At 31.8% G+C, this 142,325-nt stretch overlaps 2 protein-coding genes across 35 annotated transcripts; both read right to left on the bottom strand.

The window, feature by feature from the left end:
- Positions 1-32,770: 32,770 nt before the first annotated feature.
- On the bottom strand, positions 32,771-47,889 carry Pex23 (tectonin beta-propeller repeat-containing peroxin 23). 3 transcript variants are annotated; one of them, XM_074127080.1, is made up of 28 exons: positions 47,729-47,889; positions 47,568-47,642; positions 47,143-47,474; positions 46,886-47,068; positions 46,649-46,801; positions 46,477-46,566; positions 45,992-46,172; positions 45,480-45,700; positions 45,208-45,378; positions 44,923-45,080; positions 44,749-44,854; positions 41,652-41,782; positions 41,397-41,525; positions 41,156-41,318; positions 40,901-41,069; positions 40,310-40,413; positions 40,074-40,228; positions 39,805-40,000; positions 39,605-39,724; positions 38,493-38,643; positions 38,122-38,321; positions 37,835-38,044; positions 37,662-37,754; positions 37,441-37,576; positions 37,167-37,340; positions 36,902-37,029; positions 34,454-34,512; positions 32,771-34,343 (listed from the first exon to the last, which is right to left on the bottom strand). In XM_074127080.1, exons 3-28 carry the CDS (start codon positions 47,365-47,367, stop codon positions 34,202-34,204), a joined length of 3,948 nt encoding a protein of 1,315 aa, XP_073983181.1. In that variant the 5' UTR covers positions 47,368-47,474; positions 47,568-47,642; positions 47,729-47,889; the 3' UTR covers positions 32,771-34,201. The 3 variants fall into 3 exon arrangements, with proteins under 3 accessions (XP_073983181.1, XP_073983179.1, XP_073983180.1); XM_074127078.1 differs by having other exon boundaries at positions 44,749-44,872; XM_074127079.1 differs by having other exon boundaries at positions 44,749-44,872; positions 47,143-47,490.
- Positions 47,890-62,187: 14,298 nt separating this feature from the next.
- On the bottom strand, positions 62,188-100,780 carry Mhc (myosin heavy chain). 32 transcript variants are annotated; one of them, XM_074126464.1, is made up of 37 exons: positions 100,014-100,032; positions 97,976-98,243; positions 96,516-96,659; positions 95,736-95,892; positions 94,797-94,824; positions 94,574-94,679; positions 94,387-94,479; positions 94,231-94,294; positions 94,049-94,147; positions 92,767-92,870; positions 87,554-87,691; positions 87,314-87,433; positions 86,934-87,083; positions 84,402-84,572; positions 81,190-81,369; positions 80,936-81,092; positions 78,061-78,113; positions 76,185-76,272; positions 75,976-76,093; positions 74,079-74,196; positions 70,661-70,797; positions 70,030-70,156; positions 69,322-69,531; positions 67,980-68,108; positions 67,646-67,890; positions 67,309-67,567; positions 66,967-67,220; positions 66,500-66,578; positions 65,742-65,987; positions 65,115-65,661; positions 64,784-65,024; positions 64,502-64,643; positions 64,091-64,402; positions 63,563-64,003; positions 63,321-63,479; positions 63,023-63,079; positions 62,188-62,578 (listed from the first exon to the last, which is right to left on the bottom strand). In XM_074126464.1, exons 2-36 carry the CDS (start codon positions 98,192-98,194, stop codon positions 63,044-63,046), a joined length of 5,871 nt encoding a protein of 1,956 aa, XP_073982565.1. In that variant the 5' UTR covers positions 98,195-98,243; positions 100,014-100,032; the 3' UTR covers positions 62,188-62,578; positions 63,023-63,043. The 32 variants fall into 32 exon arrangements, with proteins under 32 accessions (XP_073982565.1, XP_073982538.1, XP_073982564.1 ...); XM_074126437.1 differs by lacking the exons at positions 63,023-63,079; positions 96,516-96,659; positions 100,014-100,032 and adding exons at positions 96,738-96,881; positions 100,718-100,780; XM_074126463.1 differs by lacking the exons at positions 63,023-63,079; positions 66,500-66,578; positions 74,079-74,196; positions 78,061-78,113; positions 84,402-84,572 and adding exons at positions 66,777-66,855; positions 74,759-74,876; positions 77,665-77,717; positions 85,692-85,862 and having other exon boundaries at positions 100,014-100,034.
- Positions 100,781-142,325: the final 41,545 nt, after the last annotated feature.

Here is a 142,325-nt window from a genome sequence, read left to right on the forward strand (position 1 = left end):
GGTTTGTTGCCCTTAGCAATAAGTCTAACCGCTTTAATTAAGACCCCTTCGACAGCTGAGTTATTAGTCTTCAATTTTATTTTCAAATAAATATAATTTGGACTCAAACAATCATGTAAATTTATTGCATTATAAAACTTTACTATATATTTAATATTTGTGTCTTTTATTTGATTTCTTAAAAATTAAATATTACAAAATTAAAAATTAGATACCTAACCAGTTCATTGTATTTTTACTCCTCTTTCGTCATATGTCAATCATCTGATTATGTCGCGTTGACTATGTCGTATGTTGTCCAAGTTACTTCCTTAAAGATGGGAAATGATGGTGAAATGTACAGCTCTTGTACCCGATATACCTGTTTGCTATGTGTATATTAGTGTTTATATTGAAAATAGCCCCATAGCTGACGCGAGCGACTTTATTTAAATTTAGTTGAGGTTTTTAAGAAATAAGAATAAGTGGATTAGGAATTAGTTATTGTCAACATTATTAGAGGAACTACTTAATGACTAGATCGAATTGATTACAAGTAATTAACTAAGAACAACCATTAAAATGGGTATGAATATGGGTAGATTAACATCGTATTAATACTTGAGGAGATAAGACTGTTTTTTTATTAAAGGGTGATTCCCTGGTAGTTATGCAAGTTCCCTCTTTGTGTAGAATGTTGAGAGAAAAAAATTTTATAGTCTCTGTTAAAAAAAAAAGAAAGACATTCAGTTCGAATTAAAAAATGAAACCCATCTAGTTTTGTATTCCATATCTATCCCAAAGCAGTAAATCTGTCCTTCCTTAAAGGTACATTTGCCTTAATTTACTTTAAAAAAAATTATGAACTTCAATTTATTAAAGTTATTATAAAGTTGTAGAGAGTGCTACCGCTGGGAAGCTTCTGTCCTCTTGCCTTTCACGCATTCATTTATTCTATATATTCCTATTTACTTATTGTATATATGTATATACAGATTGAAATAAAATAAATTTTAAAAAAATAATTAAATCAAGCTATACATTTATTAATTTTAATTATATATTTTAGATCCCCAGATCGCAGTAGGGAATAATATACTGCTCTAACGAAAATAGCTTAAACTGAAGATTTTTTTTTTTACTCAGGTGCTCTTAAAATTAATAAGAGGAGGTCTTCATCGATTGCGGCAAGCGTCCGATAGTATGGGGTGCACGATTTTGTGGAGAAAATTGAGGGAGTTCGATTTTCAACAGAGTTCTGAAAATGTTGATCCAATATCGTAGGAGGAAGTGAAAGATAACTAGTAGTGGACAAGAAAGGCAGTAAGTGCAAATCTCTTAAATAAAATTTTCGCCATTGTAGGTGTTAGCCCTTTCTGAAAGTCAACAGAAGTCATGTTATCATTCTCTAATAATCACTGACCGTTTTACAAATTTGAACTAACTGCCACTTCTTCTTTTTTGACAACTTTTGTTTCGTCAGAATAATAGGAAAAAATGGAACAAAATATCGTATTTGTATAAAATTTGCTATAGTGGAAAGTGAAATGTTCAATGCTTAAACGAAAAGAATTTAAACAAGTAATAAATTTACAAGAGATAAAGTAAAACTTAAAATAATAAAAGAAAGTACAAAAGAAAATGGAAAAGCTATGGATAAGAAATAAAACTGGAAAAAATAAAATAAAATCCAGGATTTTTGCAAATGCAATTCCACTGTTATACATAGCATTATAACTTCAAAGGCATTATTCTTGTTCCATCATATTTCTTATTCTTGCAACATTCCCTCGGGCTTCCCCCTCCAGTTTTCCTTATTCTTTTTTAAGTTGGCGAAATAGTATAAAAAATATAAAATAAAAAAAACTTTTAAGAGAAGTTATGGTAAAACGGAAGAAAGAAAAATGTTTAATATTTTTATGTTAGTAGTAGAATTGGAAATTATTTTTTCAATTACTTATTCTAATTAAAATTTGTAATTGAAAAAAGTTATGAACAGCGGACTTCATTACAATAATTCTTTAATAAAGGAAAAACAACTAAATTAAAGAAAATGAGAAAAATAATAACTTCCTTTAAATGGTTTGTTTGTAACGAGCATAACTTAGGGAAATTATAAATAATTTATATAAACGAAGAGAGTGAATTTTTTATAATAATTGCATTTATACAAACATAAATAAGTTATTATTCATATACTAAGGAAATTTAAGTAAATAAGAATGACAAGTTCTCAACAATATTGACAAGTGCGTTTATAAAGGAAGAAAATAACAACAAATAACTACTAACATGAAGTAACACCAATTTTGTTATTTAATGTATATGGTCTTGATACTGTTGTCTTGATTCAAGAAAATTGTACTCACCAAGAGGATTAATACGATATTGATAATTTTTGAACTTGTTTAGTAGCTAAGTGACGATCCTAATGAACTTGAAATTTGAAAAGTTTATTTACAATTTAAGAATTTATACAAATATACATATATAAAAGGAAGTTACAGGCTGCAGCCCCTATGTACTCTCCATAACAATGATTCTCACTTTGATCAGTACTCCAGACTTAATATAAGGCAAAAAACATTTTAAAAAACCTTACAACAATATAGCAATTATAACAGGATATGTTTTAGTCTTTTGTGCTTATATTTTTTATAATTCGGTAAACTTAAATTTTAGTCAACAATACTTCTTACAAGCTAATGAACTAACTCTTTTTAAAATATGTGGTATTCGTATATCTATTCCTTGCCTATCCAGCATCCAGATTTTAATTGTTCGGTTGGTTGAAATAATCTTTTCATTGCAACCAACGGTGCGTTTGATAAAACTATTATTCGGCTTTGAAGTGAAGTTTTATAAAATTTAAAGCTGTGTGCAGCTTGATGGACGAAAGTAGAAATGAAATGCTATCTCCGCTACAAGTTCAAGTGATTTGTTAATAACGTGTAGATTCATTTCTGTAGCTTTCTTTAGAAATCGAAAAAGATAATACGATTACTAATACTAATACAGCAAAAATAAATAAATAAATAAAACAACATGGCTATCTACTTGTAGTGAGTGATCTTTTAGAGTGCATTTGCTTTCTATGATTTAAATTCCTATAAAAAATAATTTTAAAAAATAAAAAGTAATTCCCATTTCCATCATCGCAGACTATCATGAAATTCAAATGTAATTGAGTTATTTTGAGTAAAACGAGATTTCTGCTTTAGGTTCCATTTCAAGTAAAGTGGAAGTGGATGTTGATCAAATGAATGACTAGAGTGTCCTTAAAACAAAAAATTGAAAAATAAATGTTATATGCATGTGATTAGATCAAAGCAAACTTTACGTATACACATTTGAGTTGTTCATACATATTTATGTAGAATCTAATTAGATAACTGGTAAAATATTTATTTTGCTTATTTTTCTTTCAGTGAAAGCAGAAAATCTCTTTAAAACTAATTGAACTCTGACATAGAATCGAGAATTTTATACTGAATAACATGACTAAAAATACATTTAAAAAAAAACTATTGAACACAGACAAGATATAATCAACAAAAATTCCAGTTCTCTTCTTTAAGAAAAAAGAGAAAGAAATGAGAATATTGCTTCGCTAATTGTATTACTCCTTCTTCCATAACATGTGTCATATTTTGTTTTGTAGTGATTGAAACAGTCTAAAGCCTGTTGTGACCCAGAGTTAGTTTTTATAATTATTTTCTAAGGGGGGAAAAAAGTTAACAATACTTTTATGACGAAGGATTGGATATTTTGATGCTGTTAAGTAAAGAAAGCTTAGCAGATCCTACAGTCAAGACCATCTTCATTTGCTTTACTCAATAATAATCAAAAAGCAGTCTTTTGGTGTCAAATAATTTTTAAAAGCGCTCGCCGAGCTGCCTAGAGAGAAGTCTGTTCACTTGAATGTTTTCTTTAAAAGTCTGGAATGAGCTTGAGAGAAACTAGTAACTGAGACTTGATAAGGGATTAAGGAGAAAACGACGTAACAAGCAGTAATAGATGTAATATGATGTTTTTAGGTTTAGGATACTTGGGGACATCTGTTTGGACAGGATGAACAAGGTTGAAAAAATGTGTTAGTAAGATAGGATTGTAGGGTGAGATTAGAACAAGAAATAGCGGGAGGATCCTTGAGTTTAAGGTAAAAAACCTTGTGCCATCCCTCTTTTCCTGTTCTAGGCCTGAGAATATAGCAATGTTTGCACTGAAGATATGTCCAGCAGTGAGTAGAAGAGTGTCCTTTTTATCCGAATGGGTGATTGGGTAGGATACCCAGCGGCTCTAAGTTCTTTAAGCAAATGTTTTCAAGGGATTATAGGGAACAAGGGATTAAAGGATAAAGAAGAAATTTGTTTTGTTTTAGGGGTCATTTTGATGTTTGAAAAGTTCTGAAGTTTTGGGGGGAAAAATTGGTTCGAAGAAATAAAATAAAAAAGTGTGATTTTTTTTTTTTATTTATAAGCTTAAAATGAAGTTGATTAAGTGAATGAGTATGCCCTGGTGTTTACTCTTAGGAAAGCGAACTAATTTTTCAGTAGAATGGTGACAGAAGAAGGTGTTATGGCAAGTTACAACATTCTTTTAACCAAAAACCGCGACCCATTTTCTCTATTTCATTATAACATTTGCCATCCATCCACACTTGTGCTTCAGAACATTGACGACCAGTAGTGAGTTTTTCTGGAATGAGTGGTCCGTCGGTTCTGTAGCAATATTTCCAATTCTTGTCTAAACTCTAAGTCCTTTAGCTTTTAAGATCTGAGTTGAAGGAATTACAGATTTAGCTAGGGAGGTGAGTGTTGAAAATTGATGAAAAGAAGGAAATAAGGGGCATTATAAAGCTGATAAAAAATTTAAAATGAAAATATATTAAAACCTGAATGAAAATTTTAAAAAAGTATTAAAAAAAAAAAAAAAGGTTTCAATTTTCAACGGGTTCTGGAAGATAATAGGAGAGCGCCCGATGATTGGTAAGATAAGAGCGCGTAAATAGCCTTCTCCTCGCTACTGTGTTATCTTCAATCAGGGAAGAGATTTGATTTGATATCTTCTCAGTTCTCCATTGAAAAATATCTTAGAAAAGGATTCAATGAAGGGAGGGTTAATCATCGTTTTATTTTTACGGATTTAAGATAATGTAATGTTAACAATACTCATCAATTGTTTATTTATGACAGCACTGAATAAAGATGTAATTATAATTAATAAATAGAATAAAGAAACAAAAGTGGGGAGGGTGTGTATATGTGATGGGGGGGAAAGTGTAAATTCCAAAATAAGTACAACTTGTTAATGTTAGTAGTAAAGTTTGAAATGAGGTTTGTTCCTACTGTTTTATACACACATAGAGATTGCAGAGCTTTGTCATTCCAAGCATGCCTTACTCTGCTTGCTAGCCTGCTTATAGAGTGGGGCCCAACTACGTGCGCTGACTCTACAATACAATTAAAACTATTAGTCATTTTATTATTGGTACACTACTTCCTCTTTCTTGCCTAGTCTGTCCCACTATTTCCTACGTAATCCAATTTACTAACTTTGTTAAAAAAATAAAGAAGAAAAGAACCCTACTCTTTTTTTTTTCTATACTAATTTATATATTTATTTCAATAATTTCTTATATTTGTAGATTTTGTTTAAATTAATTATCTAGGCGGCAAAGGGGTTACGTTGCGATGATTGATTTAAAGAGGATGTAATAAAGAAGGAGAATCCGCAAGAGAAGTGTTGGAAGATTTGAACTTAAAAATGGATGGAAAACACGCCAATGCGATGGTAAACGTATGAATTGGAAATTGTTAAAGTCAGTTGGCAAGGAAGACTTGAATGCGAATTGGGAATATTAAGCAGTAGACTTAAGTGCAGAGGAGAAGTAGATTGGCTAGGACTAACAAAGAAAGGAAAAAAAATATGGTTCTACTGATATTATAGATATCTTCTGGAAACTGACTCACTGATGCTTTACGAGCTAATTTGATTAACTAATAATGATGTATCTTAATTATAAAATTTCATGAATTGAATCTTCACCTTCAAGTTAATAATACAAAAAGTGTCATTTCCACTTTTCCGACAAAACTTCTGTACAAACAAAATTTAAAAGAAGAAAATTCAGCCAGTTTCCAAATTTATTAAAAGTAAAACAACCTGATGATGGAATCACTTAGTGCAATATTAGGATGCTCTCTATTTCTGACTTTCAACAAAGATAAGAAGATATTTGAAATATCTGTGTCGCCCCTATTTGCATTTTGCACCCTTTTCATAAGTTTGCATGCAACTTATGAGAAATTAGAATGAACATAGATAGCATTGGAATGTACATAGATTTCAAACTTTTTTCCAATCTGCTTCCGAGGTTTCTACCGACTTAGGCTCTACAGTGTTTATTAAACTACATATTTATTAAAAATTCATCCTTAAAAAACTTAAAACAAAATCATTGCAACAGAAATTCTGTGCATTTAATTACAAACAAATAATATTATAAAGAAGTACTAAACATTCCAGCAGAAGCGAAGTAAACTAAGAACTTTAAAATGAGGTTTTGTTGTAGTTTAATGAGATTTAAAACTTAGAGAACGTAATATTGCATACGTTGATAATTTAGTGAATTACAAATTACCTGCAGTACTAACATTTTATTTATTCATCTAGTATTATTGCACATAACTGCAGTAAGTTCTATATGGGTTTTGCCTTGAAAATTTACATCCTAGTTACAAATTATTTTTGATTATGGAACTGCCTTAAAGTGAAACAAATTAAATAACTATAATTGATAATCAAACCCATCCAATTCTAAGTACTCTGCAAATTAGTGTAGTTAATCTTCTTTAAAGTAATACAGAATAAAAAATTACATTTGATTACAATATGTTTATTACATATTTTAACAATACGTAATATTGTTTATATTTTTTACAATATGTTAATTATAATACTGACGAAGGAAAAAAATTGACGTGACAACTTTCTCAGGACCCAAGTAAAATTAATAATCCCTGGCAAAAACTTTTAAAACGAAATCGTATGACTAATTACATCATGTCCAAATTTTAATGAAATCCTTTGACGGTTGCCAATAAAAGCACTTCTCAGTCAAACCCGCTTCAGAATGAACAAATACATACCAATTAGTAAAATCCTCTGTTACGTGTACAGTTGGAATTTCTGGTGGAAACTCCGAGTCGAAAATCTGCCGTTTGCAATTCAGCGAAGATGAGAGAATGTAGAAATATTTATCAATTTTGGAAAATTATTTTCTCTCTCTACTTTTATTTGATAAAAAAGAAAAAAACAAGAAACAGATGAGAAGTAATAAAGTTGCAACAGAGATAGAAAGATCTCACAAAGATTGAGAGAGAAAGAGAGATTAGAATGATAAATCATACAAAATATATATCTGTCTAGATTAGAGAGTTTATTATCTCTATTAAACTTCAGCATGTGACGTAAAATAATGTCCCTTCTTTAAAACATGACGCAGTTTTGAAACTATATTTTTGTACGCGTAATATACATATAGAACCACTGTATTAGTGTAAAACTTTTTCAACCGTAAAGATAAAGAATACTTTGAAAGAGAAAACTAGAAATCTAGATGGAAATTAATAATACTCTATTTTTTCGCCTTTTGTTAGCAAAACTAGTTTGTTGCAATAATTCAGTTTGTCTTTTTAAAATTACCTCTATTTCATAAAAAAAAACGCCTAGAGATATGTGCTATTCCTTCACGCTAATATTGTATCTATGAATTTTGAGAAATCATGTTTCGTTAGGTCTATATTTGGGATATATTGGAATTATTGCTAGAGTTCTTGCCTGATTGTAGGCAATATTTATTCTTGAAATTACTTTATCTCATTCAATGGTCCGATTTAATCTACCATAAAATTTCTCATTTGAGTATTAAATGGCTATAGAATACAGGCGCAATGGAGGGATAAAAGGTCAAAACCCCTGAAATTGTGTAAAAAATACAAGTTTTCCAATAATTTATTACAAAAAATGGAAATGTAATTTAGTCTAAACACATTATTTAGGAAAATAATACAAGATTAAATGGTCTAACACTCCTACATCTGATATAACCTAAAATGAAATATTAGCTTTAAAAGTGAAAAAGTAATGGATTTTTACTTCTTTAACCAAAACTCCTTCACAAAATAAATAAATAAATACAAATCGGGCACTTCCTGCTGCGAACATCAAAGTTACAGTGCTAGAGATGGCTGCTAGAGAACAATTATCCAAAATTATGAAAACGGTGTTGCACCAAAAGCTTGCTTGGTAGAATTCTTAGCGCAGATGCCTGGGAACCAACATCATTGATTATGACGCAATTAATTGCAGAGCTGATACAATCATCCAGCTTGGTTATAGCTTTTCATAGATCCATATTTTCCGAAGCCAAAAACAAATATTTTTCGCTGAAACTCGAGAAAATGGCTTTAAGAGAAGCGTACAGATAGAAGCCTCTAGACTGAAAACTGTTAGACTTGAGGATCTATCCGATCTAAGACACCCTAATTTAATCTGTCTTTTCAGATTAAAGCAGATGACGGGGTAGAACTGTAGATGAAACAAAGTGGACCGAACTTTATTCAGCAGCCATTACTAATGTATTAGATACGAGCTTTAAAATGAGTAGATCTTATACCTTGATCTTGTGCTTTTTCTTACTTGAAGTTCAAGAAATCGAGACCTTGCCATCGGCTTTCAGATTACAGATGAGAAGAAAGATTAGGCCTACTTCTAATTAATTAGTGGAGAAGACAACTAAATTGGCACTGGTACTGATTAGCAGAGTACAAGTTTTAGTAGAATGCTTTGTTAGGAGATGAACACGCCGAAGTTAATGTGCGGGAAAAAGGGCTTCTTCATTCATGGTGTAGACATCTCGTTCTAGAGTGGGAACTTTGAACAGCTGTACTCGACGTATAGAATAATACGATGAACCAATTCATGTAAAAATACACCAGCTCTGAAATAAAATAAAACGACTTAATAAAACTGTAAACCTGGACGCAATTGCGGGCAGTAAGATCTTTGATAAGTGGTACCTTTATTCCTACGAAGGAAGTTGTAAATTTTGAAGAACTTTAAAAGTGTTGAATAAATATTTGGACAGCTCAAGAAGTTCGAAAGAAAGAACGAAATGACACTTGAAGAACACATTGTACAACTAACAACAATGTGCACAGAGAGTAACGTATTGTGTACACAACATTCTGTGCCTGTACAATAACCCTCTCTGCTTAGACAATACACTGAGCATATACAACACAAAACATCACACTTTTGCAACACATTGTTCGCAAAAAAAACAAAAAAAAAACTGTATACTTGGATTTGGTTTTATACTTAATGGGAAAATGAAAAATACTTTTGTTCATGTGTTCTTTGACCGACAAAAATCATGCAGTATACTGAAATAGTATTTTACAATACCTTTTTTTTTTCAAAAATATTCGACTAGGAAAATTTGGAGACAAATGTTTCAAATAAAAATCTATGTTTAATAAAACCTATTCTCGAGAAATAAATTTCGAAAAGTCCATTCTCAGAAGAAGGTGAGTAAATGGATTTTGACAAAACCTCCATCTCTGATCTTGTAGAGTCAGGGAGATGATGCTACATTCCAAGATGATATTCTACTATTTTTACGCAGTATAAATACCTCCCTTAAAGCACATACATTCATTTTTTTTGACTCTAAAGTTGCAAATTTTCCAACCTACTAATAGTTTCATTGACAATACGCAGTTAACGTCTTCTACATTACCATCGTAAATATTCGTTTAACTGCGGTAAAAACTATGAAGTAGGAGCAGAAGGGGGGAAAAAAATTGAAAAGAGCAGTTTTTAATGTGAACCTAATATGACATTTTCATATGAAATATGTTTTCCATTACGTACGGCAATAAAAACTCGAGTCTCTGGAGGAACATGTAGGAAAATTGTTTTCTTCCTCTCCAACTCCAAGCTCTATCGCCTCTCCTTCTCCCACATTGAGACCGATTCCAGCTCTCAGTGTTTCTCTTCATTTCACCGTTCTCCTGGTGAGTAGTTGCATTCACCCACTTCTACATCTTCATCTGACTGTTTTCTCTGCTATTTCCACACTTCCTCGCAAACCAGTACTTTTTTGTGTTTCTCATTCCCATTCAATCCAGTTCTTCATTTCCTTTTCATTGTGAAATTCTTATCCTTTGTGTGAGTGGTTTTTTTTTTCATCATGACAACTTCTCACATAGAAGTGGCATAATTTTAACATTACTCTCACTAAACTTAATATTACACTAGACAACGCACATTTTTAATGTTATTTTTATTTCTTAGATGTTAAAAATTATTCTTTCCATTTTCTTAAAATAATCTTTAAAAGATTATTTTGGTTGAAGGTGTTTAATTTGGTAACAATATTCAAGTAGTAAATTCGCAGAATGTAGGACGTAAGAGGTAACTAATCCATAAATAACTCCTCTATCGGAAACCCTCTCCTAAAATCAATTTTCGGAAATAAGTTACAAGAAAAACTGGTAAATTTTAGCACGAGTAGCTAGTATAGGAATAAAGTTTCAGTTCGATATGTTCATTAGAAAATCAAAAAAATAATAAATAAATATAGAAAATTCAAACTTATGGTCACTCCCTTTTTTTCTTAATCTCGGAAATTTAGCACCTCGGCTTAACTGTGAATAAAAACTGATTCGATAATTTTGTAACTGCTTGCTCTATGCAAAAAGGAACATCCGCCAGCAGCAGACCACGCACTACAATGTCAGAAGTGTTCCAACTCAGTACCATTTGCTCGGCTGAGAAGACCATCCATCCACAGCTACAAAGTTTTTTTATTTTATCTTTTGAACAAATTCCTAAAGACTATTCAGCAATTAAAAGTTTTTTTTTCACTTTATTTGTATATTTACAACTGCTACAATTGTTGCATCGATGTTAATTTGATCTTTCCTGGTTCAGTTCTCTTGTAATGACATGGTTAGAGCAATCACCCACTGGTGAAACTCTTTCACAATGATTTAATCACAACAGATCTCTAGGCCATTTTCGCTTCAAGCGACGAGGAGGATTGTCGGAAAGGTGAGGAGAGGAGAGTTGTGGTAAGGTTAGAAATGTAATATGGAGCATTCAGGATTTTCCTTAGGATTTTAGATTGTAATGTCTTTAGGCGTTCGGAGTTAGAGGGTTTGGTTGAGCCCTACACTTCTGCTCCGTATGCCCATATGGGTCTTAACAGGGTCTTGTAAATAGTCAGTTTGTGATTCACGTCGAGTTTGGATCTGCGGTCAAGTAGTCTACTAAGTAGCTTGTAGCGTCTGTTCACGTCTTGTCGTTTCAGTCGTGTATGTGGGTTCAAGGTGAGTCTCTTGTCAATATTAAAAGTTAAAATTAAAAAAAAAAAAAGTAAACAAATTTATTGAAAAATACTGAATATCATGGAGTTTTAATAATAATAATAAACAATAGAGTTATTTGTTATTTTAAAGAGTGTGATTGTTAAACGAAAAGTATTTTACTTTTATATGAAGCAAAATTTAGATTAACAGTTAAAACAAAATAAGATAGAAGGTTAATAATCAGCAAATTTTGAAAGAATTCGTAAAATAATAATAGATTATCTATAATTCTATTAGTGGCACGTTTTCTTGATGAAACAGTCTGAGATAATTAGGAACGTGGTCTGGTCCATTATAGATTTGCTTTATTATTACCCCTCTATCATTACCGTTATTACTTCAGATCTCTCCTCTCAGCATTTTTGTTACTAAATAACATGTTGTTACATTTTTATTTGTGTCTTCAGCGAACTCTTGCTTCTTCTTTGTTTTGGTTTCTCTAAAGTAAGTTACAGAGTAAATTTTTAATAATAATTAAAACTCGAAAAATTAAGTTTAATACAAATTTTACAGTTTAGTCGGATGATATCAGCTAAATCTAATGGTTCAAAATCTCTTCTTTACTATTGGCATGAGTCCAACGTTCTTTCACTGTACGCAGATCATTTATCACGTCCGTGTTCTAAATAGTAGAAAAGTAGATTGTATTCCAGCAATATTTCACCACATTCTATCTACCCTGATTAAATAACCCAAGAAATAACTGAATTTAAAAAAATAAAGAGTATTTATTATAGTAGTCTTCCAGGAATTTATTAATTTATGAGGACAGTTTTTTTTTTAAACTACATCTTCAAACTTTAGAGAAAGTTTAAATCATAAAAGAAAATAGTGAAACTTTATTTTTATTTCTAGAAAGTCTTTGATGCTGTACCCGGCAAGAGCTTAAGCCAAATCTAAGAGAGCCGCTAATTCTCCTGTTGAATGGTTGTTTCAAAAGCCAAAAATTGGTCTGTGAGTATTGAAGCATTTTATTGGTGAGATTTTACTATATTAGAAGTAATTTTTCTAATAGTTCGCCGATGAGAGCATGTAGGCTGATGTAAAGTATAGAATGATGGTTAATTTTTTTTGGATTTTTCTCCTGGTTTGTGATATTGAATTACTAAAGAGAAATTCTAGTTTACTGAGAAGTTGTATGTTAGAAAATCGCTTTTTAGAAGGATGATGGAGTAGATTTGGTGCATTGTAATCAAAACAAGGAGATTTTCTGTAAGGAAGCTGGTTGATGACAAATTTGATCTCGGAAAGAATAATGGGTTGCGAATGGAGAGTCAGTAGTAATGGAGAGTCAATAAGATCAGAGATTTTTTCGGTATTTTTCAAATTTATTTTGCGCCTTGCAATGAGGGCTCAAATAGTTTTGACAGTCAATTCTTTTTGTCTGTTTTTGACTATCTACAAACCTGTCAAATGACATATATTTTGGCAAATCAAGGCTGGAATTAGGGGTAATTTAATATGCTTTTTTCTTTCTTTTTTTAGCACGCAAAAGGATTTGTTATCTGTCGTTCATTACAGGTAATAAAAAGATATTGAAAGATTTAGGATTCCACCGCTTTCTAACATAACTAAATAGTTTGGATTATTCCAGGTAACAAATAGTCATTTAAGGAAAAAATTACTGTTTAAATTTGGTACAACTAGGGTGAAGGGACCAGTAATTGACTGGGCACCAGTAATTGACATACCAGATATAAACTGGTATTATAAGGGATATGTGCCGTTTTTAGTGGTGATTCTTTCAATTTCGTTATTGAGAAGCCTTTAGGCAGCAGTTCCAGAAAAATATTAATTATTGGAAGGTTCCTTGGTATCGTGGAAGGTTATTTGTGTTAAAAGTTCAAAATCAAGGAAAAAACAAGCCGTTGCTAAGGAGGATTGATAAGAAAATAATTTTTCTTTTTTCTTATTTTTCGTTTATTTGTTCATATATTCGTGTGGTTATCAATGTTCTGTTATAATTAGTATTACTTGTAGCTTTAATTTATGTAGTTTTTTTTTTAATTATAAGAAGCATTGAGGATTAAAATGGGGCTGTCAATCACTGGTCTTTGAAACGGCAATCTGCCCAGTAATTGACATGTATGTCAATTACTAGTCCTACAGCTTTTTTGTTTGAGACCAGTGATTGACTTCCAGGGAAAATGATAAGATAGGTTGATAAATTTTATTATAATTAAAAATTCAATACATTGTAAAATAAAATCATTGATAAAAATCGGCAACATAAAATAAATAGTAAAACTTCCAACAAAATATGTTTAAATTAATGAATTAGAAAATGTACGCCTTATTTCAAGAGGGCATGCAGAATGATTATTCTGTACAGAACAACAATGTATGAACAACAAACTGGAATAGTCGAGATCGCCGAACAGTTTCACGAGGCCAACGTGACTGATAAAAACGACGCCCACTTATCGGAGTTTGAAAATCTCTCATTCTCCCTCAGTTTTGGGTCCTTGCCACATGCCAAAGAAGAAAGGGAGGAAATGGCTGAACCATCAAATAAAACGGCCAGGGGAAAAATGAAGCTCCCTCAAGAGAAGTACCAGGTGCGAAATTAAACATAAGTGGAGAAGTTGATGACTTAGTGATGTTACACATTTTTTACTTTTTAATCTAGTTTTTTTTTCATTGATGTTTCATTTATTTATTACTGTTGTAAGTGCGAATGCTTACAACCTGAGGCGGGACGCAATGAACGTGCACAGTGTATATGAGTATATATACAGTGTATATATACATGAGCCCAAGAGGTAACTCAGTAATAATAAACAACCAAATACTGTTTAGATGCAGAAAATAAGAACGAATTACATTCAGATAGTTTGGTTTCGAAGCAAATGACACTGGCAGCACAGATTGTGGAAAATATTAGCGAAGCGCTCCAAAAGAAGGGAAGCGTAGGAGAAATTTTGTTCACTAGAAAGCACCAACAACTCGAACCCAAGGACGCGTAGATGCCATCAGTAGCAACGTTATAGGCGGAATGGATAAAACAAGGATGTGACCACATAGTCTAATCGGAAGTAGAGAGTTTGGTAAAGTGAGAACCAAAAAAAAAAAATCCCAAAAAGAGGTTTAGGTAACAAAATATTTAGCGGAAACTTGAAAGGATAAGAGAGCGGAAGAGTTGAGAGAAAGAAATAAAAGCGAGCCGACAGACATTGTGTACGATCTAACAAGTATGTTAGCTAATATCTCCTTGGTACTGTTGAAAGTAAGGGCTGTTATTCAAATTACCTGTCTTGGCTTGGGGACTTAATTAAAACTGTCCAGTAGGACAGTTGTGTAAGGGTTGGTCGTCAAAAACTGTATAAAATAGCGTAATGTTGAAAAATATTAGATTATTTAGGTTTGCCTATTTAAAAACTGATTGTAATTAATTATGAATAAGACCGATTTTTGTTATAAACCCAATTGAAAAAGTGATTTAGGTGATTTAAGTGATTTATTTAGATTTAAAAGTGATTTTGAATGCATACCTTATGTCGTTTCATGAATATATTTGTATGTCAATTACTGGTCCCACCCCATGTCAAACACTGGTTCCACCGAAAATTCGGTATGTCAATTACTGGGTCATTGACATACTTCCAAAAAAAAATCATTTCTGGTTGACATAAAGATCGAATTTACTGCTTTTAAAATATTAATAAAATAAAATACATCCTACTGGAGCGGTACAATTTTACAACCTACACCTGGAGCCAAAATAACGGAAGTTATTCTATCTTAAACTCGAATTTTTTCTTAAGCAGTCAATTACTGGTCCCTTCACCCTACCATGTTTCTGCCTTTACAGAATGGCAATATGGTAAATTCAGTTTTTAATTTCATGAAGTATCTTTGACTATGGCTGCTCTGCGCTGCTACCACTTCTTGAATGTTACTTCAATACTCAACCAGTCAAGTTGTTGGGATATCTAGGTAATTGACAATTTTTAACAAACATATGTTGTTTTGTAAAAATTTTTTTAGCAATAAAAAAAATAATATAATAAAAAATTGTATACCATTGTTGTAGTGTGATCAATAATGTAAAAAACCCCTGAGGTTTTCTTAAAAATTCAGACAAAAATATGAAAAAGTGAAAGCAAGATATAAATTATGAAGCAGCACTGTAAGAGTGTGGAAGGAGCGAGAGAGACGAAATGTAAAACAAAAGAAGTTTATTTAATCTAGCTTTCAAAACTCCGAGAGAAGTTTTAGGTTTTGAATAAAAGGAATTATACGTGCTCTTTAGACGTGTATATGTTCTATGTTAGTGTGTGTTTTTGAACATTTTAGAAACTTGAAGAAAATACAATGTAACCATTCATCACATTTTAATTTAAAGATTGAACAATGCCCTTAAAAGTTACAACCGATATAACACAATGCATTAATATTACTGTGCTATAAATTCGTGTATAAAACTATGTTATTACTGTATGTATTATTTATAGAACAATAAAGATTGTAACGATGAAGAAGTGCTTTGTGAAGAAATTCAAGTGAGCTGCTGTCAATCATGCTGAAGGTCACTTGCTGGCACTTATACTCTGTAAACAGGGGTTAATCATAAATGACACAAGAGTGCAAGAGAGACAGTTTTATTTTTATTTTTTCCAATAGTGTGCAGTGTTGATGTGATCGGAGAAAAGTTTCAGTCGTCGTGCAGTTGGTGGAAAGGGCCAAGTGACTAAGCATGAACACCAGAAGAACACTAAAACCCTTTTATAGGTCGTTGAGAATTCAATACAGGTACCTAGGACTTTGCATTCTATGTATATATATATATATATATATCATACGAAGGGTGTATGTTTATATTGTGCGAGAATTGTAAGCGTTAACATTAAACAGCTGTTATATACAAATATATATTCCCGAATATAAAAGAACACCATGCTTGTATTACAGATCTACATAATTTATCTTGATCCCCAGCAGTAGATGCTCTCACACATATGTACGAGTACGTACGTATATATGTTAAAACATTTTTCATTTTATCATTAACGAATTGTACATCATCAAAAATTCCTTCTTCTTCTTCTTAAGTGGCACTACAACTCGCTTGCGCGAATCTTGGCCTCCTCTATCAAAGTTTGCCAGTTGTCCCGGTCCAATGCTGCCACCATCCAGTTTCGGACACCTAGGAGTGTTCTTGAATCCTTCGAAACACCATCAATCCATCGCGACCTCGGTCTGCCCACTCGTCGCGTGCCATATATATTTTCTTTTATTATCTTTTGTGGTATTTCCTCGGGATTCATTCTGGCTACGTGCCCTGCCCAACGAAGCCGTCCAAGCTTCACCACACTCACCACGTCGACGTCCCTGTACAAACTCCTTAGTTCTGCATTACTTCTCCGTCTCCATGTTTCGCCATCCAAAATGGCTCCATAGATCCGGCGAAGAATTTTTCTTTCCAACCTAAGGAGAACAAGCTCGTCATTTTTGGTGGTGACCCAGCACTCTGAGGCGTATGTTAAGACGGGTCGGATAAGGGTCTTATAAAGCCTTATCTTAGTCGACCTGGAGAGTAACTGACTTCTAAAATGATGTTGCAAACCAAAGTATGTCCTGTTAGCCAGCAGTATTCTTCTAATAATTTCACTGTGCACGTTGTTGTCGGAATTCACCTGCGTGCCTAGATAAATAAAATTATCCACCCACTCGAAGGTGTAATTTCCAAATTGCACAGTATCCTGTTTCTGCTCCGCTCCAGAAGTGGACATATACTTTGTTTTTGCTTGATTCACCTCAAGACCTATTTCTGTTGCAGCTCTCTCCAAGTCGATGAACGCGTTTTCGACCGCACCTCTTGATCGACCAATCAGATCTACATCGTCTGCATACGCCAACAGCTGAATGGTTCTATTTAGAATGGTGCCATTTGTCTGTATGCCAGACCTTCTTACAACCCATTCCAGTGCCAAATTAAAGAGCAGGCAGGCAAGGGCATCTCCCTGCTTTACGCCTTTATTTGTATTAAACGGCTCCGAGAATTCATTTTCGATCTTTACTACACAGACCACTTCCATCATCGTCATTTTAATCAGGCGAACTAACTTTGAGGGTATCCCTAATTCCAGAAGAGCTTGGTAAAGGGCATCCCGCTGTACACTATCATAGGCCGATCTAAAATCTACGAAAAGATGATGTGTATTCAGCCTGTATTCCCTTGTTTTTTCTAAGATGATTCTTAATGTGTGGATTTGGTCTGTTGTGGATCTACCATTTCTGAAGCCAGCCTGATATCTTCCAATCAAGCGATCAGCGATGGGCAGTAATCTTCTATTCAGAATTCCTGAGAGGATTTTATATATAGTAGTAGGCAGAAGTGAGATTCCCCTATAATTACCACCCTCCAAGATATCTCCTTTTTTAAGGATCGGACATATAACGGTTTTGCTCCAATCTTTCGGCATTACCTCCGTTTGCCATACCTGTAGGAAGAGATTTTGTAACAGCTTCACCAATTCAGGACCTCCAGACTTGAACAGTTCTGAAGGGATGCCATCGTAGCCAGGGGCTTTATTATTTTTTAGTCTCTGAATTGCATCAACAATTTCGTCCTCATCTGGAGGCTCGTGTTCTTCCTCTTCCGAGTGTGGTTCTAACCCAATCCTATGGTCTAAATCTTCTACAGCCAAGTTAAGCACTGAGGAAAAATGATTTCTCCATCGTTCAAGAATTCCCTTCCTGTATTGTACACCATCAAAAATTCCTTCACAAATCCTAATTATATGTTAATATGTTTATAAAACACTCACACGACGTTCTCTCATTACAGCTTTCAAGGTTCAAACTCCTTATTTTTGAAACATATTAAATTCTCCCAACATCACATAGTTTGAAATGCTATATATAACGCCAAATTAACATTTGGACTGTGGGAGGCCCACCACGGCTAGGCTTAGGAAGAAAATTGTTGCAGTAATTTTCGAAGTAATCGCAAACAATTGATAATATTCTTAAAGTGTACAGGCTGTTAAGCAAATTTTAGTCCTACATGAAATCATTATTATGAATCGGTAGGACCAAACATCAGTCTGAGCTTCCTGCAATTTTCGTTTTTCAGAGTGTTCATTCATTATTTCTTGGTTTATGCACATTTGAAAGATAGTATTTGCCTTCCCGTTTTTCTAAACCAACTTAATTGTATTTTTAATTATGGTTCCGCACCTCATACATTTTCGTTAAACTCTTTTTTAAAACAGAAACAATTAAATCTTGGGTAATAAAATATGCAATTTATAAGCTAATATTTAACTGGGTAATAAAACATTACATAATCTGAGGATTATATAGATAAAAATATTATATTTTATTTATATCTTATATTCTGGTTATTCATAGAAGTTCTATTCATAAAATTACCATAAATAAATAACAACAAAGCGCTATTCATGCAAACTTATGTATCATCTCCGTGGTACTTTATAGTATGCTCTTTTTTATTATAAATCGAAAAATATAATACATATCACACCAGATACATGTTGTCCCTTAACGCCAGTAAATTGACAATTATAGTTCTATTTTCTCTTTTGCAAATTATTTTTTAAATTAACTTTCGGCTTTAAAAATAGGTACAAAGCCAAATAACTTTTATGTTATATATATATATATATCTGTTGTTTTTTTTTATCTAAATTACTTCATCTTAGAGCGAAATAAAATGTGTTTATTTTCAGATGACTTGCCCTAAATGGCTTCTTGCTTTCTATAATGCAACAGTAAAACTATGCTGGCAAGCATTCAAATTGAAAAGATCTTTTTAAAAGTTTTTAAAACTTACTTTCCTATAGTTTTTAATGTAAGTTTTAAATTTATCTTTATAATTTAATTTCATTTTCGTAAATTGTTGAAAACTATCTCTATTTTATATTTATCTTTTAAGTAATAGAGTAGTAGCTAAATAATGCAATGCTTTATTTATAAGTAGTTATTAATTTTTATAATAATTTTTATATCAGTTTGTATTTTTTAGTTACCTGCTTTTACGTTATAAAATTACAATCGTAAAATTACGTACCTCCTTTTCTTCTTCCTTTTCGTCTCTGCACGTAATCCGCAGGCCCATCCAACTATTTATCTTCAACTGTTAGAAAATCATTTTTCTACTGTTACACCTTTTTCCCACTTTTTGCATTCTGGTCAGGAGTTGCTGTATGAACTCCTGTATGTTTCAATTCGATCGCCAACTTTCATTGTAGGCCTTGTCTTTCAATTAGTAACTCAGCAAGATAGTGAGCCTACCAAGTCCTGCAGAAAGCTTTCTAGCGTTCCACATTATTAGGGATTGTACTTTTAACCGCACTTAAATCTGCAGCAACCATGAATAAATAAAGGAAGTCTATTTAATGGGAGGACATAGCTACTTATTTGCACTGGCTTTAAGATTCATACATTCTGCCAGTTCATTAGTATGTGAGCGAAACGGAGTAACAGCCATTATTGGTTTATTACATTTTCTTTATAATAATCTCGCATGTAATATCTTCTCGCCCTAAATTGTGGTCCACTATCTGCTGAAATGAGCAAGGAAAGCGAATTCTTTAAAGAGATCTGGCTGCAGATCTCATTTGCATAGTTTTCGTTAATATCACTTCAAGCAGCTTGCGACAAGCGCATCTATAAATAACCTAGGAGGATGCAGTTTTTGTTGATGTTTTAACTCACGCCTACTGTATAGAGGTTATATGCCGCAAGAAAATTTACCGTCTATATTGAGAAACTTCTATTAAGTTAGATTGAAAATGTTTAGCTGATGAGTCATTCATTTTTGCAAATTGTGGTGAGTAATTGATTAAAAATTAATGTTTATTTGATATTTTTTTCTTTCATCCCAAATTGCGGCAAATCCAGTTGAAATCATAATTCATAATCCTAAAATATACATGTGAATAATTTTCGTAAATCCTATTCCGAACTTTAGTCCACTTAAACTTAAGTCCATAGCAATACTAATAAATCGAGTCATAACTTGAAGCCCAAATCAAATTTACCCTTTATTTATCTTTTGATCTACTCTCCTCAATCCCAAACCATACATAAATCTCGGTAAATCACAATAAGCGATTGAACTAGAAATCAGTTCGCGAAAGACTCGTAAACAACTACTAATTTACTATCAGATCCGTCCAATCCTCCAAACAGCATTTCAGAATGATGTAGTGAGGTGATGGCTATTGATATGAACAAAGATACTCCCAATAGTATGGATGGCTCCAGATTGGCGATTACAGAAGAGAAGCTTCTGATTTGGCCAATCTATATTTCTATAAAAAAACTCAAAACTGAGGATCTAAATGAAGTAATACTTTATCTTCATAGAGTTAAGTGGAAAATAAAAAAAGATAAATAATTTTGATCTACTAACACCTTAACACGTTTTCAAGATAATAAAATTTAATTAATTTCTTAACTTTTCCCAAAATATTTAACATAAAAATAAATTATTAAAATTTTCTAATTAATTGAGATAGTGGAATTAATTAGTATAAACAATCGTTCAGAGAAAAGTAAAGTTTAAATGTTGATATTAGGTAAAGCAGTATATTAATTAGCGGCCAATAAAATGTATTAACTCAGCAGTAAAAGCGCGGTTTAAAGTACAACTTTAGAGAGCAGCACTTGCTCTTATTAATCAATCCTCTCCTTCTACTGGCGCTTGAAGGGTAGGTAGGATGAGAATGTAATTGGCAAGTAATGACTTGTCCGCCGGCACAGATCTCCTGGCTTTAAGAAGAAACTTTGCAAACTCCTGAGCTTGCTTCCCACCCGAATGAATACACTTCTTCCTGTTCTTCTAGCTTCCGTCTATAAATTGATTCCAATTATAATTGTTTCGCATAATTTATTTAGCATTTATGTGTAATTATTAGCATTCTTTAACTTCTTATTTTTTAGGACACTTATTTAATTTTCATTCCTTATCGCTTGAAAATTGAAAGAGAACCTGGTACGTACTCACGCGAATTCGAGGGTTCTATAAAGAAGAGGACAAAATATCGTAGCATCTTTTCAGGTAAAATGAAGTCTCTTAAAGTAGCCTATTTTGACTAAGTGACAGTAACTTTATTCATAAACGAAAGTTAATTCTTTGCATAATTCTGTAATAATAATGTTCTTCAAGATAGAGGAAAATCGTCAGAATGTTTAAAAACTTACTCGGCCATTAAGAACATTATAATTTGACAAAATACGTATGTAATAGATTTTTGATCAGAACTATCACACGATTTTTCCCCTTTAAGTGAAATTAAGGTGAAGCCAGTCTTCAGTGCACTATGCAGTCCATAACACTGAATTCATAACATAATTAAACAGAGTTCGGGAATGGCTGTAGAGCTTTAAAATGCGACAGGATTAGTTTTAGAATATTGTTGCAACAATTTTGACATGATAGGTAGTACAAATATACTGACCATTAGGGGACAAAAAACAGTCAAAATTCAAGCCAAAAAAGAGCTTAAAAGAAACTCGAGGCTTTTATGGATTCTGTATGTCGAAAACGTATTCGAATAAATTAGGTATTTGTAAACCCTTCCGAACTACGATTTAGCCGAACATAGTTCATTTAAAAGTTGTTTATTCTGCATTTCATTCTTAGTTATTATTATTATTATTATTATTTCATTTTATTTGTTTTATAGGTTATAAACCTGTAACAAAAGGAGTTGGTTTTATCCTTAACAACAATGAATACAACTTGGTACAAAAAATACAAACGAAATAATAAGAATCTAACATACAACTAAATTCAAACTTTACTCATTCAACAGAAATGACCGTAACATTAGTATATTTTTAACATATTTGTACACGTTGTGAATGTTTGATTGAGAATAATCATTCGCTAATATTTCCATTTCTCTCGCTAAATTGTTGTTATCAAGGTTTAAACTTTGCCTATAAATGCTATATGCAGGACATTCTAAAAACAAATGAGCGATATTTTCACGCTGACCTCCATTACAAACCATACAAAATTTATTTGAATCTATTGTATATATAATATTTTTGACAGTAAACTTCAGTACATAAGGTCCTGACATTCTGAATTGAAAGAATAATTTAATAATATGAAATGATAATTTGTTATTAAGATATGGTTGTATTATTTGTTTATTAAGATAAGAGTTTTTAGTAAAAGTAAGAAAACTAGAATTTATCATTTTGTCATAGTCCATGGAAATTAAACTTTCTTTATACTTCTCTAACAGCGTGCGAACATGGGACTTATCTTTTATAAAGGATACCAAATCGTTTACATTTTCTAGATTTACGAGTACATTCAGCAATAAATTTGACAGTTGCGAATACCAATTATACTTTAGTTTATTATTAGATTTATCGTTAAATAAAACTAACTGAGAAAGACACAATTTAGAATAGTTCTGAGTATTAAGGTTTACAATTTTTAACAACAGATTAAGAGCAGATTTAACTATAGCATAATGAATCTTTAACCGTCCAGTCTCCAAACGAACAAGATAACCTGGTGTGTTACGAGGAATTTGGAATAGTCTTTTATAAAAATTTAATTGCACCCTTTCCAAGTCCTCTAAATGCCTGAGTGCCCATACCGGTGAACAATATATCAATGTATTTCTCACCAGAGAGTCAAACAGATACACCTGGGAATCCCACGATTTGCATTTACCTCTACATAATATTTGCATTACTACACTGGTTACTGCGTTACACTTACAAATAAACGCCTGAGAAGTTTGATTGTACAAAGCAGATTTAAAAAATGGTATACCAAGATATGTAAACCGATTTACCAATTCTATTTTAGTATTATTATAATAAAACTGTCTATGTCTGGCCGGACTTCTACCTTTACCAAACTTTAATATTTTCGATTTATTTACATTCACAACAAGCCTATTAATAGAACAATATTCCTCTAAAATCTTAATTTTTTGTTGTAAGTCAGTGAAACTATCACCAAAAATTACCAAATCATCTGCGTATGATAACAATATTACATCCGATTGGTTATTTATTCTAATTCCACCAACGTTCTTTTCTCTGAAAAAAGTCTCAATATCCACCAAATATAAGTTGAAAAGCATCGGACTTAATATCTCGCCCTGTATGACACCTCTGGAAAGGACCATCTCTCCAGTTCTGAACGTATTGCCCCTTATGCTTACCCTCATATTTTCATAAAGACACTGCATTATTCTAAACATTTTCCCATATAAGCCTATGGAACGTAATTTTTTCCAAAGTAGATCGTGAGGTATGGAGTCAAAAGCCTTTTCAAAATCAATAAAAAGACAGTAGAATTGCTTATTTTTTATTCCAAAGTGAATTTGTATAACTGAATTTAATATAAAAATGTTGTCAATACAACCCCTATTTTTCCTAAAGCCACTTTGGCTCTGTGGGATAATATTGTAAATTTGATCCAACTCTTCCAATCTAAATAAAATTACTTGTGTGAAAATTTTTGTAATACAATTAACTAAACCTATTGATCTATAATTATCCGGCAAATTTCTATCTCCTTTTTTAAATAGCATATATAAAATAGTATGTTGCCAATCATCTGGCAGTTGTTCGGCTTCTGCATTTCATTCTTAGTTGCAAAGTTTCTATAAATTCTGAGTGTTCATTTGCTTAGTTGCAAAGTTTCTATAAATGTATTTCTCAAAGCAAAAATCTAAACTTCATTAATCAAATCTTTTTGAAATTAAAAATTTCATTATTAAATTTGTAAAAGTTTATGCGAAAGTTTTATTAGTTGTATAATAGTATTATACTACTTTAAACTTGCGAGAGAGTAAATCATCTCTGGACGTACAAAGCCTTGCTTGTTCAAAAGCTGGTTAAATTAAATCAGTGCTTCTATATTTACTCTTAATACCACCACAGTTAAAAGGGTTTTAAAGGGTCTCTTCTCATCCTCTTATACAAGTACAATTACATGTATCATCTTCCATATTAAAACTCAACTTTAATTAAAATGTATTGGGAATTGTGAAATTTTCACTATTACTATAATCACGACATTGTCATTGTCATTAATATTTCGATTTCATATTTTCTCTGGAAAAAAATCCGTTCTGTGGACTCCTGAGTCCGAAAAAGTTTTTTAATTGTTGCTGTGTGTGAGTGTGGTGGGCAAACACAAACTTAAAAGAAGGAGGAAACTGGAACTTTATATTTAGATTCCGCCTGTCTTACTAGGGGACCTGTCTGCTAGCTAGCAATCCAAATTATCTATTATATTACTTAAATGCCACTAACCACTCAGCGAAATCTTTTTCCTGGCTATTTTATTTTAAATCTTTTTGTGCGTATCGACTTCTGGGTCATTAAGCCCTCCTTTGGCTTTAATTATTATTATTTCATTATTCTTTTTAATACTACTACTTATAGGTGGCATACCCTTGGGCAACCCTTAATCATTATTTTCTTTTTGATCAGTTGCAACACAATCTTGAGAAAACACATTTTCGGATCCACTTCGTAAACAAAGTAAATTATTTGTTGTTGGTTTTACTATTGCCATAATTATTGTCATTTTTATTGAAATTTCTTTAATGAATAATGAAAATTCATTTTATTTAGGTAGATCAATGGTGCCTGGAGTTTTACTCAATACTCTAAAGGCGTCCTAACCAAATTCTCTCATTACTAACAATCCTGTCTACAAAGTTGAATGGACTAAAAAGCATTGCATCTGAGCTATAGGCATTAGAACCCTAAATTTTAGAATTTCATTTATCGTATTTACACAGTGAGATACGTTATTAATAGCATTTCTTAATTTTAGATTAATAGCCTACTAGATAATCTTTTACTTATACGAGTAAAGAATTAAAGATTATTTAGTGGGATTTTCTTAACTAATAGATAGCAACGATTGATTAAGACTCTTGTGCGATTAATGCCACCAAGGTCTACAAGTTTAGTAGTTTAAAGTAAATATAATTACTTAGTCGCTGCATTTTTACTTACTTTTCTGCCATGTTTATATCATATTAATTTTCTTACTAAAAAGCGTGAGATATTCAGTATATATTTGTATAAAGTTGTAGAATGGAAAATAGGATCAATTTTATTGCTACAACAAAATTGTTGAAAATATAATTACTAGCCACCTTGAATGGGACATCTGGTAAGCGGAGTTAGGAGGGTGATGAGATTTGTGTGGGTAAGTTGGAGTATACTTGTATTTCTATCCAATTAAGGATCTTATTATTATTTGTTCTAGTTACTAGGGACTAGTACAAAAAGTTAAACAATATTTATTGTTCTCAAACATCCTATAAAAAAAGTCGGTAATTCTAAATTGCTTATCTTCAATTATTTTTCCACCATTATGCTGTGGCATTTTTTTTATAGAAACTATTTCACACTCTATTCATGGAAATGACACGGTCAGCCTATTTTCTTCAATTTGGAATTTTTGTTACATATTTAATAAGTCCTTATATTCATTGAACTGGCCATTTCGAGGAAACTCCAATTATTCTTCTTGTCCAGAAGTTGTAGAACCTTGTATGTTGTGTCAAGTTCAAAGATAATCGTAATAAATTCAATAAAGTGGCTTGCTGATTCTGAAACTTTATTACCAGGGCCAATGATTGATTACACCTTAACCATAAATCAAATTTGAACTTCCAACAATTTTACGTTTTTCCGGCATTTCCGGTGTAACTGTACCTTTTATAGTATGAGGAAGTAATTATTTAACATATAATTGATTACCATCGTCTAAGAAGATTACGACGAATGTCTACAACGATTTAACAGAAGAATCCATTTCATGTAGTATTTATTTCTCTGTACAATGCCAGCCACTGAAAGCATTTTCTTTACAAAAAATAACCACCGCTCGGTGAGCTAGAATGTACATTCTCTAGGAAGAAACGCCACGGTAACTTTTCAAGTACTGATCGTAAAAAATAAGATTTTTAAGTTGTATATTATTTATCTAAATTTTTATTAATGTTTGCTATCAATCTTTAATTTTATTTATCTTATCTTTGCAGTTTTAAACCTGGTACCTGTTTCTAAAAGTGGTCTGCAGTAGTTGGCAGCAAAATACATTTCTTCAAAATAACAGAACAAAAGTGAAGATTGATGTTTCTGCAAAAAGTAGACAGAAAAATTATGTACTGATATCTGGATTACTTAATTCCTTACTACAGGATCTTAATTTACGTACTTGTATTCCAGCATTTTTTCTCATCGAACAAATCAGAACAAATTTTGAAAAGAATATACTTTCAACTGATAAAGTGGAACATTTATGGTAATTCCCAGAAATCTCGCGTCAAAAACAACTAATGGAAGAGCTCTCAATCATAGAACATTTCCAGGATTTTTTTCTTAGTGTTAATCAGTACACAATGCTAGAAAATGTTGGGAAGTTTGTTTTATAACTTTCCAGGTTTATTTTATTTTAATTTTTTTAGTTATTCGTCCAGAGATTGTTAAATTTTTAATTGAACACTTTTCTTCGATCTTAGCCTTAAGTTCATTCAGTAAAAATGTTCTTCTAATATGCAGATTCTAATAAATAAAGTTCATCAAATAACTGTACCCATTTTCTTTGGCGAATTTATATAATCATCTACTTGCTCACTACATAATTTACTCAAAGATTATAAAACCCTTTTCAGATAATACAATAGCCTCATATATTGTTCCTTGCATCTAATACAGCCATATAAAACATCAGACAATGTGAGGGGAAACGTTCTTGCAATATTGGATTAAGGAAATATTTTTACTTCAGTATCCCTTCTTGGTAGATACATCCCTTGGGTGCAATATAATAAGACCATTCATAGTTATTGGATAAGCCATCAAGGAAGGGACAGAGTAAAGAGCCACTATTCCTCCTCCAAGGAGGTAAAATTATATTTACATTTTGATAGTATTGACTTAAGCCTTTGGGAATACTGTCTAAACGATTATATGAATTTTTTAAATGCAAAATATTTTTGAATATAAACACCTTATAAAAGAAACCCTCACGTGTAAGGCGGTCTGTATCACTAAAAACAGAAAGATTTTCTGTTTTATTTTTTATTTTTAAAACAGAATTTAATTTAATAATATACAGAGGTCAAAGTTCAAAGACCTATTGATACCTCAACTCCTGGTCAAAGAACCCATTAAACCAAGAAGTGCCAGAATAATGTACGTGTTTCTTAAAAGAAACGATTTAATGTTAATGTACTTAATTTGATTTCTAAGTTTAAGGCACATTCACACGATAGGTCCATTCGTATATTCTTGTACCATAAAGATACACTAATTAATCAATGAATTCGTGAGGAAGGTGTTATCTTTAAATAAGTTCCTATGCCGACTAATAATGAGGCTGGATCGAAAACATAAAAGCATTTGTCTCGAACGGGTCAAATATAAATAATTTAAATTATTTTATTTGAGAAGCAAATAAAATATCGAGTACTAGATGCCAACTTCTATTATTAATATTCTCCATGTTTTCTTTCATGTGAAGTATTAGGATCGTTTATATTTGTCGAATTTGACTTTTTTACCAGAAATACACTTTTTAAGGTCACCCGAGTATACAAACGAAGTTTGAATACTTGTTTTTTGTCTATTTTGTGGTCAACATTAACCAATATAACGAAAGTTAAAATTTAATGCAACAAAACGTTTTATTGCGACTAATCGAACTGCTTAAAATGTCAAGAAAATATTTTATTTTACATTTTCTTAAAAATAGCGCGGATGTGTTTCTTTTAACATTGTATACTCATTGCACATTTGTAGATCTATTTCTTTTATTTTAAACATTTTACATCTCGAATGTTATTTAATTTTACCTTATGGCGTTTTAATTGTATATTATTAAAAAGAAAAGGAAAGTAGCTATTCCTATAGAAAGGTTAATTATTTAAGCATCTTTTTTCGCGAAAATTTAGGAAGGATCTGCTGAAGTGGAAAGTTGGCTTTCTCCCTAAAAAATCATTTGTGATTATTTGTTTTCGTTTTCCCAGCTACATAATATTAGTAATAGAAAAAAAAGTTAAAAAAATGGACTTTGTAAAAAAAAGTCTCTTAAAGCGTGAAATTGTTTTCGATATTCATTTACCTGTTCAATTAGGAATCGTTTGGTTTGAAATTATTTTCTTGTACATTGATTGATTTTATGGGAAGAAACACTTGAAGTAGGAAAATGTAGTATGAATTTTCGCCCCAGACTTTATAATATTATTATAATTTATTATAAAATTATATTATAATTTTATAATATATACTACCTTCTAGAGGAGGCTAAAAACATGTTTCTCGCTATAAACACCATCCTATTGATTATCTAATATCACAGTACGTTTTTCAAACATCAGAGATACATCACAGATTTTTAATTTATTTAAAACAAGCTCTTATGAACGGTCCTTAGCATTTTTCTTAATCTGATTAAAATGAGTGAATAGACAAATTTACTCAGCAATGGTTTCAAACATTTATTTAAATTATTTACAATTCACATAACTATTGCAATAATTTAATGTTCGTTAAGGATCGCCTAAATTTTCATTATTCCGTATTCCATTTGTAGTCATATTGACATAGATAACCCCTTATTCTTCGAATTTCAGATTAATCTGCATAACGGCCGCAGATTACTCCTAGGGTCTTCTTTCACTTGACACGCGACCGAACCACTCCATTTTTCTGTGGCATATGTTGTAAAAACATATTCATTGAACTGCTGCATTTATAACATTGATCTTTACTGCTATCATGTTTACACTTGTATTTAGTTTCACTGCTCGTATTCATTTAAGCTGTAGTAGAAGCACATTTGCCCCTCTTGCAAATCTGTTAAGTTCTTTTGTTATCCGTTCTGTTGTAACTTACTCATCATTGGTGGACTTCATATGTTACAATAGCACTTTAATTTTTTTTTAAAGACTATTAATTTATTTTGATTTTGAATCTGAGAAAAAGATGTATATAAAAGAAAGTTACATACCGAGTAAAATGTTGACAACATTGAATTTTAAAAAAGTTTAAAAAAAAAAAAAGGTTCAGCACAAGCCTCTATGTGAAAATAAAGTTTCAAAAAAAATCTCAAAAAGGAAAACTAATAGTAAGCACAAACTTGTTGCTGCTACTGAAGCTGCGGTTGAAATCCTACCGATTACACATTTTCTAGCGATTTTTCTTTTTTTAGAGATTTAACTGAAAACGATTCCGATATTTTTTAACACTACACGTAACGGCTTATTCTTTCTACTCTTGATCATTAATTTATGGAAACGGGTTCTCTAAAGCGCTACTAAAATATGAAGATTTTTCCGGCTACGGCCGAAAAACGATTATATAATTTAAGACCTAAAGAATTAGTTACCAATTGTAACAGAGGATCATTTATATGTATAAACTTTAATATCAAGGCAAGACTTCAATGATAAAAGTGGTTATGACAGTAAAATCGAAAACTTGAACACTTGTTTCTCAGCAGTTCAACAAGAATCACTCTCACAGTACTCAATCCAAAAGAATATTAATAGAGACAAAAAATATATGCTTCTTTTTTAGAGAATAGTGGGTTACATTTCAGTTAGTAGACTATATTATCAGATCTGAAGATGAGGCCAGTACCTGGAAACTGCTGCCAAAAGAGACGTTTCTATTCATCTCGGCCTGGCTTAAGAAACCTTCCATTTTTTAAACATCCTTTTTATGCCAATCTTCTTGCATTCACCTCAAGCAATGAAGTGGTGAATGTCTCATTTTGCAATCTAAAGATTGTACCAAAAACATGTTATAAAAACCTTTTATAAAACTCCTTTCTCGAATGTGTTGAAAAATAATTCTTAGAGAATGCTGTCATCACACAAAAGAAGAATGACCAGATGAATTGATTTTGGGCTATTAAACTAATTTTAAAGGTTACGATTATACAAATATAAAAATTATATTTTATTTGTAATATTTATTATAGCTTACATAACATAACTTATTGACAGAACCTGCGTCTATTTTAAATAACCTCAAAGGTTTTGTTTATATCTATGTTTATTAAAATCGCCACCAGAGAACTCTGCTTACTGAAAAAAACCTTTTACCACCTTAAACAATGCCAAAATTTCAAATTTTGTATCAGGAAATAGAAGTGGGTAGGAAGTCTTTTTTGTTTACGTTTTACCTTCTTATCGTTGTCAATTGAGAATTTTCAAAACAAAAAGGTTATTTATTTACATTTATGTTTCCAAAGATCGCCACTGGAGTGCTCTGTAAACTGAAAAAGCATTAAAAACCATTAAACATTGTCAAAAAATCAAGTTTTGTATCAGGAGATAGAAGTGCGTAGGAACACTGTTTTGTTTACTTTAGTTTTTCTTGTTTTTATCAATTTTTTGTTGTTGCTCAATTAATATAGAATTATAAATTAATAAAATCCATTGATTTATTTAAGCTTTTTTAAAATCTATTTAGAAACATTAATGTGAATTTTAATCAATTTCTAGGTAAAAAAAGAGATTACCCCACTCTTTTTGGCATTTTTTATGCAAAAAAGAACAAAATGTTTTTATTACAAGCCATAATTTTCTTAAAAACTAGATGGAAATTATAAATTTTAGAAAGAATTTAAAAGAGTATGATAAAGCACAGAGTTGTACTAAAAGTATAATTTACAAACTGGCAGCCACAAGGTAATTCTTTAGTTTATTTTTTCTTTTAATTTTGAAAATAAAAATGTGCATTGTAAAAAAAAAAATGTAAAATCAAATAAAATTGATCAAAAAAAAGTAATTAGTGATCTTAACTTTTACTAGCTGAAAAGGTGTAATTTTTAAAATCTTTGTACATAGAGGAAATGAATATTTGAAATCTTTACTATTGTATATATATATATATATATATATATATATATATATATATATATTTGTGTTTACTTTATGACTAGTTTTCTAAACAATACTTTATACACATCTCCTTTACAAAAATTTATAGTTAAAAATGTTAAGTATATGTGTTAGTTAAATGACGAAATGTACACAGATAAGTAAATCTGGTTTATAAGTTTTCACAACATTTGGGACAAGCAATACTTTTATGCTTAGTACTTTAATACTTGGTATCAAGTAAATTGAAGGTAAATGTAGAATGTAAAACTATCAAGTTAGTGAGAAGAAGATAGCCCTAAATTTGATCAACATCGGGCTAAGATTTACAAAGTTATTATGTAGTAATAATAGTTTTAGATGGGGCCTTACCTACATGGAGCTAACTCCTCTTCCATGAATGTAGAAAAGCCATATCTACATGCAATTCAAAATCGAATGACACCTCTGGAAGACGGTTCACGCGTTTAAGCCTACGTTGTATACAAAAATGGTAATAATAATAAGATTTTTCCACGTGGAGGTCCCGGGTTCGAATCCAGCAGCTGACCCTTAGATTGTCTCTTCCTAGGAGCTTCTTACAGCTCACTGTCCGGTGATGGACAGTGTTGTCTGTAACGAGAGAACACTGTCCGGAGGCCGGCAGTGCACTGAAAAAAGCTCCAGGCGCCAATAACCTTAGATGTTGACGCGCCTTAAATTAAAAAAAATAATAAATAAGATTTTAAAAGGTCATTTTTTTCCTATTTTCGGAAATTTTTTTATCAAAATCTATTGGATCTGGGTTGTTGCAAAAAAATTTACAGTTGTAAAGGAGGGATTTCCTGTTTTGTCTTTAATAGAAAAAGTGAAAAAAATTGTCTAAGATGTTTTTCAACGTTACGCTTTTTCGTGCACTTTTTGACGATCAAACCTTATACAACTGTCCTACCGGACAGTATCAATTTACTGTTTTACCATCTGAATTTTTTCAGCACATTAAAACCAAGCAAGAAGCACATGTTATCGAAAGTGCGAGGAAGTATAACATTTATAAATTTATTAACAGCAGCAGTAACGTATTTCCTCTAAACTTCAGATGTAATAAATTGCCACAATAAACTTTTAATAGAAACTTTAGTTAGAAATTGTTAAATATCACCTGTAATTACATATATTTATTTACTTTCATGTACAATTATTCCATTTTCATTTCCTAGTTCTAAATTTATAAATTTAATCGCAGAAAGAGAAAGTTGAATTAGTAAACAAACCACATTATTTCTTTACAATTTTGCTTTAATTATTTTTTCTTTAAAGAATTGGGACCATCGTTTTTGTTTGCTTTTTAAGACTTAAAGTAATTTAAAGATTGCAAATTTACAAAACAAAAAACCTAAAATAGTTATTTAGCATGATAAGGTTTCCTCTTGATGCCGATCCGAATTTCAGTTCGAGTTATTAAAAAAAAAAATAGGAAATTTTGAAATAAAGAACTAATACAAGTGACAGTATAAAATAGATTTAATTAGTTTTTTATTTGAGTACAATTTGCCACCGTAAACATTTTTGTGATATTTAAGACCATTACCTAATCTATTTTATTTCCCTTCATTAAACAAAGTACATACAGCATCAATTTCATTTTAAAAAAGAGAAAGTGATAGAGTAGGCACAGTAAAATTGTTTGTAATGAAATTGATTTGTTTAAAGAATATACAAAGAAATATCTAAAAAAATAAATACTGAACTTTTTTTTTTAAACCAGACAACAATAAAATATTAAACATGTAAAAATAAATAATAAAATAGAAAAATCACTATCACTTATTTCGTATAATCACATAAATTTTACATTTTATAAAGCGGACCTAAGCATCTGCTGAGGTATACTGAAAATAATTTAAATTAAATACCGTTTCAACTTAGGCTTTCGCTTCAATTAAATCATAAAATTTAAAAAAAAACGAACATTAATGATATTGAGGATGATTTGCACAAGCTGTTGACAATAAATACATTACAGTGAAGAGCCCACACAATATTAACACTATGAATAATTTATATGCTTAACTATCATTTTCTTCTTATTCTTTTTCTTTTTATTATTATTTACTTAAATGGAGATCCAATAAAATAAATTCATAAATTATGTTTACAAATTGTGCTAAGAGTGATTTAGTGACAAACTGTCATGGAAAGCCAATCCTTTTTTTATAAGCGTGCAATCACAAATAAAATTGGAATTTGGTAAACCCTACAACTCTGTGAGATATTTGAATATCGTTGATAGACGGTTTGAAAATACTTTTAAATATTTTATTTAAAATAGGTAGTTTTTTTTAAAAAAAATTTAAAATCATAATAAACTGAATCCAAAAAAGTTACAAAAAATAACAATTAAATTGTTTGATTGATATTATTCTAAAGGAATTAAAAGTAATTTTTATAAACATATTTAAAATAAATCATTTCTCCCAAACAAGATCTCATTGGAATGATTACGTTAATATTCACAAGATAAAACAATGAAGTAAAGAATCGCCTATTTTAGTGCAGTCAACTAATTGCTAAACTTTTAACATTAAATTGTTTATAATCAAAATTAAGTTGATTATTTATAAAACTGAATTTATTTTACATATATTACTAATTTACATGGCACTTCAAATTTATCAATCAAAAATTTTGGAATCGTTAAGAAATTCACATCAATTTTTTTTATCCACGTGAGTAAAATTCAACTTGGAATTTAACTATAAAAAGTTTTTCATTTTTCCTTGTTTATGTAATAATATTAAATTTTTACAATTATCATCTTTGGTAAAAAGATAGGCTTTTTAAAATCTACCCTTAAAAAGTAATAGAAAACATTTTAAAAAAATAATAAATATTAAGATCTTTCTGAAAGCACATATTCGCGGGTTTCAAACGTAATTATTTAGTTCTAGGATATAGATATCGTAAAACGTTAAAGAGGAATCTTGGAAAATTGACAGAATGTTCTATAAACTTACCAAAATCTTGTTTTACTAACGAATATTTTTTGTTTTCTCTGCTTTCAGACTGAGTGAAGAATCTTTAAAAATAAAAAAATAGGAAATAATAAAAAAAAATATATAAAAAAGAAACATCAGTATTTTGAAAATTGTAATAGATGGACTACAAAGGAAAAACAGAGTCCTTTACCGATTGCGAGGAAGTGTTTTCGATGTGTAGCTTCTCACACTGATGTATTGCCAGTTTGCCTGTAAAATCAAAATAAAAAAGATGAATTTTTACAAAAACTGAAACCTTTTAAATTTTAGTTCTTACTATATGGCACTATATAGAAGTTTAACGTTAACAGTTAGTATACGATTATTGGTTTACTTTTTTCTAATAGTTTTGCATTCAGAAATTGTGCAATATTAAAAATCACTGACAGATAATCAACAAAGAGAACGTCTTTTGAAGTATTTTTTATCATTATATGTGCATTTTCTCATCGAAGGAGCATCTTACAGCTCATTCCGGCTGTCGGGTGATGGACAGTGTTCTCTGTAATGACTTCCCAGAGCCCCGGTATTACACTGAAAAAGCTCCAGACGGCGCCAATGATATCTGACGTCACGCCATAAATTTTTTTTTTTTTTTAATCTTTTATTGCAATTTACCACTGCAACAGTTGTTGCAACAAGCAAATACGGTGAAAGGGAAAAGAAATAACGGGAAATCATGATTGGAGAAGGCACCCAGTGGTGCCACTCCAGTAACGTGCTTAAGATAAGAGAAGATCACGAGGCCATCTTCTCTTCAATCTCCTTAGAGGATTACCTGGTAATGTGGAGGAAGATAGGTGATCTATGAGAGGGTTAGGATGAGCTGCTGTAGAGGAATGAAATTTGAAGAAACGAGTGTTAGCAAGATCTGTAATGAAAGGAATTTTGAGGTCATTATGGATAGTGAGGTTAGATACATAGAACGGAGCGTTAAGAAGTTTTCGAAGTATTTTTGACTGTAATGTCTGGAGGCGTAGTGAGTTGGAACGCTTAGTCGATCCCCATACTTCGATGCCGTATGACCAAATGGGTCGCAGTAACATTAGATATAAGAGTCTTTTGTTATGTAGGTTAAGTTTCGAACGTTTGTCAAGTAGTCTGGCGAGAAGTTTGTAGCGTTGGTTAGCTTCTTGTCTTTTCAGTCTAGTATGGGGATTCCATGTCAACCGTTTGTCTAGGTGCAGTCCAAGGTAACGTACTTTGTCCACAGCTGGTATAGGAGTTTGGTTCAAGATGATGGGAGGTAGGATTTTCCGTCTGAGAGTAAATACTATAAACTTAGACTTCGTAACGTTGGTTTTGATTCTCCATTTGAAAAGCCAGTCCTGTAAGTGGTTGATGTGTGTTTGTAGAGTTCGTGTAGCGATAAGAGGATCGGAATGTGGAGATAAGATAGCAGTATCGTCAGCAAAGGTGGAGAGGATAGTATTTGGATGTTGAGGTATGTCTGCTGTATACAAGGAGTAAAGAATAGGACCTAGGACACTGCCCTGAGGAACACCAGCTCGAGCTAGACGGATATCAGAGTCTGCTGCTCCACAGTTGACTCTGAAATATCGATCTTTTAGGTAAGATTTGAGGATGAGGTAGTAAGTATGAGGAAGAATCTCCCTCAGCTTAAACAGTAGTCCCTCGTGCCACACCCTGTCGAACGCCTGAGCGACGTCAAGGAAAACACTCGGGCAATACTGCTTTCGCTCGAGGGAGGTAGCAATAGTGTCTACAACGCGAAGCACCTGGTGAGAAGTTGAGTGATGTCTCCGAAATCCGAATTGATGATCCGGAATCATATTTTGTTCTGACACTAAAGGATAAAGTCTTTTAAGAAGTAGCTTTTCGAGGATTTTGGAAAGAAGTGGTAGTAAGCAGATTGGTCGGTAGGAAGTAATACTAGTGATGGGTTTCGTCGGTTTTGGTATCATTTTGATGATTGAGAATTTCCACAGAGTAGGAAAGTGCGTCGTTCTGAAGACAGAGTTGTAAAGCAGTGTGAGGAATAGTATGGCTTTTTTTGGAAGTTCGTTTAAGATGGTTGAGGTTATGAGATCGTAGCCAGGTGATTTTTTAGGTAGTCGGCGAATTTCGTTCATTACGTCTGCAGGTGTAAAAGGTTTTGGTGGTAGGCTGAGTTGGAGGGGGTTGTCCAGTCTGTTGTTAAGCCATAAATTTAAAAATAAAAAATAATTCAGGGAAAAATTGTATTTTTGTTTTCTTTATTTGTTATAATTCATTACAGCCAAACCTCCTGTAATTGTATGTTTTCACACATCATTTTAACTGAACATTGAAAATTTAACTGTGAAAAATATTTCGAAAAAGTAGTAAGATCAGCTTAATAATAAATTAGAGTTATAATCTTAAAAGAAAAGTAAAAAAAAAAAAGGAAAGAAAACACAAAATTTGGAAACTGGTATGCGAATATGTAAGTTTTCGAATTGGATTAGTTCGCTATCGTTAGCACGTCTTTTTTCATAGGACGGTTCAATATTGTCTCGTAATTTTGAATGTATATTGTAATACATGGTTTTCATTATTTGATTACATAAATGATTTCACAACATTTTCACAATAAGTAAATAGTCATTTAATTATTTACCTTTAGCCCCTTATCCCAGCTAGAACCCGCAGGATTTTCACAACTAACTCCAGTTCTTCGACAGATCATGCCTTCGGAAATGATAACCCACACTTCATCTCCACTCGCAGATATGTCCACATAAGAATCTGTTAATAGAAAATATAGGTTAACTGTGAACGCTTTTTTGGTTTGTATTTAAAATAATCGATAAGAATATTCACAAATCAAAATGTCTCTAATTTGATGTTTGTAACTGAATGTAAATAAATAATTGTAACATTACCACATCCAATATTTGGTATAGACTGCCAGTGAGTTCCCTCTGGAAAGACTGGTGTGACTTCCCTTCTAACAAATAGATGTCCATCATTATCCAATGCCCAGACTGCCCAACGTGCTACTGATACTTTTTTCATTTGACTGCCTTTCGGTGGTTCCACTATCTCCCATACATCACCTAAAAAATGTTTACTTCTTAATTAAAAAAATTATCTAATGCTATCAAATTAAATAAAATTTGTAAATTACAAACTATGATTCAATGAAGCAGTAGCAACCTTTGGGATTTGAAGCAGTGATTCCAAATCTCCAATATAATGAGCCATTTCTAGTAACTGCCCAAACTTGATTGAAGAAACCACAACTAATACTAAACAGAGCTTGATCACAAGGTATGTGCTCCCAATTGTCACCCTAAAAATAAAGATCAGACCTTTAGAGTAAATTAAATTTTCTTATGATAAATTATTTTTACAAATTATAAATAAAAATAACAAACCATAGGATTGTTGGAAGTGACTCCTTTCCTAAAAAGTGCATCACCATTAAAGCCTACAGCCCAAACGTAGACGGCATCAAATCCAGCTGATTCCTTTTATTTTCAAAATAAATCTTTTATTAAAAAGTCACAGACGATTATAAAACTTTTTATTAATAACAATAGTATTTCACCTGTAATGAAATATCGATAACTTTAGAATTACCAACTTCAGCCCAAGGACCAGAGGTTGTAAGCTTACATTTTCTAATCCACCTTCGTCTCCTAACATAATCAGTAAGATGTTTTCTTGCATGATAACTTGTAGAAAAATCAACAGCATATTGCCAGCCTTCAGCATCTACTCCTCCAGGAGTTTTAAAATCGATTGCCCAATCCGTGATCTAGAAAATTTGCAAATATAGTCCAAGCTAAATTTCAATAATTTGTCTGATTATTAATTAACTGAAATACTACATACCCATTGCCAATGCATTGATAATAATCTTGTAGTTTCTTTAGATCTCTTGTGATGGCCCGTGGAATCACTCCACATTGGTCTATCGGTGGGTAATCCTCTGGAAGTGAATCCACTTAATGGATTCCATCGTTGATTTTCATAAACATAACAGCAATAAGTATCAGTCATTGGATGTATACCGAAACTAGTCTGCTGCAACCCTAAAAAAAGTAAAGAATAGATTAAAAAAAGAGAGGTTTTTAAATCAACTTTAGCGTTTAATAATAATCGATATTACTAAAGTACATATAGAATCATTTTACATGAATTAGGTTATTATGGCACAATCTTTTTACTTGTGCCAATTAAATAAGATCACAACAATCTCCCACCTCCTAGAAACGCTCCTCCCCAGCCAGCAGTATAAACATAAGGAGTATTATCTGCTGAAATTCCCCAGGTAACACCAGAGGAACATGTTTCAACTACTACCAAATGTCCTCCAATTTGTTTCCATACCATTTCATTCAATGGAACAATGACCTGAAATTCATAGATACAAAAATTAAATGTATTCAAACATACATCTTAATCATATTTAGAAAAAATAATTATACAACCAGCTATTTGAAAACGCATTTGTCTCGATTCAGTAAAAATGCGAAGGTAAAAGAAAATTTGCTTACAAATTTAACTAATTTGATTTTGAGTTTGCAATTACGTTTTTGGCGTCTAGTATTCCGCATTTTTGATGGACTCAAATCCCATTCAAAATAACCAATCATCGCACTAAATTTCAAACATTGCTGGGAAATTCGATTTCTCATTTGTTTTTGTAGTCAGTACTAACAAATGCGGAACACAGCGCTAGCTTTTTCATTCTTAATGCTTGATGTAAAATATCCTGTACTCCTTCTCCTGGGGTCAGCCATAATAGCTCACTTTGAAGCACCGCAATGTGCACCTTCTCGTTATTTTTCACTGCAGTTCAAGACCGAGATTCACTTGGATCATCTTCAAGAGAAGTACGATCATGTTTTAATCAATCGTCCACTTCTTTACTCTTAAAATCATTGGCGAAACAGATGCCAAACTATCTATGACCTACTAAAGATGCATTTCCGCTGGCGATAAATAAAGCAAACTGACGGTACAATATTCCAGTTTATACATATGTTTTTGTGATACATGTGCCAATTTGATAAAAAAGAAATTTTATAATAGCAACGCCGTCCCTATACAAGCCCGAAAACGTTTCACTTTAGAATTTAACATCTTTTGCAAATGCTATTCTAATACATTTTTTGGTATAACAGATGCAAATGGAAGTTGAGAAACGTCATTGGTCGTATAAATATTTTGTAAAACTGTTTCTTCCCTAAAATATTAAAAACATCATACCATACAGATTTTAATTAATTAATAATAATAATTCTGAATATTGATTTCTTGACTCAGAAAAGTACAAAATTCACTTGATAGGTTTAATAAAAATAAACCTTACCTCCTTCGATTCGTACACAACTGAGTGAAGTTCAATGTTGCCAATCATTCTTAGAGTTGTAATTTTCTGTGGAGGTATTCTGTGCTCAAAGTAAGTAAATACCATCCCATTCAATAATATCTATTTAGAAAAACTTTAAAATAAAAACAAGTACTAAAATTTCAATAAATGTTAATAATAAACACGTATATTTCTCTGACCTTAAAGCCATCTTCCTGACATTGAAATGAAATATCAAAGTCTCCTCCAGGATTCAAAGTTAATATACCTTCTCTTTCTTCATTACCCCAAGAACCATTTTCAAATGAATTTCTCACAACACATTTTTCTTTAAATCTGGGATTAAAATGTAATGCGATTAATGATTCCGATTCGCAATCGAAATTCACTGAAAATCTGAAATAGATGACAAATAATTATAAGAATGGAACAGTTAAATAAAATCATATTCAAATATTATAATAATTACCTCTCTACGTTATCCGAAATAAAACCGGTTATGGTTAATACTGAATCTGGCGGAAATCCATTGTTTAAAGAATGTTCCCAAGGTATTCCACAGGAAAGTACTTGTTTACAACTTAAATCAGTTTTATAAAGGCAGCCAGAGGTAGCTTGTTGTTTCTACATGAATATATTTCGTGAACTTTAATTTTGTTTAAAAAAATTACTTTAAAATTAGATATCATTAAGTTCAAACTGTACCTTTATAGTACTGTGATCAAAGACGTAAACATCACCTAATTGGGTGGTTGCCCAAATACTACAATCACTTGGAGCACTTTCAAGTGAAAACATTTTAGCATGAACTGCAACAAATCAAGTCGTTGTTCATAGAATAAAAGAGATCGTACCTAGCAAAACTATAAAAAAAAAACAATAAAATGTATAATGACCAGTAATTAAAATAATAATTTTTTTGTGTTTTTTTTTCGGTTTCCCTCAAAACAATCCCAATTATTTCCTATTATTGAGAACTCCATGTTCACGTACACTTATCGCCTACGATAAATGTGTGAATATGTTAAGAGTGACATATTATAATAGGCTGCCAAAGAAGTTTGCTGTGATGGCAGTTGATAAGCAAGTGTGTTTGGTTAGGAAGTGGGTCACATTGCTAAATAAACACAGGATTTGTGTGGATGGCAATGACTAAAAAGTTACAGCTGATGTGCTCAATTTATTAAATAATCCATAGCAAACTGAATGAGTAGAATGCCACTATGCAGCAGACAACAAATAATGGCCATGCTTTTATGTAAGCCCGACTTTTTAAGTTTGATAACAATAACTTACTTGACGAAAGATATGCAATCCAATCATCATGATCAACATCGCCGGAAAACTGTAGACGAAGAGGTATCAAACTTTTAGTGGTAGTATCCACAGTATGTATAGCTATTCTCGGACATCCTGGTTCACTCGCTGAACTAATACAAACTACTTCACTCAAAGAGAGCTGACACTGTAAGATGAAAAAATATGAAAAGATGTGAGTTTGCAACTAATTCTGTAATAAATAAACAATAGTTTCTTTTTTTGTGGATGTACCATTGTTAATTTTTTATCCAAAGAAAGAACTGACAAAGAAGCGGTGTCTACAGTAACTGAATTACTTCCAACCCATTCTAATTGTAAAATACAGTCTTCAAATATAGGCAATTTCTGTCCTGCTAAGCAACATCTGCATTCTATACTTTTCACACAAGATGTCCTAAATAAACAAAATTAAAATAATACAAGACATTAAAATAAAGAATATTTCAAAAATAATTCTTTTTTAGATATTTACATTTCAATAGCTATTTCATAATTATCAAAACCTGCAGATGCCCTGCTATTAACCCTTTTTAATTCACCAAGAATTTTTGAACGCCAAGGAGCAGTTTCAAGTCCGTCGGAAGAAGTATTTTCCACAAACCTGTAAGTAAATATACATATAACATAATATATTAAGTAAAATGTAGCATAATATTAATAAAAAAGGAATGATACGATTTCATTTTCAATAGAATAAATAAAATAAATCTTGCTCTAAACCCTTTACCAATTAGGCAAATGTTGGACATTTAAGGACAGAGCACCGGCTTCCACACAAGACCACAGGGTATCAGCTTGGAACCATCCTGGCTCACAGATTGTTTCTCGTTCTGGATAAACAACACCATCCCAATCTGCCTGTTTATCAGTGATAAATATTAAGTTTAAAAATTATACAAAATATGAATTTAAAAAAATCGCGCAATCGCGCTCCTCTGAAATTTTTCTCAATAAACTTTTTTCAGTATTTCAGAAATTTTTTGCAGAATGATGTTATGTTTTTCTACAAGGTTTGAAACTTTATATATTTAGCAATCAAATTATACTCTAAGTTAGATATACGAGGGTGGTTTGAAAAGTCCGTGCAAAAATAAAAACTACTTAATTTTTTGGGATAAACCTTTTTTATTTTTCAACATAGTCTCCTTTTAGACTTATACACTTCGTCCAACGCTGCTCTAGTTTGTTCATCCCTTCCGAATAATAGGATTTGTCCAAGTCTGAAGGCCATTCGTTTCTGCAATCACCTCCTCGTTTGAATAAAATCTTTTTCCCGCCAGCCATCTCTTCATATTGGGGAACAAATAGTAGTCCGAGGGAGCCAAGTCTGGAGAATAGGGGGGATGTGAAACGAGTTGGAACCCTATTTCCATTAATTTTGCGACCACAACTGCTGAGGTGTGAGCTGATGCGTTGTCGTGATGGAAAAGGACTTTTTTGTGGGCCAATCGTGGGCGTTTTTCTTGTAGCTCGGTTTTCAAACGGTCCAATAACGATGAAAAATATGCACCTGTAATAGTTTTACCCTTTTCCAGATAGTCGATGAGGATTATTCCTTGCGAATCCCAAAAGACAGTCGCCATAATCTTTCCGGCCGAAGGAACGGTCTTCGCCTTTTTTGGCGAAGATTCCCCCTTGGTAACCCATTGTTTAGATTGTTCTTTGGTCTCAGGAGGGTAGTGATGTATCCATGTTTCATCCACAGTGACGAAACGACGCTTAAAGTCCTGCGGATTCTTCTGGAATAGCTGCAAACCGTCCTTGCAACACTTCACACGATTTCGTTTTTGGTCAAGCGTGAGCAATCGCGGCACCCATCTTGCGGATATCTTTGTCATGTCCAAATGTTGATGCAAAATATTATGTACCCGTTCATTCGAGATGCCCACAGCACTAGCAATCTCACGCACCTTCACTCTTCTGTCATCCGTCACCATATCATGGATTTTATCAATGATTTCTGGAGTAGTAACCTCAACAGGGCGTCCAGAAAGTTCAGCGTCACTTGTGCCCATATGGCCACTCCGAAAATTTTGAAACCACTTATAAACTGTTCTAATCGAAGGTGCAGAGTCACCATAATGTTTATCAAGCTTCTCTTTATCTTCTGTTTATCAAGGCGTTTTGCCTTTCATAAAGTAGTGTTTAATCAACATACGAAATTCTTTTTCGTCCATTTTTTGAAAATCACTCGACTTCCTCGATTCAAACGAATGCCAAACACAAAGAAATAGACCGATCTGGCTGAAACTTGGTGTGTGTTCTTCCAAGAGATGCTACTAACTAAACATAACCTCGATACGCGCCAGTAGTGCTATCTCTCTGACTTTGCACGGACTTTTCAAACGACCCTCGTAATATGACAAATTTCTAAATGGATACTTCAAAATTGATTTTGATATAAAACATTTCCCGTACCTCTGCGAAAAACAATAAAAACCGATTTCGCATATATATATATATGGAAAAAAAATCTCCGGTACTCAAAGGGTTAAGGTTACTTGTTCTTAAAGACAGGATTTGAAACATTAATTTTATTTACTAGAAACCCTCACAAAATGTCCTTTTTGATCTCCCTATATTACATCTTTTGCAGAAATCAAGTGATAAAAAAGTGTTTTTTGGCTGGTGAAGAGAAAACTGTATATCTCACAGGGCAATTATAATAATTAATATTTAAACATTTATCAGCTGGATAGTGTTCTGGATGTTCACTAAGAAAAGAAATTTTTTTAATTTAATTTTTCTATAAACAATTCTGCCAGTATACAACAATAAAACTGTTGAATATATTCGTCGTATGATTTTTTTTTTATTTCTGACCAGTTACGGATTCCATTTACTGTGACTGATTCGTCAGTGGTTCTAAGAATTTGACTTCCACTATGATTCTAACATACACTACACAAGCTCTGTACGGCAGTAACATAGAAAGAGACGAACTCTTTCCACGAAACTGACGAATCACCAACTGGAATCTGATGGATGATAAAATCTAGAACAGGTAAGGAATAAAAAAAAAAATACGTGAAACTGGATAAAATTATCGATATTATCCAGCATCCTACAAAATGTAAGTACAAAAGAAGAACTGTTCCCAAATTTACCATTGTAATGGTGTTAAGTAAGAAGGAAGATTACCATCCTCAACTAAAATGCCAATTAATACCATGTTTAATATAGAAGTTACCATAATAACATCAATTTATAGAAAATTTTCTATTCTGGGTATTAATGAAACATTCATTTCTGGCCTTCAATAAGACACTATATCGTATAGCTTTAAGGAACTTAAAAATATCTCTATGGCATATTCTTCTTCGAATAATATAGCATGGTGGGGGGCGCTTTGCCTTTTTAACTTCCATCGAAAAATTAATACTGTTAAGAACTGATTCCTAAAGTTAGCCAAAAAGTGTTACCGAAACTATTATTATTTGCTGCTTATGCAAGTTGAGATTTTTTTTTAAAGTAATTCGCAGTGGCATTATTTCCAAAAATGATATTCTAAAGTTAAAGTGGTTTCAAAAGATTGTGGAAACCTTCTTTCACACTTAAACGCATTCCATTCCATGACAAGGGCACTCTCATTAATAGGTCACATTAGGGTTGTTCTCAAAGAATCTAGTACACATAAAGCCCAAATATTTTACGTATAATTTTAACGCATCAATGTTCAATCTCTAAGAAAATCTTTACCTTAACACAAAATCTCAAAACATATTTTACTAGTGCTGACTGCTAAACGCTTTCTAATTTCATTCATTGAAATTACTAAAATTAAAATATTAACAATTTTATGAAACTAGCTGAATTATACTTACATGTGGATCAGTATCAATTTTAGCTTCAAGACCTAATAATGAACCAACACTTCGAATTGGGCTCCAAGCAGTTAGTTTGCGCTGTGGTTTCTCTTCTCTGTTTTCACTGAAATGAAGCGTTAAGCTATAGATAGCTTTAGAAACTGTGATTAAAAATCTTATTTTCTTATTTACCTATCTAAAAGATACGGTTCTTCGACACTTCCTTCAGAAGCAGGTAAACTCCTGGGCTGTACAGGTTTCTGCCAGACTGGTTGAATTTTTAATGAGGTCGGAGCAGAACGGGAAGTTTCTAGCCAATCTATACTTTCCACACTTCCACTTGAATTATTCTGCAGTAAAATGATACTTGAAAATACCATTCATTATTAACTAAACTCTTGTTCAATTCATTAGAGATGAAAACTGAAATTGGCTTTAAAGAAGTCATTTTGAGTGAAAGAAAATGATTAACCTTACCAAAGAGGCGGTGCTGTGATGTTGCCTAACATGAACATAACTTGAAGTGCTACTAGTTCTACTTAATTGTACTGCAGCTTGAAGACATTTCCAACGTTTACCAGTTAATTCTGCTGGAGTTACGCCAACTCGAAAATATAAGCTTCTATCATCTACCCCAACAGCAAACACCTTAAAAAAATTAAAACAATATAAAAAATATACATATTATATGATAAAAATTATTTACAAAATATTAAATCTAATCAGCAGAACTCAGTAGCAGAATTTACCTGATCGTTAGGAGCAACGGAAACAAGGGACATATCTCCAACCATTTCTACCCATCCAGAGCCCCTAGCAAGTTCATCGCTAGCAGCAGTTTCTCCTTTAATCCCTTTTCTGAACCAAACTCTTCGATCAGCAGTTACTGCCCAAACACTGTTCACACCTACAGATACCTGGATAAGTTTCACTTCTTCATCAGGTGATTCCACTTCTAGCCAACCTTCCCCTAAAAAAACATTACCACTATGTTTGTTACATAAAACATTACAAACTGGTCTTTCTCTAGCACTCATTACTTTTTTCTTTTTGTTTTGAACTCAGGTTTTGGGTATAGATCGTGAAAACTCGTCTTTCTCTACCAAGTACGGAAAACCCAAACCAAACCACACCTGACCTTCAAACATTTCAAAAAAAAGTCAACAAAACCCACCTAACTAAAATATTCCTACAATTTGTTATTTAATTTCAGCAATTTTAATTAGCAAAATAAACAAGCTGAATCTGTAAATATTATTACCCATAGGCGTTTTTAATGAGACCCCGGTTCTAACAAGAGCTTTGCCACTCCAAAGGACTGCCCATACTAACCCAGTCGCACCACAACTTATATTTTTAACTTCACAACCAGCAGGCATTGGTACAGCGTTCCATCTGGAACCTTCTGGAGAAATAATACTAACTCCGTTTCGCCACATAACCTGAAATAAAAATTAAGAATTTAAAATTTTGTTAAAACATTCAACTCCACTTTTTCTCACAGCAAACCCACCACCTAAAATTCGATTAGCGCCCACTGAAACCTATCATACTGTCACAAACTTAAAATTACTATCTAATTTAGTCAAACAGTAGAATCTTCAAAAAATGGAAGTCACCATTCTCCCTAAAACATTAATCACACACAAGGAATAGATGTATATAGCAAAGGAATTTGCTATGAAAGACACAACCTCAAAAAATATATTCGTTTAAACCCGATTGGGAATATATTTTACAATTTACCCTTCCATGCGCTGTTACTGCCCATACTTGAAGAGCCCCTTGGTTATCGTTCATCGATTGTCCTCCAACGCTCACATCAATAAAAGGTTCCTCAAAAGAAAAAAAGTAATAAATAATTACTTTCAATAGCATTTAAATAAAAAAAGGATTTTTTTTTTAAAAAAAAAGGTACCTGAGTAGGATCTTTATGCAGGGGTGCAATAGCGCACCAAGAGTTCATAGCGCAATACTTTCTACTCCTTACCCACTTTCGTCTTCTTACACAAGAAGTCCATTGCTGTGTGCTATAATATGTAGCAGGAAAATCTACAGCATAGGTCCAGCCCTATAAAATTAATGAATTTATAAACCACACAATATGAATAAACATGTGAACAACCTTGTTAAACAACATTCAAAATAAACTAACATCATGATCCAAAGGTTCTCCGTTCATTACTGTTTCTATGTACCAATCTCCCTCCCATTGCCATGCCATGGAAGGGACTCTAATGTTCTCCCGATTGCGATCAATAAGGCCATCCTCACTTGAAAACTGATATCGATCCGTAGGTAACAATCTCTTCGAAAATCCATCCAAAGGGTACCATCGCTATTTGAATAAACAATTACTGTAACGAACTGATCATTATATTTTAGATTGGAATATCATCTCTATAACGTTACCTGATTTTCGTAGGCTTCTTCCTTTACTTTTATTGGAATATCTAGACCATGAACATGCACGTATATCTGTCGGTCCCCTCCAACTGCCCACAGAAAATTAGGCACTGCTGAGAGATGCTTGAAGTCAAGCCCAAGATATGGAAATTCTCTCCATTTTGTACCATTTGTTGATAATCCAAATACTCTTCCCTCATTGTTCACAGCAAACAGCATAGAACTCGGCATTCTCGCGAATTAAATTCTTCTTGACATACCTCCCATTTTACGATCTTTCACTTCATAATGAGTATTCTGCTTTCTTATATCTTCCAGATCACCTCTTTTTCATATTCCTAGAATTTAAACAAACTAAAATGGGCAAAACAATAGAATAATAGCATTAAGTTGACGTATATAGCTGGGAACAAATAAGCAAGCAATCATACCAAATTCTTCTGATAACAATCATTAGATTTAATAGTTAACTCCCTTGAATAAAATGTCAAAGAATCAGTTCTAATCTGGAATGAATGAAGTCATTTTTATATAACCTTATAATTGTCCCGGCAAATTTGGTTAAAAAAAAACACAACAAAAAGAGACTAACCTCATTTTATTAACAACGCTGAATTACACACATAAATGTGCTTGACAATCTAAGTTATAATATAATTAAAAATCAAAAATACAAATAACTGCACATTAACTACCATCCGACTTAGCTAAACACCTTATCAATTCTCTTAACCTTCCATTTCACAATCCACACAACGCTATCATGATGAGATCATTCCCCGCATTATTCAATTATGAATTCAATCTTTGAAAGACTACAAATTAAAGTTTTACATGCTTACAAACACACAATCACCCTTCTATTGTATATTTATTTTTATTTGTATAAAACGAAATTCTGTAATAATTTATTAAGATTAATGACTGTTTACGCAATGTTGAATCCTAAATTTTCGAAAGAAAAATTCTGAAAAACATGTACATACTTCCTAGTAAAGTTATTTTAATAAAAAAAAATGTTATTTAGTAACGCTAAATGGAAGAAAATAACAGGTAGAGAATAAGTACAAATCAGAGCTTCAAGAATTATGATAATTTTTAATCTTTAGTTTATTATTCACGCCAATGCCCAAATCATTAGAGTTTAGTTATTGTGTTACCCGGTAGATAGCATTTTGTGTAACTTTTTACACAGACCCAGACAATATTACCGTTACTTTCTTCCTGAAAAGCTACATTTAAATGAAAACCATTCTAATGAATATGTAGAGACTGCAGATTGTATTAGAAGGGCGGTTCCACCAAAAAGGGGAAGGAACGCAGGCAATCCAAAATGCCCATTGTTCCCCGCCCGCCCTCATCTCATGAGAGATACCGGGGCTGTAAAACAACAATTCCGGCTAAAGTTTGCCAGATGTCAATACAATATACTAATAAAGTAGCAACAGGACACTAGGGAGCAAGGCGACTCAATCGCCCAGTGCACTGAATAAACCTAGAAAGTTCGTTAAGATTTCCAGATGCTACAATCCCCGGTAGGGAGACATTTGACCTTCCGAAGACGAGAAATCTAGTTTTAGAATAAACGGGGCACACCTCTACAAAGTGCCGCACAGTCTCATTGGACTCACCACAGCCAGCGCAAGTTGGCGACTGGGTAAGGCCGCATTTGAAAAGATGGTACTAATGAATGTGATGTTTTCCCCAATTAGAGAAAGAAGATTGAATTTAAATTTTGTTTTTTGAATTTTAATATAAATAAAAATCTGACGTCAAACAATACTTTAAATTTACTTCCAATAGTAAATTTCAAACCATACACAAAACACAAGACAAGATTATTATTTTAATTTTAGTGTAAAATAACCGTTAGTCTAAAGATTAACGAAATCTATTTACAACTTTCGACGCAGTAACTTAGATTAAATGCAAAGAGATCATGTAGGGTAACAGACTAGGGGACTGCAAATTTGTGTGGAAAAAGGTTTTAGTTTTAAAAATATCGTGTACATTAATAATATCATTTCTTCATTATCTCCTTAGTTCAATATGCCTGTTAGCTGAAATTCCATGGAGTTTTTAATTTTGAAGCTATCATTGAATTTAATCCAATTTAAAGCTTGTTCAATATTTTGTATATTGCCATTAAAGTACATTAGAAAAAAAAGAATTTGAAATATTTAGAAGAATCTGGCCTGCAAAAGAATACTTGCTTTCTAGAACCGCTAAAGTGAAAATATTACATATTCTGAACCGAGCTTAGCTGTGAAGGGATTTAAATGCTTAACCAACCCAAATCTGGCGGATCTAAGTCTCCTTCCTTTTTTGTAGAAGTACTTCAGGAAATTTATGAAGCAAGAATGAAGACTAAGAAATAATTTTAAACTGAAGCATACGACTATATAACACATAAGGATTTGGACATTTTAAATTTCTGAAATGGTTGTGGTAGTTGAGAGAAGAATCGGAAGTAATTGCACAACACACGAAGATCGGAAGCCTCAGACTGTTTCATAGGCAAAGGGCGTAGCTGCGAAGCCAGGTTTCTTCTTGGAGTTTGCAATCGGAAATTGGCATAGGTGTAACAAGAAAAATCAAGCTTGATTCGACAGTAGATAGAAATCTGTAGAAATTATTAATTTTTTTAAATTAAGTTAATATTAAACGTTATTTTTTCGTTTTCATTTAAAGCTTTTTAATACGAGTTCCTTTTTGAACTCCTCTCAATCAATAAAGTGATATTTTTAACTTAGTGGAAGTGCAGTCTAGACCGTCACCATGAGTAAAAACTAGAACACTGGGCTGAACTTGATTTTTTACAATCCACACTTCGTTATTCTAGAACAAATTGTTGTTTCTTTAATTGAGATGAAGAAAAATCAAAATAAAAAACAATTAAGAAAAAATCTTGTAAAACAAGGCATTTAAATTTCACTAATCTTTTGATGAGGTTTAACATTGTAACATATCAAATTACATACTCTGTTTTGCTCGGTATTTACTCCTACTACTATTTGTTGAATTTCTAAACAATTAGCACTGTTAGCATCGTAAAGTGCAATGAATGTTTTAGTTATAGATGGTTTTATACTTCCTTGAAAGTTATTCGAATTCTCAAAGAAGCTTTAGTAACTGGTTTATATTATTCCTAAATCACTCGGCTGTATTAAATAACCTATGCAACAACTACTATCATATTCTTTTTTTCTCTCATTTTGGCTGGTTTCAGATTTTTGCCTATTGTCAGATGTTGATTTATCATAACTGAAAAATGAATGAAATTCAGTAAATTAGAATGAAATGAAGCAAAAAAGCTGGATGAAGAAGTATTGATAGTTCAAGATGCGGATCCTACTGTGTACCCACAATACAAAAATCTTTTCTGACTACGAGTTTTTCGGATGCAATTTTTTCTTCTCATTGTTGCATTTTGACTACCAGCTGAAAAAAAAAAATCATTTAACTGAAGTGCCCGTCTTAAAAAATGAGTAAATAATTCACCTAGAAAATTTGCTGCACCAGCAAGAGTTGGCAATAAATATTCTTATTTTCCTTAATAATTTGTTTTGTTCTTATAATTCCTTTGAGGTCTAATATAAAAATAATCTAATTAATTCTAGAGTCTAATTTACTTTGAACTTCTTTTAAGAATTTTAGGATGTCCAATTAAACATATCCAAGTCACTTTACTAATCGCATCAACTGAGAAAAAAGGGAGAATGAAGACATTAACATACTGTAGAACGATTTAATGAAGGAAAAAGAGTTTCGAATAAGAAGGGATACTTAAAGTAATTAAAGAAGAGGATAAGGACCTTTTTTTAGCATGAAGAAATTTGCTGAGGAAACTGAGGTCATAAACTCTCCTGGCCGTCAGAGGATGAATATTGAGAGATCGATGTAGATGTGAAGAGATAGTTTTCTTTAAGAATCTAAAAACGAGAAGGCAATCACCGAAAGAACTTGTTCTGCACAGCCCCAACAGAAGCACCATGGACTATGAAGAATATTATAAAGCCTTGTGATGCACTAAGTTTGCGTTTCAGATATGCGATGCATATAAATACTTTGTTATTTTTATGTTGTGATCGTTTGTCAAGGAGTTTTGCCAGAAGATAGTAGTGTTTTTTGTATTCTATTCGTTTAAGGCAGAACCACGCACTCTGATCTAAAAAATATCTTTTATTCAAGACAATCACTGCGCGAACAAAAGTTTCCCTATGGCCTTTAAGCACATCGCAACCCTTTCATGTTTGACTGTCCCAGACAACTCCAACCGGTGACTTAGGCGGCGCTGGCCTCGTGATTTACTTGGCGGTAATAATTGATTCATTAGAGCGCCATCAGTGGGTGAAGACTTCTAAAATGTTATTGTATCTAGATTTACTTGTTGCAGGAGCAATTGCACCAGCAGTTGTAAATTTCAATAAAGTTATTTACAAATAAATAAAATAATATTACAATATAAAGTGATACACAAATTTTGACCAAAAACAATGCATTTTTATTTGTTTCTATACGCCAAGAATCTTAATTGCAGTTAAAGAAAGGTTTTTACCGCTTTCAAATTGCTGGTGGTAATTTTATGCAGTATAAAAATCTTACTGCATTAAAGCATAATGATGCTTAGAATTAATTAGAAATGTCTAAGCAACGCTAAAATAGAGTTATTTTTAACTTGAAACACCTTTAAAGTGGTCACAGTTTTGAAAGCTTGCTCTGTTTAGTAGACAAGAATATCTAAGTTTAAATTGTTTTGTATCTATAATAAGATATAGTTTTGCTATTTATAACTTGTGAGGATGTTTGAAATATAAACATGACAAAGACTGAATGAACAGCAGGTGTTATTTAATGAATAGACCAAAAGCTAAACTATGTTTGCCTTATATTTATTCAAATATATGAGTCATTTAATCTGCTAAAACAAAAATGAACATTATAAGCTGTGCAGAATAAAAATAGTAATAGTAGTAATTTGCCTTTATCTAAAAATTTTAGAAATGCCCTACCCTTTCTGAATTTCAAGTACTTTGACATTTTTGCTGGTAGTGGCAATGGGGCAGCAAACATTCGATTGACATATATATTATATAAAAAAGAACCATAAAGCTCTTTTCCAAGCTTAAAGCTCCAAGGACCTTTTCGATTTGTCTTCAACTATACACTCGGCATATGAATGAATAGTTATTTAACAATATTAATTAATATTTACTTAAAATTATAAACAAAGAAATATTACGTAATTCGATTGAAAGTTTCGAAAGCTAAATGAAATGAAATATTCATGTACATAAATGATAAGTGACCTGTCATACCACTTTTCCTAAGGATAACTACTTTACTTCGGAAAAGTAGTAATCTGACGAGTAATCAGATGGGTTCAAATTTATTTTCTTATTTTTCAAGATTCTGGTTCATCAAGTTCGTACAGAATACAGAATAATATTTAGCAATATTTTCGGGTTATAAAAAATGTACATATAAGGTTAATCTGCGGGAATGCTCCAAATCATAAAAAGTAGTTTGTGTTTCACCATATTTTTTTTGTTTAAATTTCTTCATACTAACTACTTCCTCTTATTACTTTTATAAAGATATAAAGAAGAAAAACTACACCCATATTATGTGCTCTAAAACTCCATTTCCGTGAAAATTTCAATTCCACACCTATTAAGGATCAAGTAAAAATATGCATTTATAAATTATAAGATTTAAATTGTTCTTAATTCCTTTAGTACAATGATCTACTGTACTAGTTTTGGAACCAGTCCCATGCTGCGGAAAAAAAAAAATCTCACTCGTTTAATCAAATCTGTTCTTTTTTAAAGATCTTTGTAACAGTTCGTATCTAGATTGTTAATTAATAAATGTAGAAAGACGACGAGGAAAACTTCTATCTGTTTCAGTTTCATAAAGAGGCATGATTCATTCGAGAATAGTGTTCGCTGAGTCATCTCCAATGCATATACAAGGGAACGTAATATCCACACAAATCAAGCCAGTCTATCTTCCTTAAGTTTATTTTTGTTAAACCAACAGATTTTAGAGAGTGAGAGAGTGGGTTGGTCATCTTCAACTTTAGAAGATTTTTAAAGTTAATCTACAAATTCTGAATGACAAGCATATCCCAAGATTTATTTAAAGAACTGTCATAAAATGCAATGTGTTACTGATTAAACTTAATATTTTAATTCGGGAGTCACTCACTCACATAACTTTCCCCTACCGCGATGTAGGTAATTAACTCATATTATTAACTTTAACTCATATTATTAATTTTATTAATTAACTTTTAAAGAGTTTATTTGGAATTAGAACTGTAAAGGATAGTTGACTTCGAACCGGACGTGTATAAAATTGTACTAAAGGAAGAATTTATCAAAGCTCTCCCAGAATCCACCTATTTTTTATATTTGGAATTAGTGTTTCAAACAAAAATAAAATTAGATATAACTAGTCAAGTACCGAAGAAAACATTCATATAAATATTATTTTTTCTTTATGATATCTTTTTTCATAAGATTTTTCGTTCTTCTACTTACCACTACTTGAACCAGCATCCATAAATATAATTTGAATAAAATAATTATGAGTTACTATGTGTAGACAAGACTACTTGCACTTTTCATACTAACAAGTTTAACTTAGGGCAGATTTAAAATATTTTGCTACTCACTACTTAGTGTAAATTAAAATTTGCAATTATATGAACCAAAGAAACGATTCATTGTTTGATGATTTTGGTATTTTTTTCTTTTTCCTAAGAAAGTTTTGCGATTACAAATTTTTTTTTCTTGGATTACGTTTCTTTTGATGGGGCCCAATTGTACTTGAAAGTGATAATTTTGATTTGTTCGATTCATAGTTTTGTGGCTTACTTTAAAATGAATATTAATAACAATATTAAACAGGAACACAGCCGATATGTTTTGGTCAGAATCCAATAAGATGTCGAGACCAAATTTCTATCAAGGCCTAGAGGCGAAACCTAAAGTCTATTCTGAAGGACTCGACCCTTGTCATCTATTGTATTGGAACTAAATAGGGCCAACATGTCACATAGAATTTTCAATATTCTCTGTTCGTCAAGCAAACATCCTTACCAGCATTCCTAAGGTAAAAGCTGCTGGACTTCCCCTTACAAATACAAATGCCCAGTGCTCACTATTACCCTATGGCAAAATACAACTACAAAATGTACTACATTAGGTGGGCTTAATCTCTGTGCAGAATGTGCTGGAGGAGATGAAACGGTCTCTTCTATCCTGTCTGATTGCGATGCTAGTTTCTTCTACCAATACTACATTGGCCTCTTTTGACGCAGTTCCTTTGGAACAGAAGCCGCCTTTTTCTAAGCTAAATTTTTAGAATCGGACGGCTTGAAAGGATTTTCCTTTTCAGTTGTATGCTTATTTTTATTAGTTATACGAGTATGTTTAAGCAAATGACATTATTTCTACATAATTGACATAATTATTAGAAAGCTTCATCAAGACTGTATCAATTGATGTATCAATACTGTTAATGCAATTATTGTTTGAAGATGCTAAAATAGGCAGCACCTCTCTTTGTGAAAGCTATCTATTAGTTTAAGGGATATAATGAATGAGAAGGTTTGTATGAGGTTACTGGTAAAACTAACACATGGAGGTATCTGTTCGAGTACAAGCTTGCATTCTAACATTATCTCTTCTGAAGCTCATCTTAAACAGTGTTTTTACAGTGTCCAACTTCTGCAGAAATGTTCACTCTCTAAGTACTAAACTCCAATATCCACAGATGCTAAAGAGCCTTAAATCCATCGATTTGATTTAAATTGGACATAGGTATAAATTGCTGGAAGTATTTTCAATAATTTCCAGTCAAAGGTTTAATTTTAGAAAATATAGAGAAGCAGAAACTTATATATTCTAAAAGAAAAAAATCAAGTTTCCAAGAAATATGCCAGTCAAGAAAATTGGGAGAAGTGATTTAATGAAAATTTGAAGCCTACCACAAATTATTTCTTTTTTATTCAAATAATAACATGTTTTGGTCAACCAGTAAATCCAAATATCAGTTCATAAAGTGAGAAATCTTGTATTTGTTATTTGCTTTAAAAACTTGTATTTAAAAAAAGTAAGTTTGCCAGTATTTGTAAGATTATATAAACACTCGATACCTAGTCTAAATATACTTCGGTGATTCCAGCCTAGTAAACGCTTACAAATACGGAGAAAGGAATGTTCACCGACCCTCTTGGTGGTTGTGTAGAAATCTAACTGAATATAAATAATTCCAGAAGATTGTCACTTGTGTGCGAAAATAAAATAGATTTTTTATACTCCATTCGTTGTAAATCCTTTCTTCTTGAACTTTTTTCTAAAAAAAAATTAAACTATATTAAAATATGTTGGTGATTTGTCTAATCTACAACATCCGAAGGCCTGCTAAAAAAAAATTGTTTATAAAAGTTAAAATTAAGTTTGACAAAGATAAAATTTATAGAGGAAGCGGATGTTTTAATGCAACACCTGATATTTGTGACAAGCGAGCTTGTCACACAAGGAATTTTTACTATTTTTGAAACTATTTGCTCTTAATGTGAGTGACATCGTACACTCAGAGCTTTTTTTATTAGGAGAAACTTGCTCTAGATTCAATGGCTGTTAATTTTCTTTCAAATTTCAGTCTAGAATTAATTGTAAGTTCAGTGAATACGCATTTTATGTTTTCTATAGTTTATTATTTTAAGAGATAGAATTAATTTAGAATTTAGTTTTAGAAGTAATTTGATTGAGTCAAATTTTTAATTCAATCTATGAATTTCAGTAGTTCCATTTGTATTATGTAATCAAAAAGTCCTAATTGTTTTAATTGGCATCTTAATGGAAAACTCCAATCTCAAAAAAATGTTCACTTCATGTAAAATATTTAAAATATTACAGGTAAATGTGGGTACATATGTACAAAAATACAAATATCTATGTAAATATATAGTTTCTAGTAGCTTTGTATTCAGAAAATTGGAGTAGGGGAAGTTAAAGTATTGAAGAAGAAAAAAAAAAAAAAACTACCGAGAAATCCCAAAAAACTTGACAGATCTACTATATAACATTTTATTTAAGAAATAATGAACCTAAATCTTGTCATTCGATACCGTGAAAATGAAAACGGAGTGTCAGAAATCCAGCATTCATCTTAAAATATTTTATCCTATGAACATTTAAAACATCCAAGTCAGACAGAATACTTCCTCTGCAAGAGAGTATTACTTCCTCAAAAAGAAAATTTTTTAAAAATAAAACTATAAACCGCTGAAAAGAGAAAACTTCAGCATAATTCATTTTTTTGTTCATAAACATGTATTTAATAAGAAGGCATTTTTATCTTCATTAATGCGTATAAGTTAATAATTATTCATGTTCTATGTTACGCTTAGGTAAGTGAATCCTCAAATAAAGTTTGCTGATTGAAGAATATTTTACTAAGATTTAAAGTAATTGATAACTTAATATTATTATTAATATCATTTAAAGTCCATCAATATCTGAAATCTTAATATTTAAAGATTTCAGATATTGATGGAGTTCATAATATTTAAAAAGGATTTTGCTTAGTATTTAACACATCTAAGCGGCAGAAAACTTTTTCTTGTTTCAAAGAGATTTTCTTGAAATAAACTATATCTACAAAAATGTTATATAAGGGATTCTACATTGTGAAATAACTAATTTTAAGGCTAAAATGACACTAATCAAGTTAGTTTGAACCATTTTTTGTTTTACGAAAACCGAACAAATTATATGTAATTCACTATTAAATCAAGTATAACTATTCAACCTTGTTTTTACGTTTACATTCACACAATATTTTCCCAAAATATTTCCTACTAATCCTTTTTACATTTTCATTTAGTTTGAATCTTTGTTTAGACAAGAGTTTCACCAAATCTGTTAATCTCATGTTTGAATTCATGTCACTATGTTATTATCAACGTATCAGTTTATACCAATACGCCAAAAAACAATTAATACAATCGTCATAGCTAAAAAAAGTTTAAATAATCTCCGTTTTATATTTATTTTCTAATTTCTTTTCATCCTGGACAACTTGGTTCAAAGTTTTACATAGACAGTGAAAGAGAGTGTGTGGAGGAGAGAACAGTGTGTTTAAAGTTTACAGTTCATGCATTCCAAGTGAATCATCTAAGGAAACTATTCTGAGCTTTGTAAGAATCATGAATTGTCCACAAAATAGGTCCAGTTGTTTATACTGAACTTTTTAGTTCTTACATTCCGCTGAATGTTTATAATCATTGTTTTCTTGGATGCATTATAATTAATTAACAAACACGGTATATTCTTGACTAAGTGAAAATGAAATTTTTCTGAAATATTAAGTTCAACTAAAACATATTTTTTTTATTTTATTCATAAGATTATATGCTAGGAGAGCACATCAAATACTTTAATTCCTTATGTTAAAAATAGGTTTACTAAAAATATCCAGATCTAAAAGTAAGGTCACTAAAATATACCCATGTGGGATAATCGAAATAAGAATACAAAATAATTATTAGAATTTGATAATATTGAAGGCATTTCCTTTAAAAGGAGCATTAAATGAAAAAAATATTTTTACCAGCTGTACGCCTTCCAATCGTAGCCCTCTACTAAGAGGGCATTGAACTGCTCATTCATTTTTACCCTAGCAATAACACAACATTAAGAAATGATCAGGTTTTATTTGAGATACCCAGTATCATAAGAGATGGCTTAAATATGGAAATCACCATAATATTTTTTATTTATCAAATCTAAACGAAAAAAAAATCAGATAAGCATCATACTTGTACTAGTGCAAATGTTGTAAGTTCACTCGTGAAAATATAAGCATACTCGTTGAAGTATGTTCTTTCAATGAGCTCTTTTTAGTTACTATTAGAGACCTTAAAAATAAATTCTTACTATTTGAAAGCAATGGAATTTAATTGGTGTTTTCTAATTGAATGGCACCCATCATCAAGCTAAGGACTTCTCCCACAGACCTCCAGCCAATCCCACAATTTGTAGTGAGCTTTCTTGCGCTTCAAGTCCTTAATGTTATATATACATATACAAATACTAAAAAAAATATGTGAACAATCACAAGACCTTCTTGTACTTCAGTCACTAAAATCTCAAATCTGAATTCGTCCAATTATTACTTATTAATCTCGAACAATATTTCTTCGTCTCATGGGCAAATGGGTCGTAGGCGATCTCAAAAACCAACAAGGTTACGTACGCAAAGTGTGATTATAACTTCAATCTATAAACCCATGAAACTGCAACTTGAAGTGGTATACAATAAATATGCAAAAATTAAGAGAACAACAAAAAGTAAAGTAATGCTTATTTTTTCAGCGGACTTTACATCCAACTTCTAATTTAGGTTGTCATGTTCGGAGGCGACTTGCAAACATTTCATTAATGTATAATACTATAAATTCATTTTATCAAGCACTAAACAAAGTCCAAGGCCTAAATCTGAAATCGAACCGCTCAGCTAATTTAAAAGGGATTTCATGAAATTTTGTCGTACGTAAGTTCATTTGTAAAAGAAAGGAATTAATATCAAGCTAATTACAAATCTGTATACTAGCCAATATTTTTATTTTACTTTTTTAACATTTATAAAAGTTTGTCTGACTGTAAATAAAACTAGGAAAACTCTGCAAATGATTACAACTTTTTTTCTGACATTGTAAATAGAGAGCTTATTTATTCCTGTCTTATATTTATTCCAAAGTCATTTTCTGGTTATTTGTGTAGACAGGATGTAAAATGTTTTCGAAGCCTTGAAGAAGTTCCATTTTTTGTTATTAATAAAATAAAATAAGATTTTTTTTTTGTAGTGTTTATGAAAAAAATATATAAAATATCAAATCTTTGTGAACTTAAACTATTAGACAAATTTTGAAAGTTACTGACGCAAATTTACATCAGGGTAATAGAATTTAGAATTGCTTTGAATGCAAGAACTTTAGCATTTTTTAAGTAAATGCCTCAAATAAGGTATTTCCTAAAATAAGGTATTTTATCAAATTTCAATGAAAATGAAGCAAATTTCAATCTTGGCGCCTCTGTAGATAAACGAAGAAAAAAGAATTCTTATTACGATCAGTAAGAATTGTTATGTGATTAGTTGAATCCAGAAGGAAACTGGGTTCTCACAGGTTGTATAAAAAGCGAAATTGAATATGAAATTCTCGCTTGCCTCCCATCAATAAACCGATGACAGTTTGGGTGAGAGAGATTTATGAGATAGATACATAAAGGAATGAGACGTTTTGATAGCTTAATAATTACAATTCCAAAAAGTAATTGAATAACAAATATAAGTCTATGTGGATACATCTAATTCAATTATTTCGATCAAATTAGGCTTGGTCATATGTTTAAATAATTCACTAGGTTTCTGATTAAGTGACTGATAACATTCGCTGAAAAATAAACAAGCTTTCAACCTTTCCTTTGATTGTCGCCAAATTTAATTTGTGTCTTTGACCTCAATTTTATTTTCCCATGTTCTTTTACACTGAAGAATTTCTTTTTAAGGTGGTTTTAATTTTATTTACATTAATATCAACCATTCTTGAATACATGCCAGGTGTACTAGTGGATTTAGGTTGCGGGGATGCTTACTTATATAGCCTTTGGCTTTGTCATCTACATATGTGGCTAAATTTATGCCACCAACATTACACGAGATAGTTTATTAAAATGGTTTAAAAGATTCAACAAACATACTGAATGGATTAGGAAATGTTTCAGTACTTTAAATTAATTAATTAAAGTAGCGTTCTCTTTACAACTGTATGTATATAAACATTCTGTATAGCTTTTTGTCAAATTTTTTGTTGTTTGAATAAACTGGTGTCAGGCGGCCTGTTTTGGTGATGCACTTTTTGAGCGATTAGACCTACTAGCTCTATTTTAGGGAAAATTAAGTAAACAGCTACAAAACGCCGATGCAATTAGATTGTCATCGTTAGATCGGAGTATTGTACTACTGGAAAAATTATATTCAGAAAATATTATGAGTATATAAGTGAACATTGAGTACACAAACTTTATATCAGCTATAATCCATGTGGGATGATATCTTGTAGTTTATATCTAGGTGTTACATTGAATAGATGTCCTTTCTTCCATTAAAAAATATCTATTGCTTAATTATCGGTACTGTTAATTCAACGTGCAGAAGGGAAAAGTGAGAGTAGTGTTAGGTATAAATTTGTTAAAAGACCTGGATGTAAGGCCTCGTCGAATGCATGAAGACGAGTCTAGGGAAGGGTCGGAATGGGATTTTTTTTTTTTTTTTTTAAGCAATAGCTGTTTTCGCCATTGGACTGTGTCATTTTCTGTTAAATTTTGTTGCAAAAGAGGAATTGATGGTCTAAAATTTGAATAATTGGAGTAGTATGGAAGTAATTTTTTAATTAGTGTGCCGCGCCTAGACGTTCGCCAGGGATTGACTGATTGGGGTAGCTGCTCCAACTAGAGATGCAGAGATGTACAAAATAATCAGATTTCTCTCAAATATGCTCATAAGAAAATACAACCACTTTTTGAGCTGAGTAAAGGCCTTTACTGATGTTGGCTCTATTATTCGCCCAACTCCTAGTCAAATAGAGCCTCTTTCCGCTAAATGCAAAAGAATACAACACGCTACGAAACTTTAAAATGGAGTAAAATATCAAAAGGTTGTTGACAGTTATAATGAAGCATCCATAATCTCAGAGTTTTGATCGATTTAATTCTGGTTTGCGGATTAATGAAAAGGTCCAAGCGCTTAAAGACCTAAAGAGTAACTGTTTTCTGATAAGATCCTTACCTGCTTTGTCCTGCTGTTTCACGATTGTTTTTCCGGCGTAAATTGCAAAGAATGTTTTTGTTTTCAATTGTTATGTTTCCCTTCCCACATTTCCATTCTGTTTGCCAAATGGTGCGGAGACTGTCTAGAGTAAGTGGTTGTAATAAATTTTATCTATAATGTTGTGAGCCAGTGTTTTCTTTAATTCCAGTACATTCAATATTTCTTTTAATATTATGTCCCCAAATATAGTTTTCTGGTAACGTTGTAGTCTATTAGAGATTTCTTATAGAACTGCCCGAAGATGTGTTCGGTGAGTCCTTACTCTTTTTAATGCTGGTAATCTTAAAGAATGAAAGCGGTAAAGCCCATCATTATAAAAACATGTACATGTTATAACGTAAAAAAACATGTACTTGTTCCTAAAAATCTGTGTCCCTGTCATATATCCTTGCAGGAAAAATTGGCAACTGTACAAAAATCCTCTTTCATGACTACTACCATAAAAACAGAATTCAAAATGGATAAAATATAATTTGAAACTCACTGTTGAAATGTGATTGGACTTTAAATGATGGATACTTTGTTGTTTTTAAATCTTGATCCATCATCACAGATTGGTTAATCACTTTTTAATGACTAGAGAATTTGACTTTCGCTTCTGTTCAGCATTTCTATAATTCCAAACAGATAGAAGTTCACTACATGAAACTAATGACCAATCTCTTGTAATGGATGAACTTATGAAAACTATCAGAGCTTGATTGATTTGATTTGATTGAATGGATTTGTAACCAAAAGCTTTCAATTCTGCTGAATTATCCAAATCGGATATTTCAAAGTCAAATTGGTTTTTAATAAGTATGTGGTTGGGGCTGTGGTTTAATGTTTGCAAATATAGTTGATTTTATTTTTAGAATGATTTCTTTTGAGTTGCCAATAGCAATGTATGTCTTCAACATTCTAAGTAAAAGTCGATTTTTTTTTTTCAGTTATATAAGTTCCAAAAATTAAAACTCATACAAGCTGTTTGAGTCAAAGTTGTGATTGTTTCGCCTTGCCTCTTTAATTTTTCGTGGAAATGAATTGTCATCTAATTTTCTTCAAAATATCCAAATTTTGAAGTAATTATATTTATTACGCATTACTTTTTTGTGCGTTATTAACAACCAGTAGCAATGGAATGAAGGATAGATAAATAAATATTCATCACGATATAAACTTATTTATTTATTTTTATTTTTTTTAACGAAGCCATATTTTTTTTTTTTTTTTTACTTTTTTGATAGTTTTCTGTACAAATAAAGTTACTGTCGTACAGTTCGATTTGATCGTGAATACTTTTTATTTCGTTTTGCCGGTCAACCCGGCTAATGGAATTCTTAGTTTGTTTGTTTGTTTTTTATTTTTATTTTATTAACAATAACTTAAAATATTTCAAAATAAATACATAAATTAAAATTGTTTAATAAATTCAGAATTGTTCTTTTTCCGTGGCTATCAAGATTACAATTATTTAAAATTCGTCAGGGTGTAAATCGAATCGTGGTGGGAACGCTGAGCCGTCCAATTGCGGCCTTACGGGTTGTTGTCTATGCGCCTGTAAAAAATAAAATTAATTAAAATAAAGGAAAATTCATAAAATTCTAGGTGAGTTAGTGTTCTTGGAGGACTACCAAGAAATTTATTAACTGCTACTTATGTCCCATTGTAAAGCATGCGCAATACAAAATTATTTAGAAGTTAATGCAAAATAACTAAATGATCTTTAAAACAAATTGATGTTGATGATGATCACTACCCCAAAACTCCAATGAACTAAAAAATAAAAATAAAAATTCATGAATTACAAGATGAAACTATATTTACAATGAGGAGCATGATATGTTTAATGATGTTCAAAATAAATCTATTATTATTTATGAATACACTGATGTTCATTCTCGCTTAACTAAATTATTAGGCAATAAAAATTGCTCTCCAGTTAATTATGGGTTGAGCAGAGATAATACAGCGCAGGCTCGATAAAACGTAGCCCACTTACAGAAAAGAATGTGTTTTGAGTTTATTCGGCGTCGATCATCTTCCTTGGTTTCTGACCCTGCCAAAATTTACAGTTTTCCCGGTTAGAAAATGAAATAGGAAATATTAAAAGAAACAAAGAAAAATGAAATTGAAAAAATTAAGAAAATTATAGAGTTTTATTCAACTGCAACAAAAAGAGATAAAAAAAATTTTTTGTTACACTAATTTCTATTTTGGAAAGTAATTATTTATTTTTCAATTGATAGAGGTAATTAGTAAAAAAGGAAGGTTAACTCTTTGAGAAACATCTAACTTACAAGTGGACTTAATCCTCTGGCTGCAGAGCCTGCTCTTCCAGCTCCCTTTGTCCTGAATTTGGACACAGCTTGTTCAGCCAAGTCAGCGCGTTCTTCAGCTTCTTCCAGTTCTTGTTGGGCTTTGCGGAATTTGGCCAGATTAAGAGCAGCAATTTCTTCCTGTAATTTGATGATTTTTAAATAGTAAATTCATTGCCAAATTTAGTTGTAATAATAAGCTATCTATCTCAATAAAAACTAACCGCTTCTTCAATTTGCCTCTTGTAAGTTTTAATCTTTTGTTGCAATTTGTCTACCAGATCTTGCATACGTTCATGGTTCTTCCTATCTTCATCGGATTGGAAGCTAAGTTCCTTAATTCTACGTTCAGATTTGCGGAGGTTCTTCTGGGCATCAGCGTGTCTCCTTTGTTCTCCATCTAATTCATTTTCTAATTCCCTGACACGTTGTTCCAATTTGGCAATAGCTTTCTTGCCTCCCTTGAGTGCATTATTTTCAGCTTCATCAAGTCTAACTTGAAGTTCCTTAATTTGAGTTTCCAGGGCTTTTCGTAGTTTCTCTTGCGTTTGAGCGTGATCTTGTTCTGCCCTAAGTTCATCAGCTAACCTAGCCGCATCCACCATAGCCTTCTTTGCTTTTTCTTCAGAGTTCTTGGCTTCGTTGAGGAGTTCATCGAGGTCGGCCTAGCAGGGTGTAAAACATGAATTATTTTATCATAATCTATAAATATATGCTTCATAATTTTTCCTTTTAAAAATAAAAATACTTACATGAAGTGTTTGCAACTCTCCCTCAAGTTTGCGTTTGGCAGCAGAAGCGCTAGTAGCTTGGGCTGCAAGTTCGTTGATTTGTTCATGGGCATCTCCCAATTCCTGTTCAGCCTGTCGTCTACCACGGTCAGCTTGTTCAAGAAGAGTTCTGGATTCTTCAAGCTCGTTTCCAAGAGCATTAGCTCGCCTTTCTGCAATACCCAATTGTTCACGGGCATCGTCACGTGCTCTTTGTTCTTCTTCCAGGGCAGTCTGTACATCTTTAAGTTGTTGCTGGTATTTCTTGATGGATTTTTGAGCTTCAGCGTTTGCCTATTTAATTAATTTAACAAATGAAACATTTAATTTTATTTTATTATATAGAATTTATATAATTCTATTAAATTATCTTTTTTTTTTGTAGGACTTTACCTTGTTTGCGTGGTCCAGAGCGATTTCAAGTTCATTAATATCAGCTTCAAGTTTCTTCTTCATGCGAAGAGCCTCAGCCTTGCCCTTGGCTTCTGCTTCCAAGCTCGCTTGCATGGAGTCGAGGGCGCGTTGGTGGTTCTTTCTGCAGGTAGAAAATTTGTTTATTTTAATAGTGAACTCTTTCGATGCATAGTCTTTTAACTTCATGGCATAAAAATGATTTAAATGTGATAAAAATGATAATAAAATTATTTAAATTTAAAAATAAAGAAATTGATTGACCTAGTATTTTCGAATTCCTCTTCCTTTTCTTGGATTCGCCTGTCAATTTCTTGACGGACTTGGCTGAGTTCAAGCTGGGATCTAAGGACCTTGTTCTCTTCTTGTTCAAGAGCAGCTTCAGCTTCCTCAAGGGCAGCTTGGAGTTCATCCTTTTCTACTTCTAACCTCTTGCGTTGTTTTTCAATTTCGTGAATGTTACGGCCACCTTCACCGATCTGGTCAAGTAAGTCCTTGACTTCATCTAAAAATTAGCCAACAATTTTTTAATGCTTCTGAAATGTAACTATATTGTTTTTCATTATTAAATTAATTAACTAGCACTAAAACTTACCAGCAAGATTCTTGTTTTCACGGCGAACGGCTTCAAGCTGTTCCTGGCCTTCTTCATAGGCACCCTTAAGTCTAAAAAGTTCAGTGGAATAGTTTCTGCATTCTTTCTGGCTAGCGTCAAGCTCTGCAGCGAGATCATCAACTTTAAGTTTCCATTCACCAATGATCTTGTCAATAGCTTTAGCCTTCTTTTCGGCAGCATTGGCGATAGCGTTTGCACGATCTACTTCTAGTTGCAGGTCTTCAACTTCAGTAGCAAGACGTTGCTTGGTCTTTTCAAGGGCAATTACTTTCTGGTTGAGGGATTCAATGGTTTCCTCAGCTTCTGCAAGGCGTGCTTGAAGTTTGCGTTTAGCTTCTTCAAGTTCTTCAGCCCGTGCAATGCCCTCGCTTTCATATTTGCTGCGCCAAAGTTGAGCTTCAGCATTAGCCTTGCTGAGTTGTCTTTGGATATCAGCTTTGGCTTCAGCTTCTTCTTCTACTTGTTCCCTAAGATTGTCTAAGTCGTGCTCCAGATTGCGGAATTTGCCCAAAAGTGTTGCACGTTCCTAATTAACATAACATTTTTTTCATTAATAACTTTCTTCAATGCAATATAGAGATAGGTACAATTATCAATGAAATTTACCCTGGCCTCCTCATCGGCAAGACGCTTGGTGTCCTCAAGTTGAGTGGTGAGTGAGATCTTAATCTTGCTCAACTGCGACACTTGGCTCTCGGCCTCCTCGAGTTGCCTCAGAAGGTCGGAGTTCTCAATGGACAACTTCTTCTTAGCAGCATCGAAGTCGTTCAGAGTCCTGTTGGCCTCATCCAATTTGCCCTGTACCTCGTTTATTTGGTGTTGCAATTGTTTAGCGACCTTCTCGGTGGCGGCCTGATTTTAAAAATAATTGTTTAATATTAATTACAATAATCTGAATTGTACATTTAAATTGAGATTAGTTAAACAAAACTGTGGTTTGAGGGCAAACTCATGTTATCAACACATAGCTAATACAATATGGTCAAACAACTTGGAAGCCACATTTATGTAATTGTTACTGAACAAAAAACAAATTCAAGGAATAGGATGATTTTAGGAAGCTGAGGCATTCGGTACAAAGGAAATTAATTAGCAGTAATTATCTTAAAAGCTCATCTGGAACGCTATCGTCAACACGTTTGCAGTGTGATCAGTGATAGAAACCATGATGCTGAAAATCATTTTGCAGATTTGTCAGTAGATTTTTTTAAAGTAAGCTTGAAACAAAAAAGCGGCCATTATAAAGCAAAAGTTTTAAGTAATATCATTTTTTTTTTGTATTTATTTTATTTTCTTAGTTTTCTGGAAAAAGCGGAAAACCGATTTTTATGATTTTTTTTTTTGTTTATTTTAATCCGACAAACCTTCTCGTTTGTGAGGTGGTCAATTGAAGCGCGGACATCGTTCAGTTCGCACAGGTACTGGCATTTTTCCTTCTCAACTCTGTATCAACCAAATATATATATCATGAAAAATATATATACAATAATATATATGTATCTATACCTAGATATGGTTTGGTTTAAAAGGTAATCATTAAGACACATAAAATGAGGATAGTTGGGGAAGAAGAAGACAAACGTAGACAATGACTGTGGAAACATCGTGCTATTTAAGGACCACACTTTCGGGTGTGTCTACCTTTTCTCTGCACATTTGATCCAAAGCACTGCGGGTATTGTTGAGATCGTTGCTCGTATGGTTACGATCAAATTCAGCCCTAATAAAATATTTTAAATATCAAATTACAGATCTATACCTTTATATATGAACATGACTTAAGGCTACTAATATTCTTAACTGTAAACAGTAATTATTAGCAATCACTTACTTAGTTTTCAGTTTGTTGAGTTGGTCGATTTGGTCGCCCATTTCGCTAACAGCGTCATTGTGCTTCTTGCGAAGGTTGGCAAGGGTGCTTTCGTGTTGAATGTTAGCTTCTTCCAGGTCACGGCGCAATTTGCTCATTTCAGCTTCACGCTTCTTGTTAAGTTCAATTTGGGCAGATGTAGCACCGCCAGCTTCTTCTAACCTTTCGCCAAGTTCCTCGAGTTCACGGGCCAAATCAGCACGTTGCTTCTCGGCCTATTTCCAAACAAATTAATACATGTATTTAATTATTACTAAATTTATGGATAAAATTGAATGGTTAGAAATTAAACAGAAAATTTACCTTTCCACGAGCTTGACGTTCAGCTTCTACCTCTTCTTCGAGCTCTTCAATTCGGCTTTGAAGTTCTTTGATTTGTTTGCCAGTCTTGTTGACAATAGATTGTTCATCTTCTAATTTGGCGGTGAGGGATGCGATTTCTTTGTCTTTCCTTTGGATTGTTTGTTCAAGCTCCTTCTTGTTCCTTTCGAGATCAGCAACAGCTTCTTGCGTTAGCTTAAGGTCGCCTTCAGTCTTTCTCTTGGCTTTTTCAACATCTCCACTAAAATATGTTGAAGTTTTTTTAACTATTTTTTTTTAAAAAAACGTTATTTTATAAATAATTTCTAGATATGCTTACCGAAGTTTCTTCTCACGTTCAAGTGAATCTTCGAGTTCATCCAAGGTTTGTTCTAATTTCGCTTTAACCTTGGTGAGGTGGTTTATTTTATCTTCAGCGGCCTGAAGTTCTTCTGCAGTCTTTTGGTTATGCTCACTTTGGATTTTCTTTTCCTTGTTGAGCTTATTGATAAGTTCGTCTTGGTGGGCGATCTCATCGTTAAGATTTCTAATTTGATGTTCTTTGCTAGCCTTGTCTTGATCGGTCTAAAAGTTAACATTTTTTTATTTTAAAATTTTACATTCAATTAACATATTTGTTAATTATTTTAATAAATAAAAATAACTATGCCCACCTTTTGCATGGACAATTCCAAATCTTCGATGTCCTTCTTGAGACCAGCACTTTCTTGTTCCAACTTCTTTTTCTGTTGGAAGAGTTGGTTCCTGGCATCTTCTTCCGTTTGCAGCCTTTCTTGTGTGTCCTAAAATTAATTAATGAAAGTTTAAATTTTAAAAATTAAATTTATTTTTGAAAGTTTAAATTTGCTTTGAGAAACACAAATTTATTAAATATATCTCTTAACTGACATTTAACAAGATTAAATATGTAAGTTTATTCGCAGTTATTTTCAAATAATTTCAGGGACAGAAGATTTTAATCGGAAAGATTACTGAATCATCAAAATTTATTTAGTAAAAAATAGAAATATAGAAGGGAGGTTGTGTGAAAGAGTGGATCTTTTTCTGGCTGAAATCCAAACCAGTTATCACATTTTTCCTGTCCCACAACCAGGTACTTCAAGGGGTTCCCCAATATAGATACATCCGAGCTTTTTTTAGTTGAGTCCACTCAATTTACAGAATATTTTACTTAATATAAAAACTAAGAGAGGGATGAAATGCATGATATTAAGAAAGATATATTTTTTTTAAAAAAATCTTACTTTTTAGAAAGCAGTCATGTATTTTTTGTTTATAAAGGCAACTAAAATAAATGAATGGCTTTGTCTTGTTTAAAATTTGAGAACTATCAGTTCCATCAACATTATTATTTAAACTTATAAATACAAATTTCCCCATAAAACCAGCAAGTTAGGATCTTTTTTTTTATGTCTAGATTTATTATTAGAAAAGAAATAATGTTTAACTTTCGCTGCCGCTTGTTGACATTTTACGACATTTTGCTGCTTCTACAATTGGAATTTTGGAAGTAAAAGCATTTTATTTTAAAATAGAATACTAGGGAAGACACATACATATTAAGTAGTGTAAGGTACGTTTGTCTGTCGTAGTAATAGGAATTCATATCTTCCCCTCTATCCTCTTTCTAAATTCTCTAGCCAGCGGAATGCACATTTAAAAGTAACCCCTTATTTAGAACTATTATCCCCACATCATTTTAATGAATTTTAACGCTAAATGAATCTGATTTATACTTTTTTTTGGCTCTCTTTATTTTAATTTTTCATCTATTTTAAAATATGCCGGAGAATCTATTATGTGCATAGTGTTAAGCAAAAAATGAAATTTTAAAATGGTTATTACTAATTCATATTGTGAAAGCTTAAATATTTAACCGAGCTGCCAGAAAAAATAAATTAATTTACTGTTCATCACCCTACGTTCACTACGTTATGTGGAAGTCTGCAGAAAATGTTTAATAAAATTTATTTTATTTCTTATAGATTTACTTACCAAGAGCTGAGATTCCAAATCGGTTTTCTGTGCTTGAAGTTTGGCCACTTTCTCTTGGAAGCTGGATAAAGATCCCTTTTCTCCTTCTAAACTCCTCAATAGATCTGTCTTCTCTTGAATAAGTTTTGCATTCAAAGCTTCTACCTCTTTCCTGGCTTTCTCTTCTTTTTCCAAAGCGGCTTGTGTTTGGGCAACCAATTCTTCCAATTTCTGTAATTTTTCACGATTAGTTGGCTTAATTAGCATATCAATATCATCTGGACAGTCCATGGTTGGTTTGGATGGGGCTGAAATTTGTTTTTTTTTTTTTATGGTTAGCTAGTTTTAAAGTAGAAAGGATGGATGGACCGACCTCCTTCTCTGGAGTACAGAGAATGGTAAAGAACTGTGGGTGATCACAGGGTACCAACCACGGATGAGCAAACTTACTCCCCACCCTGGAATATACACTAAGATCTAATTCCACCTCCACCAAACAGTATGCTCATATCCATTATAAACCCCTTCTACTTTTTTTTCCATTTTTTTAGACTTTTTTTCACATACAGACATACGCGTTTAATAACCCCCCACTATTTCAGCATGAGAAGGGGGTATATTGCTGTAATAAATGCGATAAATGACACATACCGAACATAGCCCCACATGTAGGAAAAAATTTTGTTTCAGCATTTTTTTTTTTTAAAATTTTAAATTTTGCAAACTTACCCTCATTTCTTCCTCTACGTTGGCTACGTTGAGCAAAGGCTTGACCTTGCTCCACATTTTCCACCATGGCCATGTCCTCAGTTGGAGGTATCTCCTCAAGTTGCGTTGGACTACTTGCAGGGATAACCTGTTTTAAGAAAATCAACAAACTTTCTCATTGCAGCATTTATTATATAAATTGCAATCACTTCATTGAGACCAATCATAAGTCCTATCATTACTCATTATCACTTAGTATTATTACTCTTCATAATTATAGTTAATAATAATAATAATAATCCGAAGTTTTTTATTATAAACTTATACATTATTTCTAAATGGAATTTAATAATTTTTTTTTTAATTTAGAACCTGACTAAATATTTGTTTTATGCGGACAGAAAATATTTCAAATATTCATTTCCTTTATTTCTGTAAAAATAAACGAATATTTGGAGATTTAAAAACCAAGTGAAATCTTATTAGTAAAAGAATTCAGTAGTTATTTTTAAGTATATTGAGGGATCCGTGTGACTCAGCCTCTAGAGAAACTCTACAACTGGACTTTTTTGGATCTCTACTATATTTGATCTCCATGTCGGTTTTTTTCACATTTTAAAGTTTAATTTAATAAATAAAATTTTATAATTACCTTTGTTCTTGCAATTTCTTGTATTCCTTCCTAGTAATATAACCACGAATGTATGACTGCAACCATCCCATGATTTTGCTAAGCCTATCGTCACGCATTTCTTCAAGTTGACCTAATACACCAGCTCTGAAGAATACCTGTATAAATCATAAAAACCCCACAACCCGAAACATTAAGTAATTATGCTGAAACTAATGGTTTTTTTTTCTGAATATATACCCTTTTTGTTGCTTTCTCTTTTTTGTTTTTGAAAGAAAACTTTGGACACATATGGCAGGCAATAAAAGTGTATTAGTTTATTTTTACAGTCTGTGCAGTAATGTGCGTGTTTCAAATTTACTCTCTTTCATCTTTCCTTTTATTTATTTATTTCATTTTATTTTTTGGTAATTTCTAACCTAAACCATTTGAAACTTGGGTAATAACTACCTGTCAACTAAAGTTTAATTTAACAAAATTTGTGAGCTTCTTAATGTGTTTCTAGAAAACGTTTACAGTTAAAACGAGATAGGGTTAGTCAGTGTACTTTTACTCTAGATATTAGAGGCAAAGAAAAAAAAAAACCAAAAAGATAAAGAATCTGGCATTGGATCTAGTTAGTCCTTTAAACACACCTGTACTTATAATTAATAATTTGTTAAACTGGCTCCATGAAAAATTGCATTTTTCAATTTGATTTTAAAGGAAGGCATCGCGCCAAAACTTTTCCCCTTTTTTCATTAAAAATACACCATTCCTACATAATTTAGATTTTTTTTTTTTTTTAACTCTCTAAGGTCTGGGTAAATCAATTCCTAACGTAGGTCGTTTAATTTTTAAATACCTTTTGAAAAAATCTGCTTTATTAAAGATTGTTCAATGCAAAACTATTTTAACAAATTATACTTATTAAAAATAGTAATTGTGCTCACGAAGAAAAAAATGGCTCCAACATTTAGGGAGAGAAAACTGATTGGGAAAGATAAGTTTCTATGAATATCAGACATTTCAATATGATCTCCAGTTATTCTGATCAAAATTGAATAAATGAAAATAAAAGAGCCATTAATTATTAAAATAAATTAATTATTTGAAGCTATTTGTTATATATATATTAAGTTTCAGTTTTTTTCAAAGGATTTATTATAAGGATTCCTAAAAATTGGGTAGAAAAATATGATGAAATCTGTAGATGAGAGTCAACCTAGTGGTTTAATAATTTAACATGGTCAAGTCATCTCTATCTTTAACTAACAGTAAGTAAACTGACTTATTTATATCTCATTTATTTTTAAATATTTTTTGATTTAGTACTTAATGAAATTATCTATGTCTTGGTGTCCAATTAATTATAACTTAAAACAGGTTATCTAAATTTAACGTACACATCAAATAAATAAGAAAAAATTAATTTTGATATTCTTACATGTATAAAACGCAACCATCATAAATATATACGAATATAAGATATACGTGTCTGTATTTCATTTCTATATTTTAGAAACAGAATACAGAAATCTACAAGTTAAGAATATTTTTAGTTTAAATTATTTCAGTAATAAAATTAGTGAAATAATAATAAAAAAAAAATCATGCTTGGGAAGGTAAAATTTTCATGCACAATTTTGGATAAACAGCAACAACAATAAAATAAGGTAAAAATCAAGAAAACGTCACGTTTTATTAGAGATTTCACATATTATTTGTGGTTAAATTTGTTTTAAATATGTTTGTGTGTTTATAAATAAATATAAAATATTTGTTGTCTAAATGGGCCTTAGAAAAAACATATTTTTTACGAACTTTTTACATTTTAACTTTTCAAAAGGATTCTTTTTCTACCTACAGAGAGCTTTGGTTTTCATCAACTCTTTGTTCTTGGTTCCAAATTGTGAATGAATGGAGGGTAGTAAGAGTAAGATTATGTAGATTGATCCGCAGGAGGACGGACAGCTATTTAAATTTTTATAGGATTAACTTCCTGGTTGCGCGGATTATTTCGCAGGCACAAATTTATTGGCCTGCTAATTTTTTATTAGGAAGTTCCTTTCCCATTATTTCCGTCTAACTTTGAAGCTAGTAAAGGTTCTCTTGGGTTTCGCAAAATTATGGAAGGGCCAGGTCACTTGGTTTGGACTTTGCTACCTTACTAAAAACAATATAATTCTACTCTGAATTCCGTCTATTTAGCTCATATTTATTCCGAATGATTTAATGTGCTCTTGTGTGGTGCACGTGAACATATAGGACTCTGTTGTCAGCATACTGAAATTCAGCATTGTTTAGAGGCCTAAGTCATGAAGGCAAACGATTGTAAGGACTTCAATCAAGCTAGATTTCTCACTAGCCCAACAAATAACGAGATTTAATTGGCTGAGTAATCCCTTTTATAGAATTTGTGAATTAGAGGTAGAAACGCCCTTTCAATTTGAGGTAGACTAGTTGAGTTATCGTTTATTTGAAATACACTAGGTACTTCTTAGGCATACGCTCTTTTCTAGGTAAAAAGTCAGTCCGATTTGTACGAAGTATTAGAGATTGGTTTGGTGGGGGGATTAAACTATTGAAACATGGGCTTATTATGTTTTTCCTTTGAGTCAAACAGAAATGGTTTGTTCTCTCTCCTTTACCGAAAAAGCATAAAAACAGATTTCACTACCTAACATAAACAAAAAATCGTTTTAGCAAATTTTGAAGAAAACCTTAGCTCAAGATTGTGTATTTTCCAAAATTACGGAAAATTAAGACTTTTTAGAGTTGTAATTAGAGAAAAGTGTGATAAATTAGATAAGTAAACAGAAAAAAAAATGCCTAATCACGGTTTGCTGTTTGTTTATACCTTTGAATGGCCCATGCGATATTGTTCTGGATCTACTTGATTTCCTTCCAATATTGTTTTTGTTGCTTCTTCAGCTGACATATAGTCCTTCACTCCTTTGGCATTTAGAATTTTGTATCTGGATACAGGATCAAAATACATGCAAGGATAATGGTTCAAACAAAAAAAAAATATCAAGGATTTTTTTCCACTTTGGGGTTGAAAAAACGGATCACTGAAAGGCAGCGTCAAGGCTGTTTTCAACCAGAGATCCCAAATAACTACAGGGGTCACTACAAAAATTAAAAAAAAATAATAATAACAACTACAACTACATACTCTGTCTCTTTGATGTAGTAAATTATGCGCTACCTTGGAGCTTACAGGAAATTTAAAAAAAAAAACTACTAAAAAATAAAAAGAAAAAAGAAAATTAATAAAATAAACCAAAAAATAAATAAAGCTGGTGGTGGTATCTTGCGGTCCAGTCCACTACCAAAACAAAATTAAGGCATTTTGATAGAAGGTTTGAGGGTCTAACAAAGAAAAAAAAAAAAAAAAAAAAAAAAAAAAAAAAAAAAAAAAATAGGTCGCTAAATTTTCTAAACTTTGTTTACATGCCTTAGTATGACCAAGACGATACTGGTCAGGATCTAGAGTGGTAGCTTCAAGTACCACAGCTGCTGCTTTCTTTGGATCAGGTTCTTTATCCACACCGGCTGGGTTAAGAATCTTGTATCTAATGCACACATCCACCAAATTCAAACATTTCTGATTTATTTTTCTTGTCTTAAAAAAAAAACTAATTTTTGAAACTATTGCGTGTTATATGATTTTTCTTTAATAATAAAATAAAAAGTCCAATAAAAATGGCCACTTTTGGTTGTAGTACTGAACATTATACACTAGGATTGCAAAATCATGGACCTGCTAAACTAGAAAAAAAAAAATAAAACATAACATAACTACCCAACATATATATTAAAAAAATACAGAAATAAGAGAAAAACATGTGCAATGTGATTTGGCAAATTTTAACCAGGGAAAACAAACGGTAAAAAGACATTGAAATACAACATTTCAAACATAACAAGTGCATCATAGAATAAATTACTATTTGGGGAAGAACTCAAATAAAAGAAAACTAAGTGGAATACACTTCAGATCATTCTCTAAAGGAACTAAAAAGGGGTCTAGATTGGTGCTATACTAGAACAAATAGAGGAAAATCTCATACAATTTTCACAGATTTTTTTTTTTGTACGCAACAAAAAAAAAAAATCTTTATAATTTTAACTAGCCTTTGTATTGCCTATACGGTAGCTTTCTGCGTCTAATTCTACTTCCTTAAGACATTTAGCGGCGGCAACTTTGGGATCAGCTTCTTTGGCCATTGTAGCCGGAGCCAGGATCATGTAACTTTAAAATGTAGAATTAATCTTTAAATATATGTATTATTTAGATCTGGATAAATAAAAATAATTTTCAATTGGCGAACATATGTTTAGATCATCTTTGCTAGGCTTTAAACAAAGATTTATCGCCTGCAACGATTACTGGCTGTTGGCTGGTTTCGAATATTTGGTGCAACGAAAAATCATACTCTGTTCTGTTACTGAAATCTATTACAATATTTTTTTTTTTTTAAGTTGTCTTTTTTATATGTTTACAGTGTAAATACCGTTTTCTTTCTGTTGTCTACATCTAAGCAAGATATATCCGAATCTGGATTGCTACAAAAAAATACTTTTCAAAAAAACAACTAGCTGGCTTCCAAAAAAAGCAATATTATTTTCAAATCTGAAATGGCTATATTTAAGTTCGAAAAAATTCCCCTTTAAACCTGTGTAAATAATGCTGTCTATTTTTAAATTTGTTTACATTAAATTAAATATTATATACGCATTTTTATTTTTTCATCTAATTACAATATATTTAATTTGTAGTATTATTGTAAAAGTATTTATATAAATATATATTACTTTCGAAATCGAGATTCAAAGATTCTTTGATTTTAAGATATTAATTTTTAACTCAATATTACTATATCAACCAATTACGCCGACTGTAAATTCTAATTATTGGTATAATCATGACTATCTAAGATTTTTATTCTTTATTACCTGAATCCTTTTAATAATTTCAAATAATTGAAGTGAAATTCAGTAAACTTTAGGTTTAGAATTAACACTAGGTGCACAAAAACCGCATTTGTTAAATTTTTTTTTTTTTTTTGGCCTATGCCTGTGGCCATTAGCCTTGTTAAAATTGTTACCGTTATTAGATACTTGTTGCTCCCTATGTGTAAGGGGACAGCTTTAGTTCAACAAGATGTTAAAATATTCCATTTTTTCTTGCGTTTAATTGCATAGGTCTTTAAAATTGCTGAAATATATTTTGGAATTAAGCCGTATTTACGATTTATTTTCAAGGATTCTATTTGTAATATAAATTCTACTATGAAACTTTTTTTGCCATTTTTTATCTTTAAAATATATAATTGAACAAAAAAACTTACCGAAGCTTAAAGTCTGGGTATACCATCCTATTGGGGAAACCTTTTCGGCAAATACGAATACCTTCAAGTACACCGTTACAGGTCAACTGGTGCATTACCAAATGAGAGTCAATTACACCTAAAAAAAATAACGTCGAAAGATGAATTTTAAGAGACAGAGAATAATGAAAAAAAAACCATGAATAATGAGAAAAAAAATTACCACTTACCAGGTTGTTTCAATTCATTGGGAATAATACAACGGACAAAATGGGGTTGGGTGCTCTTCAAGGTGGTCATCAAGTTGTTCAATTGTTCCTGAAATATTGATGAAAATCGCTTTTAGTGGATTTCATCCTGTACATTACAATTACGTATCCCATAATTTTAATAGTAATTCTTTAAATTTAAGTTGAAAATTCATACTGAACGAGATTATTACTGAGATTTTGAAAGAAATAAAATAGCTCTTGATTCTAATTTTTTTTTTTTTTGAAATAATAGTTAAATTATCCACACACAAAAAATATATATTTAAGAATTGACAGAGGTGCAGGATGAAATTTCCCCTCTCAGGCAAAAAAAAAGTCTCCTTTTTTAATTGACAAACAAAATAACATTTTCATCTCATAAATTTTCATCCCACATTCTCTGGTAAAATAACTCTACTTCTATATGAAGACTGCACGGAAAAAAGGGATCCATGAACAGAAATCTAATGATATAAAACAGTACATTGTAAATTAGCCCTGAAGATGACCTTAGGTCGAAAGCTCGGCATAATAAAGTTTATTACGACTGAAATTGGCATTAATAATAATAATAATTTTTAAGGTCATTCAATTATAAATTACAAAAACATATTTCAATAAACACTGAAAGTGTAACGTTTCAAACTTTAAAGTTGCTCTTCTGAAAAATTTATAGAATGGACTTAACCCTTTCTTATCGTGTAGTCTTCATATTCTCCTGAAAATAAAGTGAAATTTCACGAAACTTTACAGAAAATGGGAAAAAATAATTTTAAAAAGAAAAACGGAACAGTTAAGTTGGGTTTTGAAGAAAAAGAAGAAAAGTTTTATTGAAAGGAGAATTGAGGGGTCAAACCAAACTTCTGAGTGCACTCAAACCATTTGTACTGTCACTTGAAAAATTATCAAAACGGTGATAGATGTTATTTATTTTTTTGTACAGAAATAACAATTTAAAAAAATAATGATGATTTGTTGCCGCTCCGTTCTTATACGGAAATAGCCTTTTAAATATATATATAATATGTATATATATATAAAATAAAAAAAAATTAAATAAATAAATAAATAATAATATTTGAAGATGGGGGTACCATGCTGATAAAACTAGGTAAACATTAGTAAGAGAATTGAGGTGAAAATTATTTTTGTTTCTTGCTTGATTTTAGTTGTGCATGATAGAATAACAAAAGAAGAAAAGAAAGTAAGGAAAATATATTGGGGTAAAACGTTTTTGTCTCACATGACAAATTTCTTATATACAAGTTAATTTATCTTTTGAAAAGGGTTTATAAAATAAAAAAACATTCGGAAGCTAAGGGATGTAGTTTTGATTTGACTTGTTAAATGTTTTATTAACTGATTTTTTAAAATAATTTTTGAGGGGGTATATTCCATTTGTTGGTTTTTTTTTGGTCAGGAACATCACATACGGATGGGGTCACACAGTAAATTATACCTTATAGGAAGATGATACAGTGGCGAAGCCACCACCCTTCTTGCCACGGCCACCTATATTTCAAACAGAAATCCCACCTCTAAATATAAAAAATCACAAGGGAAACTGGAACGTTTTCTTTTTGTTTCATTAAAATAATCATTTTCTCCTTTCCACATGCACTCATTCATGAATTATAAACAAACATACAGAAGGTAGGGTCGCATTTGCACAGCCTGAACACTCTTTGATTTCTACCGACTTTCAGCCTCAGCAGTTTTTAGTTATAAGAAGATTAGGAACCTCAAGAGAGAGAAAGAAAAAAAAAAATCGAAGATTTTAACAATTTGTTCATTTTCATATTTAGTCTGAAATTGCCCTAGGATTTGTTTATGTTTTTTTTCTTTGTTTAAATACCTTGTATAAGGCTGAGACCGTAAGGAAAGCTGATCCCTTAGTTCTCTTGGCGCCTGAAAACCAATAAGATGTTCAGTCATTGTTAAGTGTAGGTAATTTAAGACCCTTCTTTTTCACAACTTGAAGTTTTCTTTTAGTAACTGTAAGTTACATCTTCGATATTGTGGCTGCAATAATTCTTTTTTAAATAAAATAAATAATAAATAAAAAATATCCTCCCATCGTTTGGTTTTTCTAATCCGAAAACAGAATAAAGCACAAATGAATTTAAAAATTAGTTTAAAACGCATAATTAATTCACCTAAATAGATGAAATTGTAACCAAATAATAATTAAAAAAAAAAAAATTTAAAAAAAAGCAAGCAGTACACAATAATAACGTGACATTATTCATACTGTATAAGCTTTACAAAGAGTTTAGACTGGGCTTAGAATTTGTAATAAGCAAAGCTTGAAAGCTAGTAACAATAAAAGCGTGTTTCATAATTTAAAATAAGTTTGGTAGTTCCTAAAGTTGAAATTTTGATATAAAACTTGTCTCCTGTCTGAAAAGAAACCGTCTGATAAATCTACCATAATTTTTTCCACTATTTTACTAAAGGTTGCAGGAATAGCAAAAAATAATTGCTCATTTAAAATTAATCCTGCTTGAAATATTGAACAATTAAGTCGGCATAGTAGCGCTTTTTACCGTGTAATTAAAACAAAACTTTGTTATGTGTATAAAAAACACAGAATTATTGAATGAATTGAAAATGAAATAAATGATAGAAACAAATTGCAATGGACAATATGTTTTCTCAAACTAAAAGTGGGCAACTCAAAAGAAACTATCGATATTTAACAAAACAAAGTTCCAAAATACTTTAAAGATGATAACTCGTATATGTAACAAAAGCAATTCGTAAGCTCTTCATTGTGATTTTTTCACTGCTAAAGTTGATAGAAAAATTTCATTAAAACATATAGATAGAAAATATAAATGCACATCGATGCGCTAACTTTATTTTTTAAAGCAGAAAAAAGAGAGAAGAAAAATGAGAAAAACAGATGCTAACTTTAAAATTTGAATATGATAGTTTTTTCTATTTTAACATAGTTCTCACTCTTGCGCAACTGCAAAACGACATTTTAACTTACGAATATAGTTTGAAATAATTTTTCCATTTCAGCGAGAAGAATAGAATGAATTTTATTGTAACAGGTTCAACATGAATTCGACATTATTATTAAAGCATTAGCCAAATGCTATCCTTTTCTTCTAATTACCACTTCCTTATTTATTGTAGCAAAATCAAAAATTTGAAATAATAAAAAAACAAAAACATGAAAAAGCTGAGGCGAAATCTCCACATTCGCAAACAAACATACATAATTAAAAATCACATCGTCTATAAAATACAAATAATTATACTTAGCATTAAGAATAAGATAAAGAAAAAAGAAAAAATGACGAATCCTATTTCTAAAATAGTAAATCAAACAAATGCTCCTAGATATTTTATTTTTTAATTATCCGTTTTTCATGGATTATAAATTCCATCTTTCTCCACTTTTATACCTACTGATTGAATAAAAATTTATAATTTAAGTTTTAATTTTCATTCAAGTTTTTTTATGATACAGATCCTTCAATAATTAAAGTGATGTTTGTTCTGCTGTGCACAAAAAACCGTCAAAAGGATTCGTGAACTTTACAAATTTTGATTTTACAAAAGTTTACTCAAAATTATAGCCAATTATTAGGTTGCCAGCGTGGGGTTCAGAAAAAACCTAAATAAGACTACCTAAAAATGTACGACCTTATTTTGTTCAGGCGGAGTTTACCTCTAACTATCAAATTAGGTGTTGTGGACGCAGAAGTAAGCATATATTTTTTTTTATAACCAATTATAAAAAAGATAGATCGTAGATTGTATTAGAAGGGCGGTTCCTCCGAAAATGGGAAGGAATACAGGCAATCCAAAGGGCCCAAATTATAAAAAAGATACTCGAAATGGGGATCCCACACTTATAAAAGTCCACACTCATAACCGCTACACCTAACCACTCGCCTATTATCTTACATATAATCAGTAAAAATATTCTAATCCATAACGAATAAAGGGGATTCACAGTTTATTATATTAAATATATCTATCCTAAGAAAAATTAATACAACCAAAGTTTCTTCTAATATCAAATTTAGAACAATACATAATATTTAAAGTCCTGTTTGACTTAATTTTTAGAAATAAATTTCGTTCGATTGCTTTAATTAATTTATTAAGTTACAAACACTTATTTGTTTAAAAAAAAAGTTCAGTCCACATTAATAACAAGTAACTAATATTAAAATAATGATTATCTGGCAATAAATTTTGAATTCTTTTCAAATTGGGCTTATTTATGATAATAAATAAATAAATAAAAAGGATAATGTGCCGTTTTTATAAAGTTTTTGAATCAGAATTATATTTCTACAACAGTTAAAAAACCTTTAAAGAATTGAAAGTCAAGAAGAAATTTTTTTATAGTTAATAATTAATTATTTTTAAAATGCTCTGGTATTTTAGCTTCTTTCTCTGTATTATTTTATAATAAATAAAAGTAATTTCTAGTTGTTTATTAAAACAGGATTTCAAATTACTCTTCTTTTTTTTTACCAGTAAACCATTTTTTGTTTAATTTTAATTAATTAATTTTGTTTTAATGCAGTAAAATCAGTATTACTGATTTTAGCAAAAATACTTTTGCATTCGTCAACTGTTATAGATATTATTTATAAATCTACTATTTTACTGATGGTTGGACTTTTATATATATTTATAATTTTTTTTTTTTTTTTTTGTAAAAAGCCATACTTTTTGAAGTCAATTGAAAAATGTTTACATACCTTTGCCGCCACCAGCATCGGGAGCACCAGATTGTCCAGGATGATCTGCGAAGATTTCAATCAATAGTTTATTGCTACCTTTTTTAAATTGATCGACGACAGTGTCATTCAAGGGATCTTTATTCTTTTCAAGCCAGCCGGTGATGTTATATGAGACCTGTTTGAAGTAGAAAACAACTGTATTTACCAACCATATCCTTACTTTTCAGTGTAGCGTATGAATTTATTTTTGACGAATATATTGAACTACTTACAACACCAGCGTAATGGCCAATAGCAAAGTGGGCAGCTTGGCAACCTGGTTTTGGTGGTTTAGGTTTCTGGAAGTTAGGTGATTTGCCCAAATGGTTTGTGTTCAATTTGTCCTCAAAAGTTTTATCAGTAGCTTTCGGGAACATAGATTCTTCTTCAAGGATGGACAAGATACCCATAGGCTGTAATATTACCACAATGCGTCAATTAGTACAACACATTACCACATCTACAGACTTGCATTCCTAGCAAATTAGACTTATTCTAAAGAACTTTATCAAAGCTCTTGGGCGTAATTTAATTAAAAATTATTTTAATTTATTTTAATTATTTTTTCCAACTTCGCCTGTTATTTTAACCAACTTGATTTTCTTCATGAATATTTTTGATCTAATAAATATTTGATTTAACACAAGAAAAATGAAAAACAACAGATTTAAGATGTGTCAAATCATTTGTTTTGAAGGCACAAGTTTTGGGAATAAGAAAACATAAAAATGATAGATGAAACTTTTAAATTAATTTACTTATATTTTTTCCTGCACTGAATGTACACATCTTAGTAAATTATTCTCTACACATGGAGAACGTACATTGATGCTTAATAGCCACATCAATGGAAACGTGATGAGAAACGCCAGCCATTGCTGGAACTTTCCAGGAGTTGTGAGTGGATTAATCCAGAAAACAAAATTCTGAATTTTGGAAGGACTGTATTCTGTTAAAGGGTTTAGCGAAATTTCAATAGTCTACTGAAGAGAACATCCATGAAAATTGAAGATTCCTCGGCTATTTTCGCCAAAGAAGGCAGGATTTTGAGGGTGTTTAGACAGATACATTTTACTGTTTTTCTAAGTTACATTAACTATTTTCTGGAATATTTTGGATAGAATCAGAATCCGGATGACACTGAGAACTTTTAGATGAAACTGTAGTTAACAGCCCATAACTCCCATAAAATGGTTAATGGTAGAGATAATTTAAAAAGCGACTATGAAGTCTTAAGAGAACTTTTTAGAGACAGTCGTTTACCATACTTTTCTGTCCAGTATGTAAGATACGATTGATTGTTCAATAATACAGCAGCAATGTATGTAAGATACATTGATTGTTCAATAAAGATTCTGATAAATTCATTTGATACGGAAGAAGTAGTAAGAAGGTTTTCTAATACATTATTTCAACTTTCATTTAAGAGGCTGATTTCTTTAGTCAATTTAACCATGCGAAACATACTCATTTCTACAATATACTCGTAATACGCTGTACAACAATAAGATAGCCATTGCGGAATTACTGAAAATCCAGAGTTAATAAGATTGTATTACAGAAGATTATCAATGGAAAAACCAAGTCTGGTATTTATTTCAGGCAAATTTGGAAAACTTTATGATTACAAACTAAATATCTGAATAAAAAAAAAAAAAACTTCATAAATGTATTCTCAATAAATAAGAAATCTAAAAAAGCATTCATCTACTACGGAAATTTGGCAAAAAATCTATAAAAGCTATAAAAATTATTTGGCAAAATACATAGTTAATTTTAATGAATATTAAACAAAAATAACATAAATTTTTACAGCTGTGAGTTACAAAGGGCCTTTCCTTCCGACTAATCATCTGCAGTGCATTTGCTTATTTCTTTCGAGGAATCTTGTTTAAATTTCAAATTGAATTATTTACTTTGGATCAGGATGTTATCCATGGAAAATATGGCTTTATCAATCCTAGCTTAACGCAAATTAATTTCTAATATCAGCGAGTTAACTTACAGAAAAAACGCGGAGTAAAGTTTAATTTGTGCAGACCTAATTTCCGGAAACTTATATTCAAGAAGCCTACTGTAATAGTTGAAACATTAATCATTAAATGATTAAAAGATTAGCAGGGTGGACTTGCAAGTCTGGAAGTCCAAGTAGAGCAGAGGTGCCTAATTTCCAGTTCAGCTGCCGATCTTTAGATTTTTCTTTGCTAGCGGCATTTAACAGCTTACTACTCGTAAGCGCAATTGCAACTAAAGAACACTGCCCATACTCCGGCAATGCATTCTACAAAGACCACGGGCGCCAATTACCTAGGACGTTGATGCGCCTAAAATTAAAATAAATAAGCAAATACCCGTGACTAGTATAGTGTGGGAGCAGAAGGAACAGGCAAAAGTCTCGTTCCAGTCTCCAGTGCAACTCACAGCGTGTACATAGTCGTGAACAATGCAACTTCAAGTTTTCTTGATTTTTTTGAACATTTATTACAACGATAGCAAGTAAACAATTTAAAGACAAAATTGAGAAAAATAATTTATCAAAATTTACCAAGCGTAAACTAAAAACAAAATGAACTGTGGAGGATCTTTAAGATTACTCTATCTTAAATGAAATTTTTATAGTACTTTTCATAAAAAAAGACATATAACATAAAATAGACATTGAAGGAAAGATGGGTCTAACAAAATAAACATATATAACGAACGGCACATGTTTTTATACATGGTTTTCACTTGAGAACACATAGATAACACTTAAGGTAAAAAAATTGTGATCACTAGGGTCTATATCCTATGTCTTAAGAATACATAAAGACAAAAAATATTAAGCGTACAGTACCTGGTACGACGGTATTTTCCTATAAAGCGATAAACTTGTTAATAGCCGCATAAAAACAAAATTAGTCATTTTATTTAATTAATAAAACATAAATAAAACACACACACACGAAAATTCTAAATTGTTAGTTTTATTTTATTAAAGTATATGAAAAAAGAAAGAACAAAATTATTGCTTGATCCCGCTTTCCCTCCTGTAGAGGTTCTATCACCTTTTCAATCAATTCGATACATGCAGCCAAATCCATGCCAAAGTCGATGAAAGCCCATTCAATTCCTTCTCTTGCATATTCTTCTTGTTCCAATACAAACATATGATGGTTGAAAAATTGTTGTAGCTTTTCGTTGGTGAAGTTAATGCATAGTTGCTCGAACCCATTGTACTAAATTTAGTGGGAAAACAAACCAAACAAACTCAAAATAAAAAAACTAGTTAATTTAAGTTGGTTAAGTAAAAAAAATTGAGAGGACAGTGTAAATAATTTCTGATAGGATTTTCAGCTGAAGTCCCTCAATTTTTTTTTGGAGGTCACCAAATTATTTTTTTAATTCTTTTTGTTCATGTCGCCCGAAGGTTACGAGACTCTCTTTTCAATACAGTTCTGTGTACCTTTTCAATTAGCTCAATGCAGGCAGCCAAGTCCATTCCGAAATCAATAAAAGCCCACTCGATACCTTCACGAGTGTATTCTTCTTGTTCCAAAACAAACATGTGGTGATTGAAAAATTGTTGTAATTTTTCGTTCGTAAAGTTGATACAAAGTTGCTCGAAACCGTTGAACTAAAAGGGTCAGCACAATTTTTTTTTTTTTTTTTAAACATGCTTAGAAAAAAAAAGAAAAAGAACATTCAGTTTAATGACCAATCATGTTCTATTAATCTCAGTTATCTGAGTAGATTGGACTGAAATGTTTTATTCATTCATTTTTAATTAACTCTCAAATCTTTTAATTTTATTTTTGGTTGTTAGTTGGTTTTTCGGACAAAACTGTTATGTACGGTATTGGAATGGAAGGAAAGAAATCTTTTTCGAAAGACTTTTAGTGAACTATTTTAGGAGCAAGTTCATTAGGGACCCCCAAAGAAATCATACATCATGCAGTAATTTTAGCAGTAGTTTTAGAAAATAAATCTCTGGCGTTTCATATCAAAGAGATGTGCAACAATAATAAAGTCAGTCACATTGACTTAAGGAACAATAAATGCCTACAAATCAGTTTTTACCTTTAACCTCCAATTGGAAGACAATTTCAATGATCACTTCTGGTCAAATGGAACCTAAAACTTTTTTATAAATCATGATGTGTATATCATCACGTAGGCCAAGATCATAAAAAAAAAGAAAGTTGAATGTCCTAATCAACATTTAAAACAAAAAGAAATTGAAGATCATCACTCGGCGAATCTTTCTCTACCTTTTCAATAAGTTCAATACAAGCAAGTAAGTCCATTCCAAAGTCGATGAAAGCCCAATCAATTCCTTCTTTCTTATATTCTTCTTGTTCCAATACAAACATGTGATGGTTGAAGAATTGTTGAAGTTTTTCGTTGGTAAAGTTAATACACAGTTGTTCAAAGCCGTTGTACTACGTTGTGTTAAAAAAAAGAAAAGAAACAATAATTATATACATGATAGACGTTATTTACAGTGATACATCTAAGGAGTGAGTTTCTTTACACAAAGAGTATGTTTAAAAGAAAAATTTGAACAAACTAAAGGAACTCAAATAGGAGAGGCGACGGAATATACACCAAGAAGACCACAAAGAAAGGAAACACAAAAATAAGTACCTATGACATTTACTGGAAGAACATCTTGAAGTAACACAATAAATAGAGGTTTAGACAAAGAGATCTGATAACGGAAGGACATGCTGAACCATTTGTTCACCAATTATACCTTTTCAATCAATTCAATACAGGCAAGTAAGTCCATTCCAAAATCAATAAATGCCCAGTTGATTCCTTCTCGTTTATATTCTTCTTGCTCTAATACGAACATGTGATGATTGAAGAACTGTTGTAGCTTTTCATTAGTGAAGTTAATACATAATTGCTCAAAGCCATTGTACTATAAAAAAAGAGAATTTTTTGGTTTTGGGAAGCAGGTAAAGTGTTGGAGCGATTAATTGTTTCATAAAAAATTTGGTGATGGTTCAACAGGTGGACAATGAAAATAAATAAAGTTTTGAGAAGATAGTTCTGAAAGAGAAATGAAATTCAAATAAATGTTTTAGCTTATAAATAAAACATACAAATAAATTATTAAAATTATAACACAACCTACAAAAATGCCGAATGAACAGTAATGAATAGTGACTCTCAAATTTTGAAGTTCAAATCTAAAGTTAGGGGAAAAAAAAAAATTAAGTAAACTACGTAAGTCTAACGTAGGGACAATCAAGAAACAATAAGTCTTTGTAGTTTGGGTTTTTGGCAACGTGTCCAAGAAGGCCAAAAAGTGACAAGGAACTGTTCTTTGAATGAACGTGACGTTTTTTGTTTTCAAAATGACTAATGAAAATTGAGTACACAAAATATCTCAGAACTGGAGTCAGAGGCAAAACTTCTTTTTAACTAGTTCACTGCACTGCTCCCTAAAAAACCAATAACAATACTGTAGACCAACTTGCAAGCCATTGAAAAAACCAAGATATGGCTTGTATTAGGGTAAAAATGGTAAAGCAGGTGATGGCAGATTAGTCAGATCTACTTAAGGCTACTGCAAGCTACTTTCTCTATATTCAGAATCATGAATACATATGAGATTTGTTTGAATTATAATGGCAAAAATAAAACTGAAGAATGAATGGTTTGTTTAATAGTTAAACAAACTGAGAATATTAGATGGAAAGAAATTTTGGTCACTAAAAATGTGGGCCGTCAATACGCCCTTTATAAGTACAATTAACTAACCAAGTAATTATCAAACTTGGTCGGGAGTGGGAAAGAAATGTTATTCCAAACTTATTTCTAAAAGAATCTTGAAGAAATAGAAATGAAATAGAATACTGGTAGAACCCATTTAAAAAAGTATATATATCCTTTTAAAATTACTAGTTTTTAAAAGATCATTCTTTTCTTTAAGTAAGTTTAAAAATGATTTTACTATTAAAGTTATGACCAATTGAAATTAACTTACGTCGAAAATTTCGAAACCAGCAATATCCAGTACACCAATGAAGTGCTGTCTCTTTTGTTTTGTGTCCAATGTTTCGTTACATTTTTTGACTAAGAACTTGAATAGACGATCAAACATACCCTTGGACATGGCACCGACGGAGTAGGATACCTTTATAAAAAATATATATATGTTCACAGTGTCTGTTAAAGTAAAATGGACAAAGTTATTATAATAAACAGTAGGTAATATACTAGTAAACAAATTACTATTGAACTATTTTCTTGAACTTAACAATTTAACATTTTTTCACTAATAATTCATTCTTAGAAAATTAATTAATTAGCGATCATGTACTAAAATGTTTATTTTTTAATAATGTGCATAAATTGTACATTTACCTGAGATACATTTCTGCCCTGAGTTACGAATTCATTACCGACCTTAATCCTTGGTTTTACCAAATTCTTGTACAGATCCTGGCCTTCAACACCCAACAGTTTGCCTACTTTGTCACCTTCCTGTACCAATATAATTATCCATATGAAGAAATAATATTTATTTAAAGAAATAAGATATAACCCATAAACTGTTGAAATAAGATTCCCAACTAATTTTAAGAACATGAAATATAAAATTACCTCAGTGCCATCAGCTTCAGCCTGTTCTTCACGACCTCTCTGTTTGAATTTCATTGTACCCATGTGCATGACGGCGGCTGTAATCTTGTAGATGTTGTCCTTCTCTTCTTGGGTAAAGCCCAACACATCGAAGGCTTGCTATAAATGTTGAATTATTCAAATTGTATTATATGTTTAATTATTACTCTTCCTTTATATATATATATATATATATTTAAATGCAACCTAAATTAAGACAGAACTTAACTTGAAGAATTAAATTACTAAAATCTATTACAGTTGCAAAACAAATAAACAAATTAAAAAACAATTACTAAATTACTTTTATATATATATATTTAAATGCAACCTAAATTAAGACAGAACTTAACTTGAAGAATTAAATTACTAAAATCTATTACAGTTGCAAAACAAATAAACAAATTAAAAAACAATTACTAAATTACTTTTGGTCGCAAAAAAAAGCTTTTAAAAAATTGAAAATATAAAAATTAAAATTCTTGTAAAGATTTTATTCGCATAAAACTATCAATAAATATGCCTATAATGAATAAAATATCTATAAAAATTAATATATATAAAATAACTACTAATACTAAAAGAACTAATTTAAAAAAAAAAATTAAAAAACACAAATATTAGTAGCAAAAATGTTTTGATACAGGAAAAACAGTTTTATAATTTCATAAAATAAAAAATGGTTACTGAAGAAAAAATATTACTAAAAAAAAATGATTAAAAGGATAAATAAAAGTGACAAAATACAAAATGTAATATATAAAAAAAAAAAAATGTAAAAAATAAACATGTTTAGATATTTAAAAAAAGTCAAAACACAAAAAATACACACAAAAAATAACTTGTACTTACAATCACATCAAAATTTTGTATACCAGGATACAAAAAATACCTAACTATTCACTTATTTGAGTCTGTCTACAAACTGTTATCGCTAACACATATTTTTTTAAAAAGTACAAATATACTAATTGATGTTTTATTAGAACAGTTAAATAAACAAGACGTTATTTTATTACAGACAAGAACGCAAGTGGCGAAATCAAGAATTTAGATGTTTTTATTTTAATGAGGCTAATTTGATTTAAGCTAAAGCAGAGAAAATCTTTTTAATACTCTGGGAAAACTGACCAATTATATTAAAAAAAATCATAGTAACTGAAATTTTCGTTAACAAACTTATTGTAGGATAACTAATAATGGAAGATTTTAATTGAAGGTTCTGGGAGATGTTCAGCCTACAGCGGTCAGGCTGTGGTCAAACAGAAGAATATTAGAATATTCTTCTACTTTTTTATCACAGGAAGGACACTTTTAAAAAGATTAAGGTTGCCCCCGAATTACAATTCAGAGCATTCACTCTTCACTAAACAAAATGACGCTCAAGATACTCAAGAAAAGAAAATAGCACTTATCGATGACGATTTCATCATTTTAATAGCAAATATGAATAAGAGTAAATAAATTCATTCTAGAAATTTGCAGCTGGTCTTTCTCAATAGTTATGCTCACCGAAGTGATGCTGACAGTAATAGAAAAGACAAACATTCTCCCATTAACCTGTTATGGTTGAAAGCTTTCGAATCATTTTAATTTTTCTCAAAAAAGTTCAGAAAACAATTTTCTTAAAAAGGAAAGGGCTCATTTCATGGCGTGATGGTGGATAGACAAATGTTGCGAGTGAACATTGTCCGGAGCTTTGAGAAGGCTCCGGTCATTAATAACAACCACAAATATTGACGAGGCTTGATAATTAGAAAAAGAAAAAAAAATTATAAAGAGAAAATCGTACGAATTATTCATGAGCAATTCTGTACAACTTCCTGGCAAATTTTTTAATTATGCCATTTAATTATAGACGAGGTTCTCACACTATCTGCAGCTATAAAAATAATATAAATATTCCTATAAAAATTCATTTGTAAAAGAAAATTACAGTTATTTGATTGATTTTTTTTTCTTTTTAGAAAGCGATAATTAGTTTGATAAAAGTATGGCCAGAAGTTTGCGGTTACATTTAAATTGCGGTGAGCAAAATTAGAAATGCAAATGATTTTTAAAGAAGAATGATGCCAGAAATAAAATATATTTAAAATAATCTAATTAAATGGTATATGAACAAAAAAAAAATGAAATTTTATTCGTAAAATTAAGTTAATGAATGCATTTTATGAAAAGCACGTTAATTACAATTAATAAAAAACGTTAAAACCTATTGATGAAATACTATTTTCTTTTTGCTTATTTCAGTTCTTATGCAGCCAGCGCGAGTAATAATCATTTAGGTCTAAGATATTTATCGACCGACAGCTGATGAAGCCTTAAATTTTAAACATCTACATTAAATATTGTTTGAGTAATTAAAGCAAAAAAGACGACATTGCAAAAAGTGGGTAAACTTAACAAAAAGAGAAAAAAAAATGTAGATACCTAAAAAATAGTAATAAAAAAAGATAAATACATATGGTAAGGTTTGGATGCAAAGGGAAGAATACACTACAAATATCCCAGTTAGAATGGGGCTGTTAAAACTCATGGTATTAAAGGAATAATGTATGCATTTGTTTCAATTAATGCATATGCAAGTAGGCAATTCGGGTATTTTGTATTGTTCAGGCATATTTTTTAATGAAATTGTTTAGATTCTATGTTCTATCCAGTACTAATTTTTTCAAATCAAGGGATTTCTAAAAAGTTTGATTGTTGTAAGGGATAAGGGGGGAATGAAACCAAGTGGATATCCGGGGGATAACTGCTTACATCAGTCAGAGACATTTCCTCAGCATCATCTACACCAGCGATAGAAATTTTTCCTTGGGATACAAAGTTGTACTCATAGATATCATCACTAAGTAAGCACATTGCTAGAAAGCACAAAATAAATAAATAGAACAATTAGTTGAAGATACAGTTATAAATTAATCAAAGCTGCAAAATGAAGTGAAAATAGTTATTACATAGAATAAATGGTAAGAAGAAAGTAAATTAATTTATTATAAATGATAAGAACAAGCATTAAGAGAGCTGAAATTAAATAACAATAAAGCGTCGACCTGTAGACAGACAATACACAAAAGCTCATTATGATGGAATTCGATGACAGCATCAGTCAGTTAAATAATTTTCAGCGATATGAATCTTCCATAATGCCTGAGTAAGAGTTTTTTCATTACTTGTAAATATATACCTTACTCATAAATCTATTTAATAATTGATTGATAACGAAAATGAAACATTTTTATTCCGGAATACTCTTACTATTGAGTTTTGAAGTAAGGTACCATTTACATTGAAATTGTTTACACTTACGTCTGTAATTAGTAGTTCTTCGCTGTCATTAACTCCTGGTATCCTGGTTACACCTTGATTAATAAATTTATATTCTTCGATTCTGTTACTCAACATGGTCATTTCTGCACAGCATTAAGCGGAAGTTGAAAAATAATACAGGAAAATTAACGATAGACGAACACTGGTGCTCAACGGAAGGGCATATTAGACTAAAAATATAGCTACAATGTTTAAAAAAAAAAAAATTCCAAAAATACAAAAAGATAATGCCAACAAACTGAGTAGATTGAATGTTCAGTGAAAAATGTGTGATTTTTTTTTCTATCAAATAAAAAGAAGCCATACGCGGGATTCGAACTGGGAATCTCCCACTTACAAAGCCACGCACTTGACCACTAGACCAACACCCGCTCCTTGTAAGCAGCTTATATCACATATATATACATAAACTATGGTTTTTGGACTACTGAACCATTTCTAAGCTGTTTGTTTTCAATTCGTTTTTGTTTGATAACAATAATAATGCAAATATGCAACCTTTCGTATTATAAAAACAACATGCGACAACTTCTATTTACTTTAGCAGAGGATACATAACATAAGTACATACTCCAATTCTCCAATTATTTCATTTGGTTAAAAAGCTATAGTTAGCTAAAAGCTTCACTTTGTTTCATTTGCCGATAAAATAATTATTCAGAAATAATTCAAACAGAATTGAAACAGATCTTAAACAGAACCTACTGCATTTTTACGAAATTACACAAGATGGTTCATTAAAAAACTCTTTTCGAATACAAATTAATCATTAATAAATCAGGCTATACATTTTTTTGATCCAAGGTAAATGTGGGAAGAAAGAATTAAGAAATATTTTTCGGAAATAAATTTCTTACAAATTTAAGGTTCCTTAAATAAAAATAAATATAGTAAAATAAAAATGTCGAAAAGAAACCGAAATGCAAGAAATGTAAATAATCTTATTGGTCTTTACTCAGTTTGTTTACATTTAATTTGCCTTTTCAGAATTAAGAGGCATTTCACAAATCAAAAGTTTTTATTGTAGAAGCCTGGATGTTGAAGAGCATTCAACCAATAGGAATAGCAGAACGCTGTGAGGACTAGAGTGTAAAAAAAAAAAAAAAAAAAAAAAAAAAAAAAAAAAAAAAAAAAAAAAAAAAAAAAAACTAGCTTACTGTTAAAATGTAGCTGTAAAAACCCTCTCTAAATCGGGTTTGCTACACTCTAAAAACTTACGTCCGTAATCATGAATTCTTCTTTGTCATCTAAGCCAGGTATAACAGTCTTCCCTTGCGCAACGAAGTGATAATCATTGATGTTATTCGACAGCAGGCACATTGCTTCATGAACACACATAAGTAAGCTGGGTGTTAACACAGAAAGATTCTTTGACCAGTACTACATGGCTTTTTTCTTTGTGCTAGTGATAGTTATATTTTCTTTAAAAATTGAACTTTGTTTGTGTGATTTAACGGGGTCTACCCATAAATTTGTATTTTGTATGCAGTACATAATGGATAAAATATATTGTTATAGAAAAAAAATAGTGCTATGGGTGCAATTTTCCTTTTGTTTCCTAGGTTAGTGCTGTCCTGAGAGCACTTCTTTAGCAAACCAATGTATTTGGTTCTTTTTAATAGAATTTATACAAGTATTATAGTTCTTGTAAGAAAAATAAAACAAGCAAAGCGGAAGTAATAAATCTACAAGAGAGTAGATTTTCTTCTATATCTAATACAAAATTGAAACAAGAAACAAAGAAAATAAAATAAAAACAGAAAACATCTCCCAGTCAAGATGGGGTGTCGAAATTAAAATAAAAAAAACAAAAACAAACAAATTATAGATTCTCTATCTCGTTGTGAGTGTCCCTATAACCTTACATCAGTCAACATCATTTCTTCTCCATCATCAACACCATTGATGGTTGTCTTTCCTTGGGAGACGAACACGTAGTCATGTATGTTCTCAGAAAGGCAGCACATTGCTAGAAGATCATCCAAAGAAATAAAATATCACACTCACACTGAACGCACACTATATTCGCATAAAATGTCCCAGAGCTGATTTTTTTTTTTTTAATATAAAAACATATTTTTATATTAATGGTTCCTTACATTTTTACAGATTAATAAATGAGACTTAAAAATCAAAAGATTTCTAGCTGAAAAAGAAAGACAACATTAAAAACAAAACACATATACACTAAAATTCAGCTCTCTTTTTACCTGTCTCTGTTTTCCTTAATTTATTCTGACATAAAATTTCAATTTGTTCTCAGACATGATCATAATTTTCAGTTTAATATGAGATAAAATGCTAATCTACATCATATATAATTTTTAAAGTTAACAAATATTTACAATTAAAAAGTAGCTTCAGAACCTATTGTAAACAAGGTTTGGGAGAAATCATTTTAATATGATCTGAAAGGATTGTCCATCACCGTGCCTCTAATTAGAATCTTCGTCTTATCGTCGTCTATCACAATAATAATTTTTTGTATAGAATTCCAAGTTAGAAGAAAAATCATATCTAAAAAATGGATTTTGCTACCACTGTTCAAGCTCAAACCTCCCTTATGCGTCAGCTATTATTTGAAAGAAGTTCATTTAATTGCATTTCTTATTCCTCCCAGGAGATGAAATCGTTCATGCACATTCTAATCTGAATTTACAGTTGAGAATAATATTCTCTTTTGGAATTTACGTTAAACGAAATCCTGATCGAACTTAAATTTGAGTTTCATTTAAGACGAACGTTTCTCCACATTTACACGATTACCATTTAATTGGTATTTTTTCGGATTCTAATTATGATGCCAATTATTTTTGTACTATGTACAATAATTTTTGTTTTGTTTTGTTTCTTCAGTGAAGCTGTAAAATTTTACTTTTAGTCAAGGTTGCCAATATTGGCACCAACTTAAGTTGAAACGTCTTGTTGGTCTCTTAATAATGTTTCTAATAAAGCAACCGAGCGTCCATCAGATTACTAAAGTATTTATTTAACACAATTCAATAATATTTGAAAAAAAAGAACGAATAAGATCTAGAACTGTTATTTGATAATAAACTTTCAAGTTTAACAAGAATTTTTTTAAACAAATCTAGCAAGATTTCATGTTTGGAAATGGACATAATTTAATAAATTATCATCACTTACGTTTGAGAGTCTTCACAGCGCCTGACATAATTTGGTAGAAAATGTGGTAAGATCTCTCAAGAGTTTGTTGGGAGATTACACGAGCCTTCTCCAGCAGATCTGAATTCATCAATTTATTAATAGGTATTATAATTTTAATAAAGTCATTTATCACGTTACTAATAGGAAAACATTTAACTCACATGTTTCAATATCAGCACCAGCCAGTTTACCAGATGGGCCAAAGTGAATACGGATGAATTTACCCTAAACAAGTAACAAAAATATTTTGCTAGATCAGTAAAATGATTTATTAACACATAATTCTATACAAGTTTAAACACTTTTTAATGACTTACGAAACGAGAGGAGTTGTCATTTCTCACGGTTTTAGCGTTACCAAAAGCTTCCAGTACAGGGTTAGTTTGGACGACTTGATCTTCTAGAGTTCCCTACACAGCAAACAGAAAATATACATTATAAGCGATTTTTCATACATTAAATAAAGATTTACTCCACTTTCCACTAGGATTAATAGTATTTTACCTTCTTTTCTACACCAGCGTCTTCTTTCTTTGTACTGGCACCAACAGTAGCGAAGTAAGCAATTACCTTCTTCGTATTTTCAGTCTTTCCGGCACCAGATTCACCTCTATAGTAAGAAAAACGTGTTTATTACTTCTACAGGAGACAAAAGCAAAATGTAGCTAAAAGTAATACATTTCCCAAGAAGTTTATTTTATTTTTAAAGTGTGCAATAATTACTTACGTGATCAACATAGACTGATTCTCCTTATCTGCAAAGAAAAATAAGAAAAATAATTAAAATGTTGTTTGATATATTTTACAGGTATATCAAATAAATTATGTACGTAAAATGTTAAAATTAATGAAACATGCGTTCATGAAAAGTAAGTCTGTGAAACGGAAAGTACCTTATGACTAAGAGCCTGCATAGATAAAAATGATAACTAAATGGGTAACCAGAAATCAACAAAGAAGAGTAACAAAGAAGTATATACTGTTTTGTACTCCGCGGATAAGAAACAGATATTTCCGCTAAAAACCCAAATCGGGAATACGTATATTCTGCTGCAATACTTTCATCTTTGGTATGGTAAGATAAAGTACTGCCGCAACATCAGTAAAAACTATCTATGCCCAAACAAATGAGCGTAATATACGCTGATATGAGACGTACAGCGTCGTCATATATTCTCATTTTCTGCATCACCTTTTTTCAAAAGGTTATATGGACGAATAATATGAAAATTGAAGGAAAACAAAATTATTTAATCACTTATTGAAGCTTTTTTTGGATATTTCAAAAAGAAATTCAATCTTTCCTTAAGTCCACTCACTCTTCTTTTTAGAGCATCGGCAATTCAAATTATTTTTTAAATAAAAAGCGATGATTTCATTCTTTTATATTCTATATTAAACAGCTGAACAGTAAAAGGAAATAATTTGCATTAGTCTAAGCAACCATACGCGATTAGGCAAGTTGAACAAGAATAAACACGAATGGTTAAAAGAAAAAAAAATGAAATGAAAAAAAGAAATCTTAAGAATAATGTGAAGTGAATGTTTGTCTTTCATTTGGAAGCAAATCCAATCTTATATAATTGATGTGAGTTTAGAATGAATGAATAACTTAGATTAAGGACTTTACTTGATTCTTACTAAACAAAACACAGTCATAACTCACTTGTAAGCATGTTTACGTAAGCTCCGTCAGAGATAGCGAAAATGTGCGGTGGTACTTCGTTTCTCCTTTTACCTCTGTACAGTTTGGCGCAACGCATGGTGTACACAGGGAATCTCTTATAAGGATTGATAGCCACACAGAAAAGGCCGGAATATGTCTGTAATTAGATTAATTCAATCAAAAAATGTATTCTAAATAAAGATCAACTTGTTAAACATTATCTTTAAAAATATAAATGTTCGTGCATTCTAATGGAGATAGAATTCATACAAAATTAAAAATGAAGTATTTTCTCTAGAGCATATCATACCGAGAAAACTACGCTAAACATGGAAACATCTCTAAGAAATAAAAAGGACATGCAGCGTTGTGAGCATCCAAATATCTTGCTAAAAAAACAAAATGTAATAAAAAAAAATAAATGGTTAAAACTCTTTCTGAGGCGAAGAGAGAGAAAACAAGTTTTTGGTGATAAACATTTAAGGAGACATATTTCAAACAATTTTCTGAGCCATCCACTTAGAAAATAAGGATCTATTTACGTTTTTTTGTTTTTCTTTTAACATGTTTGCATAGAAGGTGTACGTCCTGGTACACTTTTCTAAAACTTTTTCCAAGGATGAAAACAAAAGGAAAAGACAGTAAAGGTGTAAAAAGGTAAAACAAAAACAAAAAAAAAAGGAAAAAATGCATAGCCTCGCTAGTCACTTGGGCAGGCTACATCCAAAATGCAGGGGTTGTGTCCATGCCTTCATTTCCACCTTATTTTCTTAGACTTACGTAAATTAGCTTAAAATAGTATCTCTGCTTAAGGTTATACAAGACAGACGCGTCATTGAGATAAGTCAAATTGGACATGTCCTCGCACTTTTCGAACTTGGGTGGGTTCACTTGGCCGACAAGATCTTTCTTGAAATCCTTTGTCTGTGGATATGTAAAGACAAAAAAAAAAAAAAAAAAGATTAGTTAAATTTTTACTGTTCAAATTAAAATTTAACTTACGTAAATCAATCTGTGGTAATATCTCTGTTTAAGGTTGTAGAGGACAGAGGCGTCATTGAGATAGGTTAAATCAGCCATATCTTCAACTTTCTCAAATTTTGGCGGGTTTACTTGAAACACCTGTTCCTTCTTGAAGGATTTCTCCTGCTCATTACAGTAGCAAACAAATGTTAGAACTTTGGAACCATGATTTTGAAAAAGGAAATAATCCATTAAATTAAGAACAGGCTGAAATTTAAATGTTGTTTTCCTCCAAAACCACTAAAAGATAATTTCTAATTTCTTTTAATATCTCATCCCATACTACACGACAATCTTCTCCGTAGAATGTACCGTACTGCAAACATAATTACGTTTTTTACTCCCCTATCTTTCGTATGATGTGGACAGTCAATCATTTTAACTTATATTTCTTTGGCACAGATATACAAAATTTTCTAAATAAAGCCAGAAGTGAACTATTTCTTTGAACTATTTGTATTGTATAAATCTTTATAATAACCTCTAAAAGGTAAAATAAAATGCTAAAGCCTAATTATAAACCTAAATTATAGACTGAGAACTATTTATATTATTTATGTTATTATTGTTGTTTCTGTAAATTGGACATTGATCCGTTTTTTGTTTAAAAAAAAGGAAATAAAAGAATAAAAGAATATATCACATCAGAAAATCACAAGCGAACAAACCTATTGGAAATTTGCTTTAGAATTGTTATCTTAAACTCTCTGTCAAGAAATTAACCATCAAAGCACGATAGCAAATATGTAATTAATTAAATATTTTAGTAAATATAGTAAACGATTTTTTTTTTAAATTTTAGAAATTGTTTTTAATTTCTTGTGAAAGAAATATTGAATACTTATCTACATTTCGCATTTTTTTCAACTTTTAGCCCTGAAAAACCGTTGTTCAAAGATACAATACTTGTGTTTCCTTTCAAAAAATATTTTATTTGTTTGATAATAGTGCTAATAAACTTTATCTCTTAATTAATTACATTTTTTCTTTCAGATTTTGTTTATTTATTGATTTTTCTGATTTACGCCACTTTTCTCTTTACCAAATAAATAAGTTAATTTTTTTTTTTTTTAGATTTTAAAGGGCGGGACGGGACCTATGCCCCACGGCACCGCAGCCACAAGAGGCTTATTGTGCCTTCCCTCTAAGTCTAATAGATGAAACCTCCCCTTCTAAGAAGGTTGAGGGCTAATAATTTAATTTAAAATATACATTACCTCGCCATTTGGAAGTGATACGGTGACAATATCTCCTTTTGTGCCTTTGATTTCACCCTGAAGGAAACCTTCAGCCTCGTCAGGGACCCAGCAAGCCTTCTTAGCATCGTAAGGTTTAGTTTGATCTAAACGTTTTTGCTCCAATGAGACAAATAGATATGGGGTTGGATCGGGATCATCACCCCCTGACTGCATCCCTGCGGGACCTTTTGTCGCCATTGTTTGTCTGTCCTTGCAACCGGGCTGCAGAGATTAAAAATAGCCCTTCCTGTAATAAAAAAAAAAAAAAGCAATATAATTATCAGTTTACATTCGCCTTGCTCATTTTAATACAAAGTTTATTAGTAAAATTCGGGCGAATCAAATTTCAAAATTTATATATTATTGATATTATAAAAAAAAAACAACAAAAGATTCAGCAGAATAATAACTTCTTAAATATCGAAAAATTGGAGGAGAACATTAAAAAATGTGGTTTTTTAAAAAATTTAAAACTAAAAATATAAATTTTTCTGTTAAAACGGGAACCACTAACATTACTCTCTTTTTTTTTTATATACGTTAAGAATATCTGGCACAAAAAATGGTGCATGACGTCACATACCAAAAATAGCTCCTCTGGAATGGTCCGTAAGTTAAAAAGAAGAAAAAAAAGAGAGATTGAAATCAGAGCTGGGTTCACTAATTAGGTTTAAAAAATTTGTTTAATTTTAAGCAAATTTTAAGTTAAATAATACAATCTGTTTCATTAAATGCGTTAATATCTAAAAAGGAGCGAGAGAGAGAGAGATCAGAGTTGAATTAACTAATTAAATTGTAAAAAATTTATAATTTTAATTATTTTTCAAATATTTTCTAAATGAAAGAGGTAGAGATATTTTTACTCATTTTATTTTTAGATAATTGTTTAAAAATCCTTTTAATATTGTGCCTATTTTAATACAACCATCAGTTACTGCCAAATTAAATAGTAACTAATGTTACTGACAAGTTATTCAAGCATCTAAAAGGCCCAAACCTAATTTCAGTTACTTCTTCAAACGTTAAATTTAAAAAAAAAAAAAAACGAAATTTCCACAGACGAAATCATTTTTTACCCACTCCTACTAGGAAATGTTTATTATTAATTTAGATTTTCACGTTTATTATATCTTCTACATAAGCCAATTATATTTAAAATAATTTTTGCCGCCAACAAACTCCCCCCACCCCTCTACTCTGGCCACCGAAGAAACTCTCCTTATGGAGGACGGAAGCAAGTTACCCAGGATCACCGATACGAACTATTTATAGAATAGTCCATTGTGACTTTATATGAGCTGAGAGAAACACTGCGAGCGATACGCTGCAAATATAACCGGGCGAAAGGAATCTAGCGGAAAGATATTCTTAGCTGCTTAGGTTTAATACAAAAACTATCAAATGAATTCATTCAAAAGATGATAATAATAATAAAAACTCATTTACCAATAAACTTTGTAATTTTAAAAATAATTAAAATTAATTAATCTAAATTAATTATCGAAAATTAGACTCTAATTTAAAAGTATTAAATTAAAGTATAAAAACGAAATAAATAACAAATCGACGCCGCTAGCTGAATGGTGAAAGCCGATTCCAATTTAAAAACAAAAATTTAATATAAAATTATAACTTGAAAAATTGTGGGAAATTAACAAACACATACATGAAAAACTAATCAGGATCTGGTCAGCCTACTCCTCAAATCAGGATTAAATTTTTTATCTAATTTATTTCCTTTGATAAAATTTTAAAAAACGAAAACAAACTAACAAAAAAAAGTTAAAGATCTCATTAAAAATTTATGTCGGTTTTAAAATTTGTAAAACAAAATACCTAAATGGAACTCAATTCAAAATAATCATTTTAAGTTAAAAAGAAATTTCAAAAGTCTTTGATTAATTAAAAGATAGTCAAAGAAAGATGAATCTTGTATTTAAATAATTTAAATTAATCTTTTTAATTATAGAAAGAATGTCAGGGATGATTAAAAAAAAAAGTAATTTTCTATTATTACCTATTAGGGCTTAAGTAAAACAACGGATGTAAGAGCCTGCAAGATGAGACTGGGATGCTGAAGGCCCCAGGTTGCTAACAGTTCAAGAATAGAAATAGGTATCCCCTCTACTGGGTGTTCAGTAAATGGGTCACCTTTTGCTAACATTAATGGTTTGTCAATCGACAAAAACAATTAAAATGGACTTCTATAATTTTACTAATTTCTTTTTTTTTATTTTTCCAGTCTTTTAATCATAAATAAAGAACTTACTCACCGACACTGTTATACCCTGGTGTCACAAACAATTAGTTTGTCAAAATGTAAAATTGAATGAACAAAAAATAAAATAAAACTGTACCCGGATAACCTGATAATTTTTGATGTATGTGCGTTTCAAGTGATCAGGAGATGTGCGTTGATTGGTAATCCCAATAAACAAATTCTTAAATTATAAATTGAGAAAGTAAAAAATTTAATGGAAATCCACTGATACACGTGTCAAAATTTAAAAAAAAATAAAATTATATAATTAAATACAAATTAAGAAAACACTCTTCTAGCCGATAGTTGGAAAATCAGCAGACGGCTTATCAAAAAATAAAAATAAAAAAATATCAAAGAAAAACAAAAAATAAAAATATTTTAAAAAAATTAAAGAAAAATTAAAATGAAATATATTTAAATAGAAATAATAAATTTTCACAAGTAACGAACACACTTACTTGCAGGAGAATAGTGACGGGCGACCAGCCTATCCGCCCAATATAAACCCGTGCAACGTGATCCTCCACACTAACGAACATTCCCATTGGCTAAACCCCAGGATAGGGACCTAACGGCGGCCAGAATTTGCCCACACCATTTTTAGCTCGTGGGGGAACCCAGGCAAACAGTTTGCTACCTTCTCTGATAAGGTTTGTGTGGATCTCAAAATCATTAAATTTTTTTTTTAAACAAATTTTTTAACCACAAACAGTAGATTAAAATCCATTACTTGATTTCCAAAGTTGTAGATTTTACAGTAATTTTTATTTCTTGAAATATTTTTAGTACCAAATTATAGTACAAAACATTTATCATGTTGCATTTTTTTTCCTAAATTATTCTATTAAAATTACAAAATTTAATTAAATGCCTTCTCAAAGAACATCTTTGAATACCAGTGAAGTTGAAAAATTAAATGGACAGCGCAAAAATTAAACTGCACATGTTTAGTGATACCGCTATCACTAATAAACACCCTTTTTTTTAAATACGTTTGTGTTATAAGGATTATTTTAAAAAGTGCTTTTTTTTTACAAGAATATATAAAATACTCTTTTAAAATTTTATTTCAAAATTCATTTGTTTTATATTATTATTTGGAATAGAAAAACTTTTCGGACAGTTCGATATTGCTCTCGAATTTAAAAATAACTTTCCAGAATAGAATCGTTTATAATATACTCTTCGTTAGAGAAGAACGCGCAGTTCTTTATTTTAGGTTTTTCACAAGCAACACGTTTTAAGTTTCCCTGATTGCGGAACAGGTTTGTGTATGTATGTTTGTTTGTAAGTCAAGTTAATTCAAAAACCGAAAATCGCGAAACGATATTTCGACAAAATGCCACGAGGAGTGCGACAAGATTTTTCCAAACTGATGTGCTATGTTAATGAATTGTTCGAGTTTTTTTTAAAAAAATTCTCTTGAAAATGGCACTCACGATTCTTTAAAATATGTTTCTTATTAAACGTGTGTGCTCACTGCACCATCTTTAAAAAATAAAAAGTATTAAATTACTTTCAATTAAATATAAAACAAAACATTTTGTCTGGAAACCTGTTTTTAGAGTAGTTCTCAATCTTTTTAGAGCACTATTCCCTCCCTCAATTATTACCTAAAAACTAATAAATCTCATCAGAAAAGTTAAATTTAACCGAGATCTACCAAAGTACCTACATCAAATTTGGAATTTTACTATCTAATTTAATTCCTGCTATTACCATGAAGTCAAGAGAAATGTAAATTAGATAGTAAGGCGTCAAGTTATACTAATCACGCCTATCACGTGTGTTTTGTGGGTAAAGCAGACCTTTATTCTTTGATACAATAATATTCACTCAATAATTTGCAATTACCAATGTAGGTACATAAATTTTCTTTTCAGTATCACAGTTGGTTCTTGAACGATGTTTACCTTGAAATCTAGGCGAGATTCTTTCTAGTGATGGAACTTCATTAAAATTTCAAACTCTGGCTGAAGTTGATTCTTTATGGAAGACATTTGCATGGACAGTGGCGTTTTAGTACTCTGCGAGACTTTATTATCATTCATAAGGAACAAAAACATAAATACAACAACCTAAGCACTGCCAAAGTTTGGATATATACTGCTGTCACTGAGTAGTGCCTACAAGTGACAAAAACAATTTCATTAATAATAATAAAAACTATAAATTACATAAATATAACAAAAGATCGATTTAAAAAACTCTGTGTATAAGGCAGTTGCCTTAAAAAGTATTAAAGAATGAAGATGGTGATGATAAATATAAATAAAAGGAAGAAATTACATTAGCACTGGAATTCTTTGACGACTAACTCTCTACAACCATGGACAGACGTATAATAATTTAACAATAAAATTCTGTTTTTGCCATTTAAAAGTTCTAGATTTTACTGTGTTGATAAAATTTTTTGTTTCTAATATTTCAGTATATAAACAGCTAATACAGGGCTAGTCTCAAGCAAAATGACTTCGCTAAGTTTACAAAGAAGAAGTACAAACCGCGATGGTATTCTTTGAAGATGTATGGTTCAACTTTAATCGATCTTAATTTTATAATCCATCTCAAATATTAGAGTGGCATATTACTCACTAATTAAAGAAATATCCCTCAACTCAAAATTAAATTCTCTGTTCTGGCTATAATGCTGAGAACTAATTAAATCTAAAACATACTTAACTTAAAAACAAAAAACCTAACTGATGCCTATTCAGATCAAGGAGTACACCAACTGTTGATCTGTCCACGACACCTTATCAATAGTTGGACGTTACGCCCTTCCTGAAAAATTAGGCGATTTCTTTACTTTAAATTATAAATTTTAATAAATAAATATTAGATAATTAATTACAAAGTTTGAAAAGACAATAATTGGGATCACTTTCGATGAAACCGCCAAAAATTGAAAAATATATGTAGAAAGTGGCACTTTAACAGTTAAAAGTAAACTAAATGTGCTTCAAATTTGGAATTTGGCTGACATATTTAAATCCTATTGCTACCGATTAATTGAGTTTAGACACAGACGATAAATTATAAATACAGATTAGTTACTAATTTCGTGCGAAAACTAATTTAATCGTTTAATAGTTTTTTAAATTTTTCAATTTTTTATCAATTTGGGATACAAATTGTTTTGTGACTCATTTATTCAGTTTTGTTGAGCCTGCAGTATTTATTTTTCAATGTAGAAGAACGCTTTAGAGAAGGAAGAATTTGTAAAGTCAACCACCTTTTAGCGATTTAGGATTTGTAGATTTGAATATTGAAAGAAAAGATTACATATTTACATAATTTGTCCAACATCACCTCCGACACTTTTAATGCAAGATAAATTTCATAACTATTCCTCTAAAAATGTTATACATCACTCAATCTTGTAGTATTAATAGAGTTTCCTGCACATGTATAAATTTATAAGGGACTTCTCTATTTAATATTATTTAATTATAAAAATTATTCACAAGTTAAAGAACGTTTCACTTAATAATCTTGGCACAAACAAATTTTATGAATGACTCATCGAACAAGATTATTATTAGATAGATATAAAAAAAAAAGAGTATTTAGTAAATAAATGATATAAAATGGTATTAATTTATAAAAATTTACAATTAAAAGTTATTATTAAATAATAACTTTTAAGTGAGATAAAATTGTCGAAATTCTAAATGGCTACTGCTTAGTAAGTAAAATCTTAGACAAATGACGCTGAAGGATAGTTCAATGATCTAATTATTTTGAAGAAAATTTAGCTTATAACTGTGATCAGTGAGGTTCAGCGAGGAAGACAAAGGTTGATTGTTGAAATTGTATTGTTTAAATGCACTTACAACAAGAATTTTTAATTATCAAAGCATTTAATTAACTCCCCTCTGTACCATTAAAATTTTCTCTTTATAACACTCTCTACTTACTGAGAATAAAAATATACAAAAGTTTGTGGTAAATCTAAGGATTTTGAAGCATTTTAATTAAAAAATCTAGAATTCAATATTTGCAGATAAAATCGGATAACCAGATTAACTTTTCGTCGTAGTAATCTGTATGAAATGATGATAACAGCAACTATACCACAAACCCATTTTCTTTCTTTTGAAATATTTTTCTGAAAGAAATTAATTTTTCAATGTTTTAGATGTTTGTAACATGAGAAGAAGAGGAATTAGCATAACTATTCATACTTGAAGTGTAATTTATGGCAACAAGATAGATTATATAACTGTACATTCAAAATTAGCTGAAAGTGGCGAATTAAGAGTCTTACGATTGTGACAAGAGAAAGTCGAGTTTGTTGGCACTCTTACGAGTTTTTTTTTAGTTCACGAAGAACCAGAAGAACCTTTTGCTCACCTCGGATGTCCACTCTTCTTTTCAGTTCATGTTCTTTGACAAAAAGAACCCTAGCTGAGTAAACTGAGAGTTTTAATAGCCATTAGGGGCTTTGAAAGAAACTACATTTAGGGGGTTAAGGCAATTCACCTGTACAAATCTTGGTATGCCTTTGATGCGGGTAGAACCAATTTTAGCTTTTAGTTCATTGCCTTTCGTATAAACTACTAAAAAAAAAATGTGAACGTATAAAAATCAATGGTTTTCATCCAAACAATTATCTAGACGAAGTAATATTTTTTGCCTTTGCTAAATAAGTAATAAATTTACATTTTTGGCAATAAAATGTTACAATAGATAGTCAAAAGTAAGTTATATATACCGCTATACATTTTAAAAGTCAAAAGCTGCCAAGGGTAGCCTGTATCACTTTATTCGATTTTATTTTTAGTTTTAATTATTTCTGATCGATGCCAGGACCTATCTAAACTACGTTCATGATGTGCTTAAATTTTATTTTGTATCTTTTTTTCAATGCACAGCCAGTCTCCGAACTGTATTCTCTCTCTCGTTACATACACACAGCTCCTCTGTCAAGAAAGTTAAGGAAATTAGGTGAAATATTAAACCAGAATCTCCGCGTGGAGATATTAATCAGATATTAATCTCTTTCCTGCAATCTCAATCTGTTAGAATTCTTAAGGTTTCTGGATATCGTTGTAGTCTTGAAGTATTGTTAGAAGAACGATATTTCCTTGCACTAAGTTTCTGTTATCAAGTATTTCCTAATGTTTTAGTGGATCAAAACAGTAAATAGAGCCAACGTCCATTAATAAAATGAGATTTGAAACGAGAAGGATGAAATTAGTTCAAAAAGAAAGATAAGAGAAAATCATTGTCGATTATTAATTCTTATCATTACTTGAAGCATGAATTTACGAAACTGAAAGCTGACTGTTGGTTGAACGAAGCAGATTCTTTCAGAATCTTTGGATTGTTGAAAATATGTTTAGGTTTGTAGAACTGGTAATTAGTAGACCTTTTTCCTGTTTTTTTTTCTTATTTTTACCGGTTTGGAATTCTCCTACTTTAAAGGGTGATGTCAACAGTTAAATGTAGTGAATTTCACTTCTAATAACAAAGCTTCAATATCACTAAACGATCAGCAAGTTTAGAGTGTGCTAGTTCTTTAAAGCAGGGTTCAAACCTGTCAAAAGTTTTTATCTGGCTTTCTAACCCCGTCTTGTGGAAGTACTCCATAATCCGTCCTATCCCAAAACCTAAAAAACCTCATCAACATCCTTCGTCTTACCGTCCAATTAGTTTATTACCAGTACTAGGAAAATTTTTCGAAAAACTTCTTCTCAAACAAATCTTCCCTATCCTCGAAAACTCTAAAGTGATCCCAGATCATCAGTTTGGATTTAGACGTCACCACTCTACTATTCAGCAATGTCATCGAGTTGTGGACATAATTGCATCTTCTCTTGAAAAGAAAGAATGTTGTTTGGGGTGCTTTCCTTGATGTACAGCAGGCCTTCGATAGAGTATGGAAGCTTAAAAATATTTTACCATCCACATTAGAATAAAATATGAAACAAAAATTTGACCGTTTTAGTGATGTGGCATTTATTGCTTTGCGATGACTGAGGAAGAAGTCATTGGGAACATATTTACTGGTATAATAACCTTTTCTTCGAGACCAGTTTAAAAGTGAGTTAATGATCTGGAAGGTAAAATGTTTTGGCAAAACAAATTGTTTATTGATTAGTAAAATTACAATTGAAAATATTAAATTTTCAAATGACTCTAAAAATATGGCGAAAAAATGCGTAACAGAGACTGAGCATCTGTTTAAAATTAATGACGAATTAAGCTAAAAAATAAAGAAGTGGAAGACTCTGGCCTAAAATTTCATGTACCTAATTTCTATTTGTTGAAATTAGCGATGTTTCCAAAATCAGAGGTACATACGTATAAGAATTAGGGAACGAAAAAGAGTCATAAAAAAGGGATGCTCAATCCTTGGTTTTAGATTACAAAATTTATTTCGAAATGGGTTTAGAAATTAGCAAACAGTGATCACGATAATGGATGAAAATTCTAAACCGCTAAAAACAAAATAAATATCTTGCTATGGAGCTTAAAGTCAACAACTTATTGCACATCACAAATTGTGATTTCCAAGTTGTACTTTTATTTTAGTTTTAAATCTATTATAGACAACATGGTCATTACTTTGCAAGCTTCTTTGAATTAATTTCCTAAATAAAAAAGCATAAAGTATTACTTAGTTTAAAAAACTGTTGAAATAAATCGCCTGACTATTTAAATTGATTTAGGAAGGAAGCCAGCATTCTTTCTGGCGTCAAATTTTGCCCCCACTCGTACATTCAATAGAAAAAAACAAACGTTTAACTACTTTGAAAAATTTACATGGGTAAATCATTCCTTTTTCTAACATTCGGGCATCATCATTGACATTCTTTTTTGGGAAAAAATTCTTGAACACCATAGGAAATAATAAATCAGCACCACCGTTGTGTTCGATTGATTATAATGTTAAATCAATTGTTTCAAGTCAGATATAATTATCTTTACAATGTTTGGGAAATGAAAGTTTCTTCTTCAGGGATTACATGTAATTTAATTTAATAGTTAAGACATTATCTACTTTCAATTACTACAAAGTAAAAATTACAAAATAAAAAAAATTATAATCAAACTGCCTGGGTATTCATTATTTCGCAGCAACTTTAAAACAAAGTCGGAAACTAAGAAAAAAGCTAGCGCTACTGAGAAGGTATAATATCATTAAATTTGAGCGAACAGCTCTGATAAGAATAGAGATTGAATTTGGGCGCTACCATTTCTATTCTCGCTTAAAAAAATCTTGATTATAACATTTCACTAACGGCAACAAGTATTTTGGATATTCTGTAATTTCTGTTAAATTAACAAATCTATTTTGGCTGCTAATTTGAATCCTATTTCATGAATGAATGACTTGGTGTAGTGACGTGAGCGGATGACTCACTTATCAACAATCTACGTAAATAAAGTGGTTCTCAGTTTTATACATAGAACGGGGATTTGCGCTTCGCAGACTCTCTTCAATTCACTTACCTCCATTGGCGTACCCTTTAGAGTCCCAAGTGGGGGTTTACTCACAATTTCTTTTTGAAAAAAGAAATTATTGCTTTATTATTCTTTAATATTTATAATTCAGCATTCAAATGGGGTTTTAATAATAATAATAATGTGATCTACAAATGAATGAAGCTTAAACCTTCAAAAACTACACTAAAAGCTGGTACTTTTTGCAGTCTTTGGTACATGCGCAGTTGTCCACTCCGTTTATGATTACTATTTGAAAGATTTGAGAGACAGCTTATCAAAATAATGAGGTGCGCTTTGATGACGCACTCATTTTGAAGTGAAACATTATTAAATTTAAATACTCCGATATTACCTAGTGTCTAATCAGAAAATTCAATCGTCAATTCCAAACTAGCCAATCACTTCTTTTTTTTCCTTTATTAATAAATGCGTATTGTTGGCGTGAAGGAACTGAGAACAGGAGGAATGTGAAAATTAATTCTGACTGAATTATTATAGTTTTTTTTTGGTCAGAAAGAGATTTTGGTTTTCAATGAAAACAAAAATTAATTTGATACTTTGATAGAACATCCGTCTATCTTCACTTTTTAAAAGATTTATCGCTTAAAATGTTATTTAAATTTTTCCGTTCAACACTAAACCTACCGACATTTATGCATAACTATTCCTACCGTGACCGGTCAAATGACCGGACTTTAAAATCACTTAAATTTCTTATTTTAGAATGAAGATAATAATTATTTAACAATGAAAAAGCATAGTTTCTTTTGTTTAAAAATAAATCTCGTAGATTTTACTCTTTTTTTGCATCATTTTTTATAATTATAGGCTTCTCAAGTACAAATTCCCCGCATACGTATTTTTTACAGTTTAGACAGCATTTTTTAGTCTTATTGCCTTTGCAGTATCTTATTTGGCTATTTTCTGACCATTTGTTCGTGTACTAATATTTGCCATGCTTTTGCAATGATAACACAAATTTTGCCTATAAATTTCACTTCCGGTAGTTTTTGATACAAAATCCATGCATTTATCCCTGCTAAGTCTAGGATATTGAAAACTATTTGTTGAGACCATCTCCGAGATTTTCCACGGTTGTATTTCTTCCACGAGCTGTATTCATTTCTGCTAATTTCAGTGCGACCAACTTCCCAAGCGGAACTATAGGTTCTCTGCTTTCACGTTTTTCCCAAATGTGGAAAGCCTTTTATTACATCGAACGCTAGCCAAGATTTGATACCAAATTTGTCCGGTTTATTTCGCCTGTACTAAGTAAATCTGCATCTTGACTTTGTTGGGAACAAATTTCCTTGGAAGAGATATATGCTCTTGGTTAGAACAGTTTTGACTGTTCTCTACGAATTTGTTCCAAAATTTAGAAATCAAAGCAAATTTATCGGTTTGTAAACGATTATTTCTTTGATCCACTCGAATAAACCTCAAAATTTCCGTCTATACATTTCTGCTCACAGCGTTGGGCAAGAATGCTCATCCCTATTTTTGTTCCAGTGAAAAGGGCAATATCGCACATTTTTCGCTCATATGCACCACATGCAAACAATAATCCGATAAATGCATTATCAAATTGAGTTTTCGAGAGAATTCTGTTACAAAAAAAAAAATAAATAAATAAAATAAAATATTAAAATAAGAAAATAAGATGAAAATATTCAGCCGGTCAAATGACCGGTCGCGGTAGATAAGGCGGACTACAAATTTTTCTCAAAAATAAAATATTTGGAAAAGAAGTGAATATTAAAAAAACAATTGTATACATATTTTAGGAAAAGTCGTGAAGTTTAATGGCGGTATGATGACGCTGTAATTAGAAAATTTAAATCAAATTTAAAAAACGGTCAATTGACCGGTCGTGGTAGGTTTAGTGTTAAACAAAATTTTACAGGCATTTCTTTTACAGTATGGCATTTCTTGACATTTTCTCAGACGGAAATTCCTGATATACATTAGAAGAATTAACACATTACTAATATATTACAGTATTCCGTTAGGAGAACTTTTACTAATATAAATTTAAGATTTACTCCGGCCACAGCCTACCCAGGAAAATTATCCACGCTACGCTACTGCTTACTACAAATGTGGATCTTAACTAGAGATAAGAAATTTTAGCTACAATAATTTTCTGTTTAAAAATAAAGAAAATAAACCATTGACTTCTTGAATTACAAAGTCTTTGTCGCTACAGATCAATTTGAAACAAACTTCAATTGTAAAAACTAGCGGTAGTAATACTTCGCGCATTTGCCATATCCGTTTATCTTCATTAAAGTTATTAAACTGTATCAGATCTATTTAAAACTCAAATCTTGTAAATAAACTTCTTTATCGCTTAATCGAGGTTTATTTAAAGAGAGAAAAAATATTAAAAATTTAAATGAGCCGGCTAATCAATTAAAAACCGGCAAAAAACTACATATGTTTAGTTGATATATAGGGCAGTTATTTCCTCCCTGCCAGAGCCGACTTTATATTTCCAGTTCAAATTAATATTAATTCAGGAAATGGAAGAGAGAAGTTAAAAAATTTAGAATTGTAACATTCACATTGTTAACAGGGTAAAATTTATAAATGAAATAAATAGAATAAAAGAAAAATATCTACATAAAAAATAAAATAGAATAAAATAAAAAAATAAGAAAAGAAATGAGGCCAAGGCTAGATGCCTAGTTATAGATTGGAGGGATGTGATGGCCAAGGAGTGTCGTCATATGATAAAGTTTTACCCTGATGACGACCGGACCGAACATTAGATGGAGTAGTGCGACGAACAGCGCAACTAGTCCGCTCAGCTAGCCACGATTCCCCTGTATACGCAACTCCCCGACATAATCGTGTGTAAAGTCGAGTTGGCGTTTATTTCTCATCAAGGGTGGAGGGGGGAGCCAACACTGGCCTCACCGAGAGAGAAAGAGAGCGATGATGCGTTCACTGCCTCCCTAAACATTACCCTACCCAGATCGCTCAGTCTGGACCAATGCCCGAGCATGCGGAACGACTAGAATAAACTAAGGCTATCAACTGGCTACTAACCTACATCACCTTTACATTATCATGCACCTGCAATTCAATAATTTAAATTAACCACGAGATTTTGATCAGCGATTAATTATTTACACAAGTATATTTCTATAGGTTTATATTGAAATTAGTAACTTACAAAAAAAAAAAAAAAATGTAATTAAGCCACATTAACGTAGAGGGCTTTGGTGCCCTAAGACTTTTTCCAGACACTACCGGCCTCCGGGTTGTGTTACCTCGTTACGGCCCCTGCTTTCCGTCACCGGACTGGAAAGAAAAACAATCTAAGAGCAGACAACAATCGAACCTACTATACGATCTCCATGTGGAAGGTCAACCAGTCAGCTAATTTCAAATGTTATTCAGCTGACCATACTATGGAACATCTGTAAAGCAGAAGGCAATATTGAGGAACTTAGCCAACCAAAATAAGCAGATATGTGGGCTGGTAATAATAATAGTGAAGATCTGCACTAGTTTAGCCACAGGCTACGATATCCTCGGTTCTAAGAATTCTACTAAAATAGAAGTTGATTCTTGGGCAAAATTGATGCTACACAACCATATGTTGAAGCTAAAGAACAGTTTAAAGATAATCTGTGAAGAGTGCATTCATTTCAATGGAAAGATCACAGAAATGGCTTACAACTAGAAATCTAAACATCAACAAGCAATTTTAAAAGTAGATGGGTCGTTAGAGCTAGATGTAGTGAGTGACAAAAACTTAGATGAAGTCAAATTTCTTCACCAAACTAATTAATAACCTAATTGATGGATAAACATCCGGAAACGGTCAGAAATAGTCAAAACTTGTATGCTACCGTCGGTGAACCCAGCAGAAGAAATCATTAGCAACATTTGGACGGCTTCTTCAAACTCGAGCTTGTGTAAGTATTCTCAGAAAGTTAACGCGCTATCCATTTTTGCACAATCTTTGATTAGTAAGATAGTTTTCCATTGAGTGCTACAGCAAGTGCGCAGATAATCAAATTACACGATCAATCTATATCATTGAAATAGACGCAACCAGCTAGAAAAAGAACTATCTTTTAAAGAACACTAGTTTTAAACTAAAAGGAGCATTATTTGTTTCGGAGTATCAATAGAATTCTTTTTTTTTACTTGAGATTTTTGGTAATGTTAGAGATGAATGATGAATTCAGGAAGCTATCGGTTTTTACCGACCAATTGGGATTGGAGAGTAGAGGGAAAATGGCGGTTCTGGCGCACCTAAATTGTGCCAGATCCAAACACCTCCAAATCCGACAGGGTAATCATCGAGTTCAACGAAACTGTAAGCCATACCCATCAGCACCATTCTACCCCACCTATCATCGAATTTGACGAGGCTGAAATCCGCACCATCACAAAAAGAAGAGGAATCGTTTTAAAAGATCTAAAAATTTAAAAGATTTAAATCGGTATAGATATACTCAGATCTCAGAACTGTTAAATAATAATTTTGTTCAGAATAATGTTTAAAATAAATAGGTTTATGACAGAGAAGTTTAAAATAACCAACAGACTAAAAGAGTTTTTTTTTGGCATATGCTTATTTTTTCGAAAAATGAGTTTAAAAAAGCACTCACACAAAACAAATAGGGTGAAGAGACCGGTAATTTAGAGATTAAGAAAAAATTCGAGTTCCGTTTAGAATATCTTCCGTTATTTTGGCTCAGGTGTTGGTTGGTACAATTGTGCCCCTCCTTTAGATTGTATTATGTATTCAGTAAATTCGATTTTTATATCAACCAAAAATTATTACTTTTTTTAAAGTATTTCAATAACCGGTGATTGACATTCCGAATTTTCGGTGGGACCAGTGATTGACAACAAGTACATTCCTGAAACGACGTAAAAAATTCAAAATACCTAAATCACTGTTCCACTTAGATTTTTAACAAAAAAATCAGTCTTATTCATAATTAATAACAATCGGTTTTTAAATTAGCCTACCCAAATAAAGAAATATTTTTCAACATTACGCTTTTTTATGCAGTTATTGACGATCAACCCGTATATAACATTCCTACCGGAGAGTTTTAATTTCGTTCAAACCTTCTAGGGCATCTGCGTAATTCAATTATCGAGAAACTGCTATAATCTTCATGAGTACAGATCCATTAGTTGAGAAGGTATCGAGAGTTGACATTTTTTTGGGTCATAGTTTAGCTGTGAAATGGGGCCCTTATAATTCCCACTGTAAACAACAGATTATTCGTATAAAATTTTCTGCTTTTACACACTCTGTTTTACTGAGTAGTATGCTATAGTTTTCGTGAGTACAGATCCATTAGTTGAATGGATATTGAGAGTGGAAATTTTTTTGGGTCATGGTTTTACTGTGAAATGGGGCCTTTATAACTCCCACAGTAAACAACAGATTATTCGTATGAAATTTTGTGCTCCTACACACTCGGTTTTACTGAGTAGTATGCTATAGTTTTCTTGAGTACAGATCCATTATTTGAGAAGATATTAAGAGTTGAAATTTTATTGGGTCATGGTTTTACTGTGAAATGGGGCCTTTATAACTCCCACATTAAACAACAGATTATTCGTATGAAATTTTGTGCTCCTACACACTCGGTTTTACTGAGTAATATGCTATAGTTTTATGAGTACAGGTCCATTATTTGAGAAGATATTGAGAGTTGAAATTTTTTTGGGTCATGGTTTTGCTGCAAATTGGGGCCTTTATAACTCCCACAGTAAACAACAGATTATTCGTATGAAATTTTGTGCTCCTACACACTCGGTTTTACTGAGTAGTATGCTATAGTTTTCTTGAGTACAGATCCATTATTTGAGAAGATATTAAGAGTTGAAATTTTATTGGGTCATGGTTTTACTGTGAAATGGGGCCTTTATAACTCCCACATTAAACAACAGATTATTCGTATGAAATTTTGTGCTCCTACACACTCGGTTTTACTGAGTAATATGCTATAGTTTTATGAGTACAGGTCCATTATTTGAGAAGATATTGAGAGTTGAAATTTTTTTGGGTCATGGTTTTGCTGCAAATTGGGGCCTTTATAACTCCCACAGTAAACAATAGATTATTCGTATGAAATTTTGTGCTCCTACACACTCGGTTTCACTGAGTAGTATGCTATAGTTTTCTTGAGTACAGATCCATTATTTGAGAAGATATTGAGAGTTGAAATTTTTTTGGGTCATGGTTTTACTGTGAAATGGGGCATTTATAATTCCCACAGTAAACAACAGATTATTCGTATGAAATTTTGTGCTCCTACACACTCGGTTTTACTGAGTAGTATGCTATAGTTTTCTTGAGTACAGATCCATTATTTGAGAAGACATTGAGAGTTGAAATTTTTTTGGGTCATGGTTTTGCAGTGAAATGGGGCCCTTATAATTCCCACAGTAAACAACAGATTATTCGTATGAAATTTTGTGCTCCTACACACTCGGTTTTACTGAGTAGTATGCTATAGTTTTCGTGAGTACAGATCCATTAGTTGAATGGATATTGAGAGTGGAAATTTTTTTGGGTCATGGTTTTACTGTGAAATGGGGCCTTTATAACTCCCACAGTAAACAACAGATTATTCGTATGAAATTTTGTGCTCCTACACACTCGGTTTTACTGAGTAGTATGCTATAGTTTTCTTGAGTACAGATCCATTATTTGAGAAGATATTAAGAGTTGAAATTTTATTGGGTCATGGTTTTACTGTGAAATGGGGCCTTTATAACTCCCACATTAAACAACAGATTATTCGTATGAAATTTTGTGCTCCTACACACTCGGTTTTACTGAGTAATATGCTATAGTTTTATGAGTACAGGTCCATTATTTGAGAAGATATTGAGAGTTGAAATTTTTTTGGGTCATGGTTTTGCTGCAAATTGGGGCCTTTATAACTCCCACAGTAAACAATAGATTATTCGTATGAAATTTTGTGCTCCTACACACTCGGTTTCACTGAGTAGTATGCTATAGTTTTCTTGAGTACAGATCCATTATTTGAGAAGATATTGAGAGTTGAAATTTTTTTGGGTCATGGTTTTACTGTGAAATGGGGCATTTATAATTCCCACCGTAAACAACAGATTATTCGTATGAAATTTTGTGCTCCTACACACTCGGTTTTACTGAGTAGTATGCTATAGTTTTCTTGAGTACAGATCCATTATTTGAGAAGACATTGAGAGTTGAAATTTTTTTGGGTCATGGTTTTGCTGTGAAATGGGGCCCTTATAATTCCCACAGTAAACAACAGATTATTCGTATGAAATTTTGTGCTCCTACACACTCGGTTTTACTGAGTAGTATGCTATAGTTTTCTTGAGTACAGATCCATTATTTGAGAAGATATTGAGAGTTGAAATTTTTTTGGGTCATGGTTTTACTGTGAAATGGGGCCTTTATAACTCCCACAGTAAACAACAGATTATTCGTATGAAATTTTGTGCTCCTACACACTCGGTTTTACTGAGTAGTATGCTATAGTTTTCTTGAGTACAGATCCATTATTTGAGAAGACATTGAGAGTTGAAATTTTTTTGGGTCATGGTTTTGCTGTGAAATGGGGCCCTTATAATTCCCACAGTAAACAACAGATTATTCGTATGAAATTTTGTGCTCCTACACACTCGGTTTTACTGAGTAGTATACTATAGTTTTCTTGAGTACAGATCCATTATTTGAGAAGATATTGAGAGTTGAAATTTTTTTGGGTCATGGTTTTGCTGTGAAATGGGGCCCTTATAATTCCCACTGTAAACAACAGATTATTCGTATGAAATTTTGTGCTCCTACACACTTGGTTTTACTGAGTAGTATGCTATAGTTTTCTTGAGTACAGATCTATTATTTGAGAAGATGTTAACAGTTCAAATTTTTTTGGGTCATGGTTTTACTGTGAAATGGGGCCTTTATAACTCCAACTGTAAACAACAGATTATTCGTATGAAATTTTGTGCTCATACACACTCGGTTTTACTGAGTAGTATGCTATAGTTTTCTTGAGTACAGATCCATTATTTGAGAAGATATTGAGAGTTGAAATTTTTTTGGGTCATGGTTTTCCTGTGAAATGGGGCCCTTATAATTCCCACTGTAAACAACAGATTATTCGTATGAAATTTTGTGCTCCTACACACTTGGTTTTACTGGGTAGTAAGCTATAGTTTTCTTGAGTACAGATCCATTAGTTGAGAAGATATTGAGAGTTGAAATTTTTTTGGGTCATGGTTTTGCTGTGAAATGGGGCCCTTATAATTCCCACTGTAAACAACAGATTATTCGTATGAAATTTTGTGCTCCTACACACTCGGTTTTACTGAGTAGTATGCTATAGTTTTCTTCAGAACAAATCCATTATTTGAGAAGATGTTAAGAGTTGAAATTTTATTGGGTCATGGTTTTCCTGTGAAATGGGGCCCTTATAATTCCCACTGTAAACAACAGATTATTCGTATCAAATTTTGTGCTCCTACACACTCGGTTTTACTGAGTAGTATGCTATAGTTTTCTTCAGAACAGATCCATTATTTGAGAAGATGTTAACAGTTCAAATTTTTTTGGGTCATGGTTTTACTGTGAAATGGGGCCTTTATAACTCCAACTGTAAACAACAGATTATTCGTATGAAATTTTGTGCTCATACACACTCGGTTTTACTGAGTAGTATGCTATAGTTTTCTTGAGTACAGATTCATTATTTGAGAAGATATTGAGAGTTGAAATTTTTTTGGGTCATGGTTTTGCTGTGAAATGGGGCCCTTATAATTCCCACTGTAAACAACAGATTATTCGTATGAAATTTTGTGCTCCTACACACTTGGTTTTACTGAGTAGTATGCTATAGTTTTCTTGAGTACAGATCCATTAGTTGAGAAGATATTGAGCGAGGAAAATTTTTTGGGTCATGGTTTTGCTGTGAAATAGGGCCTTTATAACTCCCACAGTAAACAACAGATTATTCGTATGAAATTTTGTGCTCCTACACACTCGGTTTTACTGAGTAGTATGCTATAGTTTACTTGAGTACAGATCCATTATTTGAGAAGATATTGAGAGTTGAAATTTTTTTGGGTCATGGTTTTACTGTGAAATGGGGCCTTTATAACTCCCACAGTAAACAACAGATTATTCATATGTAATTTTGTGCTCCCACACACTCGGTTTTACTGAGTAGTATGCTATAGTTTTCTTGAGTACAGATCCATTATTTGAGAAGATATTGAGAGTTGAAATTTTTTTGGGTCATGGTTTTGCTGTGAAATATGGCCTTTATAACTCCCACAGTAAACAACAGATTATTCGTGTGAGATTTTGTGCTCCTACACACTCGGTTTTACTGAGAAGTATGCTATAGTTTTCTTGAGTACAGATCCATTAGTTGAGAAGATATTGAGAGTTGAAATTTTTTTGGGTCATGGTTTTGCTGTGAAATGGGGCCCTTATAATTCCCACTGTAAACAACAGATTATTCGTGTGAAATTTTGTGCTCCTACACACTCGGTTTTACTGAGTAGGATGCCATAGTTTTCTTGAGTACAGATCCATTATTTGAGAAGATATTGTGAGTTGAAATTTTTTTGGGTCATGGTTTTGCTGTGAAATGGGGCCTTTATAACTCCCACAGTAAACAACAGGTCATTCGTGTGAAATTTTGTGCTCCTACACACTTGGTTTTACTGAGTAGTATGCTATAGTTTTCTTGAGTACAGATCCATTAGTTGAGAAGATATTGAGCGAGGAAAATTTTTTGGGTCATGGTTTTGCTGTGAAATAGGGCCTTTATAACTCCCACAGTAAACAACAGATTATTCGTATGAAATTTTGTGCTCCTACACACTCGGTTTTACTGAGTAGTATGCTATAGTTTACTTGAGTACAGATCCATTATTTGAGAAGATATTGAGAGTTGAAATTTTTTTGGGTCATGGTTTTACTGTGAAATGGGGCCTTTATAACTCCCACAGTAAACAACAGATTATTCATATGTAATTTTGTGCTCCCACACACTCGGTTTTACTGAGTAGTATGCTATAGTTTTCTTGAGTACAGATCCATTATTTGAGAAGATATTGAGAGTTGAAATTTTTTTGGGTCATGGTTTTGCTGTGAAATATGGCCTTTATAACTCCCACAGTAAACAACAGATTATTCGTGTGAGATTTTGTGCTCCTACACACTCGGTTTTACTGAGAAGTATGCTATAGTTTTCTTGAGTACAGATCCATTAGTTGAGAAGATATTGAGAGTTGAAATTTTTTTGGGTCATGGTTTTGCTGTGAAATGGGGCCCTTATAATTCCCACTGTAAACAACAGATTATTCGTATGAAATTTTGTGCTCCTACACACTCGGTTTTACTGAGTAGTATGCTATAGTTTTCTTCAGAACAGATCCATTATTTGAGAAGATGTTAAGAGTTGAAATTTTATTGGGTCATGGTTTTCCTGTGAAATGGGGCCCTTATAATTCCCACTGTAAACAACAGATTATTCGTATCAAATTTTGTGCTCCTACACACTCGGTTTTACTGAGTAGTATGCTATAGTTTTCTTCAGAACAGATCCAATATTTGAGAAGATGTTAACAGTTCAAATTTTTTTGGGTCATGGTTTTACTGTGAAATGGGGCCTTTATAACTCCAACTGTAAACAACAGATTATTCGTATGAAATTTTGTGCTCATACACACTCGGTTTTACTGAGTAGTATGCTATAGTTTTCTTGAGTACAGATTCATTATTTGAGAAGATATTGAGAGTTGAAATTTTTTTGGGTCATGGTTTTGCTGTGAAATGGGGCCCTTATAATTCCCACTGTAAACAACAGATTATTCGTATGAAATTTTGTGCTCCTACACACTTGGTTTTACTGAGTAGTATGCTATAGTTTTCTTGAGTACAGATCCATTAGTTGAGAAGATATTGAGAGAGGAAAATTTTTTGGGTCATGGTTTTGCTGTGAAATAGGGCCTTTATAACTCCCACAGTAAACAACAGATTATTCGTATGAAATTTTGTGCTCCTACACACTCGGTTTTACTGAGTAGTATGCTATAGTTTACTTGAGTACAGATCCATTATTTGAGAAGATATTGAGAGTTGAAATTTTTTTGGGTCATGGTTTTACTGTGAAATGGGGCCTTTATAACTCCCACAGTAAACAACAGATTATTCATATGTAATTTTGTGCTCCCACACACTCGGTTTTACTGAGTAGTATGCTATAGTTTTCTTGAGTACAGATCCATTATTTGAGAAGATATTGAGAGTTGAAATTTTTTTGGGTCATGGTTTTGCTGTGAAATATGGCCTTTATAACTCCCACAGTAAACAACAGATTATTCGTGTGAAATTTTGTGCTCCTACACACTCGGTTTTACTGAGTAGTATGCTATAGTTTTCTTGAGTACAGATCAATTTTTTGAGAAGATATTGAGAGTTGAAATTTTTTTGGGTCATGGTTTTGCTGTGAAATGGGGCCCTTATAATTCCCACTGTTAACAACAGATTATTCGTATGAAATTTTGTGCTCCTACACACTCGGTTTTACTGAGTAGTATGCTATAGTTTTCTTGAGTACAGATCCATTATTTGAGAAGATATTGGGAGTTGAAATTTTTTTGGGTCATGGTTTTACTGTGAAATGTGCCTTTATAACTCCCACAGTAAACAACAGATTATTCGTATGAAATTTTGTGCTCCTACACACTCGGATTTACTGAGTAGTATGCTATAGTTTTCATGAGTACAGATCCATTATTTGAGAAGATATTGAGAGTTGAAATTATTTTGGGTCATGGTTTTGCTGTATAATGGGGCCTTTATAACTCCCACAGTAAACAACAGATTATTCGTGTGAAATTTTGTGCTCCTACACACTCGGTTTTACTGAGTAAGATGCCATAGTTTTCTTGAGTACAGATCCATTATTTGAGAAGATATTGTGAGTTGAAATTTTTTTGGGTCATGGTTTTGCTGTGAAATGGGGCCTTTATAACTCCCACAGTAAACAACAGGTTATTCGTGTGAAATTTTGTGCTCCTACACACTCGGTTTTACTGAGTAGTATGCTATAGTTTTCTTGAGTACAGATCCATTATTTGAGAAGATATTGAGAGTTGAAATTTTTTTGGGTCATGGTTTTGCTGTGAAATGGGGCCCTTATAACTCTCACAGTAAACAACAGATTATTCGTGTGAAATTTTGTGCTCCTACACACTCGGTTTTACTGAGTAGTATGCTATAGTTTTCTTGAGTACAGATCCATTATTTGATAAGATATTGAGAGTTGAAATTTTTTAGGGTCATGGTTTTGCTGTGAAATGGGGCCCTTATCATTCCCACTGTAAACAACAGATTATTCGTATGAAATTTTGTGCTCCTACACACTTGGTTTTACTGAGTAGTATGCTATAGTTTTCTTGTGTACAGATCCATTAGTTGAGAAGATATTGAGAGTTGAAATTTTTTTGGGTCATGGTTTTGCTGTGAAATGGGGCCCTTATAATTCCCACTGTTAACAACAGATTATTCGTATGAAATTTTGTGCTCCTACACACTCGGTTTTACTGAGTAGTATGCTATAGTTTTCTTGAGTACAGATCCATTATTTGAGAAGATATTGCGAGTTGAAATTTTTTTGGGTCATGGTTTTACTGTGAAATGGGGCCTTTATAACTCCCACAGTAAACAACAGATTATTCGTATGAAATTTTGTGCTCCTACACACTCGGTTTTACTGAGTAGTATGCTATAGTTTTCATTAGTACAGATCCATTATTTGAGAAGATATTGAGAGTTGAAATTTTTTTGGGTCATGGTTTTGCTGTGAAATGGGGCCTTTATAACTCCCACAGTAAACAACAGATTATTCGTGTGAAATTTTGTGCTCCTACACACTCGGTTTTACTGAGTAGGATGCCATAGTTTTCTTGAGTACAGATCCATTATTTGAGAAGATATTGTGAGTTGAAATTTTTTTGGGTCATGGTTTTGCTGTGAAATGGGGCCTTTATAACTCCCACAGTAAACAACAGGTCATTCGTGTGAAATTTTGTGCTCCTACACACTCGGTTTTACTGAGTAGTATGCTATAGTTTTCTTGGGTACAGATCCATTATTTGAGAAGATATTGAGAGTTGAAATTTTTTTGAGTCATGGTTTTGCTGTGAAATGGGGCCTTTATAACTCCCACAGTAAACAACAGATTATTCGTGTGAAATTTTGTGCTCCTACACACTCGGTTTTACTGAGTAGGATGCCATAGTTTTCTTGAGTACAGATCCATTATTTGAGAAGATATTGTGAGTTGAAATTTTTTTGGGTCATGGTTTTTCCGTGAAATGGGGCCTTTATAACTCCCACAGTAAACAACAGGTTATTCGTGTGAAATTTTGTGCTCCTACACACTCGGTTTTACTGAGTAGTATGCTATAGTTTTCTTGAGTACAGATCCATTATTTGAGAAGATATTGAGAGTTGAAATTTTTTTGGGTCATGGTTTTGCTGTGAAATGGGGCCCTTATAACTCTCAAAGTAAACAACAGATTATTCGTGTGAAATTTTGTGCTCCAACACACTCGGTTTTACTGAGTAGTATGCTATAGTTTTCTTGAGTACAGATCCATTATTTGAGAAGATATTGAGAGTTAAAATTTTTTTGGGTCATAGTTTTGCTGTGAAATGGGGCCCTTATCATTCCCACTGTAAACAACAGATTATTCGTATGAAATTTTGTGCTCCTACACACTTGGTTTTACTGAGTAGTATGCTATAGCTTTCTTGAGTACAGATCCATTAGTTGAGAAGATATTGAGAGTTGAAATTTTTTTGCGTCATGGTTTTGCTGTGAAATGGGGCCCTTATAATTCCCACTGTTAACAACAGATTATTCGTATGAAATTTTGTGCTCCTACACACTCGGTTTTACTGAGTAATATGCTATAGTTTTATGAGTACAGGTCCATTATTTGAGAAGATATTGAGAGTTGAAATTTTTTTGGGTCATGGTTTTGCTGCAAATTGGGGCCTTTATAACTCCCACAGTAAACAACAGATTATTCGTATGAAATTTTGTGCTCCTACACACTCGGTTTTACTGAGTAGTATGCTATAGTTTTCTTGAGTACAGATCCATTAGTTGAGAAGATATTGAGAGAGGAAAATTTTTTGGGTCATGGTTTTACTGTGAAATAGGGCCTTTATAACTCCCACAGTAAACAACAGATTATTCGTATGAAATTTTGTGCTCCTACACACTCGGTTTTACTGAGTAGTATGCTATAGTTTACTTGAGTACAGATCCATTATTTGAGAAGATATTGGGAGTTGAAATTTTTTTGGGTCATGGTTTTACTGTGAAATGGGGCCTTTATAACTCCCACAGTAAACAACAGATTATTCGTATGAAATTTTGTGCTCCTACACACTCGGTTTTACTGAGTAGTATGCTATAGTTTTCATGAGTACAGATCCATTATTTGAGAAGATATTGAGAGTTGAAATTTTTTTGGGTCATGGTTTTGCTGTGAAATGGGGCCTTTATAACTCCCACAGTAAACAACAGATTATTCGTGTGAAATTTTGTGCTCCTACACACTCGGTTTTACAGAGTAGGATGCCATAGTTTTCTTGAGTACAGATCCATTATTTGAGAAGATATTGTGAGTTGAAATTTTTTTGGGTCATGGTTTTGCTGTGAAATGGGGCCTTTATAACTCCCACAGTAAACAACAGGTTATTCGTGTGAAATTTTGTGCTCCTACACACTCGGTTTTACTGAGTAGTATGCTATAGTTTTCTTGAGTACAGATCCATTATTTGAGAAGATATTGAGAGTTGAAATTTTTTTGGGTCATGGTTTTGCTGTGAAATGGGGCCCTTATAACTCTCACAGTAAACAACAGATTATTCGTGTGAAATTTTGTGCTCCTACACACTCGGTTTTACTGAGTAGTATGCTATAGTTTTCTTGAGTACAGATCCATTATTTGAGAAGATATTGAGAGTTGAAATTTTTTTGGGTCATGGTTTTGCTGTGAAATGGGGCCCTTATAATTCCCACTGTAAACAACAGATTATTCGTATGAAATTTTGTGCTCCTACACACTTGGTTTTACTGAGTAGGATGCTATAGTTTTCTTGAGTACAGATCCATTAGTTGAGAAGATATTGAGAGAGGAAATTTTTTTGGGTCATGGTTTTACTGTGAAATAGGGCCTTTATAACTCCCACAGTAAACAACAGATTATTCGTATGAAATTTTGTGCTCCTACACACTCGGTTTTACTGAGTAGTATGCTATAGTTTACTTGAGTACAGATCCATTATTTGAGAAGATATTGGGAGTTGAAATTTTTTTGGGTCATGGTTTTGCTGTGAAATGGGGCCTTTATAACTCCCACAGTAAACAACAGATTATTCGTGTGAAATTTTGTGCTCCTACACACTCGGTTTTACTGAGTAGGATGCCATAGTTTTCTTGAGCACAGATCCATTATTTGAGAAGATATTGAGAGTTGAAATTTTTTTGGGTCATGGTTTTGCTGTGAAATGGGGCCCTTATCATTCCCACTGTAAACAACAGATTATTCGTGTGAAATTTTGTGCTCCTACACACTCGGTTCTACTGAGTAGTATGCTATAGTTTTCTTGAGTACAGATCAATTTTTTGAGAAGATATTCAGAGTTGAAATTTTTTTGGGTCATGGTTTTGCTGTGAAATGGGGCCCTTATAATTCCCACTGTTAACAACAGATTATTCGTATGAAATTTTGTGCTCCTACACACTCGGTTTTACTGAGTAGTATGCTATAGTTTACTTGAGTACAGATCCATTATTTGAGAAGATATTGGGAGTTGAAATTTTTTTGGGTCATGGTTTTGCTGTGAAATGGGGCCTTTATAACTCCCACAGTAAACAACAGGTTATTCGTGTGAAATTTTGTGCTCCTACACACTCGGTTTTACTGAGTAGTATGCTATAGTTTTCTTGAGTACAGATCCATTATTTGAGAAGATATTGAGAGTTGAAATTTTTTTGGGTCATGGTTTTGCTGTGAAATGGGGCCCTTATAACTCTCACAGTAAACAACAGATTATTCGTGTGAAATTTTGTGCTCCTACACACTCGGTTTTACTGAGTAGTATGCTATAGTTTTCTTGAGTACAGATCCATTATTTGAGAAGATATTGAGAGTTGAAATTTTTTTGGGTCATGGTTTTGCTGTGAAATGGGGCCCTTATAATTCCCACTGTAAACAACAGATTATTCGTATGAAATTTTGTGCTCCTACACACTTGGTTTTACTGAGTAGGATGCTATAGTTTTCTTGAGTACAGATCCATTAGTTGAGAAGATATTGAGAGAGGAAATTTTTTTGGGTCATGGTTTTACTGTGAAATAGGGCCTTTATAACTCCCACAGTAAACAACAGATTATTCGTATGAAATTTTGTGCTCCTACACACTCGGTTTTACTGAGTAGTATGCTATAGTTTACTTGAGTACAGATCCATTATTTGAGAAGATATTGGGAGTTGAAATTTTTTTGGGTCATGGTTTTGCTGTGAAATGGGGCCTTTATAACTCCCACAGTAAACAACAGATTATTCGTGTGAAATTTTGTGCTCCTACACACTCGGTTTTACTGAGTAGGATGCCATAGTTTTCTTGAGCACAGATCCATTATTTGAGAAGATATTGAGAGTTGAAATTTTTTTGGGTCATGGTTTTGCTGTGAAATGGGGCCCTTATCATTCCCACTGTAAACAACAGATTATTCGTGTGAAATTTTGTGCTCCTACACACTCGGTTCTACTGAGTAGTATGCTATAGTTTTCTTGAGTACAGATCAATTTTTGGAGAAGATATTCAGAGTTGAAATTTTTTTGGGTCATGGTTTTGCTGTGAAATGGGGCCCTTATAATTCCCACTGTTAACAACAGATTATTCGTATGAAATTTTGTGCTCCTACACACTCGGTTTTACTGAGTAGTATGCTATAGTTTTCTTGAGTACAGATCCATTAGTTAAGAAGATATTGAGAGTTAAAATTTTTTTGGGTCATGGTTTTGCTGTGAAATGGGGCCCTTATAATTCCCACTGTTAACAACAGATTATTCGTATGAAATTTTGTGCTCCTACACACTCGGTTTTACTGAGTAGTATGCTATAGTTTTCTTGAGTACAGATCCATTATTTGAGAAGATATTGGGAGTTGAAATTTTTTTGGGTCATGGTTTTACTGTGAAATGGGGCCTTTATAACTCCCACAGTAAACAACAGATTATTCGTATGAAATTTTGTGCTCCTACACACTCGGTTTTACTGAGTAGTATGCTATAGTTTTCATGAGTACAGATCCATTATTTGAGAAGATATTGAGAGTTGAAATTTTTTTGGGTCATGGTTTTGCTGTGAAATGGGGCCTTTATAACTCCCACAGTAAACAACAGATTATTCGTGTGAAATTTTGTGCTGCTACACACTCGGTTTTACAGAGTAGGATGCCATTGCTTTCTTGAGTACAGATCCATTATTTGAGAAGATATTGTGAGTTGAAATTTTTTTGGGTCATGGTTTTGCTGTGAAATGGGGCCTTTATAACTCCCACAGTAAACAACAGGTTATTCGTGTGAAATTTTGTGCTCCTACACACTCGGTTTTACTGAGTAGTATGCTATAGTTTTCTTGAGTACAGATCCATTATTTGAGAAGATATTGAGAGTTGAAATTTTTTTGGGTCATGGTTTTGCTGTGAAATGGGGCCCTTATAACTCTCACAGTAAACAACAGATTATTCGTGTGAAATTTTGTGCTCCTACACACTCGGTTTTACTGAGTAGTATGCTATAGTTTTCTTGAGTACAGATCCATTATTTGAGAAGATATTGAGAGTTGAAATTTTTTTGGGTCATGGTTTTGCTGTGAAATGGGGCCCTTATAATTCCCACTGTAAACAACAGATTATTCGTATGAAATTTTGTGCTCCTACACACTTGGTTTTACTGAGTAGGATGCTATAGTTTTCTTGAGTACAGATCCATTCGTTGAGAAGATATTGAGAGAGGAAATTTTTTTGGGTCATGGTTTTACTGTGAAATAGGGCCTTTATAACTCCCACAGTAAACAACAGATTATTCGTATGAAATTTTGTGCTCCTACACACTCGGTTTTACTGAGTAGTATGCTATAGTTTACTTGAGTACAGATCCATTATTTGAGAAGATATTGGGAGTTGAAATTTTTTTGGGTCATGGTTTTACTGTGAAATGGGGCCTTTATAACTCCCACAGTAAACAACAGATTATTCGTATGAAATTTAGTGCTCTTATACACTCGGTTTTACTGAGTAGTATGCTATAGTTTTCTTGAGTACAGATCCATTTTTTGAGAAGATATTGAGAGTTGAAATTTTTTTGGGTCATGGTTTTGCTGTGAAATGGGGCGTTTATAACTCCCACAGTAAACAACAGATTATTCGTGTGAAATTTTGTGCTCCTACACACTCGGTTTTACTGAGTAGTATGCTATAGTTTTCTTGAGTACAGATCCATTATTTGAGAAGATATTGAGAGTTGAAATTTTTTTGGGTCATGGTTTTGCTGTGAAATGGGGCCTTTATAACTCCCACAGTAAACATCAGATTATTCGTGTGAAATTTTGTGCTCCTACACACTCGGTTTTACTGAGTAGTATGCTATAGTTTTCTTGAGTATAGATCCATTATTTGAGAAGATATTGAGAGTTGAAATTTTTTTGGGTCATGGTTTTGCTGTGAAATGGGGCCTTTATAACTCCCACAGTAAACAACAGATTATTCGTGTGAAATTTTGTGCTCCTACACACTCGGTTTTACTGAGTAGTATGCTATAGTTTTCTTGAGTACAGATCCATTATTTGAGAAGATATTGAGAGTTGAAATTTTTTTGGGTCATGGTTTTGCTGTGAAATGGGGCCCTTATAATTCCCACTGTAAACAACAGATTATTCTTATGAAATTTTGTGCTCCTACACACTTGGTTTTACTGAGTAGTACGCTATAGTTTTCTTGAGTACAGATCCATTAGTTGAGTAGGTATCGAGTGTTGAAATTTTTTTGGGTCATGGTTTTGCTGTGAAATGGGGCCTTTATAACTCCCACAGTAAACAACAGGTTATTCGTGTGAAATTTTGTGCTCCTACACACTCGGTTTTACTGAGTAGTATGCTATAGTTTTCTTGAGTACAGATCCATTATTTGAGAAGATATTGAGAGTTGAAATTTTTTTGGGTCATGGTTTTGCTGTGAAATGGGGCCCTTATAACTCTCACAGTAAACAACAGATTATTCGTGTGAAATTTTGTGCTCCTACACACTCGGTTTTACTGAGTAGTATGCTATAGTTTTCTTGAGTACAGATCCATTATTTGAGAAGATATTGAGAGTTGAAATTTTTTTGGGTCATGGTTTTGCTGTGAAATGGGGCCCTTATAATTCCCACTGTAAACAACAGATTATTCGTATGAAATTTTGTGCTCCTACACACTTGGTTTTACTGAGTAGGATGCTATAGTTTTCTTGAGTACAGATCCATTAGTTGAGAAGATATTGAGAGAGGAAATTTTTTTGGGTCATGGTTTTACTGTGAAATAGGGCCTTTATAACTCCCACAGTAAACAACAGATTATTCGTATGAAATTTTGTGCTCCTACACACTCGGTTTTACTGAGTAGTATGCTATAGTTTACTTGAGTACAGATCCATTATTTGAGAAGATATTGAGAGTTGAAATTTTTTTGGGTCATGGTTTTACTGTGAAATGGGGCCTTTATAATTCCCACAGTAAACAACAGATTATTCGTATGAAATTTTGTGCTCTTATACACTCGGTTTTACTGAGTAGTATGCTATAGTTTTCTTGAGTACAGATCCATTTTTTGAGAAGATATTGAGAGTTGAAATTTTTTTGGGTCATGGTTTTGCTGTGAAATGGGGCCTTTATAACTCCCACAGTAAACAACAGATTATTCGTGTGAAATTTTGTGCTCCTACACACTCGGTTTTACTGAGTAGTATGCTATAGTTTTCTTGAGTACAGATCCATTATTTGAGAAGATATTGAGAGTTGAAATTTTTTTGGGTCATGGTTTTGCTGTGAAATGGGGCCTTTATAACTCCCACAGTAAACATCAGATTATTCGTGTGAAATTTTGTGCTCCTACACACTCGGTTTTACTGAGTAGTATGCTATAGTTTTCTTGAGTATAGATCCATTATTTGAGAAGATATTGAGAGTTGAAATTTTTTTGGGTCATGGTTTTGCTGTGAAATGGGGCCTTTATAACTCCCACAGTAAACAACAGATTATTCGTGTGAAATTTTGTGCTCCTACACACTCGGTTTTACTGAGTAGTATGCTATAGTTTTCTTGAGTACAGATCCATTATTTGAGAAGATATTGAGAGTTGAAATTTTTTTGGGTCATGGTTTTGCTGTGAAATGGGGCCCTTATAATTCCCACTGTAAACAACAGATTATTCTTATGAAATTTTGTGCTCCTACACACTTGGTTTTACTGAGTAGTATGCTATAGTTTTCTTGAGTACAGATCCATTAGTTGAGTAGGTATCGAGTGTTGAAATTTTTTTTGGTCATGGTTTTGCTGTGGGAATTATAAGGGCCCAATTTCACAGCAAAACCATGACCCGAAAAATTTTTAACTCTTAATATCTAAAATCCTTGTACTGTTTAGTGTGTGGCAACTTATTAAAAAACTAGATATATCGAACCCTTTCAATAATAACCTACCAGGTAAATCTTGGTAGAATGCATTCCGGAACCGTCATCCTATCATTGAAAGAAGGATAAGCGAACTGTTTCTTGAGTCAAAGTAACCAATACTAGTTTGAACGTTTTGTATAATGAAGTTTCTCGATAATTGAATGACTCAGATGCCCTAGAAGGTTTGAAAGAAATTAAAACTCCCCGGTAGGAATGTTATATAAGGGTTAATCGTCAATAACTGCATAAAAAAGCGTAATGTTGAAAAATATTACATTGTTTAGGTAGGCTAATTTAAAAACCGATTGTTATTAATTATGAATAAGACTGATTTTTTTGTTAAAAATCTAAGTGGAACAGTGATTTAGGTATTTTGAATTTTTTAGGTCGTTTCAGGAATATACTTGTTGTCAATCACTGGTCCCACCCCATGTCAAACACTGGTACCACCGAAAATTCGGTATGTCAATCACCGGGTCATTGAAATACTTTAAAAAAAGTAATAATTTTTGGTTGATATAAAAATCGAATTTACTGAATACATAATACAATCTAAAGGAGGGGCACAATTGTACCAACCAACACCTGGAGCCAAAAGAACGGAAGATATTCTAAACGAATCTCGAATTTTTTCTTAAGCTCCCGTCACCCTATTGTTTTGTGTGAGTGCTTTTTTAAACTCATTTTTCGAAAATAATCAGCATACGCTTAAAAAACCCTTTAGTCTGTTGTTTATTTTAAACTTATCTATCATAAACCTATTTATTTCAAACATTATTCTGAACAAAATTATTATTTAACAGTTCTGAGTTCTGAGTATATCTGTACCGATTTAAATCTTTCAAATCTTTAGATCTTTTAAAACGATTCCTCTTCTTTTTGTGATGGTGCATCCGCATCAAATCCTTCAGCCTCGTCAAATTCGATGATAGGTGGGGTAGAATGGTGCTGATGGGTATGGCTTACAGTTTCGTTGAACTCGATGATTACCCGGTCAGTTTGGATCTGGCACAATTTAGGTGCGCAAGAACCGCCATTTTCCCTCTACTTTGGAGTTATAGAGAGGGTTTGGACGAGGGAATTTCAGATTGACTTCATAAAATCCATTTCAATTCCCTGTTAAATGAAGTTGCAGTTTGTAGAAGTTTGGCAAGAATATTGGCAAAAATGACTTAAAATTTCATTATTATCTTTGCCTGGAATCAGTTAAATAAAGGAAATCGTGTACGCACGCTATAAGTTAATCGAGATTGGTCGAAATTGGTTGATAGTAAAAAAAAATGTGCGGAACTGAGAGTATCTATCTAGAATTAGGGAAAAATCAGATAAATATCAGTAAATAGTTTATTTAAATAGCAAGGTCTTCTATTAGCAATACCAACTGGTTACGTCTTTATAATTAATTATAAATTTCTTTTAATATTTAGTTTCATAATCTATGTTTGCTGGAATGAAACATTTTCCTTAAAAACAAAATTATACTAAAATACTTTTGAAAATCCGTACAGATTTACAAATAACAAAATATTTTGTGAAGAAAATGAGACATTGTTGCTCTTATTGGCTCCTTCCGCCATTTTCTGCTACCTAAACACACTTTGTCCAGAGGGAAGTTGTATTTATTGGTTTTGATAGGAGCCCATCTGCGGCCTAGGTTTCTGAAAACTGATTTTTGTTTTAGTTTGTGGAGATTTCTTGTCATTTCTACGATAATTTCATAAAATTTGGGTGTACGTATTGTATGCAGTTTGGATTTGTATTTATGGACAGAATGTTTTAAAACTTAAAAGTGTAAAATTTAGCATTTAGTTTTTGATATTATTGTCCGATAGCTATCGATAGTGCGTTGCACAGTTTTTTGGAATTTTCCCAAATTAAATTTCCTTAACTTCCCACTAAATACAGCATTAATCTCTCAAACACTATCCGCGGTTATCTCAGGATAAGACAAATAAAAATTTATACAGCATCTGGAGACTTCAGAGTCTTTGATTCTATAAATCACTGTAGCATTAACGGTTATAGAAAGCATACTTCAATGCAAAAATCTCTAATTAGTCCTCTAATATTCTTACAATACGTTTCAGTTATTATATTCGCTTCAAGCACCTCACACTGTGAATATCTTTTAGTGCCTCATAGATCATAGATTCTCGCTATGAAAATCTATCAAAAAATTTAATCTTTCAAGAAATCTACACTGAAGATTCCTTTGCATTGTCACTGCAATCTACAATTAGAATGTTAAGTACTTATAGGATTGGCAACAAAAAGAATGTCTCTGAAAGGGCATGTGGAACAAATGTTGATTTTTGTCTGGAGTGTTTTTGTCACCCAAAATAAACTTAATGAGTCTTTTTTAAAATAATATCTGGCTTAAAAGATGTCTAGCCTTGTTATTACAAAAGAATTGGGCTTAATAGTACTCTGTTTACATTTTATTTTATTTTTTAGATTGTGAATATAACAAATAAATTGAATAAAAAAAAGATTAGGTACTCTAAAAATTCATGAGTAAGGCGAATTATATATACTATTTCGATGGGAACACAACACGTTCGTGTTATGCGGGTTTAGGATAACTTCTAACTTCTATAGATCTTTCTTCTTTTATTATATTATGTACTAGGTCAACATTTGCTAAACTTACTAACGTAGTAAATTACTTTGTAGTTAAGCCACATGGATTAAAGTGGTTTAAAGTGTTCAGGTGCAAGAAAATACTTTTCCAAACGAGTAGGCAATATTGGACATGGACTGGAGAGGTGCTCCCAGTTTGAGAGTAGCGCAATAGGAATAGACTGACTAGCCAACATTCTCAGATCTGTTCTAATCTAAAACATCTACTGTTTTTTAGAATAGAGAATTACTTTTAGAATGGAGACAACAGAAGAATTCATGATTCTACTATGTAGGCAAGCGAGCGTTAAACGTATTATTCTGCTCAGCTTTTAAAACGAATGAATATATATTACGAATGGCTGATGTAATCAGTATTATCCATAATTACCTGTTCTTCCAACTTAAAACCATAGCAAGAAATTAGCTGCTCTAATATTCTGTTTAAAAACACAACAAGAATTATTTTTGGTTCGTACATTAAACTTGTGAACAAAAGTAAAATATTGTTCATAATTGTCATTGCCATAAATTACACAAATAGTACAAACATTTCTGCCAATTGACAGGAAGAGGGCTTAGAGTTTGCAGTGAAAAGATGAGTTTATTAAGAAGGCATGGTGGGTGGTCAGTATCGGTTTGTAAACAAGTATATCTTAGTGGTGAGTTTTGCTGAGCCAAAGTGAAATATGTTGTAAAATGTCGGTAATATTCCCAGCGAGAGATGTGCGTGAGCGTGTTGCTGAGGAGAAAGCGTACTGTGTGTTTGTATTGGGTGGAGGTTGGGCAAGTGAAAGGCAGATCTCTGGGGTGGCAATAGAGAAACAGGACGATTTAGCCAAAAAGTGACAGCGCTGCTGTGATTGATCATCTGCCTACACGAAGACTGGTCGCTAATTGCCCAGGCCGCTTTCTCAATTACTTATTCCAATGTTGGGATCGACCCAAAATTTGTTTCAAATGAACACCTTTATTGGAATAATCATTCATGCAATTCCTAAACTTGAATTTTGTTCTTGTCATTAATGTGAATTGAATTAATACGCAGATTTTCATCGGGAATAATCATTCAAAATCATCTGCGTTTGAAAAAAGAAGTTTTTACAAATTGGTTTGTCAGAGTAAACTAAAAAACGTTACATCTTAAGAAAGTTAAATTTTCTACTATGACTAGGTGCTTCTTACGAAGATTTTTATCAAAATGAGACCACCAATTATGAAACTAAAGAACCATAAGATAAATATTTTTAAGGTTAAACTGGTTCCTAAGGAAGTTCTAAAAAAGAAGATGTAGTTCTCATTAAATTTCATTTTGTAAGACATACTCGGCGTTATAATCTTTAAAATATTATTAAGGATCAAAGTAAATTATTAAATGGTATTGGTATTACAGAGACATCTCTTCCGCAAATGGAAATTATGGTAACCCTATCCAATAATTGTGGAACATTTCAGTAGTGCAAACAAATTATTAAATTTCAAGTTTTATGTTTTTAAACAATCTGGAAAATGGGCCATGGATATACAAAAATAAATCTCCTTTAAATATAAAACATAAAAGAAGATAACTTAACTTCAGCAACCTCTTGTGAAAAGGAAACTAAAGACTTAGTTAGCAAGATTTAAACTTTAGAAGTGCTATTATTCCATCCAGAAACTTTAGAACCGTTAGTACGAATTCGCTGAAGTGTCAGTTCAGTTCTCTGCACTTTATATCGAAAACCATATCTGTTTTCGAAGTGTGAATGACTTTCTTGAATTATTATTATTATTATTTTTGTTTAGTTTCATTCGCCGTATGGAAATGCCTGTTTCTGGACATTCTACTTCAACCAAATATCATTGTCTCTAGGACTTCTTTAGTCCAGCGTCTCTAACCAGGGACTCTCATACTAGATAAAAGTCTGGCTTTGAATTGTAAATTTCGACAGTTCTGATGATTACTGAATGGTAAACTTGACGACAACCTCTACAAAATGATGCTGGTACATAAGACTATAAGCTTCTCGCCAAAGTGTATTTTAAATGCGGCCTTTTTACCGGCTTAATATTAATTAAAATTAAATATAAATAAATAAAATTCAAAATTTAAAGCAAATATGTTGGGTGGAATAGGCACTTTACGGAATAAATGCAGTGATTTTTAGCGATGGTTTTTAGCATAAATACTAAGTTTTAAGAAAATATCATTGTATAAATTGTTACAAGATCAACTTGTGTGAGTGTTGGGTACATATTTCTTTGTTTTGTTTTAATAGGCAATGGTGATTGGCATTTTCGCGCTAATTTCTTCAAGTTTTAGAATCTATGTTCAATTATAATACCTACATCTGCTCTTGGAGGGTCTTCATTTGAGTTTAAAGCCAAACTCTAGCTATAAAACCAGTTTTTAATTAATAAAATAATAATATTTGAATAATAAAATGAAAACTCTATTTAAATTGCTAAAATGACAATAAATGGATACATTGAACAATTGAAAGTAGTATAAAGTCAATAGACTGTTGGTATTAAAGCTAATAAGGCACCAGAGCAGTAGTATTACATGGTATAAAAATAAAACAACATAAAGTGTAATGTACAGCACACATTTTATATATATTTTGGACGAGAATCAACAAGCTATAAACAACCGCCGGGGATTATTATTGTGGATCTGCTAAAAGTTACTGGAACGAGATTTATTATCTACTTAAAGCGTACTCGACCAAATTAATTACTTGCTACTACAGAAATATTATTCTGGAAATAACATTATTTCTACTTAACAGCATCAATTTAACGCATTCAGCAACATATCTCTTCAATTAGGTATGATCCACATATCCTGGCATTGTTGCAATGAAAGATAACTTTGCCACATGGACACTTTTATTTAGCGTTCAGTGTCAGTTTACATCATGAGCTCAGCTTGAATTCGCCTAAGGAATCGCTTTCTAAAGTAGATATAAGAGAAGAAAAACATTTTCTAAATTCTGTTTTGTTGGGATTTCACCAAGAACAAAAATATCGCTCTAAAAATATCTTGAATAGGCTTTATATATTTGTTAGTAGTCGTTTAATACGGTTAGTATCTCATTGTAAAAGAAAAGTATATTGGTAAGTTTAAAGGCTAAAGTTTACAATGAGTACCTTCTTATGTGCTCATGTTTCCATCTGAACGAAATAAACTAATCTTTAATAAAACAGTTAGCCATTTGTTAAATTGAATGAATTTATTTTTTAATGAGATAATGCAGCCCACGCATGCAATTTCTACGTATAAATTGAAAATCTTTTAAAACAATTTAACAAAATTTAATTGTTTTTCAAAATTCTCCTTCTATATAAATTGAGAAAAATTTTATGTATTAGAATGGCTTGTAAGGGTAAGGCAACAAACAAACAAAGCAAGGCTTCTTTTTGGGAACTTCAAAATCGGAGAGACACTATTGAGTAAAAATACACATGTTTCTTTTATGTTCAAAGCTTCATTTAAGCAAAACAAATTGTTGTGATTAAACAGATATTTAACTTTCGGAAACTCCAACAAGTTTGAAGCCACTAAAGAGAGTGCAAATCGTGCGCCAACTTGCTCTCCTGACACTTTATGAACCAAAGCCAGTCAGGTTTACTCGCCGTATTACTTCTATTAGCGTATCCATTCACGTATTTTCAAGTGCTTCAAAGCAGTAAATTAATTAATTAATTAAAGTGCTTTTTGCATTTTATATAGTAAAAACTTAATGTTTATCGCTTTTATTTAAAGTACAGGAATTTTAAAGGTAACATAATGTAAAAATACAAATACTTTTATGTATTAGTATGCATTCGATCAGTTTCAAAGCTAATACACTCTTAAAATTCGAAATTTAAACGTTTATAGTTAAATTTATCATAGTCTAGGTCTAGAATCTACATTATTTTCAGTTAATGCAGTTAAAACTGTATCCTTGGAGGGTAAAGTTGCCAGAACAAAATAATTATGGTTTTCTAATTTCTCTTAAGATAAAATAATAATTGTTTAAAGAATTAGCTTAAACTACAATATGCACTTCAAGCTGGTCCGTAAACGTTGCTAATGGAGATGTGTAAATTGAGACCAATTATTTAAGTACGTTAAAAATAAAATAATCTTTATTGTGAATTGATTACTATATTTAGTTCAATGAGAGCTAATGGGTTAAAAGATTGGCAAACATTGGATTCTATTAGGGAGCCTTTGGAAAAAGTAAAAATAGTTTGGCATTGACATTGAAATTATAATTTGAACTAAAAATTACTTCCTATCTATCTGCTGAAGGGTTTTTAAGGCAGTTGTATTAATGAAGTGACTTGAGGGATTGTTGTAAGATTTCAAACCGACTGAGCTACATAGCTGTCGGCCGTTACAATTTAAGGAGGCCAGGTAATGCGACGAAGAGGGGAGAGTTAACAAAAAAAAAAAGAAACCTAGACAACTGATCTATTAATTCTAGTGGTTGTGGCGTCCTTGTCGTTATTCTTGTAGGTTGTCTGGGACCTCCTCGGTGCCACAAATATTCTCCTGTGAACTTAGAAGGCTAGCTTGCAGCTATTATAGTTGCCGTGGATATCACACCTCATTTTTTATTTTTTATTTCTATTGTGGTAAATAGCTACCTCTTTTTTTACAATAAATTTATGTAAAAGAAAATTTTGCACTTTTTGACTCCGCTATGAATTTGAACCTAAACACCACCAATCTTATTTTACAGTAACCAAGTTTTTCGCTACTAAAAAATAATAGTAGCACACGCTTGGTGGCTGGCTGTTCCTATTTGAATAAAAGCTAAATTTTAGATTTTTTACAATGTTTACTAAATAAATTTAGAAGATAATTATTCAACAAAAAGAATTTTCAAAAAATCGGTGTTTCATTTCAAATCCGTCAGCAACATACTTGTAAGGTAAGGAAGCAAGCAGGCTTCATAAGTAATTTCCTCCACAGATTGGATCATGCACAAGACAAGCTTGGATTTCGGCAAAATTAATTTCTAATCAAAAGATATGAACGAAAAGTTTGATTAGAATGAATAATACGATCCCTATATGTATTAAAAAACAATAATTTCCGACGTTTAAGTGCAATTTGGAAGAACAATTTCCAAAAACATAGGGGTCTATAGCACCATAAATTTGGGTGAAAAACTTGCTCACCCAACCTAAAGTGGGTCTTTAGATATGATTAGGGTTTTTTCTTTAATTATTAGTGTTCTCATGTATATACACAGATGAGAAATATATTTGCAGGAGACCACAGTCTTACTGAAACAGTAAAAAATGTAAATATTGTAAAAACATTTTGATGAATAAAATGAATCCGAATTATTTCAAGCTAGGTTCATTCTAAAAATTATGAATTCAGAACTTCATCACAACCAACTGTTGCTAACCAAAAGTTACTCCAACTGTTTACTTTTAGTGTACTTTCAGGGCATATTAATTTGTACAGTTCAATTCAAACATTGAACACAATAGTTTTACCAATACAATATTCGTTCGTTGTAGAGAAGTATTTCAAATATTTCGCAAATGGCAATTTCCAATCATTAATTTCAATATAATAAATGATAATTTTTCTCCCTTACTTTCTACAAAAATTGAGGATCTATTTGATATATATTTGGTAGCCTAGAATAATAAGTAATAGTAAATTTATAATTCAGGAGGAAGACTAATCATTAGTATATAGAAATTAGTATATACAGAAACCGAACATTAAGAGTTGTAAGGAATTACAATAAATTTCAATGCTCTTTAATAACATAGTATAACATAAGTGAACTAATTGCCCACAATTTAAAAAAGATAAAAATTTTCTGTGAAAATTAAAAAACGTTACTGTGCGGAAGATGTAATGTTATTTAAGATGAAATTTCCGGATGATATTAATCAGATGTTACTTCAAATGAGGCGAACATAATCATCGGCAATGTGTGTAAACGATTAGAGGGTTACGTTTCATTTTATCCACCTTTTTATATTTCAATTAGTTCTTCAGAACTATCTCTTGAACTGGTATTAATATGAATTCTCTATCTCAATAAGTAATCCATTTCTTAGCTAAGTAAAATAGTTGAAGGCTATCTATTTTCTTTACCACTTCTTTCAGAAATTATTGAATGGCGTTGTAGACTTTCGAAATGGGACTTGCGTGCTCGTCTTGTACATCTGCAGTCTATAAAAAAAATATGGGTAGCCACAGAGGGATAGTGGCTTTGATGGCGCTCTGTTTGTGGGAGTAATATGTTGAAGGGAACATCTGAGAAGGTCTTAAAAGAAATCCTTCAGAGCTTAGAGTTCAAGAATATATAATTCAAGTAAGCATATATTATCTACTATGCTACATATATTATACTATCTTCTATTGGTTAAATTTCTAAGAAACTGACTGCAAAAGAGCGAGACATCCATAATTTGCTTTTGGAGTTAGAAAGCGTAATAGTCAGTTATGGAAGTCATAGAATTCTCAAAAGAATCTGTGGGGCTCGGATAGCGTAGATAAAAAATGGGAAAAAAGATTTTAAGGTTTGTACAGTAAATTTATTACTTAACTATTCTGTTTCTGTCAAACCATCTATTCAACATTTTGACTTTGCGTTAAAGAAAAGTATATATATAAAACATGAGGTTACCACTGTTTATCTTTTTTTTTTCTTTTTCCAGCTGTAAGAGGCATTACAATTGTATTCATCCGCATATTCCCTTCAACATATTACTCCCACAAATAGAAGCGCCATCAAAGCCACTATCCCTCTGAGAATACCCGTATTCTTTTATAGACTGCAGATGTAAAGTTCAGCTTTTAGCGGAAATAACTTAATGGAGGTGCCGTTGCCTTATGCTTTCTAAAAAATGAATCCAAACGTACGTAACTTTACAACACTCGATTGAACGTTTATCTCTTCAAGGAGATATCTGAGGAAAAGTGACTGCTTTTCGTTAATCATGTAACCAGCCAAGAAACATCTCCTCTTCATTTTCCACCTTATGACTTTTAAGGCTATTCCCTCATCCTAGTTTTATAAGAGCATACATTGGAATCTCTGGGAAAAAAATACAGCAATTTGACAAATATTGGGAAAAAAAGGCATCCAAGAAGGAGTTGATAGCTTGAATCTACTTTCTCAGTTGATACTTGTAATCTATGTAAATTAACATCAGACTGCATCACCACCTACTAAATTCCTCATGTGTTTCAAGTTAAAATTCAAAAACATGCGAGACACTTATCTGTTTTCCTGTTAGCAACATTAACATTTCTTTATTAAAACAGAGCTGCTGCTGAAGTAGGGAAAACTCGATAAAAGACGAGTAAATTATTTGACGGTCAAATGATAAAAAAGTATATCAATGAAAAAAGATAAAAATGCGTCCATATATTCAAAGAGACTTTGGAGGAATGGAGCACCAAAAGCCAAAGAGTTCTGCCGTGATCAGGAAGAGAAAATTTGTATGAAATGAACGATACAAGAGAGTTCAAATATGTCAAAACTAATTGAACCCCACAAAACAACCATAATTACTTTCTATGATTTATTAACGCTCATAATAACATTAAAAATAAATACATAAGTCTGTCAAAATATAGTTACCAAAATCGTCAGTATTCTTTTCGTTTATTTATTTAGTACTTAAATTTTTAAAACTTAATTTAGCAGTAACGTAAATATAAAACATCAAATAGTAAATAGTAACTTTGAAGCTTATCGAAACTAACAGAGAACATGCGCTACTACTTGAGCAGGGTCATAACACTCTTGGGAGAAATAGTGTTCCTTCGGGCAAGATGCCAGCCCAGGCTACAATCTGTCAGATCAATCAAAACCAATTGGATTCATTTGTGTTCTCTAACTCTCGAGAATTATTGAATTCATAAACATTGAGACCCTCGCTATATTTTACAATTTTTTAGTAAGTCTGAAGAAATAATAATAATGAAAATGAGTGATTAGCTTTCTTAAAAAATCATCACTCCCATCTTCAATTTAGAAAAAAAACTTTTAGAACAAACTCGAAAAGAGAGCAGAAGCTTGGACTGAAAAGTATTGTTTGTTTTTGATCCTTAAATCATAGTTGATTTCGTTGTAAATAAGAAAAGTGTACTCTATGGAAGGACTCGGACTTTTAAACTCTTATTTTTGAGTTAAGAAAAAATAATCTTGAGTCGTGGAATGAATCTCGTAGAATCGAATTAGACAAGTAAATTACTAAAAGGCATCTAAATCTTATCATTACAAAGCTTTTTAAAATATTTGCCTTGGCTGGAGTCACATAGTACATACATTATTTTACATGTTTGTTACAAATTCTTTTCTTTAAACACTATTTATTCAAATTGATTCTAAAATAAAAATAAAAAGAAGGCCATATAAAACAAATTATCATATGGCTGTCCGGGTTTATCGATTGAGTAGAAGTAAGCATTACTTAATCACTCACATTAATAAGTGATAAGTGCTGCAACTGAAGTATGTCAGGCTAATAATTGGAGATTTTTTTGGGATTCTCGATGTATGAGACTTTGGTTGATTGTCATATCCTTGATGATTGGTTAGCAAAAATTCTGTTTTAATTAAACAAAATTTCAGCATTATTTTAAAATCATTCTCTCCTGGCAGAAACAATCGACTCGTGGATGTTTCATTTACCCTTTACTTACATAGTTTATTCTTAAATTGTCTGTCGTATTAGCAAGAAAATTTTAACATTTCCTGTAAATAAGGGTATTCGTTCAATTTAGAGCCACTAATAGAATTAAGTTAAGCTTCTATATCAATGGAATAAATTATTGCATTATTTATACGGTTTAAAACAACAATAAATATGTACTGCTTGAAAATTAAAGAAACAAAGCAAAATCACATCTCTTCTATCTGTGTATCCATTCTTCAACCAGATCAACATATTCCTGCATTTAATGATTCAATCAAATAAGACTTAAACTCTCCTGCCCTTCTTTCTTTCACATACCGTCTCTTCCTCTTAAATCATTCTCTCCTTTAGATGTATGTTCATAATTAAACATCTTCCCAAAAAAAGGAAAGCTCCTGGTTTCGATCTAATTACATCCAATATCCTTTGGTCTCTCCCTAAGAATGCTGTAATATTCCTGACACCAATTTATACTTCTGTCCTTCGCAATAAAATGGAAATTCTCAATTATCCGTATGATTCCCAAAGAAACCTAAGAAACTCTAATGTCTTTCCATCGCTTACTGTTCTATCACTTTATTATCAATTCTAGATAAAATCCATGAAAAACTCTTATTAACACAAATACTTCTTCAATGGAAAGTGGAAAATTCCAACGTAATTCCAGACTATCAGTTTCGCTTCCGGAGACATCATTTCACCATTCATAAATTTCATCGTTTACTGGATAAGCGGAAGGAATATTGTTATGGTCTTCCTTGATTTAAAGCAATCCTTCGAACAGATATGGCATTCTGGCTGCTCTGTAAGTTGAAGGGTGTCTTTTCATTTACATATTACTTTATCTTCAAATCATACCTCTCTGACCGCTTCTTTCAGGTAATGGTTGGAGACCCTTTGTCTTCTTTTCGTAGAGTCCTGCCTGGGAATATTCTAAGCCCTCTACTGTATATATTATATACACTTCAGATATCCCTATCTAGCTATACGCTATCCTCTCCACGTATGCTGTTGACCCTGCTACCCTCTCCCCTGATCCTGACCCACATAATCTCCCACAGAAATGTGCAGAATCACATTACGAGTTTAGAAAAACGGTTTCGTTGGTGGAAAATAAAAATAAATAGGAGTAAGTGTCGTCATGTTATTTTTAAATAACATTTCTGAAATAATACACTTTGTGTTATCTCAAAAGAAATCATCAATAAAGTGACTGAAATTTACTCAATTCAAAGTAATGGCATTTTCTCCAATTTCTGCCACTATATACTATAAATGAATTTTATTCTCTACTTTTGACTAAGTGGTTGTGGGGGGAAAACATTTTCAGAACGTGGTCAAACTTAGGAACAAACATCAACCATTTATGGAGATCAAGTTAATACATGTCTGATAAAGAATCCATAACTAAAATTAAATTGTAGAAAAACCTAGGAAGGAAACTGTTATGCCCGATGGTCAGTATTCCTGGCGAGGCGTAATTTGTTCTCACACTGGCTTTCGTACCTAAATATGGTGGTGGGCACAATGCCCCACATCATTCTGCTCCTAGACTACAGAAATTGAAGGCACTCTGTACTGTACTTTCCTTCCGCCTTGAGTTTTCAATGATGTTCAATACTTACTTTTACATCTTACTTTTCAAAGTTTATCTAATGCTTTTAGGGAATGTAAGTTAAAAAGAAAAAAAAAAGTAAACTATATTACTGACCCTATTAGAAATGTGACTCATATCTAGAATATTTTGTTGGCTCGCCTTGTGTTAAAATAGTATCGCCGGACTCCCCCACTTTTATACCTAAACACTAATTCACTGTTGCTGAAACTTTTCCATATTGCTTCTAATGATATATTTGATTTTAACTTAATAATTTTTAGTTAAAGGGGCCCGAAAAAAATACTTAGTACTCTAATACATGTGTCGCTTTAATGCTGTGACACTTTTTCTGTTAAAACATGACACAATTTTTAATAAATCCCTCATCAAAGTGGAAAATATATATTAATTAAATTTTGAACATTAAATTTACTATTAATGTCTCTTTGAAGATATATTTGTCCTCTTTAAATCAAATAAAGCCAGAAACAGTGTGACTCAAGTTTAAATATTTCACTTGAAATAAATGTGCAGATAGTTTCATTTGACAAATTTTTGATTCATATTTCATATATTTTTCTGTGCAAGGCGCCGATTTCCGGGATAGGACTTGGACTTTATTTAATGGTTAATATGATGATTTAATAGTTACGTACGTTTGCTAATCACCTCCGTCCGCTACAAGAAATCCTAAAAATATATTTCAATATTTATTGACGAGCGATTGAGTTCATCACCAATCACCAATAATTGGTCTTACCAATAATTATTGCACCAATATCTCCCTCAGGATTTTGTCACTTTTATTGCAACAGGCGGTGGCAATTTACGTCCTTTGTAAATTACGAGGAATGCAACGGTCTATTTTTCTCTTCATTCTCATTAACTTACCGTGAAGATGCCCTCAAATAATATCATTTCCGAAAGCGTTCCGTCTCACAATTA

The sequence above is a fragment of the Rhodnius prolixus genome, unplaced genomic scaffold, assembly GCF_049639745.1.
Source record: "Rhodnius prolixus isolate KJV_2025 unplaced genomic scaffold, Rpr scaffold_3, whole genome shotgun sequence".
NCBI lineage: Eukaryota > Metazoa > Arthropoda > Insecta > Hemiptera > Reduviidae > Rhodnius > Rhodnius prolixus.

What these genes read in the sequence shown, in the direction of transcription:
- Pex23 (XM_074127078.1), bottom strand. Translation starts at nt 47,367, where the DNA reads ATGCCGAGTTCTATGCTGTTTGCTGTGAACAATGAGGGAAGAGTATTT. An exon ending in GAACCGTATCTTTTAGATAG is followed by an intron (nt 44,873 to 44,922) that starts GTAAATAAGAAA and finishes AGCTATCTATAG; the next exon opens with CTTAACGCTTCATTTCAGTG. An exon ending in GCTGGGATAAGGGGCTAAAG is followed by an intron (nt 34,513 to 36,901) that starts GTAAATAATTAA and finishes TTGATTTTACAG; the next exon opens with GCAAACTGGCAATACATCAG.
- Mhc (XM_074126437.1), bottom strand. Translation starts at nt 98,194, where the DNA reads ATGGCGACAAAAGGTCCCGCAGGGATGCAGTCAGGGGGTGATGATCCC. An exon ending in CGATGCTGGTGGCGGCAAAG is followed by an intron (nt 78,114 to 80,935) that starts GTATGTAAACAT and finishes ATTGGTTTTCAG; the next exon opens with GCGCCAAGAGAACTAAGGGA. An exon ending in CTCTGGACCACGCAAACAAG is followed by an intron (nt 64,403 to 64,501) that starts GTAAAGTCCTAC and finishes TTAATTAAATAG; the next exon opens with GCAAACGCTGAAGCTCAAAA.